Here is a 119976-nt window from a genome sequence, read left to right as displayed (position 1 = left end):
CTGCTTGAGGCCCTTTGCTGCATGTTGTCCCTACTCACTCGCCCCCTTTCACACTGTTGATCTGTCCTGTCTAATAAAAGGCTAAAATGCCAAAAAAATAATCTTAACAAAAAAAAAAAAAAGATGTGGGTGTTTATACGGCACCTGACAAAAGACACTGTTAAGTTACATTATGGGAAACGCAGGATATTACGAGGCCGACCCACACTGAGGACTGCAAGTCAGAATATTTCTGCTTCTGCTGCTTCGACTTTGACTGCCTGCTGGTCTTTAAACTTTATGGAAGATCAACACTGAATCACCAGAGCCCCCATTTAATTTACAGATTTCTGTCAAAATACAGGACCAAAGAACTACTGGTGTTACTGCTCGAGCACAGCAGACATGATGGACAAGGTTTAACAGCTACAGGAGGTGCATTGCTGTGTCCCAGTTCTGTACTAAATACTCTTTATATTTAGAGCTATAAACTAACTGTTTTTGCGGTTATTAGACAAGATATAAATCTATTTTTCCAATACAACATAATCTGATCAACATCTATCAGCCTGTGAGTGCGAATTCAACTTCACGATTAGAAAAATATTTCCTAAAGATTTGATAACTGTTGTTTCTGTTGTATTCCTGAAGCGGGACATTTTCATCAAAGCATGAATGATATTTCATAGATATAATTTGTTAATCACTGCACAAAATAACAGTGCATCCGGATTTGCATACTTCTCCTTTTACTTTTTGTACTGTTGCATGCAGTATGCACACAATCAGGACTTACTACTTCTTCATAACACTGCAGCCTGAACTTTGACCCTCTTGCTAATTTAAGCGTTACCATGGGGATCAAACAAAATGCTATTCCCCCAGCTCGCCAACCAGGAGAGGTCTGTTGTTGTTACTTTGCAATGGTAAACTTTTAAGTTAAAACTGCATACTTTGTTGACTATAACATTTTATTTTAACAATAGTCAAATTAGCCCACAAATGCAATGATCTATTATTATTTTAAAATTTTGTTGTTGTTTGTAATCTTGGATTTTTTTTTGTTGTTCAAAAATGTATATTCCTATTATTCCATTAAACTATAAAAATGTCAATCAGCTGTCATCCGTTTGCCTCTGAGTCAATGTGACGAATCTTCCGCTGCACAGAGGATTGTGGGTCAGAGCAGTCGGAAAAAAGCATGCTAGCCTGCATACTGCAAAATGCGACCGGATGTAGTAAAACATCCTGAAATTTTGGCATACTACATTTGACATACAACTACACACTACATCTTTTTCTGGCATACTAATTAGATGGTAGTATGACCATTGTTACGCACAGCAAGTGTAGTGAACTAAAAAGTACAATTTTTCCTTCTGAAATATAATGGAGTAGGAGTACAAAGTTGCACTGAACAAAAATACTCAAGTAAAGTCAAAATTGCACTTAAGCACAGTACTTGTGTGATCACACAGCTGCTTTCCGCCAATGCATATACTGAGGATGAGTATGCAGTGAGGAACTGGGACACAGCATTTGATTAATCTCAGCCTGTCACCATCTAATAGCAGCCTCTGGATACAGTGCGGGAGCAGCTGCACAGTTGTTGACACTGAGCCTTTTGCCTCAACCTGGAGTCCAGACAATGTTTCAGCTGCTGCGGGCTGCGTCAGTGAGGTCAGCGTCACAGAGACCACATCAGCAGGCCAGACAGTTCACGACGCAGCTAAAAATTAGGCTCCTCAAACAAAGGTTGCCTTCAATTTACTGCGGTCTATCTGCCCTTTGCCCTCACTCTGATCCAGCTGTCTCTTGACTTTAACCATGGAGGGCAAGTCTGAAGTCTGGTACACCGTCGACCGCATCCTGCTGCCACGGCAACGCAGCTCCATGGCCACACCCTCCCACTTTCTGTCGAGCTCCAAACCCTGGGAGCCCCGGAGGTCTCGGGACCCTCTGCGGGTTTGCCGGCTGTCTTCTGTGACTGAGGTCGCCCCGATTTGGTCCAAATCCAACGCTCGTTTTGGGGTCGAGTGGTTGGAGCGGGATGAAGGTGACTTGGATTTGCGGCGTGAGCGGAGAGGAGGCCGTGGTGGAGGAAGAGGAGGAGGAGAAGAAGAGGGAGGGATGGGGTTGGAGGATGTTGTTCTCCTGCTGGGCATTTTGAACCCTCCTCCTCCTCTTTCCCGGTCTCTCCATCTGTTTTTGTCTTTACCTGAGGGGGAAGAGGCTGCTTTAAAATGAAAGAGACAACAAAAAGGACAAACGGGGGAGACAGAAGACAAGACAAAGCACCGGCACTGCAAGACATCCGCATGCAACCAACACTCACAGAAAACACAAAATAAGAGCAAAATGTAATGCGTTTGCATGCTAATGTCTGTGCTGCAGTGAGAAAAAAAACAACACACAGACTTTAAATTAAAGCTACAGGATATCAACCCTCGGTATGTTTATGTGTATGTGAAGAAGGGAGCGAGAAATTAAGAAAATTATTCACATTCTGTCAAATTCAATGAAATATCACACTCTGACAGCCATGACCAGCATGTAGCCAACTGTTGCAACACCATGGATACAGCAACACACACACACACACACACACACACACACACACACACACACAGAGCTAGAGGGCAGGCTCTATGACATCATGGGAAAGAGGGTTAGATGATGCTCAGCATGAATGTGTGTGTGAATGTGTGTGTCTGTGAGTGAAAACAGACATGTCCTCGTCTTAATACAACCTGCTGCCATCTACTGGCTGACGGCAGCAGAGACGTATCTCTCTGTATTTTTTTTTTGGGTGATTTTCCGCTCACAGCTTTATTTTATGTGACTTGACCTTTTTTAAACCTGTTGCTACATCTGCTATTGATTGTTCAATTAGATACGAATAAACAAGGTTAAGCAACAGACTTTTCATACAGTAGACTTGATTTGACATGCAGTAACACGAAAAACACAGGTTAAATTAATAATAATAGAAATTCAGACATCAATAATGTTATAAGTTTTATCTGCTATTTTCCTGCTTCAACAAGTCAAAATAAGCTGTGATGAACACTTATAAAAAAAATGTAAGTTGGGGAATAGAGATTAAAAAATATAAATCTCTCTTATGTCCCATGGAGAATGGAAAATGACTTAAGTATAAATAAATAAATGAGTGAATTTTAGAAATACAAATTTGAATAAATGAACATTGAAATACCTAAATATAAAAAAAATACAGTAATGAATAATATAGAAATAAGTCTATGTATGACTACAGTAATAAATTGAAATAATTAAAGATATAAATAACTACAGTATTAAATAATAATAGAAATAAGTAAATGTATAAATAACTACAGGATGCATAAAAATATAAAAATAAGTAAATGTATAGATACAGAAATAACAAAAGGTATAACTAAATACAGAAATAATTAAATGTATAAATAACTACAGTAATAAATAACATAAATAAGTAAATGTATAATAAACTACTGGAATAAATAAATATAGAAATAAGTAAATGCATAAATATATACAGAAATAAATTTATAGATAAATACAGAAATAATTAAAAATCTGAATAATAATAGTAATAAATAAATAAGTACGTAAAAATACAGGAATAAAAAAAATACATAAAGACATACATTAATGTATAAATAACTACAGGAATGAATAAATGCTAAAATATGTAAATACAGAATGAATTACCTGAGAGACACAGAATTACATACCAGTAATAAATGTAGGTAGACAAAAATGCAGAAATAAATTTAAGACAGTTATTGATGTCTGGTATACTTGTTACGGTTTTCTTTAAATCTATCTATGCATTTATATATGTTTTCATATTTATTTCAATTTTTTATTTTATTTTCAATGTTATTCTTTTTTTCTTTTTCTTATTACAGTATTTTTGTGAATTCAGCATATATTTTGTATATGTATTATACTTGTTGTTATCATTATTTATTTGCATTTAATTAGTTAATTAGGATATACATGTATTCAGCGTTTGATATTTAAGTCATTTTTCGTCCTCCATAATGTCCTGCTGTCAGAGTTTTATTCATCTGTCCATCCACCTCATGCTTTGATCCCGACTAAAATATTTCGGTAACTGTTGGATAAACTTCCCTGACATTTGGTTCCGATATTTTAGTGCCCCTCGGGAATCAACAGCAGCCAAATAATTTAGTTAATGTTACTTATTTAGCGCTTATTAGCAGCTGTCCGCGTGCTAACGCAGCATGTTAGCATTTAGCTCGAAGCTAGAGCTGTCAAATGAACAGACCATAACATCAGATATCAAACAGAGCCAAAGGTCGTCCTACTTACCAACTTCGAGTACGACGACTTGTAAGAAGGGTTAAAAAGTCTCTTTTTTCCGTCTGTGTTTCGGAGTTAGTGTCGCAGCAGCAGGTAAACACACCGTCTGTCTCAGGTGTGTTTACCTGCTGCGTTTAGACGTTAGGCGATCAGAAACGGTCTAATGTGCGATTTCAGGGCGCTATATTGGCAGAAATTAAATATAATTTAAGAACTGTGCTTTCAGAAGAGTAAAACCACACGAAACTGAGGATTGTCGTGTTTTCGTTACCTCAGAAAGAGCCGTTTATTTCTGCGTCAGGAGCAGAGCAGCTCGTGTCCGCGGTCGGGCTCCCATATTGTTTCTACAGTAGCCCACAAAGGTCAAAACCGTTCACTGACTCTGGGGAGGGCCATGCGCGCAAATGTTTTCAGTAAAGTTTACCGAGTTGGAACTTGGTGAAGTGCATTGTATGTACTTAAATGCAATAACAAATTAATGGGAAATGTTTAAAATGTGACCTATTATCTGATTTTAAAACCATCAAAAATGAAACTAACTAACAATGATGCAATATCAACACATACATTTGTCATCATCTGAAATGGCCAATTTTACTTAAAATAAAAGAAATTCTGTATAAAATCATAATATATTTATCCAGCTGTGGATACATGTGGATTTGGTTTGATGGAGCCCGTAACTATATATATATTTATTTATTTTTATTTTTCTTAAGGGCTATTATTCACGTTTTCGAGTTGGCCACTGGTTTACAATCTGCAACCTCACCACTACACAATTGTCAGGGAGCTACTGTAAATAAATAACAAAGTAAATGTAATTGTAATCAGTCAGTTACTAACAAAAATAAGTAGTTAAATTACAGTTAACCTACCAAGCTTGATTTCTTTAAAAACATGGGAGGGCGAAGAGCAACTCTACAACAAATGACCTCAAATATAACAACAAATTAGTACAAAGTTACAGGAAAATTATATAAGAAAAAATAAAAACATAAATTAATAAATAAAGGAGAGAAGTAAAGTAAAGCAAAAAAAAACTCAAGAAGGTGCTAAAAATGTCTTTTTTTTTGGTAACATAATTTTAAATTTATAATAAGAGAATTAGAGATAAGTTCTCTGATAATTTTTCCTCATTTTTTGAAATCTTCTCAACACTGTTGATACATGCCACTAAACTTACACACTTGACCTTTGATTGCCTATTTTAATCCAATACAGTTTGGATCTGGATCTCAAATGAGACTCAATTCTCCTGTTTGATCTAAGTCTGAAACAAAAGGATAAAAACTAGCCTCATTAATCTGTGAGAGCCTGAAGGCTTCTCTCAACAGCCCAAACGCATCCAAACACTTTTTTGCAGCATCAACAACTATTTCTGTTCTCAGATTTTCTTTCCGCCTCAGCAGTACAGTTCACCACTTTGGCCAGAGACGCTAAGAAATTAACTATGTCCTTACGCAAACAATGCTTTCTACATCCGTTTTGAATATTTCCTTTCCTAGCTGCTTTCTCTTGATTTATCCTTTTCTCAGACCTGTTCTTCATGACTTTCTTTCTCTTTGCTCACAGAGCAACATGACTCCTGCCACACTGATTACACTTTTCCACAGTTTCCGCCGCTGCACATCTCATCTCCACGTTTCCCCCTGACATATTCACACACCATCGAACTGTGTCCAGAATTTCAACAACTGAACGGACTTGAGAACAAAAACCCTGAATGTGTGACTGATATGATCTAAGAAAACTTTTTCAGGCAGGATTACTGAGTCAAGACGCGACAGATCTTCACCTTCACACCTTCATCCTGTGAATGTCCACACCTCTGTTACGTTCTTAAAATGTACCTGCATCGCCCACATGTGGTTCTCCATCAGCTTTACTGGAACTCTTCTTTTAAGTGGCAGAAATGATATTTGGTAACCATCAATTATTTCCAATGTCTCCTTACATTGCGTCTTATTCAAATTCTTTTTACCCTTTAAGACGTGAGCAAACTGGCTTGATTTCTTTCAAGAGTTGGCAGAAAGCAATGAGCAACTTTAGAAGAAATGACCAAGAAATGTGCCAAATAAAAAAAGCAATTAGTACAAAAAATCTGGAAATTAGCACACAAGGGTTTTTTTTGTTTGTTTGTTTGTTTGTTTTTTCAAAAGAAAGAAATGACCTGAAAAAAATAGCTTCAGAATAATTCTGTAAAATAATTTCAAATACATAATTCTGATAATTATAGTTAATGTTTTTCTATTCTTTTCTCTAGCTTTCATTTATTTATTTTTTTATTTATTGGCAATTTGTGGGACATTTCTTGCCAAGTTGGTCATGCTTATTCCCCCATGTTTTCAAAGCAAAGCAAAAAAAAAATTGCACATGATTTGAAAGTTTAACAACTTGTGAAAGTGTCTGAAGCAGCACAAGAAAAGTGATATAAATTCAGGTTTCTAAGGGTTAACTTAACTGACGATGCCAAGACTGTCCTTAATCTAAGTCATGAACTGATTTTTGTCCAACAGCTCTGTCCTTTCTCTTGGTCAATTTTATTTCATTCAAGTGAACTTCTTTTTCATTATCACTATCATCACTGTAACTTATTTATTTTTCTTATTTCTTCTTTTTCCTTCCTGATTTTTTCCTACTGTTTCTTTCATACTCATCTTCCTCAGTTTACCTTTATTCCATCAAACACCTTTTTTGTTTTGTGTTCCTTCTCTCACCAGCAGATGGAGCCATTTGAGATGAGAAGCTGAACTGTGTAAACACACCGAGGAGGCAATTATTTTGTTGGCCGGTGGACGCGGGCAACGGTCCAGACGAGAGCCAGTGAATCGAAGCACCAAGCCAAAACTGTATTCATATAACAGCTTCTGTGGACGAGGTTTTCCCATGCAATTACAGCAACAGTGAGATAAGCTCACTGGGTCCTGCAGCATGAAAACAAGAGTCACACCCAGAGATTTGTTTTACTTTGAAGAACTCTCAGTATTTTCTTGATGATCAAGTAATAATTTTATTTGACCACATTAATTTAATGGCCTCCATAAAGCTGCTCTGTGGTCTTCATCTGAAAAATTTATAACACTAAAAAGGAGACAGCATCCACTGTCCTAAAAGATAAAGATACTTGTTTTTGTCCTTTCCTATCTATTTTCCCGGCATTGCTCCGGACATAGCCTTCTGGTGAACACTTAAAAGAAAAAACAGACTCATACATCACATTTAAACAGGAACTGTCTGGGGTTTTTTTGTGTGTAATTAAGAGGGCAGAAAGTGGAAAAGGCAAACACATTTCTTCTCTTTCTTTCTGTTTCTTTCTTTGCTTTGCTTAATTATATAAATTATTAAATATAGCTGGTGTAGCTGTCGCATGTCAGTCCTGGAGGAGACACAAACACATCTGACAGCACTTAAGACTTATTCTGATGAAAACTACAAAAAATTAAATAAAAATCATCGTGTGATGCAATAGATACACACAGGCCTTGATTTTCTCTGTTTGTAGGTGAGCATGAGCACATATGTGTGACGTGAAAATGATTATCTGTGCATGTGAGTGTGTGTGTGTGTGTGTGTGTGTGAGGACGAGGAAGAAACAGAAGCTAGTTGTGTTTGTGGGCTACCAAAGAGCCCGGTATGACAAAGCTTGCCTAACAAGGCGTTGAGCAGAGGAGAACCCATGCATAGCTAATAGCCCAGTTCCCCCAAAAGCCTTTGTACCACAAAACAAAAGCCCTGTCCTGCGCGCGCACATGTGTGCACACGCACACACACAGAGAAGCGGCAAGGGAGAGAGGAGGAGAGGAATATCAAGTAAGATATATAGGAGAGAGGTTATGCAGACGGAGAGAGGAGGTCAGAGGTCAAAAACAGAACAAAAAGTTAACTGTTGAATCTCCTGGCTGCTACTGAAGAATCCTCTAACTAGGATCGCTGTTGGTCAGTTTCAGAATAAGACATTTCTGTCAGATAACCTGAGATAATGCCAATATTAGATGGTTAGTTCCAGTGGTGGAGGACGTTTTGAGATTTTTTTACTTATGTAGCAATACAGAAATATAGAATACTCCAAGTAAAAGTCAAAATTTGAACATTTTACTAAAATACAAGCACTAAAAGTGCATAACCAACTTACCTTAAAGCAGAGGCACTTTAGGTCAGTGTCATTTTAATACATATCTCATCATTTGTTATTAATGGTGGAGCTGATTTAAACTACTGTATATACCGTTGTGCAATTTAATCATAAAACGTGTTTTTCATGCAATAACATAAAACAACTGCAGCTACAACTGTCAGATGAACATAATGTAGTAAAACGTACATATTTATCAGCAAAATCTAGTGACGCAGAAGTAGGAATATTACCACAAAATGGGAGTACTCAACAAAAGTGTGAGTACTTTCTAAAGTATAGTTTCATTCCACCACTGGTTATTCTCATGAAGATACTCAGTTTTGACATTAAACTTGACAAACTTTGAGTTTAAATTCAGCCAAAAGTCCAAAATACATGATTTTACTCTTGGTTGCAGTGCTGTTTATAGATCTAGATTGTCTTGGTGCGAGTTGCCGACTGTTGGAGGTATCAGCTGTAGAGATGTCTGCCTTCTCTCTCTTTAATATAATATATAAATATGTATATATACATACATATATGTATAAAACCAACAGCAATATCTCTTTCCAGAATTCATGACCCGGTTACTTAAGATAATCCACGGATCTTGTTGTGAGCAGTTTCATGTAGGAACTATTTTCTTTCTACCAAACTACACCTACCATACATATCACTGTGCAAAAGAAAGCGTGCATCTACTCATGAACGAGAGGCTCGCGCTCGTGACACTGCAAGATGTAAACTTTTGAGCACCACAATCGAGTGCCATCTAGTTCCATTATACTGAGGAGAACGCAGACGTCTCTACAGCCGATATCTCCAACACTCGACAACTCACACTCACAAAACAGCAAATAGCACTAGAGGTGAGAGGAAAAGCATGTGATTTTGATTTTGAGGTGAACTGATCCTTAACACTGATCTCAGCTCAGTGCATCCACACACAGAGGAGCTGAGGACAAATTTGAGGCACACACTCGTGACAGATGAAGTAAAGAGAACAGAAAATTATTTGAAGTCTGAGAAAAGAAAGGAGGCCGCTCGCAGGAGGCTCGGCGGAGAGAGTTCAACCTTTAAAACATTTATTTGATCTATTTACAGACAGTACAGTCAACTGAACAGAGAATTGATTTCTATTGCGACACAATTGAAGACACAGCATGACTGCTTTGCAATTCAACGATGACTACAGCAATACGGTGCTTTCACGAAGTTGACTATATACAAATTAATACTTTTAACTGATAAGATTGTAAAAATGAAAAAGGATGTGAGATAAATTAATGTCTTCTTGAGAATATAGTACAGGAGAAAGAAAGAGTGAAACCTTTAGAAAGTGAAACAGTTTGACTTGTTAGTCCAATTTTTCCAGCTGAAACCCTGCAGGGAGGGACGGTTCAGAACGCTGTCGTACTGCAAGACTTGGAAAAGAAAAGAAAAAGAAAAAGGATGCTGCCGTGTGATGTAGTGCAAAGAGGAAAAACAACAACAACACAAAAATGGAAAAACTGCTCATGTCAGTGCAGATGTTTCTGGATCATTTTGGTCAGAGAGCGAGATTGGACTGCGTGCGCACTCACTGCAGTCTGTTTTCATGAGTGACACGAGAAATGCCTGAGGTGAGAGGACAGCGAGAGGAAACACAGAACGTACTGTGCTCGAGTCGACGAAGACCAGCTGAGCAAATGTGCGTGTGTCCATGGCACTGCAGCATATGTTTGTATCTATGGGGTCAGCATGCAGTGCGCTCAATAGCATGTAATAAGTAGAAAATAACATATGGGTCACTTAGAAGTGCAGCAGCCTGGAACAGCTGGTGATTGTTAGCAGATATAACAACTGTCTGAACCTACGGCAGCTTAAACACCTGCGGCACAGAACGGACACTTTGAAAGGTTAGAGTAAAAAAAAGCAGGGCGGAAATGATTTTAAAAAATGTGTAAATATGTGTGAAGTCTTGTTTGTAGTTGGCTAAAGTGCATTGTTAGACTCTGTACACTGGAGGAGGAGGAGGGGGAAAGAGGAGGGAGTTTGGCACTGGTCATCACCAATTCATCCCGAGCTCGTCGTCGAGCTAAAAAAAGAAAATCCACAGCAAGTCCGCTCAAAAGTTCACACAGATAAAAACCACGCGGGGAAATTTCTGCCCAAGACTAATGCATCCAGTTTTCCTCTCTTTATGTGACTAACCTAATTTATCTCAAGGCGGTTGTTAACAGTGCGAACATCACTATATCAACTCATCGTATCCGTAGTTTGACTTAAAGAAGCTGTATGTGACATTGAGAGCATTGATATAGCAGCAAACCGCTATTTCCTATGTAAAGATCTGGTGGCGTCCTGAGCAGAAAATTAAGTCCCTCGTCCTAAGTGCGTGTTTTAATCTGAGCTTCTCTGTATTTTGTTGTGGTACACGGACCTTATGTGAGTCCCTGGGTGCATTTCATCACGCTAACGTGCCTCCTCGCTTTCTTCACTCACTTCCTTTTGTCACTTCTTGATCCCAGCCGTGACAGATGTGAGCGAAAGGAGTTGACATCTGTTACTTACAACGTGCTGCACGGCTGTATCACCTGACGAAAGTTTACAAAATCCATGATTTAAGAAGAATTTCAAAACCCTGTAACAGTATCTTTTTTAGTCTTACATATACAAGTGGCTTTATAATATTAGTATTATTACTGTTGTTGATTGTCATCATTTAATATTCCTTTAAAATCTTCCAATTTATGTACAGATCAGTGTTATTTGTTGTGATTATTAAGGCTGTTTACGTACTTGCATTATTGTTATCTGTGCAATAAAACACCAAATAGCTGCGTAAGAATGTGTGGATGTTGATGTAATGGAAAATACAAAACAAACAAAAAAGCAATCTGCTGCTTTTTATGATGCAACAAAGACCTTTGATTTAAATCATCCTACATATTCTAAAGAGGTATATTTATTAAACACAAAATGACGGCACATAATATGGCATCTTGACCATTTATCTGGTTCTTTCATATTATCTGTAGATCTATAGGGCTAGAATAGTGACAGTTTCATTTTTCATCGCAAATATAATTTGGCCGCTGGTTCAGCCACCTCCATGTTGAGAACCGTGTGCAGGCAATCCCCAGACTGACTGGAAAACATGCTCTGAATGTCACATACATCTCCTTTAACACTCACTCTTACTGCATGTGATGACAGCTAAATCCCTCTGATAACAGTAGATAGTGACTCATGAATCTGGAAATAAATGTTACATTATTTTAATTAGACAGTAGAAAGTGATTCATGAAATAAAGAGAGGAAATCTAGATGCATTCTGGGCAAAGAGTGACCAACAAGGAACTTCAAACTGACTCCATCTGGTCTCCAGTCCCACTTACAGTCAGTTGAAGTAAGAGGTGAAAGTTCAAAAGTTTTAGAGCTCACACTGGGGAAGTACCTGAGCTAGGCCGCCCGTCCTGTGCTGGTTGTTGGGGTCGGGGTTTGCACTGTAGGGCTGCGGGAGTGACGTAGTTGAGGCTGGGGCTGTTAATGTCCCCCTCTCCCACAAGAGTCAGATCGGACAGCGTGTCCTCCTCCAGCATCTGGACCGATTCTCCCCTGCCAGAGTCCTGGAGGAGACCACGCTGGGCACCCTGGGAGGACGGGTGTATGGGGGAGATGGTGCCAGGAAATGGAGGAGGCGGTCTGGCTTTCCTGCCCCCTCCGCTCTCAGTTCCCAGTGCAGAGTCCAAGCTCTGGGACTGATGGCTCGCGTTGAGCAAGTGGGTGCCGCCTCCTCCTCCCCTGTCGTTGCTGTTTGCCTTATTGCCCCGGCGACCGCTGCTAGGGAAGCTGCCGTTGTTGGGGTTACGGGAATAAGGGGTGGAGCAACTGGGCTCGGGGTCGTAGAGAGGAAGCGCGGCCTGGTTGGTTGGCGACAGGCGCAGAAAGTCTGGGAGCTGCAGGTCGCTTTTGTTTAGCAGGCCTCGCTGGTCGTCTGCTCGGTTGCTCTGAGCTTTGGATATGAGGTCGAAGAACTCTGCAGGCACACACACACACACACACACACACACACACACACACACACACACACACACACACACACACACACACACACACACAGCAAAAGGTGTACAGACACACACAGAAATGAATTATTACCCAAAATAACATCTTAAAAAGCAGTAAAACACACTGATTGATCCAGAGAACATGCAGCAGAGGGTGTGTATTAATCAGACAAGTCAAAGCTACATTCAGTGTGAGCACAAGCTACATGTAGCTAGCTTCGAAAGCATTTGGTGCTGCTTCTGCACAAAGGCAGACAGGCAAAAAGGGTTAGTGTGATCACAGAAACCAAGCTACAGAGAGCTACAGAGAGGGAGGTCGTTCAGTCTTTACCTTCAGCTTCGTCTATATTAATCTTTTTCTGCTTTCTTTTCTCCGGAGCCTTATGGAGAGAGACAGAGTGGTTGGGTAACGGCTGGCTGCTTGTGTCAGGGCCGGGCCCAGCTTTGCCGTTTTCCCCATGGGGGTGGGTTGAGCCGGGTTTCCCTGACGGCCTGTCCTCCCCCTGGGTGCCACAAGGAGAGCGGAGCGGGGCGTAAGAGCCCTGGTGAGTCATGATGGCGCAAGTGTGGGCACAAGTAATGACAACATGTGGGGACCAGTGCTACCGACGGTGAGGAGGGTGACGAATTGTACAATGAGAACAATTTGATGGGGGCACAAGTTTTAATGGGAGTGCTTTTGAGAAAAAAGGAACCCTTAGAGACTTGGGCAAATTGGGCTTGATATCTTTCAATCACATGGGAAAGAAATTACTTAAAAATTAGCAAAAATAAATAAAAAGAAGAAAATAATCAAATAAGAACCAAACAAACAAAGAAACAAAAAAAAATCCAAAACAAAACAAAGGAACTGATAAAAGGGTTTAAAAATTATACTAATTATGTAAATAATTTTGAATATATAATTATAATACTTTTAAATATAGTTTTTGTGACAATTTTCCCTAGCTTTTTAAAAAATATTTTTCTAAATCTACTGATTTCTTGTAATATGCTGGTCATTGCATGCCAAGTTGCCCACGGTTCAAAGGTTTAAAATAACTGTGATAATGAATTTGTTGGGTTTTGTGTAATTCATTATCAACGACAAGTAATAAAAATAATTCTAGTAAAACATAAATTCTAGATGAAAGACAGGTGGGATGTTCCATTCAACCACAATGCTTAATACCGTGTGTACTAAGCATCAACAACATGTAGGCTAACAGTTAAACACACCACAACACCAGAGGGACCAACTGTCAACTACTCAAAGCCACACTACTTCCCTCGTAACTCTAACCCCTTCAACTTCTTCTAGAATCAACCACGAAAGCAATAACTGACCATTACAGACGGTCATCAATCAGGTTAAAGGGACAGTTCAGATCTTCTGAAGTGGGGTTGTATGGGGTACGCATCCACAGTCACTGTATTACATACAGTAGATGTCAGTCAGCAAGCCCCCAGTTTGGAGAAGAAAACAGGATACACATACTGGCATGTAACGTATTTTAGCCATCTAAAGAAAGTCCCACCAAAAAAATTTTTTTTTAAATGTACTCTACAATGAGAGTATTTTCACTGCTTTACCTTTCTGTCAGACAGTCCCTTATGATGGGGAAGCATTTATCCTCTCATCAAGGTCACTGGACTCCATAGACAAAAACAGTTATCTTGGCTCACTGTACGTAGGAGCTGCTGGTCTACCGCTGCTTCATTTAGTTATTTAGTTGGTGTCATTTTTTGACTTTGGTTAATCTGAACTTTCCCTTTAAAACTAAAAAGTCAAACATTAATGCAAACAAAATAATCAAGGCAGCAGAGGACCAGCAGCTCCTTTGTTCAGCGATGTTAAATCACTGTTTTTCTCACTGGAGTCTGGCTTTGAGGGAAGCCTGACAATACGATTCATTTTCCTGTTGGAAATCACTAACGTTAAGGTGAAGCACTGAAAATATTCTGAATACAGCTCACAAATTGTTTACAAATTTTACAAGCAATTTTATTGGTGGGTCTTTTTTAGGTAACTAAAATACGTCCATCCACAGCAGTACATCGCTTAGCTTCAATGTCGGACTCAATCCTGTTTCTCCAAAAAGGACACATGGCAACTGACGTCTATCAGATGTAATGTTCTGTTTATGGATACATAATCCATACAACCCAACTTCAAAAAACCTGAACTATCTCTTTAAAGCCCCAGCGTACACAAGAAAACCCGCACAGCGATCATAAGTGCTACCGCCACCACCAGCTAAGTCCTTTCCCGGTGCAAAGAGGGAGTCTTTGAGGTCCTGAGACCCAGCAAGCAACGCCCCACAAGGCTGGGCTACTATCGCCTGGACACCAGGTTTGTTATGGAAGAAAGAGAACCAGCAAACCGGACAGAAAAGTTGACAATGCATTCGGCCACAGGCAGACCACAATGATGGAACATTAGGATCCTTGAGAGTGTGACGGGGCACAACAGCAACAGTGCACATTTAAACAAGTCACACACCGCTGCCAGAGACAAACATCATACACCTGCGCACAGTTTTAACACATTGCAAACAGACACGGGTGATTGAAGACAGCGAGAGAGACACTTAGTAGCGTGACATCATCAACCAGGAGGTGGAGACATTCGGTGGGTTATGGAACATTCCAGAGCGAGTGGAAAAATGGGAAATGAAAAGCTGGAGGAGATCTTACTGTTGTCGATTGGTTTCTGCTTGTCGAGGCCGGGACGAGGCTCTTAGAGGGAGCTACTTTCTGTTTATCTGCTGAATGAAGGATGTACAGAGGCAAAAGTGATAATAATTGGAACAGCAAAAACATGCACTTATTTTTAGTTCATTATTTTGTCAATACGAAACATCAGATTACATTTACTATTGTCAGAGGCTGAATATTGCATGTGTGTGTGTGTGTGTTCCTTACCTTTACCAGGAGTGTTTTCTGCAATATCTAATACCACCCGTAGCCCGTCCAGGTTGGATATAGGGAGGCCTAGATCTAATGGCTCCAATTCCCCACTCTGCACACACACACACACACACACACACACACACACACACGTGATATGAGTTTGACCTCATCACCCACACTGTCTGTCTATTTTCCTCGGTTTATCTACAGGCAGCCAGAATGAGGATGGACTTACAATACGTGCCACCAAGTCAGCGAGATGCAGGCCGTATTTGGCCACCACAGGCCTGAGGACCTCTGTCACTGGCTTGGTGGGCTTTGCTTTTAGGCCCACTGAACGGTTAATAGGGACCAAGTCGAGTCTGCAACAGTGAAAAAAAAAAACATTTTCTGTAGCAGCAATATAAATGCTAATTGAGGTGACCAGTTTTACTCCCACATGGTTTAAATATAGTTATTACTGCATATTACTATACCTGAAGAGAGTGCGTTTTTCTAGCCGGAGGTCACGAGAGCACAACGTCATACAGTCTTGATCTAAAACAAGTGGCTGAGAGAAAAAGACAGAGGAAGAAGTCATCATGCAAGATGTCCAGCGAGTTACCCAACCGTAAACTCTGATCACTGACTGTAAAATAAAACAACAAAAGATGAACCTGACAATTGCTGCTCTCTGAATCCCTGACTGATATGAAATGCTTCTTTCTAGCTGTAATCATCACGTGTTAAAGCTGCATTAATAATTCTCTTGCTCGGTGCATCAAACATGTTGGGCAGTGTAAGTTGCAGGTCATAAAACATACACAACAAGCTGAAGATGAAAAAGTGCTCAGTAGAACTGAGACCCTACATGCATACAGGTATTTTTAAAAACTATATTACTATAACTATCTTTTCCTCTATGTTTAGACCTTCTGTCCACATGCAAACAAAGTTTTAGGTCACTTAAACAAAGATTTTTGGCTTCAAAGGAGTACATCTGTGCAAAATGGAGCCTTTGGAAAACAATAATGAATTTTCCTCAGTTTGTCCATTGATGCTTTGTGTGACGAGTATGTGCCAGAAACAACAATAACAATGTCCAACTACCAGTTTCATTACATTTTGTTAGAACTACTCGGTCTAATGATCATTTTACATTTTAACTTTGCATTGCTGGCTACACCTCTTCACGGATAAATGAAGGCGTTTGCTATGTCTAATGTAATTTGGTCCACCTCAATGTCTGCCGTTTAAAGTCTGCAAGAAACAACAGTTTTGGATCAAGCAGCAGATGGTGGGCAGTCCTTTATGCCCTGATACAGACAACGATCACAGAATGGCTATATCAGAGAACTACTACTACTACTACTACTATTTTGTAAGATGTCTTTTCTTTTATTATTTATATTACTTATTGCTCCTACATGCCTGTTTGCACTATTGTATCTTGTATATTGTACATTTGTGTGTTGTTAGTTATGTATTCTATCTATCTATCTATCTAATCTAATCTATCAATCAAAGACAGAGTGGGATTTCTGTCAGTGAGGAGTGGAAGTAGAAACTTTTGTACTGCCTATCCACGGCATCACTCGAGTTCCTCTGTCCTTATATCAAAGGGAAACCAACAGTGATGAGATCTCCAGTAAGAGTTTTTAAAAAAGGTAACGTTAGCCTGTACACTTTAACCTTTGAGACGAGAATGCTGACGACAGCTAACGCCGCAGAGCATTAGGCATTTAATTCTAGTGTGGATGGAGATATTTAGCAAAAGGCAGGTTGTGAGAACAGAATTATTTAAACAGAGGGGGGGATATTTGGTTTTAAAAGTATACCTATATGTGCAGACAGCATCTGAAAGGAACTGCAGAGTCAAGTGACAATCCAATAAGTTCACTGCTACAAGTGACATCTTTCACAATACACAGAGTCCTTTGACCTGTTGTTTATATCACAATATTGATCATAAAATGGTTTTTATTGCTTAAGTAACAACAAACCAAGACTAAATTCATTTTTCTTGACATGGATTAGTGTGATTTGCTGTTCTTGTTTCTCATTTGAATCCTATAACAAAGGCCACATCCACTTGAGTTGTACCTTCTCCCCTCCGACCAGGAACAGGTCTATAGCTGCCAGGTTGATGCAGAGCTTCTCACAGAGACCAAGCAGCAGGTCCCTGATGGACACTCCGGCCCTCAGTGGCACAGAGCAACATGAGCCGTCCGGTAAGCTAATGTTACACTGCCTCAAGGGGGCGCTGCCCCCTCCGCGCTCTGCTGACACTGATACTGCACCACGGGAAACATCACCCTGAAGGAAGAAAACAGAGACAGGGAGGTAAAGGAGACAGTGGGTGGAGGGTTAAAACAGTCTGACATTATTTCAGTATTCTTCTGTTTTGAGTTACTTTTAAAACAGATACATTGAGAGGAAGAGGGTGAAGATAAAGCTGCTAAATGCTGACATGAATGTCTGCGTCCATTACTGTAATGTCTAAACGAATTATCTGCTGATGTTTCTGTCCTGACCTCGTTCCTCCCCGAGCCTGATGTCCCCAGCTCCAGACTGGCTCCTGAAGACAGCGAGCCCTGGGATTCCCGGCGACCATTGCTGCCAGAGAAATCTGAAAAATAATGCACTCATCAGTAGTGTCTAGAGAAAAGACAAGCAAAAGGCATGATCCATTTTTAAAATCAGTAAACTTTTCAACACATTTAAAACTACTGACTGTAGTTGAAGTCAGTCAGCTCTCGTTTCTTCGGGCCTTTGCCAAAGCTCCTGTTGCGGGACCAGGAGAAGAACATGCCTTTCCTCCGGTCTCCTGAGTCATCTCGACTGTCCTCATTTAAAGATCTGCCTGACTTGCTCTTTTTGTCCTCCTATAAAACACAAAGGCATGAATGCAACCACACCAGAGGTACACACTGACAGGATGCTGTACCTTTCTTCACACAACAAAATGCATCATCGTTTCTAAAGAGGGCAAGACCCAGAATCATTTCAGACTGTAAAAATCTAGAAAGCTATTTTGTGATTCTCCTATTTGATTTATATACTGTATATATATTAGATTTATCTGTGCATGTTTTCCAATGTTTATGTGTATGTCAACATTAATACTGTGACAGAATGCAGTCAAGTGGAAGTGTTTCTCGAGTCTTTGTTACCTTCTTGGGCGTTGACAGGTTGGAGCGGTCGGAGCCCGTGGTGCTGTGTTTGGAGGTGGGGCTGCTCGGGATGTGGTAAGGGTCAGGCAGGGGCCTCCCCTCCACCTCCGCCAGCATACACTCCTGGTACAGGAGAGACTTGAGGAACCGCGTGTAGCTGTCAAACTTCATCAGGTTGAAGATCTACGTACATAAAACAGAAAACAGTAAGAAGTAGGCAACAGAAAATTAAGGAAGGTATAAAGAATCACCCAAAAAAGGAGGGTAAAAGAGGCAAAACACAAAAGGGGGGAGAATTCTTTTATTTTTTTAATCTCATTAACTACGTATGTAGTTTGTTTTTATTATCTGTTATTATCATTATAATTATTATTGTTATTTTCATTGTTAATTTTAATGTCTTTGCCTGTGGGAATGTGTGACTGTATGAGGGAATATATATTTGTACATTGATATACATGTATGATATATATATATATATATATATATGATGTACATATTTGTAAATTTGACCAGTGCTGCCAAGTTTTACACTTTGATCTTAGTTTGGTCGAAGTTTGAGATAGAGAGACAGAGAAAGAGAGGGCTGTTGCCTTTGTCTGGATCACTTCTATACTCATTGTACTTGAGGTGGCAGCAGGGATACAAAAATAAGAAAATGCAGTGTGTAGCTGATTTTTGCTGGAAAATGAGCAGGGAGATCTGGGTACAATGGAGCGAAGCTTACCACAATTCATTTACACATAATACCCACATTGTTAAGCTGGTTAAAAATCAGTTATGCGTCCCTTTAAGATGGGAAAACTAAAGAGTATCAGAGGGAAAGAAATCAATGACATGTTTACAAATGTTGAAAGCACACTGCAGGAAGGTCAAAGTAAAAGCCTAATATCCTCTTAATGTTGTTTATGTTCATGGATGACTGCCGGCATACAAAAGATTTTTTTCTTTCTTAAAATCCATTTCTGTTTTTCTAAAATCTGTGAGGGCATAACAATAAACTGTGCCTGCTGTCTGGGGAGCATTAGTGTGCTGCCCAGAGGACAATCACTTGGATTTTAGTATTTTTGTGTTAAAGCGCTGCTTGAAAAGATAATGAAATGATTGAGGAGAAAGTGTGTGTGTGGAGCTTTTTCACAAAACCCCCCCTCTCCACCACATGCACATCTAAGAAGCCATTCACATTTATGATGCTTGAAAGGGGGCAACGATGAATAGCAGCATTTTTGCTGTTTGCTGTAATACATCTTCAATCAAGATCTGTTTTGATTCAATTTTAGGAGTAATAATAACTTTATTCCTCAGGGGAAAGCGTCTTTTCATTTCCCCCTCACGTGCAAGGGCAGAGGTCAGTGTCATCTAAGTACAACATCTGGTCCAGATGCTTCCTGTTTAACAGATGTGGTTGCTAATCACTGCAAGATCTCAATGAATACGATCTTGACTTTTTTGTGTTTCGTTTGTGCTACCTGCAGCTGCTGCTCCTTGAACATGTCAGGTCGCGGGGCGTTGAGGATGTCGTCAGCAAGCTGGGCTTGACTATCTATGTTAACCGGGGTTGTCGCTTTACTGGACAGGAAGCTGTTGTAGATCTCCCTGGCACGCTGGGAGAGCTGAAGAAGGTGGGAGGGTCAGGCAGAGAGAGTGACAGTCGGGGACACAGAGGGTGGAGGAGAGGTCGAGGTACAGAGAGAAAATACAGAGAGAAAGAAGAGATTGAAGAGAGGTGACACATAACATATCACACACATAACATTTTTCTCATCATTTACACTCCTCATTATTGCTAAGGGGAGTGTAAATGGAAGCACGTGTGTGATCAAACAGTGTCTTAGATTCTTGTTACCTGCTTCTTGTCATTCTCAGGGACATGACTGAAGAACTCACAAGCCTGCCAGAACAGGATATTCTCCTCACTGAACTCTTTCTTTAAGAACTCCTGCAGCACAAAAATTAAAGCAAATAAAGTAAAACGAGTCATTTCACGAGTTTAGTCACTGCTTTACAAATATCTCTTTTACAATGCAAGCTAGTGGGAAAAAGTCATATTGGGCCCAATCACATCATGTGACAAACTTGGCTTCAAAGCCCAGACGCCCGTCCTGGGGGGCTGGCAGGAACTTGATACCACAGAGATCTCTACTGCACAGGCTCTGCCTCTAAAGGACATCACCAGCACAAGATGGCAACAGCCGTAAAAATGTTTCTACAGTTTGAGGAAGTGGAGACGCAATGTCAATTTTTAAATACAGTCATTATAATATACAGAGAAGGTCAGAAGACCTGGAAAACCCATCTGAGAGAAGGAAAGCTGATTTAGTTTTTTACTTTACAATAAAGTTTGCTTTAAGACACAGTTGATAGCTTTTATGACTTTGTGAAATATTTGCTGAAACTGTCACTATATTCTGGAAGAAGTACATAAGACAGATAGTCTACGAAAAATATCAGGCTCCCCTACTGGCTCTAATAGTGTACCCCTGGGATGACGTTTTTCTGTAGGCTGACGCTGAACTGAGCTTCACCCTGGTTCCCTCGACAGAAAGCCTTTGTGATTTTTTAATTTGATTTTGGATTATTGCAGAAAATTTGCTCTGCGGCAAACAAATGTTTATGATACTTGCACATTTCGTTCAGCAAGACAGTCTCCACCATTAACTGCCACTTTTAGGCTTTTTGAAGCCTAAATGCAATCGCAAGAAGTAAAAAGCTAACATTAGATTATTTGCAAACTACGGTTGCCTAATTTAACGTCGTCGCCACAACAAGGCTGTAAAGCCGTGTTGTGCGCAGCTCGGTGTGCTGACATTCTGTAGTCTCATTAAGCCACTTGTTACCTTTTTGAGATACATAAAAGCTTCAAAGATCACAAGGGGGGTATTTACTGTCAAATCTTACATCATAAAACAAAACTTGAAAATCTCTTAAGCTTGTTTTAACCACAGACCTTATTTCAAGCATCAAATCAAAAACCCATAATGCAGTTGTGATTCATGTCAACTACTGGCTGTGACCTGCCATCAACCTGTCAAACTAGGCAATGCTGATTAAATATAGATCAAGATTCTGTAACCGCTGCCTATTTCTTACCTCAAAATAGTTTTCTAAAAAGATCTGAGGTGAGAAACAGGCGCTGCAGTAACAGAATCTTCATTCATATTTGATCAGTGCTGCCTAGTTTAACAGTTTCACTGCAGTTTGCAAGCAGGAATTCAAATGATTGACAGCTGTGTTAGAAACTCCTCGGCTCTAATAAGTTGTTGTCGTTCAGATGCAGTAAGGTCTTTGGAAATGCTACCGTGGAGTAGGCAGAGGAGAACCATTTAATAAAAGGTTATCTGTCACATTTACTGCTGTGTGAATAAAGTGAGTTTCGGTAATATGAACTTTTTTTGTATTTGTTAAAAGTTGTTGCTTTAAATTCCTTTTGATAGTTGAAAGGAAAATAGCTATCTGTTGTGTGAATGTGCTGGGCAACACCAGCCATGTGCTGTTTTTAGTACCGAGAAGTAGCGGACTCCCACGGGGTCCTGCAGGAGTCTCTCGAAGCAGACAGCCCAGCTGGCCACTCTCCTCTCAGTGTGGCGCCGGTGGCTTTGAACGCTGGGCAGGCTGGCATTACTGTTCAGACTGTTGTCGCTGCTGCAGCCCTGCAGCTCCACGCTGTTAAGTTCTGTTCACACACACACACACACACACACACACACACACACACACAGAGACACACACAGAGACACACACAGAGACACACAACATCACATAGCTGCAGTGATTTCATTAGGGCTGTGAATCTCTAGGTGCCTTGATTTGATTATGAGTGCAATAATTAAAAACATGTTTTTGATGCATCTAAATTTTTAATTTCCATATTTTTCACTATGTGTGCACATTCACAACTAATGGGTTACCCGGTCTTGTCTGGGTGATATGGTTCAAATCGAATTGTTATTTTTCTCCCTGCTTGCTTGCCTGTTTGTTTTTCTCTGTCTGCAGGGGCTTCACCTGAAGGCAGCACTATTAGTGGCGTGGTGTGTCCGATGCCAATGATAAGGTCAGAGTGGCAGGCAGTCCAGTGAGACCTCCTCTGCCAACACATGTCCCTGCTGAGGTTTGTTGCTGCTTTATCTTTTAGTATTACTTGTTTTGAATACTGACAAAAAAAAAACTTTGTTTTCTGATGCAAAATCAAAGTCACTGAACCTCACATCTATCACGACTTTCAAGGCTTTGAGACTGAGTCTGTTTTTAATTCTAATTATCTTGCATTTAACTGATGATTGTCTTTCTTTTAAGCCTTTTAGGCCAAAAGGCTTGTTGCTGTCAGCTTACGGTCTGTGCTGGACTGCCATGTTTTATACATCCATGCATCTTCAAAATGTCCACATACATTGAATTCTGTCTGCCATGAAGAACTGAGACTGAATGTAAATCTTAAAGCCCATAGTCACCATTGCACTCTGTATTAGGCTATTCTTGGTATATTTCACGTTCTTACCTGCGGATATCCATCCTACAAGACAGCATGAAGTAATTGTCTTCACTCCCAAGACTTATTCTTGCTGACTGGGAAAACTAAACTAACCAAAGTGGGAAAAGGACTGGGAGAAGCTGCTTCTTCAGTTTGAAATCAAATCTTCAGGAGCTGATGTCATTGGACATGTTCAAAAGGTTTCTAAATGAATGATGATACATCGGCCTGTAATTGTTTTGGATGATTGAAATATGTTTTTTGATTTCTAATAATTGTAAGTTGTTCTTTATTTCATTTTGTTTTAAGTTACCATATGTTTGTTTTATTGTCTGCAGTTGTTTGATTTGTGCTCGTGCCTGACTTGGCAAAGACACTCTTCAATAAGATATTTTGACTCCTGATTATAGAAAAGTTAAATTTTAATTGTCTCCTATTTTTGCCATGGTACAAGCGCTGGGCTGTGAGGTAATATACTGTGTATCACAATACAGCAAACGCTTGCCAAATCCCATATAAAATAATCAGATGTTCAATACAAAAGTGTGTGTTCCACTTTGTGCATATCAATAGACAACACAAAACAAAAACTTGTGGTTGAGAGTTGTGTAAAAACACAAAATCACAATGCAATTTCAACATAAATTTCATAAACAAATATATTAAGATAATGTACTTCTGCAATAGAAGTACCCCAAAAAGCTGTAAGCTCCATGATTTTTTTTATTACTTTGAAAGTATGTTGACAACATGCCCCATTGCACATGTTATCTTTGACGTACTTGCGCTTCAACCTGGTTGATTTGATCTTGAACATCTCCCCAAACTATTTACCTAACATCTCAAACTCTGTAGCCTCCCATAAAGTACCATTTTAACATTTCAATTACGGAGTTTTGAGCATGGATGCTTAATCGCTATAAAGAGAGTCTCAAAAATGGATTATTTTTCCAACCACTAGACCTCAGTTTGTCAGTGATTTTATTTTCAGACAGACTTGCAAAGCAAAGGGACAAAGATAAAGTGAGAATAACCAGAGTAACGGAGCTTCAGGCCTGATGAACTGATACTGGGATGCTCAGTTGAGATAAAACTTAATAAAAGAACAGCCAGAGGGAGGGCATCACCGGTCAGGTGCCAGAGACCACGTATGCCATGTTAATAAACTGAAAGGCCACTATGTTGCCCAGTAAGTCATGTGTGATTCCAAAGTTAGAAACTTTACTGCTATTATTGGATAATCCAGCGTGATTTCCGTTTCTGACATTTTTCACCCGTGTTGTGTTATCAATGACAAGTTTTTTACAAAAAATAAAAAAATAAAAAACTCATTCACTCTCAATTTAGTTTCAAACTGCGCAGTAAACAGCTGCTAAGATTTCTGCTTCAGTCATTTATGGTAATTTAATCGCTGCGGATGAGAGGCAAACATCAATCCTTCCCTTCTGTTAACCACTGATCCTATTCAGCGTCGCAGAGGCTGGAGTCCATCATAACACGCACTCTGGAGAGAAACAGGCCAACACTATAACGGCGCATTACAACAGTAATATCTGACCATAAACAACAAGAAAAGAGTCTCAAGTACCATTTCATATTAATGCATAAGAGCTGAAATATTTCTAAATTCTCATCTTCAAAACAAAAATTTAGTTTGTCTCATGTCTTGACAACTTTGTATTTCCCTCCTGTTGGTATGTTTGACAGTGTGTGTGTGAACGACATCAGCTGACAGGAAGTAAACCACGTGGTTGCCTAGTAATACAATTCTGATGAAACAGTCTATAATGATTTCCGCTGTCTTACACAAGTCAACAAATGAACCAAACAGGTAAAATGCTTGCTAAAATGAAAGTATAAGTGTAATGAAAATAAATTTAAAAAACTTGATATACACATCAAAAGATGACATGTTTTGTCACCTTGATCACTGGAAGTACATGGAAACATTGCATGGGTTTTAAAGGTACTGGAAACTTGAAAGCGTGAATATTTAAATTTATAGAGAAATGCTAAAGATTTAAAACCAATTTTTAAGTGGCACATTGTAAGATTAGTGAGTATATTTTGAAGTCTACATTTCTGAGGGTACATTGTGCTTAGGATGCAAAAGGAAATCATCCACTTAACTGCTGTGAAAAAGCTCAGCAGAGCTCAGTGACATCGAGATCCCAGTTAAACCTTCATAATAGCAGACTAGATAAATACATAATAAGAGGGAAAGTGAGTACTTAAGGATTCTTAGAATTTGGTCCACAGTCAGCGTTACAGTCACTCCTAACTCTGTATACTCTCTAAAGCCACTTTAATCTTTTAATGATGATGGTAAAAAGAAACAGGAGAGCAAAGGTACAACAGGTACAACGCCACTCAGACTAGCAAAAACACTTTGAAGCTGACAGGTTAAGAGAGCCCTGACACACCAATGTGACGATCGGCCATGGCTAATGTCAAGGTCTTCATTGAATGTCTTTCACCCTAGTTTTTAGTCAGTGAGAAAAACAAAGACATAGATATAATCAAGAGTGAGATCAAAATCACCTAGTAAATTACTAAAGATTGTGTTGTTAGCCATTGAGTTCTTTAGTAGAAACATTTTTTAATTATTTGTGTTATTGTTTTTTTAGCGCACTGTAAATATTATTTATTTTTTCTACATCGGGTTGTGTTGTTACTGTGCTAACTGGCTAACTAGCGTCTTCAATCACTCCGGTTATACTTCTGGTTTCGGAGTTATTTCTTCTCATGCAAGCGCAGAACGAAGGTGATATTGGCTGTAGTCTTTGCAGTGTTTTCAAGTGCAACATCTTTAACAAGGCACAGGCGATGTGAGGCTACACAAAAGTTGGCTTTCATCACGACAAGTTCTTTGATGTCAATTTGGTTTGTCTGGGCCTTAGAGCAGCTACAGCTACCTCATTTTGTGATGATTTTTGCAGCCCTTGTGGACAAAAGCGCTAGTGTCTCCATAAGCATCATCACCACCTCATGCTGTAAAGCTCTTGATCTGGCAAGCATTTTTTTGAAAGAGATTGAAAGAAAGATGTGCTTGTTTGCTATTTTTTAAAAATAAAAACGCCAGATTGTAGGACGCATAGTGATGAGGTAACATCTTTTTGTGGCTATGTAAGATTAATAACAGTATTATAACAATGTCGAAACATCAACGCGTAAATTCATATGTTGATGTATAATCACATCTCACGATGTACTTCATAAATAAAATGGACAAATGCATACCTGTCTAGATTTAAAGATCAAATTAGACTCAATTATTTCCATCTGCTGAATGACAAACCAAGGTTGCCTCGTGTTTTCATCCGCTGCTTATCACTAACCTTCATAGCTTTCTTTTTGTTCTTTGGTCAATTTAGAGTTCAATAAGTAAAGTTCTCTAAAGAAAAATCTCCCATTGCTTCCTTTTAACTCGCTAATGTACTACTCACTGTCAAACTTAGCCTAAGAAAACATAAACATATAAAGGCTCTTCCGGTCTGTTTGTCATAAATAGTTTTGTCTGATTTCATCGGGAATCGAACTTGGGGACAGGCATTAATAATAACTATAGAATTAACCTATCTTCCCACTAATGGTATTGCTTGCTTTTGCAGGTCATATAGAAGCAAAAGCGTGAAGAGTGTTTCATAACCACTAAAAAAAACTCCTTGTAGCTGCTTAAAGCTAATTTGATTCCCACTCAGCAGCCTGCAGTTACAAAACCATATTTTTAACAAACCATCTGCATCTTGTGATCCTTAAAAGAATTTCAGCAACTAACCTAAAGCTAAACTGATGAGAATATCAATATCAGTCTGATATTTTGCTCCCAAATTTTACATTTTCTTTAGCTGTAAAAGAAGCATTTGAAGCTGTATCCTCACCTCGGTAGAGCTGGTACGAGCCTGTGTGGTGCCAGCGGGGCATGTAGCGAATCCTTAGGGGTAACCAAGCCCCTCCATCCATACTCTACCCTAAAGGCCCCCTGGCTAATTCAGACACATCAGGTCGAACACGCAGTCCAAGAAGATGTACACACACACACAGCTGACAACATCACAAGAAAGAAGCGAGAAAGAGAAAACAGGGAGAGAAGAAGGCGAGAGAGAGACTGGGGGTGGCGAACAACCTGGCTGACAACCTGAGAGAACAGAGAGTCAGGTCACACACACACACACACACACACACACACACACACACACACACACACCTCTCTATGAGCTTCCAGGTAGGCAAGTGATACAAGTACACACAGGCCTTTGGATGATGAATAATTCAGAGCCAAGGGAGGACGGAACTAAAAACGCCAGAGCGCATACATGTGCACACATGTGTGCATGCGCTCTCTCTCTCACACACACACACACACACACACACACACACACACACACACACACACACAAAAACACAAACACACACAAAAACACAAACACACACATGCACACATAAACTGCAGTATTGATGAGGAGCTTGTTAAAGGAAGGCCACTACTGAGACTAATGAGGCCTGCAGACCCCATACAGCTGCACACACACACACACACACACACACACACACACACACACACACACACACACACAACTGACAGATGCAAAGAACAAGGTAGAATAGCTGTTGACCTATTCTTGACTTGTCTGACAGATCAAAATACAACAAATTTGTGAGACTGGTTCCCAATGACGCACAATACAAGATGTAATACAAAACTGCTGTAGGAGTTCTGCAACTACAGACTAATTGCTGGGAATTGCTATGGAAATATGTCGATTTGAAAAACGTGCATCAGCGTGTCGCAATATAGTACATTGCATCCGCTTGGAGCATGGATTCTACACCTGTTATACATGGACATATTAGGTGAAAGTATCCCAGATCGTTTTGTTTAGACGGCAGCAAGACAGCACCAGCCTGTTTACTTCTTAAAACTCACCCAAGCGTGATATATATGAGGATTATCAACACGTGGAATGTGGTTGTTTTTAACAGTCACTTTATGCACCATCACGAATGTTTAAATTCTACGGCCATACAAGAGTGAGAAAATGACTTTAACTAATATTACAGACTGCTGCCACAGTCTGTGACTGTTACAATGAGTGGCTGCTTTTTAAGTCTGCGAATCATTCCAGTTATTTCACTTGCTTCACACTGATGCAAAGTACATTTGCTAGTGATTATGTTAACTGCATATTATTCCAGTAATGAAATAAATCCAGGTTTTAAGACAAGTACTTAAGAAAAGATACAGGTTCTCCTGTTCAAGTAAAGGGCTGCTAAAAAAAGGAAGAGTGGCAACCTTCCCACAGAATTGTGAGGTTTGTTGTACAGGATTCCTTTTCCTACTGAGATAACATTAATTATTTAACCTTCACAGCGTTCATGAGTTTCTCGACTCATTAACTTGAAGTATGCAGAAGGGATAAACTGTCAAGCAAGCATCTTTTTCCTTTATGTTTCCTTGTTACGGAATGATGTAACGCAAGACATAAAAAAACAGCGATATAATTTATATACACTGCTTTTTTCCACCGTAATAAAACCAATGAATAGATGTTGCCCACTTTACAATTAGTAAAGAATTACATATCAAGCATTTTCTTGTGATAGTGACCTACACTGATAGTTAAAACAGCTGAGAGAAACTATAAAACATTTTCCTTATTGCTGTATCATCATGCTTCACCGTCACGTCTATAAATGTGCAAAGAGAGCGAGCTTTCCACTTCACTCACTAACACATCCTCTCTTCCACAGACACGTGGTATGAACAAGCGGCCATAAACACCTCTACATTGGAGCTTAATGTAAACATGGCTGCCATTTATTCTAAACCACCCCTGCCTTGTTTCTCACCTCCTCTTCCTCCTTTTATCTCCCATCTGCCATAAATGGTCTTTCATGTGCATTTGTGAGGCGTTAAAGCGCCATTAGTCGTCTCCTAAATCAGAGAACTTTTGTTATTGTTGCCGCATGCTAATTACGCCTATGACACCAACTAGTTACCTCAAACGAGGTCAGGTACAATGTGACACAACGCGACAAACAAAAACAATGCCTAAGAGGTTTGACGTGCTTATTAAAGCTACAGTAACAACATAATATAAATATTTTGTTTTGTTATCTTTTGCATTTCGGTATTTAACTTTTAGATATTAAACTATTGCATTAAATTTACAATGCTGCTTCACAAACACATTATAAAATAGAAGTGAATGCATAAAAACTCATTTAGTACACCATGTTGTGCACTGTATGTCTTTTCCACATTGTAACATCTGAGAAGTTAATTTTACTTAATAAGATCTGGGAAACAGACTGCCGTGAAAATTGTAAATAAATACAACCGTTCATTTTAATTCATGTTTACTTATCTGATTGGTAAGTTTACTCAAAATTCAGTTATAATTATTTAATTTTGTTAGGTTGTTGCAACTTAAAAATAAAAACAAGTTTAATTAAATCAATCTTTCTAACTTTTAGCAACTCCGGTAAACCAAGTCTACTGTGCTGTATATCTGTATTCTGAGGGCTTGGCTGCATTTTCTTAAACATGTTAAAAGAGAACAGGAATTGCAAAATTACAAAATCCTCTTTGTCATGATCATGACCAACACTATGACCGACACCATGACTAACTAGGTTTTCTGAAGTTGCAAACACTTAGAAAGATCATGTTAATTACACTGGTCATTTTTGAGTTGCTACAACTTCACATATCAGGATAATACAGCTAAATTTCAAGTAAAGTTAACATTAACATATAAACTACACATAAATTAAGATTTAGTTATATTTACTTTCCCTTTTCAAGGAAATAAGTTTCCAGCACTTTTAGAAGTTAGATGAACTTGTCAGTGCATGTGTGCCACAAAAGGTTGTTGTTGTGCAGCGAAGGTTCACAAATGTGGGACTATCTTTAGGTCGCCAACCTCAGCAGAACCAAGGCGGGGCAGACGTTGAGCAGGTCAAACTAGACTGTCTGTGACTTATTGTGAATTTAGTCAAAGCAGCCAGATATTAACACTACAACAGCCAACAAGGAAAATGTACCTGCAGCTGTTTGTTTTTTCATTATAACTTTGTTTCAATAAAATATTCACTTCTCCAAGTATGTGAGTTTTCCTTAAAGTATGTTAAGTAGCATCTCCTATTGTTTAATATTGTCAAGATAAAGCCAGAATTTAAAAAAAAAAAATCAGGTCATTTATACCTAAAAGCAACAGCGGATTAATTTTTACCCTCACAGAGATTTCAGTCTTTTTCTTGTGCTATTTATTCTAGGTGTTAGGGTTAACAGTTTATGTTGCTATGGTAACACATTTTGTCTACTTCTGTGAATAACAAATGCTAAATCATAAACTAACCTGCACTATGGACAAGAGAAAGAGATTTATGGATGTACATCAGGCAATTAGATTTTTGTGCTGTTTTCATTTATTCTTATTTTAATCTCATATAAGGGTTCCTATAGTTTAAGGCAAGCACGATTTATAACTTTTTAAGACTTTTTAATGCCACTCAAAATACAATGTTATAATTAACAAACTGACATGAGCTACTTTGGGTTAGGGACGTTTTTTCCCAAATGTTTACTGTTAAATAAAACATGACTTTAAAAAAAAAAACAAAACTGGTATTTGTTGGCAAATTTGTTGGCGATTTTGTGTTTCTCACTCTGCATGTGGGATTCTACTTTCTTCATTTCTATGTTGCTGAGAAAAAGGCACACAATACCCCAAGCCTTGTGCATTGCCTTGTACCAATTTCAGTCATACTGCTAACTCTGGTAAAATGACAAATTGATTTTTGAATTTGCATTTCCCGTCCTCATCCAAGGTAAGGTGACAGTTAGTTAGCAGAGAGTGGATCCTCTGCTCTAAGCATCCCATCATTGATGCAAGAGGACTTTGGTAATTTCTATTAAAAAACAGATTTGACCAATTATTTTTGATATTTTACAATTCAATGACAAAAAAAGATTCAGAAAATCCTCCTTCCTTTGTTTGTCTTCACATTTTTTTAGACTTTTCAAAGATTGATTCCAGACATTTTAATACCACTTAAGGTCTTTTTTTCTTACATCAAAAATTTCAATGCTTTTTTTCAGATTTGAAGGACCCCTGTCATATTGTCATTTTGTAAGTATGATAACAGCAGTACAACTAGCATTTCGGTATGCAACCCTGTGTTGTAGAGAGATAAAAATAAATGAAGAAAGGTTCATTTAGTCATTATTATACAATGTCTTACAGCGGGTACATTTTTCCCGTTGGTTGTTTTAGATGTAAAGAGACTCCAGGAGGCTATAGAGTTAATGAGGTGCCAACACTGAACATGACCCTAACCCTGCACTGAAGATCAGTATGACTGCTCCAACTCAATGAACTTTTTTTCATCCCATGAAATGCTACTTAATGTTGATCACAACAAGCCAATTAGACAGGCCAATTAGAGATGATGAGAAAGGGCATTGATGATTAAAACAGATATGGAGAATGTCAGATGTTGAAAAGACATGTTTACTCACCTCCATCGGAGACTGCAGCGGACTGTAAAGAAACACAGAAAGACATGGATTAGGAGATCCGCTCATCACACGGATGAGACATATTCACACAAGCTCCCACAGGACATGAGCTGCCTGGACACGCACTTTAAGCCGCATGCAGACACAGACAGGGACTAACTGTGTGTCTCACAGGACCTGGCTCATTATCATGCACACTTTCACATCATGACATAGTCAGGTTAGTGCACACACTCTTTGTCTTGTGTGTGGGAGGATTCATCTGTGAACTGGCTGTGCTTGCTCTGCAAGAAAGCCTCCCCAGAGGGGTGGGGTTTAGTGTGTGTAAGTGTGTGTGTGGAGAGGTGAAGAGGGGAACTTCAGGCCTACCTGCCCCCAATGTCACAGAGAAGTGTGATGTTTGTTTGCATATCTCACGATCACCAATTATACCAGCAGTTTAACATACGCAGCATAATAAACCTGTTTCCAATCTGATCTCATTTACAGCCACAGACACAGATGTTTATACAGACACATTTGAACCAAACTTTTGTGAGAGTCATATCCTTTTCCCTAACACAGACACAAAACAACACACACACACACACACACACACACACACACACGACATACAATAGTGATTTTTATCCCAGACATGCTGAGCTGGGATGAGATCATTCGACACAGACATCAGTAATGTGGCTAACTCTGGAACACTCTGTGACTCAGAGAGAGCAAAAGGAGAAAAGTAGACAAAATAGAGAAAGGGGGAAAAGAGAAAGATGGGAGGAAGGGGGAGCAGCAATAAAAGACAGAAGTGTTTGTCACATCAGCTCTCTGGATAAATAATCCACACTGAGCCGCGCTGGTGATCTGTCAGGAGCTTTGATGCTGTTAATCTGCCCACTAATGGTGCTAATGACTGGCTTCATGTTTACTCACATGATGGAAGGCAGGCTATGCAGTAGCTGCGAGGGCATATTTTCTGTTTCTGAGGGATTTTTCTATGGAACATTTGCATTTGGAAATTTCATGATCTCATCATTACTCAGCACAGACTCATGGGAGTCTCCTGGCTGACTTGAGGTTTTGTATGGGGTTATCTCCTGGTCATCAGTTAGAAATGTTTCCACCTCACTGCAAGCTCTCAACAGAAAATTAAATTTTATGATGTTATATTTAAACTGAACACTGAGCAGCATTAGCATAAGTGATCATAATATTGTGTCCACATGCTGCCTTTACCCACAGAGGGAAAGCAGACCAAGGCCAAATCCACACAAATACATTTTCATTTTAAAATGGTTTTAGAACAAAAATGATCCCATTACACAAGTGTTAGCACAGTTTCAGAAATAACCTCCCTCCATAACAACACGCCCGAAAATGCAAATCACATGACCATTCATGTACACGGGGCGTGAGTGTAACGGTGTAAATAGCCATCAGACGGTTTAGTTACACTGTAAACTCACAAGCTGACCTTACTTTTGAAATCTAGGAAACCGACTGCCTTGATAAAGATGTGTATTTCATATCTAATTGTCAAGTTTACTGATATTTTAGTTTTATTTACTTAATTTTGTTAAGTCGTTACAACTTAAAAATGACAAATGAATTGATTTGTTCTTTGTATATGATAACAACGTTTTTAAGTAAACCAAGTTAGTCACCCTTAACTAAACAGTTTTATGTATTTTGCAAGTTGGCTGAAGTTTGACGAGTATTATTAATATTATTATATTTGTGATAAAATGGTATGATGTGGAGTGCTGTTGAAAGCAAAGTTACAAATAGTTAACATAACGTAAGAGTAGTTGTATTTTACACAGTACAACAATACTACAGAGCTGGTGAAAAACAAGACCAGAGATTTATTTGCTTGGACTGATGACGAGTTGGAACCGTGATCCCCCAGGAGATCGATCAAGAATTGCTGATTCTGTTTCCAATGTTAAAGCAGTACCAGGACCATCAAGCCATGGTGATGGGAAAGGACAACCCACATAAGACAGATAAAATCACAATAAGGAATGTAAACCTAACCACCCGCTAACCTCTCCCCCTTTCACACTTGACCTGTCCTGTCAATTAAAGGTACAAATGCCAACCAAAAATATCTTTAAAAAAAAAAAAAAAGTTGTTTGCTGTTTTATTAATGCTCTTAATGTCACATACAGAACCCTTCTACCATTAAGTTCAGTAAACAGATATAGCTCTTTTTCAAGAAAAGCAGCAGCAGTTTGGAAGCTTCTGTAAAAGTGAGTGAATAATTTAGTGTTATTTTCAATAATAATTTTCAAATATTCAGTCAAATATTCGTATTGAATGGCCAAATCTCAATCGACTGACATAATTTTGAGTCGGGTACAGCTCAAGTCACAAGTCACAAGCCTCAGTCACAAGTCACAAACTGCTGCTGAGGAAAAAAAGAAGTCATGGAGAGCTCCGCCTGAGCTGCGTTAACATACCTGCAAGATCTCTGAATTTATAAAGGGGACACAGAATGATACAAAGGGACACACTCATCTTTAAAAACATGAACATGGTCAGCTTCCACCCCACAAACACTCTAATTCTGTGGGAAACACTGCTGTGAATATACATGTCAAATTGCAAAAAGGACACTCATGCCACCCGCTATAAATGTGCCCACCCCCCAAAAAATGTTTTGGCTTTCATGACTCTCTGCCGACCTTAAATTGACATCTTCCAGCATCTTCTTTCCCAGTGCATGAAAACAAAGTCCCTCTCCAGACAATTTTCAGAAATATGCACCATAATAAAATTGCTGCAAACACAAATCCCTCATTATCCAGATTCAACGTACACTTACAAACTAATCAAATCTAACTGAGCTGACCCCCTGGTGTGGCATATGTGCTGGTTTGATTCATGTGCCTCTTGGCCATTTCCTCATTTTGAGCCGAGCTGTCTTTGCCAGATGGCACTGCCAGCTTAATCACTGGGATTAGCTATTTCAGACTGTTCTTGGAAGAGCAGAGGTTGGCAGTGGCGTGTGAAAACAAATTTGATGTGACTTTATGGCAGTTGATTGTGGTCAAAGATTCGCACAGGACAAGAGAAAATGACGGAGGCAGAAACCTCACCAGTGGAAACTGGTTACCCGATCCCTTTGCTGATTATACCCCCACGCATTTAACATCCTGCGCATATCAACAGCGTGGATTCTGTCTCTGATGTGTGTTTCATTCGTGCATTAAGTCATGCAGTTATATGCCGATATATGCATGTGGGCCACATCTGTTTGAGATGTCTTTTGTATGTAGGGTGCATTCTTTTGCATTTGTGCATGTGTGTGTTCACCCCCAATCCCCATTCAGTTCCAGGGTGATCATTTCCAGACGTATTTTGTGGTGAAGCGGTTTGGCCCCTAGTAGAGGCCCCAAGTCCCCTCTCCTCTCTTTTCCTCCCTGCACCTCTAACCCATTTCAGACTTTTGTTTGTTCTTTTCCTCCTTTCCAGAAATCCCACACTTTCTTCCTTTGTCCTCCTATTACTGCCCCTCTCCTTCCACTCTTCCCTCAAGTCATCCCCTTTTCACACCCTCCATCCTTCAACCCTTCCATCATCATTCCAGTGGTGTTGCCCCTCCTCTCCTGGCAGATCCTGGTCATTCCTGACAGCCCGCAGGGAATGACTGGGGTTTTCCAGACTTTCCCTCCTCAAAGTTCTTTCCCAAAGCCCCATATCCACAGAGAGGCTGGAAAATGGATAGACAGCGGTGATCCACACATTCAAGACTGGACGGCTGCCCTGCTGAAAATAGCTAAACTTTTTAAAAAAATAAATAAATCTCTGAATATGGGCTCAGTAGATGAGTATAACTCAATATGGTTACGCTTTTTAACAACCATGTCCTCAAGACAACAGGTGGACTATTTACCAAATTAACACACTTCACTTTGATAAAGCATGCAGTTAGACTCATGCACATCTATTTACTTGCTTCAGTAAGATAGCAAGTTAACAATCTGTAAGACACATTTTTTTGTTCGTTTCTTTGTCTGTGTTTGTTTATGTTTTGGGTTTTTTTTTGGTGCTGTTTTTACTACTTTTGCTTTTGTAGTTTATGTTCAGTTTTTTGGTGTCTTGCTAGTTCGCTTGCTGGCTTTTTTAAATTGCTTCATGGGTTGATTAAGGTGCAAACTATTGTTGTACTGACTGATTTTCATGTGTACTGGTATATAACAATAAAACTTTGAGAAAAAAATAAGCTGGAAAATATAACAGAGGCTCGTTATATCAAATATACCCCCCAAAGTAATTCAAAAAGTGTGTGCTTCTTCAAGTGGTTAAATGTAACTAAGTATATTTATTCAAGTACTGCACTTAAGTACAAATTTGAGGTACTTGTACTGTACTTGAGTATTTTCTTTTCATGTCACATTTATCTGACAGCTTAAGTTACTTTTTGCTATAAAAACATGAGAAGAGTTTGTCAAATATGATGCTTTGTTGAAAATAAATGACCAAAGACTCTATACAAGTACAACTGAAAGAATTATATAATTAATCAAAGCTTTCCGAAATTGCCAATTATTTTGATAAATAATTTTCAGGTGTTTTTTCTTTTTTTGACAATTTTTAGTTTTTAGTGTTTTTTTCTGGGTTTTCTGCATTGCATACTTCTACTCTTAATACTTAAAGTACATGTTCCTGATTATACTTACAACCTTTTAGTAAAGTAACATCTTTAATGCAGGACTTTTACTTGTAACAGTTTAGTTTAACAGTGTGGTATTGGTACTTTTACTTAAGTAAAGGATCTGAATACTTCTCCCACCACTGGCTACTTCTACCCTCTATTGCTTTCAAAGCTCTACATTATCTCACGCTATGTCACAGTACTGTCTGCGGTTGTTTTCTGCTGATGCTGATTCACAGATATTAATGGGGCTTTTATGTCCCATATATTATACAGTAAATGCCCTGATAAGATCATCAGAAAACCAAGTGACACAGCAGCACATGATTGATGGCCATGATTAGGGTTTCCACATGTGTGGAGGACTCGGTTCCAAGCAAAACCTCAGAATGTGTGTGTGGTTGTGAATTTTGTGAATTCAAACAGAGCTGTAGTTAATGATTGCCATTCAAACAGTCTCTGATAGAGTCAGATGTTTCATGACAACCACTGCTAGGAATCTCTTTTATTACATTTCAGTGAACGAGCTTGCCAAATTTGCATTGATTTTTTTAGGGCAGACACAAAACAGAAGACATTGACCTAAGAGACAGAAAATCCTGCACAGTCAAAAATACAATCTTTTCTGTAATGAAGTAGAATAACAGTTTGGTCCTGACACTTTCAAATGTTTGCTCTGTCTAACCAATAGTCCATGACTTCAAGACATTCATTTTTTCAACTATAAAAACACAGCAAATCCTCAGATTTGAGAAGCTGGAAGAACGAAATACATTTGTTTTTTCTTTAAGGGATGACTATTACCAAATCACACTCAACACTCCCTTTCAGACAGCTCATGGTGGGATTTATCCGAGCTGATCAGATCAGATAGATGGATGGCAAGTGAAAGCAAACTTTCTGTTGCTACTGTTACAAAGGGTAGGCCCAGTGCTTGATGGTGGTGTGCTTGGTTTCCATGGGAACGCAGCCAATCTCATCTAAAGATGGCTGAAATAACAACAAAACTAAATACTAAAATGACATCGCTGCTGTTTTAAAAACATCTCTATATGAAATAATGAGTGGTTATGTTACACTTTCAGTGTGCCTGGTGCTCAGCAGAGACTGTTTAAATAATGGACATAGCTACCATCAAGTCACCGCTTTGATCAACAGCAGTATTACTTCCGCACTGGGTTAATTTTTCGGCCTGGGAAGTTGTCACTTGATTCAGAGAAACTCTCCCACAAGAAAAAAAAAAGAGGTGCTGTTCCAAAAATAATTTTAAAAAATCTATATATGTCAGCAAATGCTGATGTTGCAGACATCAACAAACGAATAAATGAATGTGTGGGAAACCCTGGATATTACATCATGCTAAATCATATCTAATGACGAGGGGCCGAGTGTGTCTAATGCATTATCTAAGTCTTATCCAATGCCCTGTTTGTAACTGGTCCCATGGTCTCATGTTTGAACTCCACTCTGTCTGCAGATGTTGGCACATCCAAAATGAGATCATGGAATCTACAAAAATAAAATAAAGAATTACTGCCAAGAACATCACCACAATATGTTTGGTGTTCTGAGAATTGCTGTGGTCTGAACAGTTATAAAATGACTATCTGACCCACTTCAACAAAAGATAACGGAATCACACGTCCTCACAATACTCACTACTAGAAACACACACTGAAACTGAAACAAACACCCAGGCCTGTTTCCACTTCCAAGTGCATTATGGCTTCTGATAGGAGTGCCAGGAGGGTTTGAAGTGTTGTACTGCATTACGACTGTTGATCAGCAGCTTTAAAATGACCTGTTGGATTATGTGTGGTTTAAAAACATAGTAATTTTGTCTACGGGTTGTAACATGTTCGTACGCCAAAATCCTCCCCCTTTCAGCTCCCTGTACATAAAATGCCACCTTGTAGCCACATGCCTGGCTTGTCAGGTTTATATGTGTGTGTGTGTGTGTGTGTGTGTGTGTGTGTGTGTGTGTGTGTGTGTGTGTGTGTGTGCGTGTGCAGGGAGTGGTTGGTCACTGTGCGTACAGGTCCCAAATGTTTTATTAGCTGTGACTGGTGCGAGAGGGGTGGCTTACATCATCTGTTATGAAGACTGGACGTCGGGATTAAACTATGGCAAAACAGAGGGCACAATTTACAGCTGTTCATTCTCACTGTTATCATAATATTAATACTTTTAGAAGCCATAAAAGTCTCCTTAAGTTTCCGAAATTCCCGTGTGCGTATGTGCGTCGAGGTGGACGATGCTTCCTGGAAAAAGACGTTCTGTTTTATGGGATGAGAGACAGAGCAGCCAGTGACACTTAACAGGGTGAATAAAAACTGTCTATCTGTGGCAGAAACTGTCAGGGATAACATATGCGCTTTCACACACAAAGACAACACTGTTTGTACCACAGGAACCTACTCCTGGCTCCAACACTGGCGCTGCAACTGCCACCTTTGGTAAGGAATGAGACTCTTCTAAGCGAAGGTATGGCTGGAGAGACTGAAATATGGAAGAACACTGAGCGTATCTTCTGAGACTACTCATGTGCCTGCAAACACTGACAGGAGACCACACCTTTAACTGAACACCTGATACACACACTGTCCTTAAAAGGTGACTTAACAGCACAGATTTGCCGCCTGCATGCAAACACACACACATCCAGCCGAGGAGGAAGCTGTTGCGCCAACAGTCTCACTGTGTGCGTGCCTGTGTGTTTACTTTTGAATATGAGGTGAATAGTGGCTACCATTGAGAAGACCAGAGCCACTCTGCCAGGGCTGCCAACCATGAAACCACTTAGCTTTAGTGTAGTTTAAAGCTACAGTCTGTAATTTTCATGAAAGTAACTGTCATATTTGCTGCAACCGTCCATACATACATCCACACAGTAGTACATGAGACGGATTATCTGTGAATAAAATCCTCTTCCCTGAAGCGCTTCTCATTTGCTAGAATCTACTGTTGGAAAACAACCAATCAGAGCTGAGAAGTCTAATGCAGCTATCAACCGTGTCAATCACTACTGGTGAACTGTGGTCAACCTAGGCAAAATGGTCAAATATGAATCAAAATTTTCTGACTGCATTGCATATTTCTCGCCTCATGTTTTCAGAAAACATATCAGTGTTCGGTCTAGCTGTAAACATAAATAGATTCTCTATTAATCCTTCGCATGAAATTACATTTGTTACAGCAGTTCATTCACAGCTAACCACACACAACCACACATAACATAAAAGCATATCTGTAATTATCCATGGGAAAAAAATCTTAACAATAAATACTAAAACATAAATATTTCTAATATTCACATGACAGTAGTGGATAGGAAAGCACATAAATTTGCATTTTATTTGCAGATTTTTTGAAAATTCAGATAAAATTTGTGCTACATTTAGATGGAAACCCAACAATGTAGCAATGACAGTTTCAGCAAATATGACAAAAAATATATAGATATTTTTACAAAAGTTGCAAACTGCTTTCACACAAGAGAAGACTGGATGGTTAGTTTCCACTGAACCAAACATCAGATGAGGCTCTACAGGTGTGAGCATGGGATGATGCTTTTAATGCGACCCTGATTTGAAAAATATAGATATAAATAAAAACAAATCAGTTTCTAAAAAAAAAAAGAAAAGAAGATTTTCAGGCAGATAAAAAAAACTAACGGTCTAAATGAAAGAATAAACAAACAAACGGCAATCAGCAAACTTTGTGTCAATAGACTCTGTATGTTCACCATCTCAGCGTCCCCGCAAACATCTCAAACTTTTTTTATTCCTAAAGTGAAACCCTCTGAGACCCTCTCTGGAATTCTGGGAATAAAGCCCTGAAATCCCTGCGATGCATTCAGAAATCAATATCCACTCTCTATGAAAGGAAGGAATGTGGATAATGTTTGTTTTCCTACAATAGAGCCACACAGGAGATGTGACTCAGAGGCTGAGCCCTGTGATAAATGTTTGTTTTACTTGGCTCCTTGCCTTTAACGCAAAGACAGAAGAGGGTGCAAGACAATGCAATCTGATAAAATCATTCTGTCTGAACACACTCTCAGCTGCCAGTCCACACGCTCAATTCACTGAAATTCACAAGAAATTACTTCCATTCTGTTTTTCTCACTATCTTTTACACACACAAGACAAGCCCTCAAGGTGAAATACAAACCATATGACTAACAGGGGCCAGAAAAAAAGAAGCTCTTTCTGTCTCTGCCTCCATTTGTCTCAATCTGTGGCCCCGTCTCTACCTCTGTTTCTCTTCCTCTCTATCTCCCGCTCTGACCAGAAACACATCTGGCTTTGAAAGGAGGGGAAACAGCCTAGAGCCGTCTCTCTTGTTAGTCTTTCTGTCTCACTTTACCTCTGTGCGCGCACACACACACACCAGTCTGCAACAACCACGTCCCTTCTTTATTAAAACACCAGACAGCGTGACTTTTCATTTTAACGTTTGTATTGTTTCTATCCCTTGAACCCCCTGTTCTCTCCCTCTATTTCGTCTTCATTCCTCTCCATTTATCTTTCATACATCTCCCATCCCCGTGTTTTCCTCCCATGTGTCTGAAGGTAATGGATTCATCTTTCTCCTTGTGTACTCTGTTGTAGGTAACACTCCTCTCTTTCCTCCATCTGTCACCGTTTCTCACTTTTAGTGAGCAGAACAACACTGTCACTTGCACTGAAGTCATTCTCGCTTCCCTTTTTACTCTCTCTTCCCATGCTTCTCTGATTTTTGTCATCAATTGTGCAGAGGGAAAAACCAAACTGTGGTGTGAAATCAAGGTCAGGAAAAGTGTTGCTGAAGTTTTTGCACTTGTAGCATTTTGGCAGCATCATAGCCACACTTTAGTTTGTTATTTAAAAAACATATTTGGCTTACAAACCAAAAATGTTTGAATATTTAGATTCAAGCATTAGTTAAATTGGCTTTTATAAACATAAATAAAGAAATGCCTCTTATACTATAAAAAAGTACATTAAATTGTGTACTCTCTCTAGGCAGACCAAAGTGCTGTACAGTAAGCGTGTACATGCATACTACTCACTGTATTGAAGTTCCAGACTCGCTTGAAGGAGAGCCTCTTCCTCAGGCTCATCCTGCTCTCCTCTCTCACAGGAGGAAACCAGCTGACTGCTCAATCTACATATCTGAACCACACATGAAAACAGTCCCGCTCACACACATGTGTGCTGACGCTGACAGAGCCGCTCCGGGTGATATTTAGGGCAGGAAATTCATGCAGACAGCTGACTTGGATGGAGTCATGCTGCAGCACATCTGTCACACACACACTCACACATACACACACCTAAGAAGAAGCCTTAACTATCTGCTGAAGTTGCAGTGAGTATCTCACTGTTAACATATTTTTTCTGTCTTACATTTTATACCTCTCACACACTCCTCCGCACACACTATAGCTGACACACTGACGAGGAAGTTCCATTCTCTCTCACACACACACATACTCGGCTCCGTTTCCATAGTGACACGCCCCCATCGGGTAGCAGTCATCAAGAAGGGGAGGGAACAAAGGTCAGCCTGCCAATCACACCACAGCACGGCCCATAACTCTCCACCCTCCTCCTGCTCCTCCCTGTTCAAATCACAGTTGGGCAGGTTTAGGTGTGATCAAATTCAACTGATGTTTTTCTAGTGATTTAAGAAATTAATTGTTTTCCTTGCTTTATGTGTAATAAATGGAGGGAGACTAAAAGTGGAGGCACAAAGACTAAAGAGGAAGAAGAGAATGAGTTTGTTCTCTGGCTCCGCTTGACAAAGATTAATGAAATTTCCGCAGGTTTGTTAAAAGGTCAACTGGAGCAAACAAAGGCACTTCACAGGACAGAGCAGCCTACTTCAGCACACTCACACACTCTCACACACACAAAGGCTGCAATTGAATCTGTGCGTGTGGCCTTGAGCCTACACCTAGCTCCCCCTAATTTCCTGTTTTGGCAAAAAAGAGTTTCTGTTACACCTTCTACCTCCATATTCTGCCTTTGTGATGCCACTGTCTCCATCAGTGATGACTCACTGGTGTGTACTGTACAGTGATAGAAAAACACATCATCACTTTGATTGTAAAACACTAGTTTCATCACGATTAAGTATTACATTAGTTCTTTGGAAAATGCTACGATAGTTGCTGATATCACAATTACGTTTTGATTTCATGCGATTCAGGGGCCTGCAATCGATATGAGACGATATCGTGTGCCCAGTTAACACAGTCTTTTACAGAAGATGCTGACCCCTTTCTTTTTTTGCTTTTGGCCATGAAAGGTAAAACAGCACATAAATAATATAAATAATTGTAACAGGTTAAGTGCAGTAAAGTTGACTTTAAACTGATTCTACTAAAGACTCCGAGGCAATGGTCGGCTGTCAGTCAATGTTGGGCCACTGGTGAACGCCGTTGCCTTCGCTGGCCTTTTTTTCACAAATTAAGAATGTTGAAACGGCAGTGGCGACGGAGCTCATAATTGATTGAAATCACTCAAACTGCATTTTCTCTGCCTGTTAAAGGCTGAAATATCATGCGTTTATGCGAACTTGCCATTCTGTATATAATGTCCGGTCGTGGAAAAATGGGACAGAGTGGTCTCGCCATTGAGCCAGGAATGGAGGTAGTAAAAGCCCCAAAATGAGGTCTGTGTAAAACATAAAGCCGGAGAAACGTGACCATGGGCTGCATGGGTGTGACGTGTTGACAGCGTGTTTATGTGTGCGTTCCACTGCAGGAGATTTAAAAACCAGCTGTTAGCATAGTGGCAAATTTAAAGAAGAGTGGTCGTAAATGTCAGCAAACTGGGAAAACAACGAGATTCGGGAGCTGCTTACCCTCTGAGCTGAGAACTAAATCAGCAGCTATATAGCAGAGAAGGAAATATGACTGTGATTGACATGTTATGCCTTTGTTATTGATTAGAAAGCGCTGCCGACACTTGCACCATATGTCACTAGAGGTGGGCGCTCGTGTTAAACATCAGGCCCGCCATCACGCCCAGCGGTAGAAAAGGCTGACTTCTTTGTGGCCCTATAGCGCGATCTCTTTGTAAAAGCGGCTTCTGATTGGCCGTTCAGCTCCGCACAAAAGCAAAGAAACAGCAGTGAGAAATGTAAACAAAGGACATACGTCAAGTCGAAGTGAGGTTGACACAAACTTGTTTTATAAGGTCAGTTAGTTTTTCTTTAGCCATTTAGCTCTTAAGCAGAAACATTTCCTGTAAACAGTAAATGTGTTTTGTTCTTTTAACACTAGATTGTGTTGTTAATGTCCCAACTGGCTAACTAGCATTAAGACAGTCTTCCGGTTTCCCTTTTTTAATGGCAATTACAGATGACCGCCATCTGCTGGTATGGAGGGGTTTTTCCTCTCAAGCAGGCACAGAATATACTTTCATTATATTACATAACTTTGCCTTCAGGATTTTCTGCCAGAGAGCCCTTTCTTGAAGAAATATTTCATTTGGACCCAAACCATAATATTTTTTCTAAAAAAAACTTCTTCTTGGCGATATGGTGATTCCATAATAACTGTCATAGAGAAAAACCATTGGTTTTTTGCTGGTCACCCATTATTAGTTTGAGTACTTTCACATTGCATGAATTAGCTTAGTGACTAGTGGAGTTTCCCATTACTCTTATCTTAACAAATCATCCCCAGTTAAAATGTGTGTCTGCGTGACCTGGTCTGAGTCCAGCAGATAGTAGCTAACCTTGAGCTGCACTCCAATAGTAAGTGTGTGTGTTTAGATGTTGGTTGATGTTCAATTACAAATATTCTACTTCATAGATAAACAAAAAAAAAAAGAAAAGCATTTTTTCCTTCCACATCTTCCTTACAAACCACAACAAACTGTGTTTCCACTCATCTTTACTCTCTGAACTGCACTTGTACGACGGCCAGACTCTAAAGCTGCAGCGAATCTAAATGTTTTTCAACTGCGTATAAAACAGTCCAGTTATTGAAATCTGTCTTTTGTCTGAACATTTTGTCTGTGTTTATTTTGAGTCTCTTGGCTTATAGGATGCGGCACCACCCTGAAGAATCCGAAACATCAAAGAGCTCAGCTGCACCCTCTAAAAATATATTAAAACCAGTAAACATCCAGAGCTACGTCCACTGCAGCATTCCTCCCATTATTTCTAATGAAAAAGTGCCACTTTAACGCCTATTGGCCCGAAACAGGACATTTTCACTGCCCTCTTTTCAGCTCCACAAGCGCCGTTTGAGGCCATAGAGCTCAAAAACGCAGTGCCATATTGTTGTTAAAGTTAATGTTAACCTTCCACGTCCTCGTATCATAGCAACATCAGGCTGGCTCCAGCACTAAGCCCCCCCACCACCACGATACACACACAAAAAACACACCAACTGAGGCTGAAAGTGCTGCCAAAGCTCTAATTACCAGAGCTTCAAGAACCACCCAGTGGATCCCTCATTTTTTAAACTATCATGTGTGCCTTATTCAGCTACTTAAATTAACTACACTTCAAAAGCCAGTAAACCTTGGGTGTTTACCATTTGATATCAAAAAACAATGTCTTTCAAAATCATAGGTACAAGGCAATGAGCAACTTACAAGTAAATTATACAAAAACTAGCAAAAGAAAATTGTAAAAAAAAAAAAAAAAATACAGGAAAATTAGAATTAAAACCAAAAAGAAATAAAGTAAAACAAACAAAGTAACATTTACGAAATTACCCCAAAAAGTGCTTAAAAATAAAAATAATTCTGTAAAATAATTGCAAAGATATTATTATGATAATTATAAATATAGTTTTTTCTTTGGACATTATCCTCTCACTTCTTAAAAATAGTTTTCCGGGGCGGCCTCTGGCTCACCTGCTAGAGTGTGCACCCCATATGCCGAGGCCTTTGCAGTACTGTCAATAAAGGGAAAAATCCTCCAAAAAATAATCTTTAAAAAAAAAAAAAAAGGTTTTCCAAAGAATAATTTCTTGCATTTGCAGAAGAGTTCTTGCCAAGGTGCTCATTGACTTCTTTCCTGTGTTTTTAAAAGACAGCAAACCAATTCCCTTAGATTCCGAAGGTTTAAATACTTGTGAAGGTGGTACGGCACAAGAAAAGGGACGCCATTCCAGGTTTCAAAGGGTTAATTTTAAAACAGCTCACTGGTTTTTCACACATCTTTGACAGACCAGGAAGAACCATAAGTGCTGTGTGAGTAACCTTCAGTCCAAAGTGTATCTGTAAGTGGAGGGGAAGAGAGACGTATCGGGTGCTACACAGGATAAGAGGGATGTGACAAAGTTTAATCCACATCCTGATGAGAAAAGGAAGAGAGAAGAAAAGACGTGTGTAATATCTCACTCACTTAAGCCTAATTCCTGTGGTCTGCGGACAAGTAGCCCTTTTTTTCTTTGTGTGTGCATTAGATCACAGTCTTTTCTCGGTCAGTCCAACATGAAAGGGAAATATTCTCCTCCGCAGATATCAGAGGACAGTAACACAACATGAGCTACACAGAAACTCACACGCATGCAGTTCACATGTTAAAGGTTAATACTGAGTCCATTTTGTGCTTCATGGGTAAATGTCCACAGTTTAAAGCAAACCACATATATTTACATAGCTGAAATATGTATGCTATATGCAAGAAATATTAGCTAGTCAACAAGCAATGGTGAATGAAGTACCTGGAAAGCCATACAGTCACCTATTAAAATATTTGTTTGGTAAAAGTCTTAGAGTCGGATATTTACTGTACTTATGTATCAAAAGTCATTTTGTTTCATTAAATGTAACAACGTATTGAAAGTAAAAGTACAAGAAAATGCTGGTAATAAAAATCGGAGTGGTCAGACTTCTGAGTATGATTAAGTTTTTTGGTTCCTTAAACGTATACCGCCTAAAAACGGGCGTATCTTACAACTGAAGAGAAGTTAGGACTTCTTCCCAACCTAAATTTTTTACAGAAAACCTTTGACCTCCAGTGCTGACACTGCAGTGGACCAAACACTGTGCAGTTACCTGTCAGAAATCTTCTTCTCCTTGAATCATTGTTCACACTCTCTGCTGTGGGACGCTATTTTCTGCTTCCATAAAGAAGTCGGTCTCAAAATCGAGTATAATATCATAGCCAGCATGTAGCATCTAACCTGGCTCTCAGACTGGGTCTGACTGGAAATCAAAACATAACTGCAGCTTTAAAAGCTGTTGTTTGCACCGCTTATTCACCAAACTTTATTATTTTGTAGTAACTAAGTAACGAAAATGCTTAGGACATAGAAATAATAGATACTAAAGTAAACTGTTTCACTCCAATACATAGAAATGTTGAGTAGAAGAATACATTTTATTTAGGAAATGTAGTGGAGTAAAAGTGAAAGTTGACAGAAATAAAACAAAACTCAAGTACTGTTACTCCCAAAATATTTCCTGTAAGTATTCTCACAAAGTATTATTGGTCACGTTACTACCAACAAGTACACATTTAAATGATGGTTTATTGCCTTAAGTGAGTCAAACAGGCTGCACTTAGTATTACTTGTCAGCCTCTACGCTATCATGTTCCTGTTGGTTATTTCTGTTATTGATTTTGCTGATTCCAGTTGTCTATCTTTGAAATAAGCTGACAAACTTAATTAGTAGTAGCAGTTTTGCACAAGCAATATTACACTGTGATATAGTGCATTTTACTGGAAATCAGTGAGGAATTATCTACGGATAAAACAAATAAACATGGCTGTCTCTTATTGGCCTTTTCGGTAAATAAATGCCAGATAAATGCAGGCACTACATGACACTGATACATAAATCCTGTTAGTCTAATATTGCATAAAGAAGTCCTGCTCACAGATTTGCAGCATACATAGGGTTGCCATTGCTGCCCCAACCCTCTGGTACTCCCTCCCTCCAAACAACCACAACTCAGACTCACTTCACTCCTTTAAAAATCAACTCCAAACCCACCTTTTCCAAAAAGCCTAAAATACCTGTCTCCAACTGCCTCCCCAAATCTGAGCTGTCATATCCTCCACATTTTGTTTTTGTATTCTTTTCTTTGTATTTGTTCTTCTGTTTCATGTAAGCGTCTCTCAGTGTTGAATTCTCTGTTTGTATTAGTTTTCTTTTTGCATTTGATGTGAAGTATCTTTGAGTACTTAGGAAGTGTTACACAAGTCCTATCTATTATTATATGAGAGAGACGAGGTACAAAAATGCAAGTGGAATCACCAGGTGGTTTTACTTAGTGGTTTAAACTTAACGGTTTAACCAGCATATGGGTAACAATAGATTAAAATGAGGAGCATGTAATTGCTCACATCCAAACCATCGCTGTAAAAAGAACCTTAATCTTTCCGCAGAGAAGAGTTCATCATCTCACTGTTCCTCTTTTTCTGTGCCGTGCACACTAACACAGAAATCCAACAAAATTCAACACTGCCCTCTGCTGTCGGGACAGAGGTGAGACACTGAAAGGAGCAGAGCAGGAGAACTGCGTCCGCTTTCTTCAGATCATTTTCTTTATCATTTTCTTTTACTGCTACAGTAGCACTGTTCAGTGTGAAACACTGAATCAATAAATGAGTTAGGTGATCAGTCTTATCAATGAACCACACTGTGTGTTAGCATCAATAGCTAATGAGGCTGGGCAGGCCACCAACTGGGGACGACCTTGCTGGCAACACACACACACACACAAAATTACACCTGTATCAATATTATACATAAACACTTGTACAGATGTGCAGTGTTAAGTGCAACATCAGCAGTAACTGTCTGGCCTCTTTGTGTTGTCTCACTGTAACATCTCCATTTAATATAACGCACACTGCTACTTGATATTTAGCTTAAAGGGGAACTCCGGACCCTATTTTCCCATGTTTTTGTGACCCGTGGGAAGAACATTTTTTTGAAATTGGTCCAATATTGAGAGAGAGGGCTGCAGCCGGCAGTGTTGAAACAGGCTGCAATATAACTACTCGGGGCAGGTGTGTTTCAAAAAATTCATGTCCATTAAAAGTGCTTGTTTTTTACACTGACATGCTCAGATGTTTCTTTAAACAACCCTACAGAGAAATTAAACATTTTTCTGTGCTGTCTCGTTCTAGTCAGTTTTGTGTCCAAGTGTCAGTAAAAGAGGAGACTTTTTCACACTGTTGTAATCAGCTGAATATTCAGCCATGACATTGAAAATATTTTACAGAAAGATACACTTTCTGTGCTCCAACACAACAAATTATTACCTGCAATCGTTTTCTTCTTTGTGAAACAAGTCATTTCTTGTGAGATTTCAGAATGAGTTTTCTTTAGAGGACTTGGTCACAAAACAGACCAGAACAAGTAAACAGTAAGAAAACAAGTTTTTATTTCTCTGTGGGGTCCTTTCATAATGTTGTCTGAATAACAACCTGAGTCTGTCAGTGACAAGAACAACTAACAAGCACTTTTAATGGATGTAAATCGACAGAGCGTACCTACCCCAAGTGGTTACATTGTAGCCTGCTTTGCTGCTGCCGGCTGCAGCACTCTCTCTCACTACTGGACCAGTTTCTAAAATAACTGTTTCCATGAGTAATTTAGACACAAAAACATGGGGAAATAGGGTTCAGGATAAAAAACACCAAAGTTTCTCTTTATTATGACTTGCATGTGCTGGTGCCTTGTTAAGCATTATGAGCCCAGTAGTCTCAGTTGGGGGAGCAGATGCCCCACGCACAAAGCCTGCGTCCTTGCTGCAGCAGCTGCAGGTTCAATTCTGGCCTCGGCCCTTTGCTGCATGTCATCCCCTCTTTCTCCCCCTATCAAATAAAGGCAAAAAGCCCCCAAAATAATCTAAAGGAAAAAAAAAGAATTGTGATTTACAGTAGCTGCTAGTGCAACAGTGACAAACACTACAAAATTACGCAAAAGGGAAAAAAGGGATCTTGAAAATCATGATGACTTGAACCAGGAAAGAGGAACAAGCAGACCTTCACCAACAGACTACTCAAAGGACAAGACAATTTGATTGACAGCTACGACAAACCAAAGCCTCAAACTGGTGAGCCTTTTCTCTTATTTTGTCCACACTACTTGATCTGCGACTTAATTTAACACCCTGTCTTGAAATATCACATGACGCTGCGTGATTGTGTTAGCGTGGTAAACTGTGCCCATCTGGCACTTGATGAAGATAAAAAGGAACACTTGTGTTTGTTTGAAACAGGAAAAACGACTGATGTGACTCCTGGCCTCCTGAGGTGTTTCATGTACAGGAACAGCGCTGATTCTGTCTCATCATCTGATTTTCCCTCCCTAAGACACTCTGCTCCCAGGGGATATCACGAGGAACACACTCACACTGAGAATAGACACACACAGGGCAGCATCTGATTGTGTGCTCTTTTTTTTTTGGTATGTAATTGAGGTTTTTTGCCTGTGTGTGCGTGTTTGTGTGTATGTGGTGTGTGTGAGTGTGTGTGTGTGTGTGTGTGTGTGTGTGGGTCAGAGGGCTTACAGGCTGCTCTTTTCTCACTGCTATGTTTAGTGAAATACTGTCCTGTTCTGCTTTCCACCAGAGTATCAAAACCCCCTCACTCCAACCTGAATACGTATACGTGCACACGCACACACACACACAATATTTTTGATACCATGACTTCATTGCATACACTATGAACATAATGATATTTTAAAAGGAGATCACACATCTTCAACACATTTTCAAACAGCTTAAAAATAATTGAGACCAATTAGAAAAAAACTAATTCTACAGTTGAAGTGATTCAGTGGACTGAACCAAAGAATCAACAGGTTTCCCTTTAACTCAACGCAGCCTTGATGATTGGCCTGCATAAGTCACATGACCTGTCATTCCAGAGATAGGGCCTCTCAACTAAAGTTTAAGAGCATTTAATTCATTTTAACCTAAATAATTATGTGCTGGATGATTAAAATGAATTGACAGTTCGACCAGAATAACAGAAATAGAGAACAATGGCATTAAACAGCTTGAGGAGGTTTATATGTATAAAGGTTGAGAATCTGCAGTGAGTTTGATTAGGTTTTAAATTCAAGCAGACAAAATAAATCCATTTGTACTATTTCTTCGAGTAATATCGTCTTTCCCCCGGCACAGTCACGATTGTGTTACACAGCCTGCATACTATATGTGAGAGAAGCAAGGGAGTCATCACTGGGATCAAATATAGGCTGTGGCATCAAATATATAGAGAAAAAACACACATTCACAGAAATCCCCACACACATGCACACACAGCTCATTTACTCACTGGATCAGCAGCCGCATCAGAATCAACGCTCAAAGTTTGCTGCTCCATGAAGGAAGAGACAAGTAATCCTCAGCGCTGCATGTGAGAGCTTTCTTCAATAGACATTGTTATCAGCTGTTGAATGTGTGTGTGTGTGTGTGTGCTCGTGTGTCTGTGCACGCGCAGAGAGACGAAGCGGCAAAGCTTAATGCCTTTCAAATGTCCAAACCGCTACAGAATGTCGCTGTTGCCAGATTCCCCTTCCCTCTCTCTCTGTCTCTCTGTCATCCCTCCTCCTCCTCCTCCTCCTCCCTCTCTATCTTCTCCCTTGCCCTGCCTCTCCACTCTCCCCCTCCTCTTTCTCTGCTTTTCCACCCACCCTTCGTATAATTTCTATTCCACCCACACTGCTGTGGGCTGAGAAACACCCGCATACACACACTCTCAGACAAATGCGGAGGCACGGCTGCAGAGGGAGACCCCTTGCCATTAAGGAGCACACACACATCCACACACAGAAAATCAGCGCTGAGTTGAATGTGTTGCCCTCAGTGCTCTTCTGTCATCTGCTTAGTATGCCCCGTGCATGTCTGGAGCACGCAGAGTAAACTGACATTCATCATGGGCGGAGAGGGGGGAGCAAAAAAGGCAAAACATGGAGAAATGAATGCACTGATCGTTTGGCGATGATTTATCCTACAGCACTGAGAGCAGATATGTAGAGAAAACAGGGAGATCATTAAGTTGACAGCAAGGACTGATATCCATCGCCATGATTAGGCTGTGTATAACTGAACTAAGAAGTAGCTGCATTCCTCAACATGCCTTGACACACAGTGGAGATACTCACTCTTACACCCCCCTCCCACACACACACACGCACACATAACCCCACTGCCTGTCCTCCGCTTGGCTCAGGGGTGAGGACAGCGGGTGAAGCACCACCTCACTCACACTCAGCACTGATAAATAACCAAGAGAGCATTATACAGATAGAAGCAGGCAACCACATTCAATGTCAACCTGCAGGAACACAATGTTTTCCACAGTATGGCTCACCAGAATGTCACTCTGACACAGCTTTGGAAAGTATTTTGAAGTACTTTCAAAAGACATTCATCTTCTGTTTTCACATAGTGTAACTGAGAGCTCTGGACAGCAACAGACAAAGTTCATTCATGTCTCCATTTCACTTATTCCAGTCGTGGAACAGGAGCCTTTTCCAGCACTAGATTTATACTTATAGACTGCGTGTAAAAAGTGTAGAAAAAAAAACATGACAGATCATCGACAATATGTTGGTGAGGACTCTCAGTCATCCAGGTCAGGGTAATTCTAGATACTACATCGTAGGCAACTTGGACTTGCTTGAGTTTCTTTAAGATGTTTCACCTCACATCCATGAGGATTCTTCAGTTCTGAACTAAGTGAACCTTTTGGATGAGAGGTGAAACATCTTCAAGAAACTCAAGCAAGTCCAGCTGCCCTCGATTTAGCACCCAGTATCATCGACAGCGTGACAATAACATTTAAAACACAAGTTTCACTCTCAGTGTTTCTGTGACGTGAAGTACTTTAAAATAATGCGACACCACTGTTTCTATGATTCCAACACGGATTTGTTATTCACAATTGAAGCAATCTAGCAGAATTCAGGAGCAGGACCACACCTCAATAGTGTCACTTCCTGCAAAATAACCCACCTAACCCACTCCTCCTTCTCACTCATATTGTTTACCTCTCCCTCTCAGCCCCTTCTTTTCTTCCTCTCTTCTACGTAGGGTCCTAAGGGGGCTCGTCATGCCCGGGTGCTACTCCAGATCCCCTGCTGAAGCAGCATCCAGCCAAATGCATCGTCTACATTTAGTCCACTCCTCGCACATCAGTAATGTTCTTCTTTAATAAAACTGTTAGACTCATCCTCTTGATGGTGTGGTTCTTGCTAGTAAATGTGGCATCATCAGGGTAAATAATGGGGTGTGACCCTTGAAAGCACTGATCATGAGTTTGCTGCGTCCTTTCAAAGTTTAGTGCGTCAGGGATGCAGGACGTGTAGCATCGTCATTGCTGGGGAGTAAAAGCACTATCCTCTTTATGTTTGGTTGTGCAACTGTTGACACGCTTCCTTTGTGCTGTAAAATGAGCCTTCATTTTCCCAAGAACAATGCCTCCAAAGTTTACCCACAGTTAATATGGGGCTACAACAGTCACAGTTGGTCATATCAAGTGAGTGTCTTTCAAGTTGCAGTCTTTTTAGTAAAAAAAATGTACGCATAGTCATTGTGCCTCCACTGCAGCTCAGAAGGAAACACTGTTCATGGATGCAGAGGAGGGAAATTAGTACTATGAGCTACTCACAGCTTCATATTAGCTTTAGGTTGTAATTTAATAATAATGGGAGCTGGGGGAAAATATGAATACCAGTGGTGACGCCAGACCATATGGAGGTTCACTGGGAGGTTACTTATCCTAAACTTGCCCTGCAATGGTACATGCATCATCAAAAACTGAAAATGCTGACAAAGATAAAAAATTGCTATAGCGTCAGAACACAAAGCACAATTTGCACTCATTACTTTCTGTCAAAAAGCCCTTTATGGCAGAAATCTATTCATTACATCCCAAACCATCATTTCATTTCCTACCCGTAATTAGAAAAGCTCTTTCTGGTGAAAATCCTTGAATGCAAACTTCTCCCAACAACAAGCAAAGTCAGGTGCATGTCTTAAGGTTGGGGCCATGATGCCTGTTAGTGTGTGTAATCAGTTGAGAATTCCCACCATTCATCACGAAACAGACTTGTCTCAGTAGAGAAGAAGCCAACATTAGCGCTCTTAATTGATTTGCTTTTGGAAAAGTCACACACCAAGCATGTGTGAATAATGTTATACCCAGCAAAATTAACAAAACATCTGCAATCACAAGAAACGGCACAGGTGGGATATGAGCTAAAATCTTTAACTTTGTACGTATTTTAAGAAGTCCTATGTAGAAACAATTTATAGTTTTCTTAATATTATAAGGATTAAAACATATGATTCAAACTATTTCAGTTTTGATTTATTTCACCTGTGGTTAAAGGTTATAATCTCAAGTATGTTTTAATAGTAAAGGCCAGACTTCACTCAAAATGATGCATGTATCGAGCACAGGGGGTTGCACACCTAATTCGATACCCTGTCAGAAATTTAACAAGTAAATAAACATATGTGCGTCTGTTTGCAGTGCAGTCAAACAAACCACAAGCTGAATAAATTCAGTTTATCACAGTTTTAATAAAGACAACTAAATACTAAGGAAATTCAACAATGTCGTCCACCACATAAACAGTGAACCTATGACCGAATGTATTTCACAACACTTAAAATGTGGCTTGTGTCTTCCACATCACATCTAGCCGCTGCATCATTTCCTGTAAATCACATGTTTGTGGGTACACAGTTGGAATCGCCTGTGGGGAATGTAGAGTCCACCACTGACATTAAAAGCTACTGTATAGGGAGGCAATTACAGACTGCAAATACTTGAACAGCTATTATTGTTAAATGCAGGCCATAGTAGCAAAAAATACGTTTGTTATTATAACCACGTTAAGGAGTAAACTTACAACAAACATGTTTAAAAAAAATCTTCTTGTGTAAATCAGAAAATGGCTGTTGTTTACACATGTTCACTAAAGGAATCACTTTTTTTTTTCTTTTCTTAATGCCAAAATTCATGTCAGTCCTTCCTTGGGAAACTAAGCTTTTCCACTTCTCTGCTGCGGCCAAAATGATCTGAATTTAAACAGCAGGTGCTAATGATCTTTCAAAACATATCCAATGAGATTATAGCTGACTAAGATATTAAACCTATCCTAAAATAAATGTATAAAGGCTTTTCTTACGCATTACTTAAACTTTTCATGTAGATCTTTACCTTAAACCTGTGAAAAATTGAAACAATAAGCAAAGTGTTGCATTTACATTATTGTTCAGTGTAAATTATGTAATCGTGTTTAGGTATTAACCTCAACTTCAGCAGAGATTTTTCACCCAACTCAGCACTGTGTGCTGCTCAGAGCACTTCCTATGTGTGTATAGCCATTAAGAAGCTCCAGTCAACCCGTCTTACTCTGATAGAAATTAGATGCCCAGACACAACATATAAAGAGCACGGTAAAATATCTTCTTTAGAGCTGTCTCACCCACCAACGTTTGAACTCCAGTGAAAGGGAAATTTCATCTTTCTCTGCTCATCATTATGTTGCGGCTCATGGAGGAAACAGCAATCAGCCTTGCAATCAGCCTGTGTATTGTTTGGCACGTGAATGAGTATCTCTGCCTGTTTTCATGGGTTCGTCTTATTTTGTAAATAGCTTACACAGGTGGGACACAAAATCACCTAGCTCTTCAGATTTCAACCTTTGATGAACACTTGAGGGTTGATTGTGTCGGTGTCCTTGAAAAAATGGTAATTAAGTTGTTCCAAGGATGTTTCTTTATCTTGTCAATGGTGGGGTTTAAAATAGATTTCGGTGGTTTCAAAGCTACTTTTAAAAGTTATGCAGGTATTTTTTTAACAGTGCATACACACCACTGGACATTCATATAGCTGAGAAGTTCATCAGACAACTGAAATACAGACACACACAACTGAAGGACAGCCTGACTTCCTTCCCCTCTCTGCTGTCATAAGACATTGTCTGTTTGTTTATTTGTGTCTGAGTGTGTGTGTGTGCGTGTGTGTGAAATGGTTAAGCCCTACAATCAGACCCATCACAAGACAAGCTGCAAGCCTCAAGCTCTGGCATGCACACACACATACATACAGCACTGAGCACACACATGCACGCTCACACACACTTCCACTGCAGCATGATGTCTGAAACCTGCTGGGGAAGCTTTAGTGACACAGCTAACAAGATGTCTGAGATCTGTGCGTGTATATGTATATGTGTGTGTGTTTGTGCAATTATAGTGCAATTATGCTCCTGTGCATTGATGTGTTGGTGTGAGACCGACTTCGAGTTGCAATTTGTGCATGTCCGTGCGTGGCTCTTCATGTATGTGTGTGTGTGTGTGTGTGTGTGTGTGTGTGTGTGTGTGTGTGTATGTGTGTGTGTGTGTGTGTGTCTATATACTCTGTGCTTTTGTGCTGAGGCCTCGCTAACGAGGGGAATGTCAGCTTGTTGCTCATCAGAGCTCATTAGAAGTGCAGGCTAACACTCCGAACCCCATTACCCCCCACCACCGTCACCACACAAACACACACACACACACACACACACACACCAACCCCCCCCCCTCACAACACAAAGCCCTCTCTGTTTGTGGACATTACCGCATAAGCAGTGAGAGAAAAAGGCCTAACGACCGGAAGAAAAAGGTAGAATAGAGAGGGGGGTTGAGGGTTGGGGGGAGTGATGAGGAGAAAAGAGGAGAGAAGCGCTGCTATGGGATGGGCTGGCAACTACACAGAGAAAGATTTACCCCTGTATGAAACACATACAATGGTGGGCGATTCAAAAGTCCGGAAAAATGCCCTGGTACTTCCGATTTCATCACCTGATGGTGAATCTTTTTGTAATTATCAGCAACGTGATTGAAAGAAAATGAATCTAATAGTATGAAAGATGGGGAAGGATGGTGTTAAGTGCCAAGTTTTTTGCCCAGTTAGTGCCTAACATTTGGACAAACAGTGCAACATGGACATTAGCAGCCAGTGTTACCTTCTTCTAATACCATTATGAATTGGGAGTTATTACAGTTAATTAATGAAAGTAAGCAACAATTGTAATTTGTGGGTAGGAAAGTTAATTTGAGGCAACAAGTGAGCTTCAAATTGAATTTCGCTTTGTGGAATTTAATTAATTAAAAAGATTGTTCTCATAAAAAAAACATATGCAGCAGATTTGTCTGTAATTAAAATAGTTTTGAGGTGAGGATGAAAATTCATAATTTATTTTTTGACTGATAGCCTACCATTGTTAACTGGTAATATCTTATTTCATTGTAGAGCTGTGGGTAGCATATTGCTTCACTTAGTGACTTCTTGCCCAGCATCTCTTACGCTACTGCTGCAAGCTCCGCGCCCAGGACGTTGGAAGTCTGCCTGACCCGTACACACAGTGAAAGAGCTAACTGTTAGCATCATAAGGCTAAGGTTACCTTAGAAGTCAAGCCCGTTTTGGTGTTGGTGTGAGTTTGACGGCACATTTAACATCTCTCTGTTAGCCGCTGCTGTGTTCCCTCTCATACTAAGCTGGTAGATGTTGAACTGGTCTCCGTATGGCAGCAACAGAAAGTCTGTTGATCCTTATTAGGGTTGAGCCTCTCCAGCAGGGTTGAGCCAAATATTCAGATAAAAGGAGTATCTTTTCATCCGTACAAGTACGAGTAAAATCTATTAAAATCCATACTTGTGTGAAGTCAAATCCTCATTTTTGTAGGTGTGTTACTTACTCTTATGATCAAAAATGATCTGAAGCTCAATCATGAAGCTGTTCTATAAATAGTTTTCTAATGAATAAAAAAAAAACAACTTATGATCAACCCATATAAATATCAGGCTTAAAATAAAAACTTCTGTTCAGGTTTCATCCATTTCGGGTTTGAATTTTGTCATTCTGAGTGCAGATACGGCTACAGATAATTCAGTTGGTTGAACACATACAAATGCAGATACAGATAATTGTGTACTCGCTCATCCCTTCAATCCAACAATGAAGAGGATTAACATTAGTATTCAGTGAGGGGGATTGTCTTTCATGTAGGTGTTCACTTCTGCCTCTGGTTCATTAGCTTGTTGAAGGGCGCTGTAGTTGTCTCTCAGGAGCAACATCATGGCATTACCTCGGCAGCAGTGCATGACTCCAGCCACAACAGCACACTAGTTGTCTCATCATGTCCCCCCAGCACCAGCATATTTTATTTAATACATATTTTTATCTGTTTATCTGCTAGTATTGAGTCAAAATTCTTACTGTCAGTCAACAGTTGAACAGTTGTGTATTACCATCCCCCATGATAAGACCTTTTAAGACACAACACCGCCAGCTTGAATCCAGCCACGGGCTTATACGGCATAAAATCGCCAGTCTCGCTCCCTTTCTCCCCATACTTCCTGTCTCTCTGTACTGTGCTGTCCAATAAAGGAAAAATGCCAAAAATGTATATTTAAAAAAAAAAACACTACTGAAGCGACACTGTGGGATGTGTTTATCCATTCCCAGGGTGCCTCAGTAGCCACTAAATGCCGGAAACATTTAACTTTCTTCTGATCTCTATCTTAAGACCAAACGAGCTGTTATGAATTGTGCTCACAGACAGCAGGACTCCGCTTTGGTCTTACCAAACTTCACACACACAAACAGGCAGGCCATGAAGAGAATAAAACTCAGTACTTTCCACTTTTGAATGTGCAGTATCGCCATGTTACTGTTCACTCACTTCTAAAATATGAAAAAATAGCCAAATGAAAATGCATTTCTAAACATAATTATCTTAAACACAATTAAGATGAGCATAACCTTGTGCAAACATAGGTCTTGTCTCAAGGCCATTTACAGTGGTAACCATGATAACAGTGCATTATTGCTGAAATCCAACAGCAGCTGCTGGACACTCTCTTTATATATTGTGAAGTAGTACTAAATAGGCATATTGTTACTGCAAATCTCATGCCTCTCAAATGACTGGATATCAGGTCATTTCTTGCAGCAAAAAGGAGAGCATGAGCATGATTCTTGCAACAGTGTAGCCATATTGCATCCAGTTAGCCAAATATGTTATACTTCTACACCTAAATGTACGGCTGCATGTATCAAATTGTGATCTCATTTAGAGTCGACAAATTCCCTGCTATAGAAGCTGTGCAGCAGTCTCAGTCCAGATCCATAAATACCAGCCTGTAACCATCTGTTGAGCTCTTTCTATAAACTGGCTCTGTCCACGACTGCGTGTATGTTGCCACGGTGATGTGAGAAGATGTCTTGACATGTGAGGTGGTATGGTGCACATGAGCTGCTATTATTAGAGATAGATGGTGCACGTGTGGCTCAAATGTGACTATAACACAATGGTCAGACTGAGCCTGAGCACTGTAGTAACACTAAACACTTTGTTGGAAGATGGCATTATTATCTATACGTGTGTTGGCGTATGTGTGCACGCTAGTGTGTGAGCATGCAAGTGCTCCTACCTCAAGGTCATCCAGTGAACGGGCCAGACTGAGACGTTTGGAGCGTCCAAAAGAGCGTCTGGCTGAGGAGCGCTGGGGGAGAGGAGGGAAACCCATGGTCAGACCACGGAACCGACCACCCTGAGGGGAGAAGATACACAAGTTCAGCTCACAAGCTGTATGTAATAGAGCACATGTAGGTGAAGACAGCAGTAGCCTAAAATTCAGAGAAGGAAGCTGGCCAACTCAGTTAGCCAACAACAAACTACATATACCGCCATGCAGTTGTATGCCTCTGCACAACAGTCATGTTGCATTTACAGTTTACATCCGTGTCTGTGAAAACATGGACGCTTCACACACATCTTCCCCCCAGCAGCAGAAGATCTATACAGTCAGCACAGTTTCTCAATGGGCTCCCCAAGGCTCTTGAGTTGTTGCCAAAAACATGTTTAATGAGGTCACTGTGACCTTTGATCTTCGGCCAGATTCTTATCAGTTCATTCTTAAGTCCACGTGGACCTTTGGGCTAAATTTGAGGAAAATCCATCAAATCCATCTTCAGATACTGCATTCACAAAAATGAGATGAAGCCAAGCTCACAGTGGCCTTGACCTTTGAACACCAAGTTCTAATCAGCTCATCACTGAGTCTAGGTAAATGTTTCTGTCATATTTCAAAAACGTCCGTCGAGGTGTTCTTGAGATATCACTTGCATCGCATTCACAAGAATGCAATGCATGCAAGGTCACCGTGACCTTGACCATCAAAAATCTAATTAGTTCATCCTTAAGTGCACTAAAATATTTGTGCCAAATTTAAATAAATTCTCTCAAGGTCTTCTTGAGTCATTAAGTTCAAAAGCATGAGACAGACGAGATCACAGGGACCTTGATCTTTGACCTATGACCACCAAAATCTAATCAGCTAACTGTTGAGTCTAAGTGAATTTTTGTGTCAAATTTAAAGAAATTCCCTGAAAGCATTCTTGATATGTCACAGGGAGGTATAAAAACGTGTTGCAATAGGAAGCTTCTGTGTGTCAATGAGTATGAATAAACACCAAACAATGCTTTGTTGACTTTCTAATGGAAAGAATGACGACAAATTGATGCAGAGGGCTTCTTGATGGTCTGAGAAGCTGATGAGAAGCTGAACATGAATTGACTATTACCTTTGTCTTGGTCTAAGGACTTTTATCACATGTCATCCCTCGAAAGGGCTGGGTATTATTTAAAAACTGACAGTACCATTACCACTACCCTAGCAGTAACACTGATACCAATAGAGAGCCTCATTTGAACAATTCAAGCATTCAGTTGTGTAAAATGCCACCATCTCTCATTTTCCTTAATGGTGGATGGACACATTAAAGTGTTTACATTGTTGGTGGACTGTGAGCAATAGCCAAGATCTTTGAGTAGATGTGAATAACACCAACTAGCATCAGTGTGATGTATCATCAAATTATCCATACTGCTTTTATATTAAAAAAGATAATTATATTAGAATTTCTGAACTTAAATGTTCCAAAATCATTATCCCATTCCTGTTTGACACATGGCACATACATTAACAGCATGACTAGTGTCTGTGTGTGTGTTTTTGGTTTGACAGGTGTGAAAACTGAATGTCTAAGTGTCAGTTAAATAAAGACACAACATACCATGTAGACAGTTTTGCACGGAAGCTCACATGGAGATTTTTGCAGCTTTGCCTTAAGCGTTCCTCTTCTACAGATGCATAGGTTTCTTTTTTTCACTTAAATGTTAAATTCCACATGTTGTGCAAAGGCATGTACAGTCCTGTGATTTTTGCCTGCAGTACCATTTAGTACTATAGTTCACCTCTCAACCACAGCCACAGAACAGACACACACACACACACACTGACACACGAACAGGATGGATAGGATGACTCTTGCTGCTGTATCTGAGAAAGATGTATGTCGTGCTCTCAAATCATAATGCATATAACTCTTTATTGTGTACATGCAAGAACTACCTCTTACTAATATTAATATAAACAACCAACATTTGAGATCATAAAACAATTTTGGTGGAAACCAACTAACTGAAATTAAATTAAAACTGTCCAGCTGTTAGTTTTACTTCATGGCTGCTTTTCTAAAAAAATGCTATGCATGCTGTAGTGTCTTTAGGCAGGTTTTTGTGCAATGACATTGTGGGAGCAAGTGACAATTGCAAAAAAATGTGTGAATTTTTTTATGTATTATCTATTAAAAATCAAGGACAAATTGTTAAATGAGAATAAAACTATCCTCCTGTGAGTCTGTGATTTAATCTACACTCATGTTACCACAATACTTATACAAATATAACTCAATTGGCTGATAACCGATACTGATATCGATATATCCACTTTTTACCAACCGAATTTTAGTGATCATCAGGTCTTTTCTATAGTGGAATTAACATCATATTATGCATATTCTTATCATGATGGCCCACCAACAGATGGAGACCTGAATTACAATGCTTTTCAAAGTATGTAACATTCATTCACTGTTCAAGATAAGAAACATACTAAAACTCAGGGTTGATGTTTTGTATATGTTCACTTTGTAAATTAAAAAAAAATCGCCTTGTGATACCTTCAGACAACAGATATTTCAATATAAAGCCAATATCCGCCCTTAAATATGATATGTTGATAGTATCGTACATCCCTACCACAAACCATGCATACTTAATCTTAACGGTTGTCACATTATGATGTGCACATAAAAACATTAGTCGCTGGGTCATCAAGATCTACTGTCCGAAGCCATCTGAAAATGATGTAACCACACTGAATAGTGCTGTAAAGTAGGGCATTATAACATTGAGCTTCATGGGGACTGATTCACTTTTGGGGCCAACCTAAAGGGGACATCAGAGGAACTGCAGTTTTTGGCACTTAAGTTTGCTTTACTTTTCAGTTCCAAAGGTTGCAGCTTGGTGGAAACTAATTAACTGGAATAAAGTTAAAACTGTCCAGCTGCTACTTGATGCCATAAACTGCTGCCTGTAATGAGCACATGAGAAAATTAGTCATTGGGTCATCAAGATTTATTGTCAAAAGCCATCTGACAATGATGTAATATCACTGAGTAGTGCTGTAAACCAAAGAGGAATCCACAATTAGCCTTTTAACTGTTGTCATTTATTCTTTGGAGAACAACAGAAATATTCTGCTTCTTTCTCTCCTCCTCTCACAACTGGCATTTTGTGAATCTCTTTATACTTTAGCAGAGAGCGTATATAGGCGCAGCCCAGCTGACTAATTAGTAATTAATCCATGCAGGCAGGCTCCAGAGGCCACGCTGTGACACATGTTGAATCTGACTGGCTGATTAGGAGCAGGTCTTGTCAGCGTTTCATTAGGAAATGACCAGTGGTGTTGCCTGGATACGGAGGCAACCTTGCGTCTGTGTGTGAGTGTGTGTCTGATAACACAGATCTGAACACTCGATTACATATGTGAACACTAACATGCTCACATGACCTCTGTTTAACCTGGTCAGTATAAAACAAGTCTTGCTTGTAATGGAAACGACGTTTTTTTATGAGTGAATATTTGTCTGAAAAAGGAGATGACAAAGTGTTGATCTGACTCAGTCGTTGTTTTGGGTGTGGCTGCACATGAGCTTTTACATGCACTGAGCAACATTTGAAAGACTACATTTTAGTGGAAAACTAAGCTCTTATCTGTGTAGATGATCATGTCCCCCGGTCTCGCATGAACCGCACACACACACACACACACACACACACACACACACACACACACACACACACACACACACACACACAGACAAACTATCAATGTGACAGAAAAGAGGCATCCTTCCTGTTTACAACAACACAGCTGTCAACATAAAAACCAAAAACACAACACATCGTCTCTGTGAAGATAATAACTGCACCAGTATAACAGGGTGAAATGTACCAAAGCCTTACAGGCACAGCTGACACAATCAAATGATTATCACTTTGATTCTAAATTACATGGAAAAATCAAACCGATCACTGTATCACATTAGTGAGTCAGGATTTGACTGCCAGTTTGTGTCTCTATTTAGTACCAGACAGTAATTCCACAACAACTTACTCAAATTTCAGATTTCGGTCATGTCAGTAGATCAGATAGTGTGTGCTATATTGACAAATGACCTTCAGGTACCAAGGGGGTTCCAAAATTGATGTGAAGTGAAGCCTTTTTTTGAATGAAAATCTTTATTTGTTTCCCATGGACAGTCATAAGAGTGCAGGAGGCTATGGCAGTTTAGATAGTAAAACAGTGCCACCGCGTGGCAAAGACTAAAAATACATTAAGGATTATGTATAACAAACTATATTGATACCTCTACACCAGGGGTGTCCGATGGGGGCCAGATTGGTTAATGCAAAAATACTGGGGGACAGCTGCTTCCCACATCAAACAAATCATGAAAGAAGAAAAAAAGGCACCAGCACAAATATTTCATCTTTAAGTGAGAAGGTAATAAATGCAAATTGCTTGATAAACCAATATTGTGTTAATCATATAGTGTATTTTGAAAGACAAGCCCAGGGCCATTTAAAACTGGTCTGAGGGCCACAGTTGGTCTCTGGGTCAGACTTTGAACATGACTGCTATACACAATAGATAACAAGTCAGCTCTAATACTTAAACACTGTAAAGAAAGCAATACTTTCAGGAGACAGATTGGGATGGGAATCAAAAACCAGTTCCAGTTGACAACCAGTACTATACTTGTCTAATCAATTGGAATGGTATGCCTTCTAGCTTATCAATGCCATTTATCAATGCCAACATTTTTTTCTAACAGTTGCACATTGCGAAACAGTGTTGTCAACTTCATGCATGCGTCTACACTGCTGGAAACTTGCAACAAGAAGGAGTCATAGCAAAGAGGAAGAGACGATACAAAGCACGACATCATTTCACCAAGAAAGATAACAACAGTCCTTATAATGTTTGTAAAATGAACATCATAAGTAAAGGTTGAAACACTAGGAATATGCTAAAACATATTTCTACACAACATGAGCTTAAATTTGAGGAATACCATGTACATGTACACACGAGTGCCACTTTCTGCCAACCCAGCAGCACGCCCATTACAGAGAGTAAATATCTTATGTTAAAATCACATTAACGCAATGCAAGCTGAGTTGGCAGATTTTTTCTTTGACTATGGAAACTATTAAAACAGCTACTGTATAAATATTCTTTTATTTCATCCACACTGCACTCGGAGTTAGAGATAATAAGAAGTTGCAATGATGCTGAAAACCTTCTTAGGCCTACTTTAAGCAGAATCTATGGCACTGGTATCAATTAAATCTTATCAATTTCCATCCCTAGATACAGAAGACTACAGCGACACAGCAAAGCAGAGACTGTATAGTCAGCATTTTATTTTGACTACCGGTAGTCGTGGCTTACCATGACAGCCACAGCCTCCGAAGTTATGTGTCTCCAATCAGAGGACATTGTTCAAAGGGGTTAAAATCCACCTTCCTGTCACCGTCAGTCTCTACCGTGGCCCTGGGCTTGTATACACTTCCTCTAATTGTCCCCGGGGGGCCCTGAGACCCCGTCCACCACAAGTTTAACTCCGGGGGAAGCTCCTTCACCATCAAGGAAACAAAAGTCTAACCCCCGTATCAGTCCTGATAGGTGAGTGTACACAATGCAACTGTTCTGTAAATACTTGTTAAGATTCAGACGAGCTGCAGAGAGATAAATGCAGAAAGAATCCAGTCAGGCTGGAAATATATTTCACTCTGTCTGTATCTCCTCCCCTCTATTGTCTAGAAACAATAAACAGCCAGTCACACATGTGCTGTATCTCAATGCAAAAGGAAATTTCTTTGCACAAAATAATGCAGCCAGTGTATTCAACTATGAATTACTCTTAATTGGAATAGTTAGAAAATATTAATTTACTGATTGGCACATTACTAATTAAATTATGTGGTTTAAATGTCTTTAATATTCATATTTAAGCAAGTAAATGCTTTAAAGGTCCCATTTTATGCTCATTTTTAAGTTCACACTTGTATTTTGGGATTCTACTATGGCATGATTTCATATTTTAATTTTCAAAAAAAACATTATTTTTCTCATACTGTCGGCTTGAATATCTGTATTCACCCTCAATCTAAAATGCTCCATTTCTCACATACACTGCAAAACATTTCAACAGGAAATACAAACAAATCAATCTGGAAAGTTTATGTTTTACGTTAAAACTACTTTTTATAGCAGCCTTTATTTGTAACATGACAAATTCATGTGAATCCTCAGCATGTTTCATAAAAAACAGAATTTCTGAATACAGGCTGCGTGTATTTCTCTGTGAACTGAGCATTACACGTTTACCTGCTTTATATTAAGTAACATATGGGAATCTGACTTTTTAGAATATGGGTCCTTAAAGATATATAAAACAAACACCACACAAAAAGACGTACTTCATTAAAATTAGTCTGAAGCCTGCTCTGCTTCTGAGTCTCATTACGGTGGGAAACAGGTGGTTTTCAGGTGAGGGCAGATGCCGGGCTGTTGCATAATACATGATCTGATACTGGAGCAGAGGGGATAAATAACTTATCAATCCACTTGTACTAAGTCTGGGGACAGAGCCAAGTGCAGTGCTGGCATTATTCAATACAGTCCGGGGATGTTTGGTGGGGTGAAAAAGGTTCATCGCAACTCTCAAAACCTCTGGAAAGTTTAACATCTGAGTGAGAGAGACGCTTCCCTCGAATGCTGAATGAGTTAAAAGCTCGGCCTTGAAGAGCAGAGGGTGAGAGTGCGATGGAGAGCCGTGAGATGAATACAGATGGATTTATAGCCTCAATAAACTGTAGTCTTGGACACACACTAGTCAGAGTAAATTTCCACAGCAGGGGTGTGTGATGGGGGATGCTACCTGCTGCCCGAGCTTCTCATCTCACGGTCAGTTTTGACACAAGTCTTCCAAAAGCCCACTAACTGGCAAAGCGCGACACACTACTGAATGTAGCATTGTGGGAAGCCCGATAATCTATTGGGCTGAAACTTTTGTGTAAAAAGTGTGATTAGCATGAAAATTAAAGGTATAACTAAGTTAAAAACCTTAATCCTTTGAAACCTCAGCAAACTAATTTCATCTCTTCAAAAGAAGAAAGAAAAGAAGGCAATGATCAACTTGACAAGAAATTAGTCCAAAATTAGCACGAAATTACAAAAAAATAGCAGAATATTACCTAAAATGAGTAAAAAGACAGAAAAATAACAAAACAGGAAATGACCTAAAAAGTGCTAAAATAATTTTTTAAACAATAATAATAATAATAATATGAATGACAAAAACAAATATGTATTTCTCTGCAACCTACTTTTACATACATAATTATAATAATTACAAATAAAATTTTCTTGATATTTTCCCTAGTTAATGTCACCTTTTACATATTTTTTTTGCAATTTGCAGGACATTTCATTCCAACTCCAAAGCAAACAAACCAATTTGCTTAGTTTTAAGGTTTAAAAAAAGCGATATCGATCCAGGTTTCAAAGGGTTAATAGCTTTGTCAAAAACGTACCTTTTTCTCTCCTTCCTTAGTATTCCCTCGCTTCTTCTCTCTTTCACCTCTCTCTGCTCCGGCTCTCTCTCTGTCTCCACCAAACAGCTTCTTAGCCCACTCATCTTTGTGAGCAGCCAGCCGGTGGGTGTGGGGATGTGAAGGAGGAGGAGGTTGGCTCCCTCCAGGTGGTGGCAGGTGGTCCCCGGGGGCCAGCGGGGCCCTGTAGCGGTCGGCCGGGATCTTATTCATGGGTGGGGGCAGGGTGCTGCAGTTAGCCGATGACCATCCGTCGGTGGATTCGGCGTAGGACTCCTGGTCGCTGCTCAGGCCCTGGAGGTGGCTGTGGTGGTGCTGCTGACGCCAGTCTCTCAGCACATGGACTGGCAGCCACCGCTGCGGCTCCACCCCTGCTCCTACTCCTCCACCCCCTCTCTTTTCTCCTCCTCCCACAGCTCCTCCCCGCTTCCCCGGTGAGTAGTGGTGTGGGTGGACCCCTCGAGAGTGCCTGCCAGGGACATCGGGGTGAGCCAAGGGGAGAGGGTGCGGGAGGTCAGCCAGGTGTGGATCGTGACGGTAGTGGCCATTTCTCAGGGCTGGCGGAGGAGGAGGAGGTGGGTGAGGGGCCGCAGCTCCGAGGGTGGGGCTCCAGGCCTGCTGGGATGAAGGTGGGCTGTCCCAGTGGCGTGGCCCAGAGATGTGGTTGTGGTTAGGAGGACCTCCGAGGTCCACTAAAAGCACTCTGTTGCTCTTCTCTTCTGGTAAAAAGTTGCCAATCCCGCTGTCACTGTTGCTGCTGGTGCTGTGATTCTGCTGGGCGTCGTTGTCTGGGTCGTGGAAGGCCCGGGCACGGACCCCCTCAATGTTGTCCCCCATGTCCCGGTAGAGGACAGAGACAAACTGGAGGAGAGGCTGAGAACTGGGAGGGAATTCCAGGCAGCCTCCTGTGTCCGGGTCGGGGGTGCACTCAAAGCCAAACCTCCTCGCTACACCTAAATGGACCTGAGGAAACAACAGTGTCAGCCAATGGACAGACATTTCCTAAAATATATTTCAATTTTTCTTAATGAAAAAATTGGATGGATAAGTTTGAGCTGTTCCTAGTTGTTTCTAATCAAATAAAATGAACAATAATGTTGTCTTATTACGTTCACAGTCAAGTAAATGTAGGTATTCTGTAAAACAGTCAGGAATTGAAAATAAGGCTGGGTATCAAACTTTATTTCAAAGTGTTGCAAAGATCTGGTATTGCACTATAATAACTGCTATATTTGAAATACAATCCAAAGTTTTCTGTTTATATTTTTGTAATAAAATTGAGCCATCTCTTTTAAAGTGAGATTTGTGGTCTTGCATCTCATCACTGCTCCTCCGTTCATACCTGGTGGTGACAGAGGTCTGGGTCCACGATGAACACGTGACAGGAAGTCCTCAAACTGCCCTCTTCATCTCGTCCGTTGCTGAAGTGACAATCGTCGTGGTCATCAGTGGCCTGCATCGTGACCAGTCCAAAGAATCGACGGTCATCGGGACAGCAGGCACTGAAGGCGAGTTTTTCTGGCAGGATATGTGGCCAAAATCTGACCTCTGTCGCTGCACAGACGGACGCTGTCGTGCATCACCTGGTAGGATGAAGTTAAGACATGTTATATAATAGACTGCAGAGAAAGTAATAAGACAGTCACAGTTATCCCACGTCCGTATCGACAACATGACAGATGTTCCATGTTGATACACTGTGTTCATACTGCTGAAATAAAGGAATCATTTCCCTGTTTCCAGCACTTCAAGTGTAAATGCAGAATGATCAAATCGCTGCTTTTTTAAGGTTTTGAGCTCAACAAAGTTAAGAGACTTGAAACTCTCTGCAGTTTCAAACCTCAGCAACTTGGCTTTATTTCTTTCAAAAACATGGAAAGAAGGCAAAGAGCCACTTAAAAAGACATGACCGTAATTCACAAGAAAATTATCTGAAGAAAAAAGAAACAAAAAGTAAAATAATAAACAGGAAATGACCTAAAAAAAAGTGCTAAAATAAAATAATAAATACAATTAAATAAAATGTGTACCGTAACCTAATTTTAAATATATAAATATATTAAATATAAATATAGTTTATACTTTTCCTGGTTATTTGATAATTTTCTGATCTTTTCTCACTATGTTTTTAGAAGCTATTTTTCAGGCCACATTCACTATTTGTTTTGCAATTTGCAAGACATTTCATGCCAAGTTGCTGATTGCCTTTTTTCTCATGTTTCGGGAGGAAATCAAACCAAATTTGCACACATTTCAAAGTACTTGTGAAAGGCGCCTGAATGAAGCACAAGAAAACTGATGTAACAAAACATTCAATCGCACCTTCATGAGGACCAGTGAATGGATCTTTTGCTCGGCCCGGAGGCGCCTCATGCTGCATCTGATGGCTTGCAGGCTGTCGCTCTCTAAGCTCGCCCCGATGGAGGCCAGTTCAATGGAGCCCAGATAGCCAACGATCATACCCACATTGAGGATGCCCTCGCTGGGCTCCAGACCCAAGTCACCACCATCTCCTACATCCAGGTCTTGCTCTTCATGGTGCTGAAGGTGCTGAAGGTGGAGATGACGGAAGTCTGCGTCCAGGAAGACTGAGTCGTCATTGAGAACTTGAGCCATCTCCTCCTCAGAGAGCAGATTTGGGTTGCTCTGTGAACGGGAGGAGTTCCGATACGGAGGGAAGTCTGGATCAGACAGCGGGCGCGGCTTTGACGACGAGCTGACCCCGGGTCTGTCCTTGTCCGAGCTGCTGGAGGACTGACTGGAGTTCTCAAAGATCATGTTAAAAATTCCTCCAGACTGCAGCTCTGCACACAACCTTCTCTGCCCTGTTGATTCCCAGCTGCTTAGAGTCCAGTTTGGGTTTGTACCACCCGCCACGGGCGCCACAGCCTGACCTGCTGTTATTGTTGTTATTTACACTGTTGTCATAGAAACCATCCAACTCATCATCACTAGAGCATGAGTCCAGGTAAGACGCTGCCATCGTGTTGCTGCTATGATGACGGCTTCCAGAGTTGCGTTGGTGGTGGTGATGGTGCCGCCTGTGGCGTTCTCCCTCAGCGATGACCAGTTTCAAGACACCAGAGCAGCGTCCAATCAGTTTGACCACATCTTCATGCGACGCCTTGGAGACATTGATGTCATTGACGGAGAGGATGTGGTCTCCTGAACGCAAACCTACGTAGTCTGCAGGGCTCCCTTTCAGGATGCAGCTGAGGACACATGGACTTTGGCCTGACAGCGTAAAGCCGTACCCTGTTCTTCCTCTCGCCACCTCCACAGCCCGGATACGCCCCTGCTGGATAGAGGTGGACGGTGGCGGAGGCTGAGGCAGCCCGCTTCCACCACAAGGGCGTCTTTTGGATGATGCATCCCCTTGCCTGTACATTGTGGCAGGGAACGTCCTCTTGTCCATTGATTCAGAACGTTTCAGTTAGTCATCATACATCCCGGGGCTCAGCTCAAGCAGGAACGCAGGGCATATCCAACGCCTTTATTCTTGTCAAAGTGCTCTGATGTCGAGCTGCTATGAAAAAATGAGTAGTGGTTCTAAATGCAGCATAGAGGTGAAACTTTATCCTCAGTTCTGGCACAGCGCTGCTACTGTAGCATTCCCATCCTGGTGTCACTCTCTCCCAATTCACGGACTCAGTTACCTGCAGCACAAACGCACAGAACAAAGCCAGTCATGAGAACCTTCAGAAATGGGACCAAGTCATTGTTTTGCAAGTCACAAGAAAGTCTCAAGTCTTTGCATTTCAGTCCCGAGTTTTACACTTTACAAGTCCAGATGCACTCTTCATCAAACGTAATGCCATTTTAGGGGCGATCTAAAGGCAGAGCGTGCGCCCATATGCTGAGGCCTTTGCAGCGGGTTTGATTCCAACCTGTGGCCCTTTGCTGCGCGTCATTTCCCCCCTCTCTGTCCCACATTTCCTGTCCTTATGACGCCATAGAGATTAGACAGGGAGTATGTTTAATGTGTGAAATAGATGCATCTAATGTTACATAACTGAGTGGCTTTTTTTAAAAAAGATGAGAACAAATTTTTCAAAAGCATTTGTGATTTTTATTTTAAAAAAAAAATCACAAATGCTTTTGAAAAATTTGTTCTCATCTTTTTTAAAAAAAGCCACTCAGTTATGTAACATTAGATGCATCTATTTCACACATTAAACATACTCCCTGTCTAATCTCTATGGCGTCATAAGAGGTATAAAATCATTTGACATATCAAAGCATGACACTATCATTAATTGCAATATTGTTAATACTACAGTAAAGAGGACTGGACCAAACACAGCCACACCTGTGCAGGTGGAGTCAGAGCCGCTCTGTCCAATGACAAATATGTTTTCACACCTGACAGGCATGCAGGTAAATTTAAACTGACCCAGCTTACAACTGAAACTTTAGAGCAGCTTTTAACCACTTTTATCACTTAGTATCAACCTGAACTGCGGGTTTTATTCGAGTTAAACGACATTTTTTTCATAAACAGTCTAAAACACTGACTGAGAAACTGAGGAAATAGTTACCGTTAGCCGAGGTTAGCTGACGCGTTGCCGTTAGTTTACTCAGCTGAAGCTAGGAAAGCTACATGTTAGCTTGTCGCGACGCTCGCTTTTGAAATAAATTAACAACTTTGTGTCTTTCGCCTAAAACTCAGAAGTTCGTGTTAGTTTTCTGTTAATTCACTACGGTTATTTAAATAATTTTTTTTTAAAAAAGTTTCTTGCCGTTATGCTGCTCAAAAGTGCACCCACCCGTGCTTAAAGTGTAGTCCCGCCCCCGTATTTCCAGTTCTTTGGAATGTCGGTCTGTTACCACGGCAACGGCGGTGTACACACACTCCTGCAGCCTGTCATTGGTCTGCAGAGCTGTCAGTCACACTGAGAACAGTTATGTGGATAAATTGACCAAAAAAAAAAAAAGTTAGCTTGAGAAATCACAGCTAAAAAGTATCAACGCTTGCATATTTCCACAGGTGTCAAAAGTCAGCTGCACGAGAGCGGCATCACGAAGCTGCGATTAATTTGTTCCGGAGTGTTATTGGAAATCAGGGTGCGCGTATCGATTTCAGCATCACGCAGCGAGGGAAAAGCAAACGACAACAGCTGGCCATCAGAGTTGTAAAGCCAGGGACAGCTAAGTAAAAGGTGGATGCAGGTCTGCTTTTTTTGGGTTTGTTTTTTTTAACAAAGATGTTGGCGGTTTCACTCGGCAGCAGATAGAAAACAAAGCACTTACCTGACGGTGTCCGGCGGTGATGCTGCTCGGGCAGTTTCCATAGTTTGGTAGCTAAGGGTTAGTTAGGTAAACTCAGGGACGATGGGTAAACAAAAGAAAAGGCTGCACCATCTGGCGAAGTAGCCTTAAGAGGAGGAGGACTGGAGGAGAGGGAGGTGTGTTTAGAGGGGGCAGCAGAGGGGGAGTGGAGATCAGAGGGGGAGACTTCAAACACTTCAAATAATACAAGATAAAACACTCAACAAGTTGTAACTTTTGAAAAAAATAATGAAAAAGTTAGGTATATTGGTATTGAAATGTCTCGAAGTAATCTTTCAAAAGCCTTAAAACCGCAAAGATATGGGAAGTTGGATTTTTTTTTATGCAAGGTAAAATTTAAAAATAATTGTTTTTTTTATTTATTTATTTATTATAATTGACCAAATCCCTCTTTTTAAACGCTTCATGATGGAAAATAATGCAGTGGAATAATTCCACATAAAGAGTGAGAAACAAAAGTAATAAGTAATCAGTAATAAAACTCACCAATAAATGCTAAGTATTTCCCAATTCTAACCACATCTCACTTTTGTACTGGACCAAAAATGTTATATTTTACATTATAACAAACATAAGGGCAAAATTACCCTTAACTCAATGTAAAATGTATGTGTTTTTTGTTTCTTTTCTTTCAGTTTTGGTCTTTGTAAAAGTAGTCTTAAATTTAATCCTGAGTGGCATTTAAAAAAAGTCTTGAAAAGTATATTTTTACACCCCTTCTGCTGTGAGAATCAACACAAGGCAGCAAGAAACAGCATCAAATAGTTCAAATGAAAGTTATTTTTTCATGTTAGTGAATTAAACTAAATAAATTTACTTAACCAGAGAGATTTAATGCTGCACATACACACACCGGTTGGTTGGTTGGTTGGTTGGTTTATGTATTCATTAGCTTTATGTTGGGACATAAGTTTATTTTCTTTCCAAAACTGTAACCTGTTCAGCATTATGTGATGATCACTGTTTTAGTTTTTATTGTAAATGATGTAAAATGCTTAGTTTACCTCATACAAGTAACATTAAAAACCTCTTCTAAGTTTCAGCCATAGATAACATTTGCCACGTACAGCTTAATACCTGTGCCGGTGCTTCATGAACCATATGGCAGCTGTCTGCTAATCCTGTTAATACCTTTTAATCATGAACCACCCATCGTAATGGGTGCTGTAAAACAAGAGCAACATATGTTTTTATAGTCCATAAAAGGGAATTACAGCCGGGCTGAAAAGGAAATTGTACAAAATGCAATAATTAGATCATATCAGAGGTCAGTGTTAAAGGTAAGGGTCTGATGGCAGGTTTCACATGAAAAAAACACAGCCCTTAAACAAGCATGTTAAATCATGTGTTTTCTAGGATTTTAGGATTTTCCTCACTTGCTATCTTAGTAGTTGAGCTGAATTTACAGCTCTCCTGAAGGAAGTCATAAAACTCACAAAGTTTAACATCTTTAAATAATTTATTCATTTCTACAACAGACCATATGCAGTGATTAATCTCTTTAAAGTATTAAAATTAACTGAAATACACAATCTCTTCATTTTTTACAGGCAATTGTAAAAAAAGAAAACAAAAGAAAATAAAGAGAAAATATGAAGGAGGCTCCATGGTCCTGTTGAGGAATCCAGAATCAAGAGACTGTAAGGGGGGAATCACATCATTTGCAGTCTGTACTTCTGTTCAGACTCGCGTATAAATCACAATCATGGAAACTGTATTTCTGGAAAGGGAGAAAAAAAAGAGGTATCCATTAAAGATGCTCATTGCAAACACAGTTGACATTATGCGGCATGTGAGGAGATTTGTGGAGGAAAAAAAATCGTAACTGCAGTAATTCTCAGCTTTTTCATAAGACCAAAACCACTATTATCTTCTGAGTTCTTCGCAGAGTTGAAGAAAAATAAAGTCTTAAAAGGAAGCATGTTAAATCAGTTGAACATGACCTTTGTACACGACCTCCACGCCCACCAACCCAAACCACAAAAGATTTCTGGGTAATCGTATTACCCCCTGCAGGGGGCCCCAGTCGGTCTTTTGCTCTCCTCCTGCCAGGGGAAGATAAAACAAGATGAAAAGAATATTTTCTTTAGCCTGTTTTTGAATTATTTCCTTTAACAGTAGTGCAGAAAAATAGATTTCGGACTTTCTCTGTTTTTTTTCTCACCACACAAACTGACTTCGACTTTTTCGGAGTAAAACAGGACTCATTCAGGTTCATTAATCTACTTCAGCGAGGCCTCACAATGGAATTTTAACGACAGCTGCAGAGTCATTTATTGTGTGAATGCATTATTTTAACAGGATCAAAAGGAAGCCAGTCACATCGCTCTGAGGGTCAGAAAGTGGGAACATATTTAGCGAACAAATCACTGTGATGTTTTTACTTTTATGTACTGTTGGACTCATTGCATATCAAGAAAGCACCTAACAGCAACATGAGAGGAACTTCAAGTTTTTTTTAAGTGCTATTTAATATTCTGCACAAAACAATGAATGATGAAATATTTACCAATATTTATCCAAGACAAAATATTTAAAGCTCAAAAAAACAAACAAAAAAAAAAAAAACAACCCTCCTGCTGTCACGTGGCATCACTACGCTACACTTCCTCATCTGTTGATTTGTCGAAGCTGCTGTTGGTCGCTAAGGTTTACAAGGCTCCCTTTGGATTGTGTTGCATCTCGTCCACACAACAGTCATGGCAACCGTACCCACGGAAATACAGTATTAAGGACTACGCAAGAAAAATAGCAGTAATGCTAAGCATGCTTTCAAGCTTTCAGTGTACAGGACATACATATATTCAGTCTTTATCTAAGGCAAGTGTATGTACAGAGTAACGCCGCCCAGCACACTCCCAGGCAACTCACGGTCAAGTCTTCAATAAAATACTATAAGCTCGGAGCTTTCTGCATTCTGCGGTCTGCTGAGTCACTGATTTCTCATTTTCGGATCATGTGTACGTGAAGACAGACAGAAAATACGTCACATTATCTTACTGTCTATTTTTAAGATCTTTCATCTTTACACAGTTTTTGTTTTATCATGCACCATGGCTTTCATATTACTTTTTTTTTTTTTTACAAGATACGAACTCCATTTAAAGATGACTGTAAATGACTTCCAGTCTTATTACAACAATAGTCACATCTTACATCCTGAGAATTAAAAAAAGTACAAGAAATGGGACAGGTGGACGTATTCGGGTGCACGGGGGAGCATAAAAGACTTGAATGCAGTTTTTTAAAAAAGGACTTGACAGATAATCACTATGATAAAAATCATAAGAGGAAATGCTTCCCCCCTGCTACTGATTAAAAAAGAGAAGACAACATCACTGAAATTTTGGTATTTTTCTTGCTTGACAGTTTTCACCGTCTTACATGTTGGTATATGGGCCCTTAAACTGTTAAAATATGTCAGAATATGAGTTGTATTTTGTATATTTCCCATTTTGTCCCTGTCTTATTCTGTCCAGTCAATATAACATCCAAACAGGCCACTGCACAGATACAGAAATGTTAGCAACTTGCTGTTATGGGTGCAAACAAGTTGCTCTTTCCGCAGTGACAAATCACACCATCCTTCCTCTCATACTCACTGGAAAAAAACAAAACTATGGCTATTAGTGATCATTCTTACACATAAAATATTTAACGTTCGTCTCATGTGTGTCAGAGAACGACCACAAGTAACTTAAATATAAAAAAAGATCTTCAAAGATACTAATTCACAACACTGAGCAGGCATTTCTGACCCTTCTGCGTCAGCCCGTTGTCGGTGTCCTAACCAGACCTTAAGCTCTCTTTAACAAAACGCACTGAAAAATAGATGCATTGAAACTTTTAAATATAGTAAATAATTTGCATTTTCTATTTTTTTATCTATTTTACTTGACTGACATCACAACACTCAAGCAAGTCCTCACAGGAAAATAAACAAATCCAATTTTGTGTTTGATTAATGTTACTTTTTTTTTTATATGTTTTTAATCAAGGTGCTGGGTGGGAGGCGTTCAAGGTGCTGTCATTCGTCTCGAGGAATGGTCTGTGGGGAGAACGTGGTCATAGAGAGAACCACAGTCTGCAGTCAGTGTCCTTCACAGTCCCTAACACATGCCCTAAAACTGCCGAGGTTTGGGATCTCCCCTTGGTTTGTTCTTTACGCTCGCTCCACTGAATTCATCATTCAGTGGTCGCATCAGTGTAAAGGAGGGAGAGGGATGAGGCTACAGTAGATTTTTCTAATGAAACATTCTGGTTTTCCCTCCACCGTAACACAACGGGGAGATGGACATGAAGATCTAATTTCTCGCCCTACCACGTTTCTGACTCTAATCCACTTTTCTCCCCGTGCTTCATTCCCCCCCGGCCTCTCTCTGTGCCTTCGTGTCCGTCTCATCCGCCTCCCTCAGAGCGATGTGTCCTGGTGGATGGACTGCAGGCAGCCCAGCAGCTGGTAATACGGGCTGCCCGGCGAGGCCACGGTCTCAAAGACGGATTGGAAAGCCCTGCGGTCCAACTCCTCGTCAATCTGGTGCCGGTAGAAATCCATGGCCACCAGGCAAAACAGATTGACGTCCACCACCTCGCTGGAGCCCATACGGCTGATCACGTGTGGCAGTCTGGTTGAGGGCAGGAGGTTAAGGACAACAGACCGCACTGTTTGTACACAGAGCATGAGAGTAGGACGGACATTTAAATGAACATAGCAGGGTGGTCACAGCGACAGCCATTTTTATGTGTACATTGTCCCTGCAAATATTGTAGTGGTTTAACTTTCATGTAAACTTCTGTATAAACCAACCAACTTGTGCCAAGTCGCAGTCACAACCTCTTAAGCAGTGGAGTAGAAGTACAAAGCATAAATACTCTTTCGTGCACTGACTTGGTTTCTTTCTTGCTCGCGAGGAGGATTGAGGATTGCTGTATTTACGTGAGAGTAGGCAGATTTGCACAAAACTTAAGCAATATTTTCTAATTGTCGACAAAACACAGTTGTGAGCGTTTCCGCTGAACGATGTTATGCGACTTCTCTCGTGATAACATGCCAAGAAGCAGAGCGATCGATATTTAAACATAAGCAGCTTTATTTCTATTTCAGCCGCACACTAGCCGTTATTTCCAAACGAAGGCGACGTAGGCGTGTTATGTGAGCGATAAAGGCAAACCCCTTATACGTGGGAGCAGCTGTGTATGAGGTAATTTTGGGAAGTGTTTACGATTTCATAGAGGAATTTCAGATTCAAAACTTCCAGATGATTCGCTCAACTTTGAAGAGTCATGTGATGCAATAACAGCTCTTGTAGCTCCTGCTGCATCATGAGGGAGCCAGTTCCTACTGACAAGCACAAAGCCATAGCATCATGTGACCTGTAACAGCCAAAAAAGTGTTTCCATTGCAGTTTTATGAAATATGGCTTTTTCGAGTCACCTCATGCGAGTGGAAAAACTTTTTTGTCATAAATAGGATTTTTTTTCAAAATTGACCATTAAGTGTATATTAAATTCCCAATTTGAATTTGCGAAATTTGTTGAAAGATGACTTAAAAGGTAACAGTAAAGCAAAATGTAGAGCTTAAACTAGTCAGTTTGACAAAATGTTCAGCCCCACTGACGTGTATGTGTTGCCACTGTAACAAACAACACCTGCCATTTGCTGTTGAACTGGTCAAATGACGCGACAGACACTTAAATTTCCTTTCTAATCATTCTTTTTCTAACCACACAAGTCACCGTCCTGCTCGTGAGATTCATGTAAGGATACAGAGCTGAGATCCACTGGGAGGTGGAAGCAGAGACGAAGAAACAGGAGAGGCTCCACATGGCCATGGCCACTGGTGTCCTCTGAGTGAAGTTGGACAGGGACAGCAGCACCCAGTCTCGCACCATAGAGGACTGACCTGTGGCGTGGAGCGTCTGGAAAACCTGGAGACAGGTGCAGAGCAGCAGGAGAGGAAGAGAGGAAAAGCAGACGCACGCAAATAGATGGAGAATGTTACCTAAAAAAAAGCATCAATTTCAGGCAGATTTTGGTGTTGAGGTGTTTTCACATTAAAAAAAAAAAAACTCAGATCTCAAAACAAGATTTATGTTTAAGCACATGCTGCGTTTGTTTATTTTATTCATTTATTCGTACTGTAGATCCCTGGACAATAACTGGAACACTGTCTTTGCTCCAGCTTGATGTTGTCTTGACAACTTTGATTGGACAACAAAAGGAGCTGGCAGAGGCGGTAAAAACAGAGGTACCAAGCAACAACTTCAGTGAGACTGAACTTCATTAAAATTCTTGGTTATGCTCCCTACAAGAGGCAAACTACCAGAGAGCAGGAAAAAACACAACTCTCTGTGGTCACTGAGTTTGATTCGACAAAACAAATGAATGAACGAAATACGATCAGATCCCTTGTGAGCCTCAAGGAGAAAAATGTTGTTAAGTTTTTAATCTTGTTATTGTTCAGCATCAAATGTTGAGTGACTTTTTTCATTTGCATGACTCATGTCCCGCTGCTGACCTTATAAACGACCGTGGCCATGAATTGTGGGTACGGCTGCTGATTGGACAGGAACTCTCCGATGACCTTGTTCATGACGTCCTGCGGCGGGAAGAAGTCGTCCAGAAACTGGGGCAGAATCCTGGAAACCACCCGAGCCTCGCTGGGCAAACCTTTCCGGATCCTGCAAACAGGAAACCCCAAAGAGCACATAATGATTGGAAACAAAACAAGCGCTGCCACCGTTTGTCAAAACGTAGATCAGCTGCCACCATTAAAGTTTTCTGGATGCCACAAATCTGCGGAGGTCAAAGGTGAACGAAGAAAGCTGCGGATTTAAGAGTCAAGTGTGTGTTGTATTTTTTTTTAAAGGGTTGTCGCTCTTTTGTAATAACACATTTCAAGAACTTTTCATGCACGTTGAGGACAACATATTTCAAAACTAAGCGCTGATAATACAGACAGCTGTTCGCATACTGCAGTCTAACCCAGTGCAGCACAAAACAGACTTAAATGGTTTACGTTAATTATTTGGCAGTAGAAATTTAAGGTCGGGCACCACCCAGTATCAGGGCTGAAAGAAATCTTGATTTTTTTAAATGCAGGAAAACGTGAAATGTGCTGAAACAATTTTTTGACTATTATTCCATGAATAATGCTTCATAAAACAAAAACAGGAAAAAAACCACAACATTACCGTCTATATCAATGACAAATTAGCATGTAAGATTTGGTACTTGTACCTATTGAGGATCTAAGGATTTTACTGAAAGTAAAATGTCTGTCCATGATGCAAAAATGCATTTATTTTCTTCTGAATGTTGGTGTCTGACCTTATTGCACCCTTTATTTCTTTATCAGAAGTTTTCATTACAAAACAAGTCAACATATTAAGATATGAAATGTTTACTGAGAAGAAAACATACTCCATACATACATACATACTCATATCACTCAAAAAAAAGAATATTTGATTAATCTTTTGATTTTTTGTCATACATTTTTGTGTATAAATATTAAACATTTCTCAATTTCACAAATCTCACCATCACTGAGAGGGTCCATGTCGATTATATCTTAGTGGTTTTATGGTTGTAACAGTATGAGATTGTCATAGTATGATAACCGTCTCAAAAAACATTTCACGTTATTACAGTATTACAGAATTATAACTACTATTATCAGTCAGAACGGCCCTGAAAGGAATGAAAACAGAAAGGTAAGTTTTGGTTGAACAAATGTTTTATTGCTATTTTAAGACTTAAAATGGAAGTGTGTGTTTAGAGTCCCCCGTTTTGAGAATAACTAAAATGAAAGTGAGATTCTCCATCCTTCTGCATTTTTTCATTATTGTAAATGAGCAAATGTACATGGTATGATAGTTGTCAGCTTTCATATGACGGTATATCCTAAAACTGGTGTGTCACTGCAAGTGGTTAGCATTAACATTAGCCTCCCATCAGCACTGTTTATATTTGAAATGCTTTATTTTCTTGATGAACTCACCACCAAAAAGCATGAAATTTAATTCACTGCTGTATGTTGTCCTACACGGAGAGTGACACATTGGAAGAAAGTCTATCAGGTACAACCAGCACTGCTCCCAGTAGACCACAAACACCAAAATAGACTAAAACTAAAGTTCAATTTATCACAATGTGCAATTATTATCATGCGCAATTGGTGTAAATATTTTTAACTGCTGAGTTTTTATTATTTATCTTGTACACATCTTGCTGCTGTAACAATGCAAATTTAATAAAGGAATATTTTATCTTATCTCATCTTAAGCTTGGCCCAGCAGTCTGGATTTATAAAAACTCAAAGATCCCAGGAGACTAAATCCAAGCACTTTTAAGGACCTCTTTAATGCTCATCTTATCCATGCACTTTCAAGGCCTATATATATATATATATATATATAGGGATGTAGACTAGGGATGATAACACTTAATTGATGATCCATTTATTGGTCGTAAGAATTTAATCGAACATGTGAAATTTAATTGATCAATCAACAGGGTATGCAGTGCAGTCCAAGTATATGCAATATGTTTGAGCTTTGATTGAGGAGAAAAGTTTTTTTTGTTTGTTTAAATTATGTTTAATCGATTGTTAATTTTACCAATAATTGATTGAGAAAAGTGCTAACAATTTGCAACCCTACTCCAGACCCCTGGGAACCCGCTTTGATGAATCTGTGTTCATTATTTGTAAAGTGGAGGATGTGTGTGTGTGTGTGTCTGTATGTGTGTGTGTACCTGTCGAAGAGCACTGAGACTCTCTCCATGGCAACAATGATCGACTCGCTGTCTGGGGCCTGAGGGTCAGAGTGGGCGGGGCGGCTGGCAGGGCTGGCTTTCTCCTTGCCTGAGGAGAAACCGACATGACCTGCCGTGACGCCCAACGCCTCTGCTGCGGCAGAGCCAGAGTCAACCTGACCTCTAACCCCTGTCACGTCTGAACCTGACGCGAGCACCGCTGAGAGGACGAGAGGGAGGGGGTGGCACCGGTCGAACCAGTGGGGGAGAGGTTAGAGTGGGGACACTGATATCACAAGATTCAGATCAGAATTTAGTTCACCTCAAACTGAAAATTGGTACCTTCAGTCAAATCACCGCCTTAAGAAGTAGGTTTTTCTGTAAGAGACTGGTGCTTAAAGTATTAGCAGAGACTTTCGACGCCACGTTTCCTGGGTGCATTACATACTAGATTATCCTCTCCTGTGACCTGAATGTGCTGCAGCTTGCTTTGTTGTGCTGCACATATAGAGAGGGATGCCGAAAGTTTGCATTTTCATGAACCGGGATTTACTCTGGGGATTTGCTGGCTAGCTCTTGGCAACAAAGAAATGTTATTTAGCCAGTCAGCATATGGACAAGAATATGCTACGAGTTGCTAGAGTTAGTGGGGGATGACGTAGGGGTTAGAGGTAGGGTACATCAGAGGTATGCAGAGAATACAGGTATCACATGCAGGAAGCAAGCACTTCTGTTTAATGCAGTCACAGGCAACAGTACAGGGCTGGCTGGAGGTTTGGAAAAGGTTTGTTATGCTGTAAAGAGATTTAATGAATGTAAATCACTCGTTGTCATCGTGACTACACATAGTTTTCACTAGCCAGGTTTCCATTAACTCTCAAATTGCGCAAATGAAAACTGCAAATACGTGATACGCTTAACGGAAATACGTGAATTTAAAAAAAAACAAAAAAAACAACCCAGGAAGTGGTATTTCAGGTAATTTGAAAAAGCCCAATTTTGCAAAACTGCAATGGAAACACTTTTTTTGACTTTTATAGGCCACATGATGCCTTGGCTTTGCATGTGCCGGTAGGCACCGGCTCCCTCGGGCATGATTCAGCAGGCACTACAAGAGATGTTATTGCATCTCATAACTCTTCAAAAGTTCAAAAAATCCATAATCTTCAAAATCCATTATCACTCACATAACATGCCTACATCGCCTTTGATTGGAAATAATGACAGTTAGTGCGGTGGTTGAAATATAAATAAACCTGCTAATGTTTTAAACATCCATTGCCATGCTTCTTAAAATGTTACTACGAGAGGAGAAGTTGCATAACATCACTCAGTGGAAACGTAGTCATCTCGCATAGTGTTTTATCGACAATTCGAAAATATCGCTCAAGTTTTGCGCAAATCTGTAATGGAAACCCGCCGACAGAGAGTGGGTATAAAGATGGCTGATATAAAAACTTCTAAAAATAAAGTATTTTGAGTTTCCCCTGTACACTGTGATGGTAATAATACTTATAATACAATACTTACCTGTGCTTCCCCAATATAGTGATAACATTAGTGTAAGATTAAGTGTTTCATAAATATATAATAAAAGCTGTGCATGTTCCATGCATCTCTAAATATTAAATATGCAATTTGTTGTGTGTGCGAAGTATGTACTGTAAGCTCCATGCAATGGTGGCATGCACAATCAGGCACAAAACTAAAGAGTTAGCATTTCCATGGACTTAAGGACAGCAGCATATTGTATTTCCACCTAATGTTCTGAGGATTGTCCCATTTCTGCACTTCAACACTTCCTCTTTGTCTCAGAGTCACCCTCAGCTATGAAGCAAGCAAATCCAGCGAGGAGCGGTACACTACCCACTGATTTATGGCAGAGTGCTTTAAACGTTTTATGAGGAGTCTTGCTCGACAGAAATTCAAGAGCTTTGCATCTTTCATGCTAGGAGATATATTTTAAAGCTGTGGCTAAGTGACAAACCTCACTAACGCAGTGGCATCGTGAAACTTGTAACATCTTAAGACTAATGGCACGAGTGAAGGGGGATGATGGTCTATTTGAGAGAGCTTGGTCACCTCTCTTAATGTAGCTGCCTTTTTCCGTTTAGATGGTGTTTTTTCCCCTTGATTTTCTCTTTATTTTATTATTGTACATTTTTATTTAGTTATTTATATTATTATTACTATTGTAAACACCAGATCATATTAGAGGGCATCTCATGTAAACAGTTGACCTAAAGGGTCAGATTGATTTTAATCAGACTGAGAAAAATTGTGCATATAAACGCAGCTACTGTCTGTGTTTTAACAAAATTCTCCAGGTGTGCAACATTTAAGTATGGAGAGAAATTTTTGTTCTGTTAAAAACATAATTTCTGTCCAGCAACACTCATCAAAAGTGCTGAGCGCCTTGTGATAATAAACATCAGATCATATCCTACTCTACACCGCATTACTGCTGTCTACATCCATATTTGTTAGCTGTTTATAACAGAGAAGGCAAATAATTTGTATGAGAGGGGTGGGAGGATCACTATGCAGCAGGGACACCACTACATTCACTATACATACAACAAGGAGGGAAGGAGTCGAGGATGAGAGTACAGGCAAGAAAACAGGAACCATCCTCACAGAGACTTATGCAGTATTGATACTAGTTAAGCTCGCAGATCTTCAGTTTTAACAATACTTAAGCTGCAATGCTACAGTAAAGTCAACAGAGTGCCCATGCAGGTGAGTGAGCCAGCTAGCTCAATCCCATGGTGAGTTTGCGGTGATTGATAAAGTCACAACAGCAGTAATGGAAGCACCAGTCGTCATACAGTACATGCTGGTGATTTAGCCAGCATGCAGGATGCTACATTGGCTTTGTTGCTCAGTGTTAGAGCCTTTCTTACCGGTGTACATGCAGGTGAGCATGAGGCCCAGGGCGGCCATGGCTCTGTGTGGCGACGGCATGTTGACGCGGTCCACGCTGAGTTTGACCAGCGCTTCTCCATCCACACGTGACAACTGCTCTGACAGCAGCAGGCGCTCCAGACCACGCAGCACGCAGTGATAGATGACGGAGGGAGTGGAGTCCTCGCTGGCCGACACCATTACACCGCACAGCTGCAGGACAGGGACAGAGGCAGGAGAGAGGATAAAGAGAGTAAGACAGGCCCCAATCAGACAGAGCATGTTTTGCAGCCTGGTGCATCTTTTTAAATTTGTTTTATTTTTCCACCAGCAACCACCAGATCACCTGTCCCTAACTTAACCGCTATTTCGCTATAAAGTTAACTTGCAGTAAAATCTGCATGAAAAACAGAAATGCAGAAGTTGCTCAGGGACTGGATACAGGGAAACAGACATCCATGAGAGTACATGAGACACTCAGATAAAGGAGAAATCACAAGGAGCACCACCTGCTGGTCAAGGAACCTCGCCTGGATGATGGTCAGTTCTAGGCTTATTTTAGGATAAATTGGGGACAGGTTAACAATCTGCTGTCATTTGTCAGGCCCGTTTACGGTTGGCAAAATGCTAGAAAGTACTTGAGGCTACAGTTTGTGCAGATTGTGTTAGACAACGTAGAAAGTAAGCTCACATTGTCTTAAAAGAGCATGCAATTGTTAACATTGCCACTACACAGGCCCCCCCGTGTCAATTCATTTGATCGGGCAGGAGAAAGAAACGCCAATGGCATTAGCCGCCTCTTTGCTCTGAGTTAAAGTTTTTCCATTTCCAGGTGCTTATAAGGCACTGAGATGAAAGATGTGAGACGCTCAACAACACAAATGTGGCCTGTAAAATGCTCTCGTTGAAAACAATTACAAAAAGCCAACCCCCGGCTGATTAAACGCAGTCTGATCAGGGCCTAATCAGAGAGACATTGATAAAGCGAAACAGGGTACACCAACTAACTCATTTAATGTCAATTTATTATAAGAGTAAAAATTCAAATGTATTTCTTAAAAAAATAGACTGATTGTGACGGAAACGTACCAACAATAAAGGAAACTTTTCTTTTTTGGAATGTTACTTCTGTCCAATACAGTTATTGTGTGATAAACCGTTAGAGTTGATGCAACTTCACACACACGTTGTTTACCTGTATAATTCCAGCCATAAACTCAGCTCCCACATCCAGAGGATAGTTCTCCATCATGTAGAACGCCACCGCGCACATCACCAACACGTGCTGCTGGTTATGCAGGTTCACGCAGCTGCAGCACAGAAAGAGAGAAAACATAAAAATTAAGACTAAAATAAAATGGAAAGGGCAGGAGTTATTGTTTGAAATGTGAGGGGCAGCACCTAGTGGCCACATGTTGCATTGCACTCTTGTTCCCATCAAGGATTGTATGTTTACTTGCAGGTTTTAGTCTCAGATCAAAGAAATCTGTCTGAGCAAACTGAAATCTCCACTTGCCTTAAGATGGATGAAACTAATTGATTCAAAGATCCACTTGCAGAGCAGGAGGGTCACACACTGACACTATATTTGCTCCCTAAAGCTCATCAGCTCAGCTCATTAAATGATGAAATGAGGTCAGTGTTTGAGTGTTTGTTTTTGAGACACTTATTTTGTGATACTCACTGAGCGATAGCTCTGAGGTTGGACAGCAGGTACTCAGAGACGGTGGGGATGAGCTGTTTGGCTGTGTCGTCCAGCAGGTCACACTCCAACACATAGAGCACTCCATGCAGAGCACCCATACGGCTGGGCAGGTGGGTGCTGCGCAGGGTTGTCTCCAACAGGCGACATACTGGCTCCGCTATTGCTTTGTCCTGGAATATCAAATGAGAGTTTAATTCTACATCACTACTGTATAACCAATGACATACACACATTTTCCCAGCGTCAAAAGGTTCGCCTCAACCACACACAGCCATACTCACCATGCCCAGCACAGCAGCAGCCTTGCAGATGGCAGGCACCAGGTACTGATTGAGGATCTCGTCCTCAGGCGGGTGAAGTTTCTGCAGTTCCATCAGGGTGGAGAACATCATGTCAAACTGGTTCCTCTCTGTGAACAGGTCCGACACCGCCAGCAGCTACAGAAAATGATGAGGGGGGGAGATTGTGGAGAGGGTGAGATCAGACGTCGTGAAGAAATGCTTGAGGGGATCCAACAGATTACACAGGCAGCCAGGAATTATTATTTTTTATGATGTTATTTCCAGGGTGAGGAAAACTAGATTTTTTGTCTACTGTTCTCTCAAGTATAACCTGGAAACTCTGAACAGTTTGAGGCAATCCTTTACTGACATAAATGAAAAGACGCCTGGCTGAACAATGAAAATAACCGGGAGTTTGCATCATAGCTCACCGATCGGACCACTTCACTGACGAGTATGGTTGGGGTCCTCCTGTTACTCGGGGAACCAGGGATCAGCCACTGACTGTAGAGCTCCAGGAGAAACTGGGAACATGAATGAATGTCCACACCTGCACGATGCTTCCTGAAAACACAGACGGTGATCAGTCCCATTTTTGTTTCAGTGCATCATGTGTTGAAGAAATGTGTGACTGTATGTCTTATTTGACTGACCTTGAGTTGATAGGAGATATGGGAGGGGAGGTGGGAGCTGGAGTGTCTGCTTCATCTTCTTCATCCTCACCCCATTCTTCCTCTCTCAGTGGGGTGATGTTGTTACCGAGCCACACTGAGTGGATGGAGACCTAGAGAGAGAGGAAAGCTAGAATTATCACCTTGTGGCTGTATGCCTTCAACCAACGCAGCTTACATCCATGTTTGTGCAGAATTATACACATAATAATATTCTAATATTTCTCAGGATATGACTATATTCTGAATTTGATATGCATCGCGTGAACAGCATATTCTGTTTAGATATTCTGAATTAGGGCCTTTTTCCAATTAAGACATGTGGGATATGCCAGTACTATCCAGTTTTTTGGAGCAGTCTTTGGACACGCAGTGCAGCACATTCGGCATGTGTTTCATTCGGATCTTTACTGCAGTTTGCATCACACGGCCTCTTGCCTTTTAACAGTCAGCTCTGTGCTTTGTCATGGATTAAACCAAAATTCACAGTTCCTCAAGTTTCTTTTTCTCCACCTTTATGCATTTCTTACCTGTCCCAGTTTATAGTCCATGTTGCCCATCTCTCTCTCTGTGTTGATCTGAAGCAGCAGTTTCTCGTGGCTGATCAGCGTGCCTGCTGAATCAAAATTAAACCAGAAATTAGTGTCGCAGGTGGAGGTGCGGCAGCTTTGGGTTGGGTGAGAGGCTTTGTGAAAGTGTTACCAGCTGAGGCTGCCGACAGCGAGGGTACTGGATCCCAGGCGTGGTACGGGTGGTATGTGTGCACATTGTCTCTCTTCGACACAAGAGCCTGAATCTCTCTCTCCACCTCGCCTCTGATCACTGCAAGTTTCCTTCCAAACCTGGGTGAACACACACACACAAACACAATTTAAATATTTTTGCCTGCTTATTCTGGGCACTACTACAGTGTTCATAGAAAACTGCTTCACAGCTACCGTGTTTCCAGGGCTTTGAGGCTCTTGTTGCGGGGCTGCTGTTCCAGACAGCTGACTGCAGGGTTGCCAGCAGTGGGCAGGGTCATGGCACTCAGCACCAGGCTGGTGATGGCCTGCACTGCTAACACATTCAACTGGGTACGCTCCAAGTCCTCCTAGAGACAAAAGGATAAACATTGACACAGATGGGAAAGACAGAGAGAGAGAACTGCGAGCCACAGTACAGTTTCCCACAATTTATTCCAATGTGTGTAGTGCATTGTAAATGCATATTACTCATTAAAGTAAGCAACTGTGTGTGCTTTTTACGGTCCAGTATGTGCGATGAGCTTTGTAGTTGTATCAACCTCACTATCAAGAGGAACATTTCAGCATGTGAGCAATATCCTTTCATGTCTGTACCTCCTGCTGTGTCTCCTCCTCCTGGTCCATAGTGATGGGTTGGGTGACCAGCACCCCCAGCAGTGTGGCCCAGGTCTCCTCAAACTGAGTCCTGCTGCTCCAGCCTAAAAATACAGCATCAAAACGGTCACATGACAGAAAATACAATTTGCATCTGTCACACTGACCACAATAGGACACAAAAATCAGATCAGGTTTTTCCACTGGCACTTTTGGCCGCACCGAGTCAAATCATGCATGTTACATTGATGCATTTCCATTTCCAATTTAAACACAATGAGTTGTGCCAGAGACGGACCCTCTTACAAAAGCGTGTCCCATTGTCTCCAAGTGGATAGCAGTGACATCTCACCAACATCAGCCAACCCCTGACAAACCTGTTTGCTGCTTCACAATAACTTTTATGATGAAGATGTTGGTAGCTACTTTTCAATAACAACAAAAACAATACTGCAGGGAGGGAAAGTAAAAGCAGAAGCAGCCACAGACTTTTTTTTTTTTTACCTTCAGCACAAAATAACTGGGGACTTAAACCATGGATCAGCGCAATGCAAATCCCTTCCATGCTAGGCTGACGCACTGACTCAAACTAAGTCAAGCCAAGTCAGCACACAAGTATGGAAAAACCCTAAGAGTTTACTCTATCAAAACTGCACATCTGGAATGATTCAGTAATCAAAAGGAGGCAATGTCACTGAGATAAACGTGAATGAGACAAAGGGAAATCCTGTTTCATGATTGTATTTATATGTTTTTTTTACCTAGTGTGTTGATGCGATAGAGGAACTCTCTGAAGACATCCTTCTCCTGCAGGAAATCCACAGGGATCTCGGGCAGCGTTGTTCCGTACTCTCCTCCTGGCTGAGGGGACCAGCCCAATTTCCAAACCTACACACAGACATTTTTAATACAACAATACATTCATGTCTACAAACTCAAGGCAAAATATCTTTTACACACTGACCAGTGGAGGTACTCTGGTGTAGCTGTTGACCAGAGGCAGTCGGGACAGACTGATGACAATATTGCGTAGAGTCGGTGTGAGGAAAGCTGGGAATGCACTGTTTCTATGGTGACCCAGGGCAAGGATGCTCTGCAGGCCTTCCACCAGCTCCGCCATGATCTCACACGCTTGCCACTCGCACATGTCTACAACACACAGGTGAAAGCTTTAAGGGATAAACAATGGCAAATATAATGACAAATTCATGTATGACATGATGTGCAGGTCAAACTACAAACTGTGTTGGGGGGGGCCTTAATAGGAAAATATTAAAAGTATGAAAGTGACAAAGCCTTACAAGTACATTTTAAGGTGAAAACTAACAGAAACATTGTGTGCAACAGTCTTCCACCTTCTCCTCCCCTCTCTCTATCTCTCCATCTCGTTCTCCATCTAACCTCTCAAACGTACACAGAAAGTGCCGCAACTCCACTGATCTCTGGGGCTGTTCACAAGGCAGCGGATCTTGCATGTTATATGAACATGGACTTTTTTTTAAAATGCAAAGAAAAGACTTTGCCATTATTAGTAGGGCCATTCTCATCTAAATGTGGCCTTTGTCTCAAGCCGTGTCTTGTGCTCTCATTTGCTGTATCTAACCAATAAAGTACTAGACAGGTCCAGATTTTTAGCATTCTAGATATCTGGGAAGCCTCTGTGATGCATCTGTAAGCCTCCTGGCGCCGTTCTTCAAACAGTTTACACATAACCCTTGAGCCCTAACTGGTTTATGAGTGCCAAGCCAACCCCTGTTTGCCTCTAATCTGGGGCTTTTGTCAGGGAGCTCTAAAATCATGGCTAAAGTCATGTAATGTTTCGTAGACATCCAACATAGCAACAAAGCAAAGCCCATAAATACCAAATCACAAAACAACACAGAAGTGCTTACGGTCAGCATGTGGCGAGTCCACTTCGTCTCCTTCAGCGTCTCTCTCTGCCTTCGTCTTTTTCTTCTCTGGATGCAAAAGCTGGTCACCAGGACTTACAGCCACTGGGAGGCAGAGACAAAAAGTTTGACCGGCATTGAAAAGGCACACAGAAATGTTAAATCTTATGGCAGTCGTGACACATGACCACACTAAAATCACAGGATGCACAAACATGCTGGCGGCTTCCTCACCTGCAACAATGATGAGGCGTAGGCAGTAAATGAGGGAGCAGGTGTGTGTGGTGTACTCCTGGATGGAGAGCTTGTTCCAGACGCAGGGCTGCTGCAGGGCCAGACACACACAGGACAGAGCCCACTGCAGGTCCACACTCAGGGGCAACTGGTCCTGGAGGAGACGCCACACCACCACCTGGAGACAGAGAGACTTATAGGGTCCGAATTCCAACGCATATTTATGGACAAAATTTCAAAACTTTCCCATGACTTTTCAAGGACCTATAATATATATTTTTTGCCCTACTCGCTCTGGGTTTTTTAAACAATAATTGAAACTTTATTAAAACATAATTTCAGCTGGAGGACATACATGAAGGGAGAGATGTAATGTGGAGGAAAACTAATGAAACATCCTTGATTAAAGTGTAAAACAACACATTATGCACAGAGGCTGAGTCCTCGCTGCAGCGGCCCTTTTCTGCATGTCGTCCCCTCTCTCTCTGCCCCTTTCACATATACTTTCTGTCCATTTCAAATAAACGCCAAAAAAGCCCCCAAAAAATCTTTATTGTGAATTTCCCCAATGTGGGACTAATAAAGGATTATCTTATCATCCATAATCAAATGTTAGAGCTATGTTACATCATCAGCTCCAGAAAATAAATTTGCTGTCAAGTTACATTATTTCACTGCCAGAAAATGCACTTCTGGACATGAGAGTGCGTGTAAAGTGTAAATAGTGTGTGTCTTATGGTCATTGTGAGAGTTGGCAGCCCTGTTAGTACAGTATATTCATCATTTTTGCGCATGTCACACAGCTGCTCCATTTACATGCATCGGTGCATGTATAAACACCAGATTATATTTGAGGACATCCCATGTGAACAACTGACCTAAAATCTTCAATCAAAATAGATGTTTTGCAAGTGAAGTATTGTTTTAATGTTTTACCTCAGCTGCAGTGCAAGTGAAGGTGGTGATGAGGTGTTCTTTGTCAGAGGGGATGTGTAGTGAGGAGGGCAGCTGGCTCACATTCAGCAGGTACTGGGACAGAGCTCTGCAGAGCGACAAAACCCTGGGGTAGAAACCTGGCTCATCTGAAAAACAGCAGAAACAAATACAGGGAATACTTAAAAAAAAAGTGGTTGCAGTGGAGAGCATTTCTCCTGCATTTTACTCTTCAGATTTAGATTTCAAACTGTTTTTGCTGCTTGTTACATACAATGCAACCTTAATGCTTTACAGAACAAGTCGACTTCAAGTTGCACAAGAGGTCAAAACTTACAAAACTTAAAAATGACTCAATCTTACAGGATAATAAATTAAAGAACTCTGACTTCTTCATTTTAATCCACCAATCTCCCTCTGCCACTCTCACCATACACATCCGCTAGCTGCTTCCAGTAGGGCTCTGGCTGGGCGGGCGGCAGGAAGGGCTGGTGCGGGACAGGAAGTGAACCTGTGACCCCTGCGAGCTGCTCTAGGGTCACCTGTAAGGCCGTCTCCAACAAGAGTGACCCCTGACCCCGTGCTAACCGCTGCATCCCCATACTTAGGCATGGACACAGTAGGCTTAGGTTGAACTCCTGGGGGGGGAAAAGACCAGTTTCTGATGTAAAAAACCTTTTTTTAATTATGGTTAAGAATAAGTTCTGATATCTGTGGGCTGCAGTCTTTGTCACCTTGCAGCTCATGGTGTTGAAGAGGTCAGCGGGAGGTAGTTTGGTGAGGAGTTCTGTTGTCTCCAACAGGGAAACATCTCCACGAAGACAACACTGAGACTTCACCAGAGCCACATACCACTCCTAAAAACAAAATTAAAATAATACAGAAAAATATTTATACCTCCTGTTCTGAATGTATTTACTTTGCAGGATCAAGACACACAGTAAAAACAAGAAATAAAGAGGCACACACTGATTCTCTAATCTCTCACCTTATCTGCAATGACGAGCTCAGGGGCCGGTGGTGGATCCCCGTCCAAGGGGTGTGATGTCACAGGAGGTGTGGGGCTGCTGGTGTCCGCAACAGTGGCTCTGAACCTGTCCAGCAGGGAGTAGAACCTCTGATGCCTGTGATGAGAGCATGACGAGAGGATATTACTCAATTATTTTCTTCAAATTTGCAGATAAACATCTTCAGTCCCTGCAGATCAAATCCATGTACTTACACTCAATCACTAGTGGTATTGTATTTAACAGTGGTTAATGAATGCATTATTTAGGGAACTCAAGTAAAAAAAAAAAAAAAAAAAACGGCCAAAAACTTGCGCCTGGTTGGCCATGCAAGTGCGTACAGAACTGAGACTTGATATCACAGGTGAGGGAAAAAAATGTGGCTGCTCACAATGATAAAATGTTAGTTTGACACCTCTAAACATAATTAAACGTAAGTTGAACATGGTTTTCACTTGTATTTTGGCTTGTTTAGGTTTAGTTTGACATCTTGATGTTTTGCTTTGTAAACTGGTGTGTTTGAGTTCTATGATTTTATTCGTTTGTTTTGCTTTTAAAATACAATCATGAATAAAATGTGCAGCAGATTGCTAAAACTACAAACTATTCCAAAAATTGGCTGCAGTACAGATGTGTGTTACCTCTGAGCCAGGCCACTGGTCTGGAGGTATTCCTGGATCCTGTCCAGTTCCTCCACAGGCAGCTGAGCTATACTGTTCTGTAGGACGACGGGACAGAACAACACAAGCTCAACTTCTGAGAAATCAAGTCCAACATTTTAAGATCAACACTTTTCCCTGTGAGTCAGAAATATGCTTATCTATTTCTATCCATAAATCCATGAGTCTTATACATGTGGGGCACACTTATCGCCTCAGGACACTAAAATACAATTTATCACATGGATAACTTTTACAAGCAAACTTCCACGTGATAAGAAAACACCCTTGTGCATACCCACACACAAGCTGTACCTGTAGTGTCTCAGCCAGCAGCATCTCTACCCTGCGACACGCCAGTGTGTCCACCATGCGAGCGAGAACCCTGAAGGGTGTACTGAGCAGCTTGTCCACATACAGCATCAACAGGGAGCCAGACTGACTCAGGTGGATGCCTTCCAAACACTGAAGAGTCTTCTTCAGCATGGTAGGCTGCAAAAGAAGAAGAAAACGTAAGGTAATGAGGAAGGTCAGTGGGAGAAGAGGGACGTAAAGACAGAAAAGTTAAAAACTACAGTAGTGATGATAAACAGAAAAAAATCACACCAGGAGGCCTAAATAAGAAAGGAAATGCACAAAGAAAAATAGACCAGGAAAAAAACATTTTCAGTTGTGATGGGTACTGAGCAACCTCAACAGAGTGAGGACAGAGTAGTTAAGACTTAGCAGGTGTTGGAGTAAAGAAGAAAAAGAAAATTTGATCAAGATTGTTTAAGTGTGCTTTATTAATAAAATTACTTTAATAAAGAGAGATGATGGAAAAAGGGTGTAGTCTCACAGTACTAAGGTTGTCACAGCGGGACTGGATAGCCTGGATGAAGAGACCGCTGGCAGCTGAGTTGCGATGCACAGCGCTGATGAAATCCTGCACTGGAGGCTCATGGGAAAGGCTGATGAGGTCACGCACATGGTTGACAATCAGCCAGGTCAGATGCTCAGAGTCATGGAGGTTCTGACACTATTTTTCCAAAGAGAAAAATCAAATTTAAACATGTTATCTGAACTAAGGTTTGTGTAATCAAATCATATATTTATGATCTGAGTCCATTTGTAACAAAAGTGTTAAAACATTTCTCTCACCACATAGTCACAGAAGAGAATGAGGGCTCCCCTGCGTACGATCTCTCGGTTGACCATGGCTAACCGAGTCTCAGGCTTGTCCTCTTCTCCTTCCCCAGAAGAGTGAGGGCTCAACAGCTTGGTGCATGAGAGGCTGTGTCTCCTGAATGAAATGGGAATGAAAAAAGAGAGAAGGGAGGAGACAGGGTAGATTGTCAGAAGATATAGTGCTGTGCTCAAGATCACACAGGGATTGATTTTCAACAATGTTTTTTGCACTAGAAAATTATATTTTTGTCTCTTTGTCGTCTTACAATTGAGGATAACTTATGTGATCTGATAAACATGTACGATTAAGGTATACAAAAATGAATTTTGAAGTCAACAAGTCACTCACAATAACTGTTCTTACCTGGGTGTCTGGTGCACCTCGGTCCACCAAGAGTAGTTGGTGTAGTCGATGATGAGGAGGACCTGGCACCACAGCAGCACTAGAGAGGGGTGGGTGGTGATCATGCACTGCACCATGCTGTTCAGTCCCTCCAAGGGGTAAAACAGGCCGGCCTCAGTGCCAGTCTGTCCGCCTCCTCCCTCACCCTTCAGTAGACGGCTAGCTGCAGCTGTGATCCTGCGAAACATTCCTGTAAGGAAGAAGAAAGCAAAAGAGAGAAACAACTGTCGGTATCCTTTCAGAGTGCATATCATGCAAATAATTTGATGCAATCGAAAACATTTCACTGTAAAGGTTAATATCTCCTGTGTTAGACACACCTATAACGTAAATGATGATTGAAATTTAATATGCTCACCACTTTTGAAGACATGTATGAGACACATGAGCAGTGTGCCCAGCTGCTGGCAGTAGAAGGTGTGTTGCTGCTCTGTAATGTCCACTTTAACCTGTCTGGTGGAAATGTCATCCAGCAACACTCCTACCAGCTGCAGCAGGAACCTGGAAGGAGGGAACAGGCATGCATATCAAGTGAATGTGAGGACGGATTGAAAAAAAGGACACCTTGAGGCATAGTAATGGCTGCAAAAAGGCAGGGGCCGAGTAGAAACGTCTATCAATCCTAAAACTGAAAAAAGTAAACACACTGACTAACCTGGCAAACGTTTCCTCGGGAAGGGCTTTCTGTGCCTCACCATTAGGCTCCTGGTTACTAAGAGTTTCGGCAGCAGGTGGGTCACTCGGGGACGGGCTCTGCTGATGCAGGCGACGGATTGTGTGGCAGGAGAGGAGGTGCGGGGTGAGGGAGAGTTCGTGGACCCGTGACAGAACAATGTCCTCTGTGGACTGGGAGACGAGTACCCTGAGCACCGCCAGGATACCGGACACCCACAGCTGGACTGTAGCTACTGATGCCTAAAGGAGCGGAGGTTTCAGTCAAAAATGTCTATTTTGCAATCATTTAATAAGTAGAAAAGCTGTGTTAAAGTACATCAGATAGTTAAAAGTCTTTGTGTGTGTGTTCAGCTATCTATTAAAATGTCTCACCATGGTGGCGGGGGTGGTGAACATACTCTTGAGCAGCATGTCTACAGGTCTGAGAGAGGAGGGCGCCACAGTCTCAAACAGAGTGTTCAACACTCCCAACGCCTCTGGAGAGTCCAGGTGCATCTGTATGGACACAACATACAAATGTGTATTTGACATATACAATGGTTCTTCACTGCTTACGTAGCACTCTCAATAGCTAATATCTGTCAGTTTGCACCAACATTTTTTCTTGGACTCAATCCCAACCTCGCCCCTACCACTGAGCCCCTCGTTTTGCTTGTTAACATTTAGAGCTGCACAATCAGCAACAAAAAAAATACAATGTTTTGTGTGAATTTGTAGTCATTTCTGTGTGGAGTGGGCTGTGTAAGAAAGGACAAAAGGGGCACTCAAAAATGAGGGGAAGGGGCACAAGGGACCCAGGATAGGGCTTTACTGTCAAATATCTTGATTTAAATTTCCAGATGAATGAGGCGACATATCCCAAACACATACCCGCATGCATTTTTCCTACCTGCTGTTTAGCAATCATGGGGAGTATGACGTCAGCAATCTGCCTGGACAATCTCTTCCACTTGTCCTCGTTCTCTTTGTGACACTGCTGCAGGACAAGGATGAACATCTCCAAAACCTACAACACACATGTAAGAAGAAATATTAGGCAGAGAAAAGAGGGGCTGAAATGTTTTGACGTTTGCATGCTGCGTCTGTGTGAATCCATCTATCATCGCACCTGATGGTACTGCACAAGTCTGAGCAGCATGGAGACCACCACCTCTTTCTGTGTGTCCAGCTCTTTGCCTGCATCTGCTTTGTTTGAGCCTCTCAACACAAACAGGTCATGGACTATTGGCTGCAAGGCTGGGATGGCTGTGGAGGAAGGAGAAAAGTGAAACTGAATTAGTCATACTCTTCATCTATATCTGTTTTTGTGATGCTGTTGATGTTGACTATTAGTGTCTCTCCTAAAGACAAACATTAGGGAATAAGCATGTTTTTGAGTAGAAGAAATGACTGTATCGCTTGTGTTTCCTCTCACCGTGTGTGACAGCTTTCCTGCCGCTCGCCATGATGCCATCACACAGCTGGATGATCTTGGGGATGCTGATAATCTGCTTGGAGTGGTAACGCTCATAAGACAGCAGCACCAGGAAGAAAAAGATGTTGGGAATGATGGCCTCCGAATCTCTGTGCGAGAACAGGTGTCACTTTAGTTCACGGGATGGCACTGAAATATTTGAGCTAATCCAGTTTAATTCACAACTCACTAATGAAAAAAACAAACAAACAAAAAAAAACAACTCACCTGAACTGTCCCACTTCGATGTACTCAAACTGCTTCAAGACAAAGCCTATGAACACCTAAAACACACAACATATCTTCCTGAGTGAGCTTAATTCCATAAGTTGAAAACAAACTCATGCTATGTGTCTGTTTTTTGTTATTGTTTAACCTGATCTGAATCCAGCAGGCAGTAGTTGACTCTGAGCTGCACAAGCTGGGCGAGCAGGTCCAGCACTTGTCTCTGCAGGGCCACGGAGGTGCTGGTCGTGTACTGTTTCAAAGCTTTGATCACCAGCGGTTCAAACAGACGAATGTGGTTATGAATAGCATTCTAGAAAAACAAAAGAAGGTAAACAGCTTTCAAAACGACAGCACCGCACTCAAGAAAATGAGCTACAAAAATCTTTCTTTGTGACAAACATTAATCTTGATCTTCCACATATTTCAGCTACTCAATCTCACTTGAAAAAAGTAGCAAAACAGTATACATTTACCTTATCTCCTCTGTGGCGTGTTGCATTTGCAATGTTGGACCTCAGCTGGTTTGAAGCTTTTTGCATTACATCAAACCATCTGTAAACGAAAAAAAGAAGGTAGGTTCTGTAACATTTCTTTATCATTTCATACTCCTGTGCCTCATCTGTGTGTTGCTATAACTCACCCAGAGGTGTCCTGCTCTTGTTCAGCCTGCACCATGTTACGGAGACTGGCATCGGCAAGAGCCTGAGTAAAGTGAGTGTACGGCGCCATGAAGCAGTAATGGTAGAGGCCTGGTCGCAGGCTGGATGAGCCTAGACGCTGAGCCTTGCCCTGGGAACGGCTTGGTCCACTCAGGATACCCTCGTACTGAGAAGCCAGGTTGGTACCAAACAGAGTCTTCAGCAGCTACAGAGAGAAAAAGAGCTTCAGTTACTGCTCACAAAAGTGGAGTCCAAGATGACATCCAACTAGTGTATTAGTGTATACTAGTGTACTATATATGTGTGCGTAAACATGTATGGAACCATCGCACAGGGAAACCCATGCCTTTACAGGCCCTGTCGGCAGGAACCAGCCTCACTCTGTGTGGAGTCGCACCGGTTGCAGCACACTGCTCAGTGTTGGAACCATAAAGACCGCCACACACAGTAAATGTGACAACACAGGAAATTATTTATACAAATCGAAGACATACACAACATAAATTACTGACCTGCTGTACACAAACAGTCGCCATAGTTGGTTCTCTGGAGAAGCAGGACTTGAGGTAGCCCAAGATTTCCTCAACACACTGACAGAGAATATAGTACATCATTTTATTCAGTTGGCTGAAATGAATGAATGAAACAAATTGACTGAATTTACTTCCATCTAATCCACCCATCCCTAACCTCCTCCTTCCTGTTCCCACTAGTAGACACTTTAACAATCAGTACGTTTGCATGATGTTAGAAAAAGTTAAATTAGTCTGACTAAAACGGTACTTTTAAAACGCACATAAACATGTTAGTCTGACTGAAATCGGACTAAATTGAATTTCTTGAAATCAGACTAACACACCCAGATAATTTGATTGGAAGTCAAGCTCTTCTGCCCTGGAAACACCTCAGTGGCTGTAACTGGGCTAGGTTTTCTGTGCATGCTCCTCGTCGCCATTACAGCCTCCCTTGGTGTTTACAGATCGGGACTTAATAACTTAATAAACTAGTTACACTCCAGCCACCCCCTCATCTGAAAAAGAAAGTACAGTCCCACCAACACGGAAGCTAAGCAAAGTACTGCTGTGGACGGGGCTGCTGCAAAACATATTTTAGCCACCTAAAAAAAAATAATAATAATAACTTAAAGTGTATACACTATATTTGAGTATTTGCTCCTCTTTACCTTCCTCTACAGTTGATGAAGGCAGCGTTACAACCTGATCCACCATTCTGTATAGTAAAATCTTTCTCAATGGAGTGTGGTGTTTTTGATATAACAGCTTTAAATCCCCGTTGGTGAGGGCTGTTGTACAGCAAGGTAAAACAGTGAAAATATTCTAAATATAGTGCAGGCTACACTCAAACTGATACAGACTTTTTTTAGGTGGCTTAAAAGCAATCGAAAAAGGTAGAGTTTGCTCAGGGCTGTTTGATTACATGTATCTGACGCAGCAGTTTTCTACCCCGAAGTTAATGTAAATAAACAGTTGTGACTGTGATACGGTTTATATTATTGACTGTATTATTGCAACTAGCTGAAAGGGGGCATATCTCCACCTGCCACAGTGGAGTCAAACATAATTTAGTCAATGGACTGATTCTTCCCCGTGCATGTATAACTGGGACAAAGACAGCAGTCCAATTAAATGGCCTAATCAAGGTATGACCGTAGCCCGACTAAAGTGTGCATGTAAACGTACTGACCGTCTCATTTTCAACAGAGCTGACGTCATATCTTTACCTTGCTGATGTCATGTAGTGTGGCCAGCTCCAGGAGCTGAGACAAAACATCTAGAGTGGCTCGCAGGAAACTTCCAAACTTCTCCTGGCTACTGTGGAGGTCCAGCGTCACCTAGGAGATAACACTCAACATTAACACCACTGTTAAGAACAACTTAGAATACTAAAATTTGCTTCAGTTATGATAGGAAGTAGGTTAAAATGCATGTCCTGACCTTATAGTTGGCATGTGTAGCTTTGAGAACATCATAGAGCTTGAGGTAGGGCGGCAGGTGGTAGAAGTTGCCCAGGGTGGTAGATTTGTTTATGGCTGTCGACCCAGTGCTGTCTGCTGGCCTGCCTGCTCACAAACAAACAAACAAATACATAAGAATGAACACAGCATCAAAGGTTTTCTCATATTCCCAGTCGCCTCAGAGAGTTTAACTGTATTTGTGCAAGTGCATTGTCAGATGTGCATTTACCTGTGTTGACCTCATTGCTTTTCTTTGGGCTCATTGGTGCAACACTGGGCTCAGCACCATCCTTTTCCTTGCCTTTTCTCCGGATGGGACTGAGTGAGGGGGTGTTGCTCAGGGAGGGGAGGGAGGCCTACAGAGAGTGTGGAACAAAGTACAAAAGAGAACTGAACACATTGGCCTTCCTGTGGATGCATCTTGTAGCCATAAACAGATAAATGCCAGTAAACTGTCACTTATGCCTGACCCATACTAATCGGGCACAAAATTAGTCTGATATTTCTGGCGCTACAAATAATCACCAAACAACACAAAGACTCTTCAAACAGTCACCTTAACTGCGGGTCCAGGTGGCGTGTCATCCAGCACATGGGCACAGATGTTGAGGATCTTCAGTAGGTGAGAGAAAAGCTGCTCCACCATGGCCACAAGGGAGCGCTCTGACAGCCCTGCCCACGGTTCCTCCATCTTATTCGGGCCTCCACTAGTGTTTGTGCTGCCACTGCTGCCTTCTTCCTCTCCAGCCCAGGGGTTTCGCATGCATTTAGGAGCCACAGCTGGAAACATGATTAAAAGACTATTTATTCAATAACATATTATTTCTTTGTCTAAAAGTTTTGTTTGAATGAATGGTGGTAATATTGCAAATGCAGAATAATTCCATGCTACATGAACAGCGTAGTTAAATAAAGATGAGTATGCACATCACTCACCAGCAAGTAAATTGCCAGAAAGCAAAAGCGCATCCTGGTGTGAAGAGAGATCCAGTGGAAACCAGGCGGAGGAGAGTAAAGAGAGGACCATGTTGGCCATTCCCACTGTCAGAGTCCTCCGCTCAGTGTCTGGTGCAGATGAGGAGGTGGTTGAAGAGGCTGGAGCACTGCTGGGCTGTGAAACACTGCAGAACAAACAAGGACAGAAGATAATCAGGTTTGTGTAGAGAAAGAGGAATGTGTTAGCTGGCATGAAACTAGATGTTGGGATGGCATTATACGTGCAGGTAAAGGATGAATTCACAAGAGAGAGAGTGAACGAACCTGAGGGTCCTGCCCCTGCTGCGGTTGAGACTAGAACGGGAAGAAAAGCTGCTACTGGAGCTAACGTAGCCGCAGTGCCAGCCTGTACTCCAAGTGCACACGGGAAAATTTACAGCCAGGAGGCACAGGGCCTCACAGCAGCCAAACTGCAGAGAAACAAGACAAAGGAATGGTATTTAAACATCATGAAAATAAAAAGACACAAGATACTTTTTATACAGTAGGCAAAGTAAGGTTTTGCGAGTCTGAAAGCTCACAGTCAGGGCTCTGGAGGTAGAGGAGGTAAAAGCATGGGAGACAGCGGTGACGACTCTGGACAAATTGTTCTCGATTGTGACATCAGACACATTGTTGGACAAGTTGTAGCCTCTGTACGTCCTGACAGATAGAGAAAAGGGCAGAGCAGAGTTCCTCAGAGATTGTGTTCTGTGACTTTCTGTGACAACTTTGACTTAATTTCAAAGCTCTGATAGTCTGAACAATACAACAATACGGTAGGTACCATTAAAAGGAAAACATGACCAGTGATTTTGAGAATAATTTCTTAGAAATAGGACGGCACTGAGAACCAATGAGAAATGACACAGTGTGTCTGTGTGTGCACATACCTTGTGATTGTACTGACTGTGAACTGGGAGGGGGGTTGTGTTTCATGCATCAGAAGCTGAAGGTACACTGAACTCTGGTCCCGGGCAATAGCCACTACTGGGTCCACTTGACCTTGGTCACAGTCGTAGAACAACCTGGAAACCAGCCTAGTAGAGAGAGAGAAAGAGGCACAGAGACGTGTGGAGGATTAGAAGAGACATTTGAAAAAGACACTTTGGGGAAAAAAAAATCTAAGGGTACTGGTCCACAATACAGTACAGTACATACATACTGTGTGACGCAGACAATACAGTATATAAGAAGAGATAGTATACCTGCTGACAGCAGAGGCTGCTATGTGACGTACTCTGGGGTCATCATCTCCCAACAAACGGATGACCACATCATTAAGGACTCTGTCCTGCAGACACAGCCGCTAGAAAGACAGGAATTTGGACAAATTCAGGACCACAGTCTCAGCAACTCAAGTAGGGCTGCAACAACTAAATCGATTCAAATAGATTACAAAAATAGTTTGCAACAAATTTCATTATCGATTTGTTGGGTCTATGTTATGATTCATAGCACACACTGTGGCAACTTTTCCTAAGGTGGAGGCAGTGAACCGGCCAGTGCTGCACCTTGTGTAGCTTGTGATGAATTATATGAAATGACAATGTCCCCTTTGTCTCTGCAGTGAGTGTTTGATTCAGTGTAGCCGTGCATCTCTTAGTTGGGCTCATGGTGAAACCATTTCAAAGCTAATGTTTGATAAAGCTAACAAACAGCTCTATCAGGGCACAGCTTCACTGACCCGTCACAAGTCAGAGAGAAAACAGACAGAAGGTATTTCAGTGAGAATTGACAGATCAATCGATTATCAAAATAGCTGTTAGTTGCAGAACTAACCTCATGTTGAAATCTTTTAGTATGCAGCCTACATGTGTTTGTGTCTAAAACATCAACAAACACTTGCAAAACTACAAGAATAGCAGAACGGAGAACTTACCCCAGTGTAGTGATGATCTCCTTTGTGCAAAGTCTCTGTTTTCCTCTCCAAGAAATTAACTAACCTAAAAAAGAAGAGTGAAAATCTTTTATAGGCAACCACAGTTCATTAAAAGTTATGTATGCTGTGTTTTCATTCAAAAATAATTAGACACAGTTTGTTACAGACATGATTATTGGTAGAATGTCGTGATGTTGAGAGTACGGTCCACCCCTAACAGTGAGTAGCTCCAGTCATACAAAAAGATGAAAACTGATCATACCGGAAGTCCATCTCAGCCAGGGTCTCCAGGAGCTCAGTGCGAACAAGCCAATAGGAGGAGTCCCTCAGGGCAAGGAGGTTAATCAACAACTGCAGGCCGAGCTCACTCAAGGTGCTGCTACAGACGGTCATGATGCAGTGCTGAAACACACAGAAAAAAGGTCAGACGCAAAACAAACACGGAGAGCACAGATTACTGACACACTCACACAGATACACCTTACCCTCACTGCGGAGCAAGCCATCTTACAGGTGACGGAGGATTCATCTTTCAGAGTTTTCTGGAGCAAAGGCACCAAGTCCACCAGGGACAGAGGGTTACCTGGAGAGCAACAGGAGAGACAGATGAGAGAGAAGCACTGAGTACGATCCAGACTTTCAATATGTCAGCACCAAGACAAACAAACGCACGCACACATGCACAAACACCAACCTGTTGCACTCTGCACACTGGCCAGCCAGGTGTGTATGTTGTAACGTGTTTTGGTGAGTGCGGCTTGTATGATGGCTGCACAGAGGATGGCAGTGGCTCCTCGGATCTGGGGGTCTCCATGGTCAATGAAGCCCAGGATGTCACTGATATACTGCTGCTCTGCAGGGGGGACGGAGGGAGAGAGCAGGGTCAAAGACAGTGCTGAAGACACACAAATACAGTTGTCAATAAACATGCTTTGTAACTTCAATTTTATAGTTTCAACTGTACTTTTCTTACTGTTATCTGAGTGATGACTGTTGGAATATTAGTTTTGTCCATAAATCCACAGTATAGGCCTTTTGTTAAAAGGGACCTGTTTAGGTATCAAGCATGATCTAAATCGGATTGTGTGTATTTTTTTATGCCCTTACCTTCAACTGGAATGCCGTCCAGCGGCTCCAGATAGAGGGAATTAAAGAAGGCTTCGGGATGCAGCGCTGCTGCTGCCCCAACACAGCTGAGCGCCAGAGCCTTCACGCTCACTCGCACCTCCTTGTCAGGGGTCAGACCTGGAAAACCGAAGCACAGCAAAGATTTACACACAATGATGTCATTTTTTAATTTTAAAAAGGACGCTAGAAAAACAATTAATGCAACGTTAAGGTTGTGTCTCTTGGTCTTGTTCACTGTTAAAAATACTGTTCTATGATAGCAAATGTTTTATAACAGGTTTTGTATCATTGTAGTGTCAATAAAATTCATTAAAGGGGCTCTATGCAAAACTATAAAAAACTATAAACTAACTATAAACAGCACTTAACAATGACAACAGTGTTGACTGAACTAACGGTGTTAACCAAACGGGGAGCTGGATGGTGGGCTCTACTCTTCCAAACCACACTGTCGATATCAGCAGCAAACCTTTTAGGAGCGCAATGCAAAGCAACAGCAATGAGCTAGCCAGTGCACTAGTTGCTGCACGGGCTTATCACCTTAAACCACAGAGAAGCTCAGAATACAACACACACACACACACACACACACACACACACACACACACACACACACACACAGAGTTAAGGTGACTTCGTTCTCTGCTCAAGATGCCACTGCTCCACTGTATCTTGGCATAGAAAATAGTGGTTTGCTGCTGTATTAATGCTCTGAATGTCACATATAAACCCTTTTTTTAAAGATTACTTTGGGCTTTTTGCATTTATTAAAGTGCAGCTGAACAGTGATAGGAGAGGAGGTAGAGAGGGTGGTGACACACAGCAAAGGGCCACAAGTTGACAAGAATCAGTCAATATGGGGCACACGGTCTATCAGGTAGAGGTTGCTCCATACAATTAGTAGCCAATCAAGCAGTTAAGCTAATGAACATCTGCAGCACTTAAGTATATTTATTTATTAAGGTTTTCATCATGGCCATGTCTTGCATAGATCAGACTAATCAATGAACATAAAGTGTTAATTTATATAAAATTGACAACGCTGCTCCAACTTGAGCCACCCAAAACTTTGGCTTGTGACACTGATACCAATTAAGACTTGTAGAATTCTATTTGTGGGCAAACAGATTGATACTTGTAAACACACCTGTGGAAGACTTTTAGCAATTTTGATAACACTCACCATTTTTTTGTCCTGTCAGTAGGAAGGAAGCAGCAAGAAGCCGTACACAGTGCACCAGCGGCTCCGCCCCCTGGTCTGTGTAATGTCCTATTGGACCCTTTATTCTTGATGGCTAAGAAGCAGGAAGTTAAAGTTAGACACAGACACATGATTTGTCTCTCTTTACTTTCCAGTGTGAAGAACTGGCATGGATGTTTTTGCATGGGTGTGTCTTCACCTTGTTGTCAGGTTCGGGTTCAGCAGGTTCGTCCTTTGGTATGAAGCGGTCTACGCTGCTGTCTGAACCCTGCCGGTTGTGACCTCGGCCTTCGAACAGGTGAGGCTTGCTCAGAGCTGCACACAAACACACACAGGAACAACAAACACGATCAAAGCTTCGTATCAATATATAAAAACGTGTTTGTGTGTCTGTGCAAAATTGTGAACACAAGCATACCCAGTGCTGACTGCAGGAAGGGCTCTGGGGGTTCTTCTTGGGAGGAAGGTGCAGCTCCTTCATCTTCTTCATCCTGTAACGTCCCGATCTGCATCCCAGAGTACTGACTCTCACTGCCATCCAATACCTTATGCAAACACACATAGAGCAAACATCTTCGGTGAGGAACTAAACTTGCATTACACACATTAAATGCAACAAATCTGAAATGCAACTGCATGCAAAGGATACAGAAATAGTTTCCACTCATTCATTATTGAGTTAGATTTGCTGGATTGAGGACAGAGACACAGCAGAACAAACAACGACTAAAACTGCAAGTCAAACACACATTCCCTTTTTAAATCTCTGCTGGATCATGCTCGGGTCACTTCATTTACAGCAAATCAACTACACACAGGAAAAAGCACAGGCTTGAGAACTCTGTAATTGTGGCTACCACAATCCAGAGGAAGAGCAAGCTTTTGATCCAAACTATTCAACCTTTAAACTAATCACTTTTAGATCAAGAAGGCGAGTATTTTTATGACATTGACTACATGAGGTACACACATGACTTTTTACAGAGAACTAACTGGGAAAATGTTTAAAGTACTCTAAATCTAAGAATTTGAAACAAATATTTTTCCAGCTTTGGCCTCCGCTGGAACAAAAGCCTGTCACAATCTCTCAAAAAGTTAGGGAGAACCAAATCTGAAGGAGAACGATTAAGGGAACAGATGGTCTCCATGCTTCTGCTTTAAACTCTTCACTGCAAGCCATCAGCATGGGATGTCGGGGTTGCTTGCTTTCACAACAGTATTTCAAAAGCATCTGATTTTGGGGAGGAAATCACTGAAAACAAGGAGGAGGAGGAGAAGGAGGAGGGGGAGGAGAAGGAGAAGGGGCATAAAATATTGTCAATTACAACAAGAGGGGAAAAGTAGTAATAAGCAGGGCAGATTCTGTGCATGGGTTGAGACGAACAAGCGAAAGAAAGGGAAAGAACGGAGGAAGCCAAAAGTTTCCAGACAAGCAAACCCCTCCCACTCGGTTCAAAGTGTCCAATCGGCTGACCTTGTCACTAGTGCTAGAGGAGGAGGTGGCATAGAAGGAGGAAGAGGAGGAGAAAGAGAAAGAAGAAGACGAAGAGGAAGCAGTGTAGACAGAGGAGTCGCTGTCTGAGGCATCGGGACCCTCGGTGGAAGTTGGTGAGGGAGGGGTCGGTTCAATCACCCGCCGCAATGGAGTGCGCGACTGCGACGAAGCGGGGAGAAGGGTAGAGGAGAGGAAGGGGCGAGACCATAGAGGTAAAACTGTTAGAGTGGACAGACTCACACTAAAATGCCACTAAAGGGGAGCAGCAAAACCCAACTGACTGAACCAAGTCTGTGATACCACATCATGTCTTACAGTATGAATTCTAAGGCACACTTTTATTATAAAATACTGTACAGACACCATACAAGATGTGAAAAATAGCCATACAAGTGGTTGGCACGTTGCACTCCATTACTTCCTTGATAAATGTATCAAACATAGATGCCAACCACTTTCCAAAACTTGGGAACAGTGTTTCGCCTTTAATCGTACAGGACTGGCAGGCCACAAGGCCAATGGGAATCCCCACCTGGTTGAAAACAAACTTTTTTTTTTTTAATGCCAAAAGTAACGCAAAATATCATTCTTTCGAAAATCAATGATTTGCCTTTTTTGGGATCTCTGTGAGGCGCTGTTCTGAAAACATTATTTATGTGCACTATGTGCACAGTGTCATAGTCTCAACTGCCTTTTGCTGTCATTTACAGACTTCCCTCTGTGTCAAAACTAGGGTGGGGCTTTTCCCATCCGCACACACATGGGTGTAGTGAACATTACTGAAGCTGATGAAAATTTGTTGCGTAATCTGCAATAACATCTGAAAATCAAATTACAATATCTGCATTTCTTAAAGCACCACCCAACCTCGATCTGACGACAGTGGACAGGATGCTAGCCGCTCTGCTGCAGATGGGAGGGAAGCTAACGTTAATTCTGGCCAGAAAAATAGCAGCTCTCCTGCTGATACAGCTGCACCCTTCAACAAGCACAGAAAGACAGGCTTTGATCCATCTTGGCTGTCACAGAGGAAATACTCCTCCTGGCTCTACAAGACCAGTATTGGTAAAATTAGGTGCAAAAGTAAATAAAACGGTGTAAATGAAGCCTATGACTGTTCTTGTTCTCTAGCCATGTTTCATGGGTTAGTGGCATCGATTTAATATTTTCGATAATAATAACAATATTGTGATGAAACTTGTGATCTACACCCCTCATAAGGCATGTAGGAAAAGGTCATAACAAGTCTTGCATCCTATCTTGGGGAGTTTTGTGTGTGTAATTCTTACTTCCATCTCAGATTATACCCAACATGGACAGCCAGAATTTTTGTATAGCGCCTTTCTGTCACAAAAAGCTGCTTTTAATACCGTACAGAGTGTATTAAAGTTAGAGGCTGTCTGTGAGGCACGATATTATTGAAAGAATTATACTATGACTTCTTAAATCTACGGTAATGTCAATTATATGCAATTTGTAGGTAACAGGCTAAAATTCTTAAAACCACTGAGCTTGATTTTCATGCTTAAAAAATGTAGGGGATTAATATTTTGTCCATTCTGCAATTCCCAACTCTATGAAGTGTAGCATTATTCATAACTATGCCAATAGGGACAATGAGGTTCATAGTTAATTATATCATTACATGGTGATTAAGTCTTTAAGTGTCTGGGGAAGCTCGCTGTCCTCTGTGCTTCACACACGTGTACACAGAGTTTTACCTCTGTGTTCTCCAACCAAACTGAATCTCATTCGCAAGCCCACACAGTCACACTGACCAGTTCTGCTACGTCCGAAGGTGTGACCGCTGAGTCTGGTCCCTCCGTGGTCGTCTGTGAGGAGTCACTGGGTGGAAGTGAGCGGTCATTAGTGCTTAGCAGAGTTGCGCCTTCTCCTAAAGGCCCTCCCTCTGGCGTAGCGTTCTCTGGCGTGGTGTAGTCAGCCGTCTCTGGAGTAGCATTGGCCCCGCCACTAGAGCTCCGACTCAGCATTTCCTCCTCATTGTCATTGGGTGACTCAGGAGTGTCTGAGGCAGATGTCCCACCTCCGCCGCCGCCCTGCTCTGAGGAGGCACTGAGGTCCACAGAGTCGCCAGGCTGCAGGGTATGCTGGGAGGAGCGCGGCTGCTCTGTGATGATGTCCACCTGGGCTGCAGAGGAGCCTTCTGCACCAACGACTGACGCTGGAGGGAAGACACACACAAAATCTATATTTTACTGCTGCATGAGGCTTCAGCACGTAGACGTCGGACATTTTACAGTTTTGAGTTTAAACAAGTTATTCAGCATTTATGTCATTGTGACACCTTCTGGCCTTTAAAAGGAGCCTACCACAGCACTAAATCCAATTCAAACTCAATAATAAGCACAATGACAGTGTGGTTAATAAAATATCATGTTTGTAAACTTTCTAAAAAGCAAAAAATGTAATACAGGTTGTGTGTGTTATTGCCGAGCCAACGTGTCCAATGTCGGCAACATTAGAGATAAAATTTCAGCGAGGGGGAGAGCGGTGCACCGCTGACAATGTTTCTACTTATATCTGATGCTGAATTTGAACACGCCACAGTGAACAAGGACTGGCTACTTCATGAGTTCAGATGAGGCGTTATTTATACAAAACCTACTTTTTTCCACAACAAAAACCTAAACATTGCGTCAGCTGGCTTGAGGGAGATCGACGGGAAGCTAAAAGTTTCTGCTATGGTAAATGACAATCGTTAGGAAAGCTAGGCTAACTTTACTTGCTTTGACAACCTTCTAAGTAATTTCCAATAAATATCACAATGTAAAACATACGCTACAAATGCAGGAAGATAGCAAGTGGGCTACTCACACATCTTTTAGGTGTTTATTTCTCCAGTCTGATCATGAGCACACAGCTGATAGCTACGTGGTTTGTTCACATGAAGCAACAGAGGTGCATATTTAATGGATCCAGTGTGGACAGAGAGCTCCAGTGTTATGCGATGCTACGTGATAGACACTCGTCTTCTGTTGGGACATGGTGTCATTATGCTCCACTGCTGAATCATGTGGGACACTTGGTAAAATTTGGTTAACCAGTCTGGTTAGGCTTAATATCAAACTGGTTTAAAAATTTTCACACCATTGCAACCCTATTTCCATCTAATTTTAAAGTAAGCACAGTCTGTAAGATTGCCACAGTTACATAATACTTTATATTCTGCTTCCTTGTGGTTGTGTCTCACCTGTGAAGGCACCAGTGGTGACCTCTGTCCTCTCAGGATCATCCTCCAACCCATCCTCCTCTCCAGAAAGTATTTTACCTGGAAACAACAGGTTTAGTGTTCACATGACATCAGCGCTAACACTAACTGCAGAAAGGGAGACTGTGTGGTGCAAATTTACTTTTAACTGAACGTGTTCAAACAACACTCTGCCTCAGATATCCTTGGATATACACATTAAAAAGTTAATACCGTGCATCATTAACAATGTATCCACAATTTGGAGGTCAATCAACCATCAGAAGTGACTCAGTCAGAGGTAAATTTGCCCAAACATTGACAGAAACATCGGTTAGAGGGTAGAGGTGAGCAGAGGAGATAAATAGACTAGTCACCTCTCTGTTTCCTGAGAAGGAGTGGACTGCAGGAAGACCCTCCCCCCGCTGCAAATGGCAGGAAACAGGAAGTAGAAACAGGAGGTGAGGAAGAGAAAAGCAGCAAAAGCTCAGAGCGACTCATAGGAAACAGAACAATTATTTACAGACGACAGGGAAAGAGTTAGCAAGCAAAGAAAAAGGCCGCCAACACAGACCGAAGCAGGAACTAAAGCAGAGCAACAACACACTTTGGACGACTAATTACCTGTCAGTAAGGGTTAATGTATTAACAGCTACCGCAAGGAGACTGCAAGTGCCTTTTAACTATGTAAAATACTGTAGAGTCCACTTTATTTGTATGAAAGCTTTATGAAGACAGTCCCGACTGACTGGTGTGTTTACCGATGAACTCGAGGATGCTGCCCGAGCGTGCACGGCTCTCAGTGTCCTGGCGAAACACCGTGCCGTGTTGGATGCTGCCAGCGGTGATGAGAATGTGCAGGAGCTCTGGCGGAGGTGTCCTGAACATCTGCTGCAGCAGCTCCAGAGCCGCCGTGACCACATTGTGATCCCAGTGTTGTGTGTAGTGTAAGGTCAGCTCGTACACCTTAAGACACACAAAAATGAAATTTTAGCCAAAACTCTGTAACTGATATACAAACAAAGACAATCACTCCCTTCTCTTTACCTGTAGCAGCTGCTCAGGTGTCGGCTGAACATCAGCCTCCTTCCTCATGACTCCGAAGCTTCCTTTGAGGCTGGTCGTGTTGACTTGCTGCTGCAGCAGAGGCATCAGGTAGCGAAGGGTTAACAGCACCCCCAGAATCAGGTGGCTGGGGTGCTCCTCATCCACTGGAACCAGCAAACCTAGCAAAGGATATGCATTGTGTTTATTTCAGATTTGCACATTATTGCTTTATTTATTTATTTTTGTTACTTTTTCTATAAGCAGTCTTTTTATTTACACTCATCCCATTTTGTTTCGCAACTGCTGCAATTTCCCTCAGGATAAATTAAGTTTTATCTTATCTCAGCATAGAAGTTCAGGGTGCGTGTTTACTTGTCCTGTTTGAATGTCTGTAGCCAAAAGCAATTTGATACTTAACGAGGATACAAATTTTAGCTGAAAAACCTTAAATATTAAGTAAAAACTAGGACAGTAAGAGGGTCGTGTCCAGAGAATGTGTGTGAGTGTTGTCTTTTGTGTGTCTTACCCAGCAGCACATTGAGAAGCCAGGTGTAGAAGTAGCTGGTGCGTCTGGAGTGTTGGCACACGCTGACGGCTGAGCTGGCTGCTGTCCGTCTGATGGTGGGGGAGCTGGACTTCAGGTTGGCCACGAATGACTTTAGGAGCACCTGTGACGAAAATGGTCGGACTACTATGAGATCAACCTCTCAGAGTTTACAGATACACATATGTCCTTATGGTCGTGGTGTCCAGTTACTATATTTTATTTTTTCTGACTATGCAGGAAAGGACCACGCCCTCGAAATGCAATGTCTATGGATGGTAAATATATATGTTTGAGCAAGAAAACCTCTCTTTGGATAGTTTAATGGGGATACTTTGCTTATTTTCAACCGGGTCTGTGTTACGGCAGTGTAAAGGCACCTCCGTCCCACCAGCTCCAGGAGCTCTCCAACCCATCTGCAAGCTAAAGTCCAGTATCACTGAAGGCCAAAATTACATGTTTTCGTATCATCCTGCTGATTTTTGCTCAGGATGTGGGCAGGGAGTTCCTGTAGCTGGTGGCACATGGAGCGCGTTCACACCTTTTAACTGCACATAGTCCCAACACCAAGGTGACACAGATGTAATTAAAGTATTCCTTTAATTATGACTTTCAGGTAAACTAACTGAAGCCTATTTTTATGGGTGGAAAAAGAGAAGAATCAACAGAGGAAACAGCAAATACTCAAAGACAAGCGATGAAGCTGCGGACTTATTCGAAAAGGACAATTTAGTGCCAATACTGCAGTATTTTTGTTCTGTGTGGATACCTTGATCTCGCCATCATTGGCGAAGTGTCCCAAGGCGGCCATGATCTTGGGCATTGCAGAAGCCAGAGTCTCCTGTACCGTCTCCTCCTGTCGCTTGGTGATTCGGCTGAGACATGGCAACAGGTTGACCAAGTAGGGTCTGGAACACAGAGACGGAGAGAGGAGTAACAATGCAAAAAAACAATGCAGAAATGAAGAATTTAATTTTTTTTTCTTCAACCCACCATAGCTGATTGTGAGGCTTCAATGCTTGAACACTAACCAACAAAGCAAATTTAAATTAAACTACTGATTTTTAGGTATTAAGTTTACAATGTCCACCAACATTTGGTGTCATTCAAGAGGGATTATCCCCTCTGGGTTGGACATGACGTCATTTAAACATGTCGTGAATAAAGTAAAAAGCCATTGTCAGGCAGTGTGTGTGTGTGTGTGTGTGTGTGTGTGTGTATACCTGCATTTCTGTGGTCTAATGAGGTGAGCGAGCTCAGCAAACCGCCACAAAGCTGCCCTCAGACTCCGAGAGGCACCGTTCTATAGAAACACCCCAAAAATCATTTACATCAACACACAACAAGGGTATTCATTTCCACAATTATAAAACTGTAGCACTAAAAATGGCATAGACACAAATCTCACACCTTTTTAATTTCTTTGTACAGCTCCAGCTGCAGTCGAGGCAGGTTGGAGTCCATTAGTGCCTGAAAATAAAAATCACAACTGATCATCTCTTAGCTGATTCAACAAGGAAAACTGATTTAAAGTTAAACAGAAATAATGGTTTAACGTACAAATCATCTTTTAGTGTTTTTAAAATTTATTGAGGAGGTGATACATGTGATCATATCATGCAAACCCAAATAAAGGCCGATTTTTTTTGTCTTTAGTGGGTACCAACTGAAAATAAACTGACGATGAACTTCTGTCCAACAACTGAAGACACAGTGAAGGACAATGTTGGAAAGAGAAGAGAGTAGCACAGGGTCCTGCTCACTTTGATGATTTTGTTCAGGCACTCATCGGCTACCATCCGGACATCTGATTCGCTGTCATCACTGCAGAGCAGGAACATCTCCATGGCGATACCCAGCAGTTTCTGAAACTCTGGAGACGTTCTGCTCCCAGGACCATAGAGAAGAAAAGTGACGGCAAATGTCATTACGCACAAAAACAATCAACGTCGCCTGTATATGTCAAAAAGACTATTCTGAACTGTTTACACAAAAAAACAGCAAAAATCAAAGGGGTTAAAATGTCCTAAAATCTCAATGCAACCCAACTGTGACTATTAAGCTTAGGTCATTGTTATAATCAACACTCAGTTCATTCAGCAAAGCCTACCTCAGAGACTGAGCCACAATGTTTTCACATATTGTCAGGCAGTGGGTGACCCTGTCCTTTTTTGTGGTAGCCTGTTCCTTTTTCCTGTGGGCCAGAAAAGATGGGTATTATGAAAAAAAAGGAACAATAAAGAAGAGGCAGCAAAGGACAAGGAATGACAGAGGCAGAGAAAGATTTGAGCATAACAATTTGGTTGAGACTGAAAAAATTTCCTCTAAGAAATTTAACTGCCGCTAAACATTCAATCTCAAACAGGATTTAGGATTACAGTTTAATTTCTGAAAACAGAATACACAGAATACCTAATACAAGTCAGTGCCACCTCAGCACAAAATAATATCACAATATTTTACGGCATTTTTGCAATAACTATATTCATGATGATGATAAAATACAGATAAAAAACTACATTATTAATTTCAGGACCAAAAACCTGCAAAAGAATAAGTGTTATAGTTTTCTGCGTCAACATAAACATAACATTTAACTCTGACAAATTATCTTTTACTTTGCTAGTTTGCAGACAACTAACTCAGAGTGAGATTCAGATTCAGTATAAAAATATACACAGTAAAACGAAAAACATCAACCACAAATTACACAACCAAACAATAGCCAAATACATAAAAGTATCCTTGAATCTATGAATAATATACATTTAGCATGTGTCACTCAGTGCTGACCATCAGACCAAGCAGCGCACACATGCACACACACACACACACACACACATACACACACAGACCTGCATTATGCCAAAAAGTCAAAATACTGCTGTCATTGCAATGAGTTTTCTTATCATATTAAAAACTATGACGGTATTATCATGAACAGTATGATATAGCACACTCCCAGTGCCACCCCATAAGATACTGCAACACTGCCCATTTTTGTATACATCACTGAAAAAGCAAAAGAAATCCCCATGTGGGCATAAAAAGGAACCACAGTGTACATTTAAACAAAAGTCAAATCTGAGTGCTCCTTGAGTAAACAGGAGATATGTCCATTTCAAAATGTTACGCCACTTAAGTGAAAACTCACAAGACCACAACTCCAGACCAGTTTATTCTGCATTTAATCATAAAGCAAAGATCAGCAGCAATGACAGCATAGACCCTTCACTGTTAGAGTAAAGCACATTTTCTGAAATAGCTCAGGGAGACATGTATATATTCCATCACTTACACCATTAGCAATGCCATTTATCCAACATATTGAATCGCCATAATGTGTATAACAGCAAGCACAGGATGAAGAGCTAAGAGAGTAATACTTGATGTGCAGCTTAATCCGGGTAGCTACTATTTTACATTATGTCATGTTAAAACATCTAGAAATGGCTACACAGTTGATAAAAAAGATGACCTCCTTGTACGGACCTTCCAAACACTACACCCATCATGCAAACGTAACAGTACAAGCTGTTATGATGTTAGACTCCCTAGAGGTGAGCCAGGCCCAAACTACACTGATCACCTGTGATCATAACACAGTGCATGCCAGTTAGGATTTTTGTTCGACTTGCTCCTGACTTTCCGTGGCATCAGAGTGAATGATAATCATGTGAGAGCAAAGCAGCTGCAGTTTTTGGAGCCAGGCACCACAGCTGCTTTCCTCTGACTGCAGAGGCTCGATGTCTGAGATTTGGCTTTCCCCTGAGCTAAGTCCTTATTGGCTCACCAGATATTATGTTTCAAGATCTAACTCTATCAAGAATAATAAATAACTAATGTTTGGCTTTTAATTGTTATTGTCTGGGGTTTCTTGCCTCTGTTTTGCTTTGTTTGTCAAAGCACTTTGTAAACACTGTTTTTAAGGTTGCTATATAAATAAAGTTATTATTATTATTATTAATTTGTAGATGTGATAAAAAATGTGATTTAACTATAGAAATTCAGTGATTAAATCATTAGGCCTCTTCGTTTGGCATCTTAGATTTTTTATGCCTCTGGCAGATCGATAATTTATTTTTATGGGAATTTTTCAAAAAGAAGACATGCAACTCTTGTAGGGGTCAACCGATATTGGTATTTCAAGGCCAATACCGATTATTAAGATAAGATAAGGTAGTCCCACAGTGGGGAAATTTAGATTGTTACAGCAGCTATGAGGTACAAGATAAGCAGCAAAAGAACAAGTACAATTGTAAGAAACAATTACAAATATAAAAAAATTTAAAATATTTATTGCTAAAATATTATTTCATTGCTAAAATATTAAAATATTTTAGCAATGAAACTTTTAATATCATATACAGCAAGGTTCCTGCAACTTCTTTTAAATAAAGTTCAGTGATCATTTAAATTAAAAATAGTGCATAATAGCTCCCTGAGGTTTTACAAAGTAAAAGTTCCTTACAATTAGCTGATGGAATCTTTTCACTTTTAAATTAATTAATTTAATTGCAGTCAGTCTTTCCTGTTGTTAGTTGTGTGTAATATGCACACTTTTTCTTTAATTGATTTTATCAGTGGTCATCAAAATAAAATGCTGATACACATAATAGGCAAAATGCCAAATGTTGGCCGTGATTATGGTTCATAATCTGTCGACCCCTGACCTCTTGTCTCCTCAGCAGCTTTTGCTCTGTCCACGAGGACGGTGCGATGGACAGGCGTGAGTGACGTCAGTCCAAGAGGCTGCCATATTAATGCACCAGGTCATCGGCACAAGTTAAATCTGTCTTCCTGTGCAATTAACTACACAATGATACACACGAAATTCAACCTCTAAACAAAAATGTTCTTCTGGGGTCAACTTACGAGCAGACTCTAAACCTTTTAATTGGTCTGACCTCTTGAGCAGGTGCGTGGGCATCAATTAGCCCTCTTTATTAGCCTTTATTGAGCCAGTCTGACCCTAAAAAAATTACTGAAATAATAAAGCCTCGCCAGACACTTGTGCAATCTCACGCAACAAGTAAAATTAAATTAACAAAGTGAAAGGTTTTAATTACACCTTTAGTCAGGCTTGCATGATAGCGTAACTGGCTTCGAGCTAGCTGTTTAATACGTTACCTGAGAGGCTAGCTCGCGAGCTAAGCTACCTGTCCAGCGGTTAGCTTCGCGGTCAGACAAAAATCAACTTACTGCCTCTGGACGAGCTCTTCGGCGGTCGGTGGTCCCTGCTGCTGCTGGAATGACTTCAGAGACTCAAAGGCCTTCATTAATTTCTCCATGGTGGCCATTTTAGCAAATCAACAGTGGGCGAGCTAACGTTAGCGGGGCTAGCTAATATTTACTGTGTAGGCTAACTAGCTGTTAGCTCTGAGGGGACACGGAGAGAGCTAGCGGTGCGTAGTGCGACGAGCGTGCTAACACTGCTCGCGACAACTACCACCGGCTCTCCGTCTTCTCTTCGTGCGAGATATCTCTTACTCTTTCACAATTTTACTCCTAAATGGACAAAATGTTGGTTGATAATGAGCCATCTTTGATGCAGCGCTGCGCTCCCCCGACAAACCACACCAGGAAGTGGCATATGTGACAGTTGGGCAGAGAGGGGAGGGGCGCGACCTCAGTAAGCCAATCAGAGTACGGCTTTATGTTGAGTGACTTGATGAAGAACCAATGAGTGACTAGAGGGTTTTTTTCTCCTTTTGTTGTTATTGTTGCTGTCACGGGACCGCTGTAATCCAGATTGAAATAACATATTTGAGCAACACACATGCTGTAGCTGTGGCCTTTATCCGTGCGCAAGAGAGATGAGTGGGAGGTGTGACAGTGGGGATGCTAACAGATATTCCTGTGAATCAAATCATGGAATAAAAACACGTGCATGAAAATCTAATTTATTCAGTTGTCACCTTCACATAGACTATTATACTGAAGTTTAGGGACTGGTCTTTATTTATCAAAGCAGGGCGGGTGGCTGGGGTGTGACTCCCTGACTGACTGAAATGCGTGACTCTCCCTTCACCATAAATATGCTGATCAATTTATAAAACAGACTCGTTGATGTTTGAACTATAAATGTTGTAGACGAAATCCTGGAGTGGAAAAAAAGCCTCCGTTTTGAATTCTTGTCATGCATTTTGGTTAGTTAGAGCAAAAGGGTTATTTTTGGCAGAAAATTTAAATGACATGCTTGGAATTAAGAGATGAAATATCACTTTAAACTCAGAATTTTGTTGTTTTTTCTGATGCACCTATTAGGTATTTGTCCCATATAATATCTTCAAAGACTGTTGGAAATTTGAAAATCCAACATTTTTTTCAGTTTTTACAGTTTATGGCTATGACAAATTGTGTAATTTGTAAAGAAAACTTTGTTTAAAAAGGAATGTTTTCTTTAAAAAAAAATATGTGTGTGTATGTGTGTGTGTGTGTACATGTGTGGTAAAATAAAGACAAATACAACTATTTAAATGTGTATACCCCTCCCCATGACATTTTTCAAGCAGTACACTAAAATATATCTCTGAAAAGGATCTTGATTCATATTTGAGCATAGCTGCCTAATCTGACAGCTTGACAACAGGAGTTTAAAATAGGAAATATGAAAACAAAACAACAATATGTGCATTATCCTACAATGCTTAATGCTATAATTTAAAAAAAATAAAACTAAAAAAAGTGTAATATATATGTAGAAATATATAAAATATGCGCAGCATATGTTAAATATATATTCAGCAGTAGTGTTGGAAAAATATTTTAGGATACTGAATAATATTGCACAGTTGAATAATTGCACAATATTGCTGTAGCTGAATTATTGCACCAGTTTTTGTACAGTTAAGACATGACGTGATTGACAGCTGCATTTGAGACTCCTCAGCTCTGATTAGTTGTTTTCATTCAAGTGCGTCAGTTTCCAGCAAATTCCATTAGAAACACTAATAACTAGGAAGAAGAGGAACATGACTTTTTCACAGACTGTGACTCGTGCTCCTGTCAGGATATATTAAAAGTTTCAACAAAGATGTCAAAAAGTTATTCTCGTAAAAGGTTAACAACTGCTGTTTGATGGAAAAAAAGGTCAAATGTCCAACAGTAAGAAATCTATAACTCAAAGAGAATAATTTTCTTATGCAAAGATAAAGGAAGTAGTAATAAAAGTTTTAATAAAGTCATATCTGCAGCAAATGTCCTCCAGCACCATCTGTGCAAATATAGTTTGCAGCTTGTTGGTCTTATCAGCATGACACTATTTTCTTTTTCCTAACATATTTTTCTTCTATCTATGCCCATTTATTCACAAAAGAAGACACAAATAAGTCACAACACAAGTATTTTTATACAAATGGCAGTGTATTATTTCATAATTACAAATGTCAGATATGGTACAACAACCAGTGATACAACTTGTACAAGAATTAACAATGACTGCAGTGGTTGAACAACATGACTGTACAGATACAAAAAAAGAAGAAAAATCAAGAAGTCCCAGGCCCCGTTTGAACACCGGTAATGCATTTTGTCGTTCCTCCCTTCCTTGAAAACATCACTTATCTGACGTGTGTGAAACCCTGGTGAACCTCCAGGCGTTTATCGGTGGTTATCCCAAAACTAGACGCAAGTGACATCAAGGAACTGAGGATCTCTCACTTCTAAACGTTGCTGGCGAGCGCCATCCCAGTTTTTAGGGGCGGACTCGCCATCAGAGGAAGGCAGGAGAGAAGGAATGCATGTTGCGCATTCAAACGGGGCCAACTCAGCTGGTCACCTTGCCATTTATAAAGTTGTCCTCAGATACCAGTGAGATATGTTGGCACTAGAAGGTCATCATTTACATATACAAGGAACCTGAAGTATTACAAACCAATACATGCTTGAGTAATAAAACATATGTATTTTTTTTTTTAAAACAGGCATTACAATGCACTTAGTGCGGACATTCAAAACTGTTGAGCTGTTTAAAGTTCCTCTATGTGAAGGAATTTCTCTCAGGATGGACGGAATGATAAAGAGGTCGAAAAAAAGGCGGGATGTCAGAACTGAACTCTGTAATTGGCACATACAATAAAGGCTGTCAGTCTTTCTTCGTTAAAATTTTTCCGCTAACAAGACAAGTTCGATTTACTTAATGTTGCTTTTGGTATCATTGGCAAAAAAGTTAAAGACACTTCCTATAGTCATTGTCAAAACACACCATAGTGCAATGAAACTAAAGAGAATTTCTTTACTGCGGTATGGATGGTATAAGAGTAACGTTCAAACAATGACAGAGGCATGGGTGGCAAACACAGTTTCCCTGTGAGAGTGAGTGAACGTGTGTTAGAGCTTAGTTACATGTTAGAAATACATCATTTACAAGGTTTTTGAGGCTAAAGAGCTAAAAGGCTAAAATCTACATAGGCAAAGAGAAATCAGCTTCAAAATGTGCCTGAGAGCAACAAAAAAAAAGAAAGAAAAAAAACCCCAAAACCCCCTAAAGACACTCAAGTGACGACAAGCCAGCAACAGATGCATTCGATTCCTGATTCTTGATAATGGAATGTGCGACAGGGGACGTTTTTTTAGAACAAGCCAACTCTCCAAATTAGTCAACCAGATGGGGATTAAAATGCGTACCATTTTAAATCTAAGCAGTCTTGAATGATTTGAAATTCAAACGAGTGACATCCAAGTCCCTATCTATTGTATTTTTGTACTTCAATGCATTAGGTTGAACAAAAGCTGCATTTGCATACAATGTCATACATAAACACACACACACACACACACACACACACACACACACACACACACACACACACACACACACACACACAGACACACTCAAAGCTAACACGTCCAGATTGGGTATTCACAGCATTAAAACAGGTTGTGAGGAGTAAACAGCCTTGAAAGCAAAATTCAAAAGCAAAAAAACGGCAGCAACTGCCAAACATGCTGGGAAATGTACAGAAAATGCATTTGTACATAATTGGTGGAGGGAAACAACAGCTGCACTGTAAAATCTGACAAGTTTATCTCACTTAAAATAATCTTGGAAACTGATCACATTAAAGACTTAAAGTTAACATATTTAGTAATCTTAATTTATGCTTACTTTGTATCTAATTGTTATATTTACTCAAATTGTAGCTGTATTTACCTAATTTGTGAAGATGTTGCAACTTGAAAATGACAAGTGTGATTACCTCGTTCTTTCTAAGTGTTGCAACTTCAGTAAACAAAGTTCGTCTGACTTAATTTGATCATCAAAGAGGATTTTACCAACGATGTTTTTACGAACGAAGTTTGGAGATCTGTGAGTTCTGTTTTGTTAACCCTTTGAAACCTGAGAAAATTGCCTTGATTTCTTAAAAAAACAAAAATGTAAAGAAGGCAAGAAGCAATAAAAAAAGATATGGCCCAAAAATTAGCAAGAAATTGGTACAAAGCAGAAAAGAAATAATCTGAAAATTAGCTTAAAAAAAAAAAAAAAAATTTTTTAGAATTTGAATGTGATTAGAATTGCCAATTTTAAATTGCACACTTTTACAAAATTAAGTAAATATAACTAAACTTTAAGTAAACTTCACATTTAGATATAAGGTTAACATCAACAAAGAATAATAGTTGTATTTCTACATTTATTTTAAGGTAATAGGTTTTCATAGATTATTTAAAAGTAAAATCAACTGATCAGATTTTTGCGTCTGTGGTGTTCCTGTACACTGATGATGGAAACTCTGCAGACCTGATATCACAAAACATTATTCCCACGTTCCTCCCTGTTAACAAACACCGTCTAAAGTCATTCCCGCAATAGAACAACATGCAGGATTTTAATTAAATAATCGAAGGCGGCCGCTATTACGATTAAGAAATGTTGTTTTAATCTAATACAAACACAGCTAAAGCCGCGGGATCTACTAGCAGGATATGTGACCATCAGGCGGCGTGCTGCGAGGCCAAAGCAGGCTGGATCCTGACTCAGCACAGAGGCTGCTGACAGCTGAATCAATGGAAGTTAGTTTAATGCAACGGCAATTTGTTATCTAGATGAAGCTCCTGTCAGCTGCAGGTCAGATCTCTGATA

General features: G+C 40.7%; 2 protein-coding genes and 1 non-coding gene across 8 annotated transcripts; all 3 read right to left on the bottom strand.

Annotated features, from left to right (window-relative positions):
* Positions 1 to 11655: 11655 nt before the first annotated feature.
* On the bottom strand, positions 11656 to 70856 carry rgs12b (regulator of G protein signaling 12b). The gene is given in 21 exon segments (XM_042484775.1): positions 11656 to 12449; positions 12812 to 12983; positions 15157 to 15227; positions 15385 to 15481; positions 15608 to 15734; positions 15849 to 15922; positions 17455 to 17667; positions 17886 to 17980; positions 18086 to 18236; positions 18525 to 18707; positions 19994 to 20137; positions 20371 to 20463; positions 22028 to 22197; positions 31517 to 31538; positions 58585 to 58704; positions 66165 to 67145; positions 67525 to 67701; positions 67703 to 67765; positions 68505 to 68990; positions 68992 to 69838; positions 70721 to 70856. Coding segments are annotated over 20 exon segments (4644 nt in total). The 5' UTR covers positions 69598 to 69838; positions 70721 to 70856; the 3' UTR covers positions 11656 to 11850.
* Positions 70857 to 72911: 2055 nt separating this feature from the next.
* Positions 72912 to 115461, bottom strand: htt (huntingtin). Of its 6 annotated transcripts, none has more exons than XM_042484246.1 (67): positions 115095 to 115461; positions 112003 to 112086; positions 111656 to 111776; positions 111303 to 111362; positions 111116 to 111195; positions 110662 to 110800; positions 109875 to 110016; positions 109349 to 109527; positions 109063 to 109267; positions 108679 to 108726; positions 108305 to 108382; positions 106872 to 107275; positions 104017 to 104143; positions 103798 to 103913; positions 103581 to 103692; positions 102377 to 102514; positions 101964 to 102122; positions 101755 to 101852; positions 101532 to 101671; positions 101270 to 101333; positions 100596 to 100696; positions 100281 to 100427; positions 99930 to 100050; positions 99673 to 99818; positions 99349 to 99533; positions 98969 to 99192; positions 98642 to 98768; positions 98393 to 98517; positions 98179 to 98289; positions 96950 to 97027; positions 96419 to 96642; positions 96252 to 96330; positions 95927 to 96088; positions 95779 to 95834; positions 95512 to 95660; positions 95206 to 95342; positions 94987 to 95103; positions 94470 to 94592; positions 94078 to 94337; positions 93781 to 93923; positions 93384 to 93612; positions 92993 to 93134; positions 92691 to 92870; positions 92168 to 92344; positions 91835 to 91911; positions 91175 to 91310; positions 90921 to 91043; positions 90617 to 90824; positions 90190 to 90335; positions 89254 to 89431; positions 89023 to 89124; positions 88095 to 88279; positions 87892 to 88018; positions 87131 to 87234; positions 86729 to 86883; positions 86493 to 86632; positions 86321 to 86406; positions 85773 to 85903; positions 85551 to 85683; positions 85120 to 85275; positions 84818 to 85008; positions 84329 to 84443; positions 83133 to 83346; positions 80230 to 80449; positions 77990 to 78152; positions 77239 to 77399; positions 72912 to 76096 (listed from the first exon to the last, which is right to left on the bottom strand). In XM_042484246.1, the coding sequence occupies exons 1-67, from the start codon at positions 115190 to 115192 to the stop codon at positions 75883 to 75885; spliced, it is 9600 nt and encodes a 3199-aa protein (XP_042340180.1). In that variant the 5' UTR covers positions 115193 to 115461; the 3' UTR covers positions 72912 to 75882. The 6 variants fall into 6 exon arrangements, with proteins under 6 accessions (XP_042340180.1, XP_042340186.1, XP_042340181.1 ...); XM_042484252.1 differs by having other exon boundaries at positions 80230 to 80338; XM_042484247.1 differs by having other exon boundaries at positions 86321 to 86403.
* LOC121942708 lies at positions 96750 to 96879 on the bottom strand. Its single transcript, XR_006105823.1, has one exon.
* Positions 115462 to 119976: the final 4515 nt, after the last annotated feature.

This window comes from Plectropomus leopardus, chromosome 4 (genome assembly GCF_008729295.1).
Source record: "Plectropomus leopardus isolate mb chromosome 4, YSFRI_Pleo_2.0, whole genome shotgun sequence".
In the NCBI taxonomy this organism is placed as follows: Eukaryota; Metazoa; Chordata; class Actinopteri; order Perciformes; family Serranidae; genus Plectropomus; species Plectropomus leopardus.
Note: the sequence above shows the minus strand (reverse complement) of the source record. Positions and strands in the feature narration are given on the sequence as shown.

Coding starts and splice junctions, on each gene's coding strand:
- htt (XM_042484246.1), bottom strand. CDS start 115,192: ATGGCCACCATGGAGAAATTAATGAAGGCCTTTGAGTCTCTGAAGTCA. Junction 90,825..90,920: donor TCAACACCATGAGCTGCAAG/GTGACAAAGACT, acceptor TTCCCCCCCCAG/GAGTTCAACCTAAGCCTACT. Junction 88,280..89,022: donor GGACTCGCCACATGCTGACC/GTAAGCACTTCT, acceptor TGTGTGTTGTAG/ACATGTGCGAGTGGCAAGCG.